The following is a 128139-nucleotide window of genomic DNA, read 5'->3' on the forward strand; positions in this document are numbered from 1 at the left end:
AATTTGATCAGTACTCAATATTGATCTTATCCTTATCCTTAGACATGCCTCAGTTATTCCATTTTGCCTATTGGTCCACTTAAAATACACGCCATTCAAATCACCAAATTTCAAATCTTTAATTTAAATTTAATCTTAGCTGCTTTTGAATACAGCCCCTGGATAATTCAGCAAGCCTATATTACTGTTCAGCATGTTGTTTTATGCTGGGTTTATGTTATCACTCAGTCGTACAGTAAATCGCGCTAAATCGTAATCGTTGGGACATTGGGAAATACTTCGAGATTACGGACATAACCGAAATACAAAAAGTGTATAATTAAACCAGCATAGTACGATTTAAACAGAAGTTTAAGGTATCAGATTTCGACAAAGCTAGTTTCGACTTTATATAAATTTGGTTTGACCTCACTGAAATCGTAGACATTTTAAGCATGGCCTAATTGGGAACATACGTACTCCCTCGAGTCTGATAATGGCCAGTCTTGGCCGATCTGGCTTGTCGTCCGGGAAATATAACAGCAACTCTGAAAAATATTACTAAAACATATAAAATAGTTATAAACGGAATAGAATAATTAATTTATCAAGTAATGTTTTACATTTTAGGAATCACTACATTGAAACAGAGGAATTCAGGAACGATCGAAAAACGTTTAGTCTGTCATAGGCGTATTGTTTTGGTATAAAGGTTTACATAATGTGTTAGCGTTTCGGTAGTTATTATTGTGAACAAATGTTGATCAAATATTTCTTCGTGGGATGTTTTTCCATTCCTTAGCACACTAAAACAGGTAGCAAGCGCTATATGTTTAAAGATGCACTCTTACTCCCAAGTAAAATTTACCAATATAAATACAAATGTTAAAATAAACCAAGAAGGATGGATAAATGTCGAAAATAATGGTACTTATGAAGGAAACCGAGTTTAATTGGAAAGAAAGGTGCAGAATACACTACACGGTATTTCTTCCTTAAAAGACAATAGTAAATCAGAGTAAATCTTTTAGTATTCACCAATCATTTAATATTTTTGCGTTTTCAATAAAAACACGGTTACAGTTTTGTTATCAGTGGATAAAAGTTACCATAAATGCATTATTTACTAAATAGTTCAAGGATTAGTACTCAAAATGTATGTTTGTTGTACATGTGTATGTATTGATTTTGAATAAGAGTGTCATCTTAAGTTTTGCAACAATATATCTGAATTTTTTTACCTTCCCCACCCTCTTGTATGTTTACGAAAATTCTGATGGAATTTGACCCACACAATTTGAACTTTACACCACTTTTTACCCAATTTATTTTCGTATCATTTAAAAGGGTTTTGTGTGAAGAAACTGAAAATGACCGAAAATATTATAACAAAAAAACAACAGATTTGTGCATTCAGCACAATAGGTAGTCTTTTAACGTCCAAATTCAGCTGAAATAAAGATAAATAGTGCATTTGTAACCACGGTACTTTCTTCCGTTACACTTCATACATACCGCGGGACAATACAAAATCTCGTTTTAATGAATATGCATAAGGCAAGGGAGACAACGTTCTTCTAATGAACTCGCATGTTACGATTAAATATTTTTTTCAATAACCATGTAGTGTCATTAGCCTCGATTGCCTTGTGGTCTGGACTGCTGACAGTGCTTAGTGTACTGTTGAGGCGGACGTTTCAATTACCAGAATATTTTTATACGGGAAAACATCTAGTACCTTGTGGGACCAATGAAACTGCCTCATTTATTATTTATGATTACGAGATTTCCTATTCAATTCTCCCATGGTACACAACGAAGCATAACGTAGTAATTTAACGGGGTATCCAACGATGCTGTTTTCGCGGAAGCACGAGAACCACGGGTTGGTCGAAGAAATTGAAAATGTTTTTAAATAAGATTGTTTTCCGAAAGGTGCTACATTTTTTTCATTTTGAATACTTGGAGAAAACCCTTATAAGTATAAAAACGGAGGAAATTCTGAGAGAACATATCGGTTCATTGATGATTGATTTTCAGCAATACATTAAATAATGGGAAACTGAGTCTTGTTATTGTTATTGTTGTTAATGAATTATGACATGGATGCTATTAATATAAAATGGAACTTGGCTCACATAGCCAAAGCAGGTCATGATTTATTTTCAATATTAAATTTTACTAGGAACTAACGATGGATATGTTGATATTGATCTTAACGGAAATATCTAGGTTCATATTCGCTTAAAGCAATGAGCGTCATTACGTAGGTTTTTATTTTATTTTTGTTTTGTTTTTTCAGTGTTTTCCGGCTCGGAAAATGAGCTTGCTAGAACGATGATACACAGTCGAACCTCATTGGTTCGAACTCCCAGGCACCGGCGAAAATACCTCGAGCCTCGAAAGATTCGAGCCAAGCAGAAATGCTTACCTTCAGTTTAAAGAAATCGGTCATTAACATCCAGTTCGAGGCAACAAGGAATTCGAGCCAAACGCGTTCGAGCCAACGGGGTTCGACTGCATGTGTATAAGGTGTTTGTGAGCTCGTGTTTTGAAATTTGGTAGTAATATCCGGCAGCAATCGGAACATCTCGGTCGTCTCCGCCATTAGTAAAAGTAGTTCGTATAATTGATAATGATTATGTTAATTAATTGTAGTGTATTTTTAATGTCTTAGTTCAAGTTAATTCCCAGTAAATGTATTATTGCATAAATCATGTATATTCATGTTAAGTCAATAGGCTTAACTGTTAAATTGAAATTACTACGCGATCTACTGGCAGTGTAGTTAAATGTCAAGAATTCTGACATTGTAAACCGTAGATATACATCCAAAGTGGTTTTCGAAGTTAAATGGTCGAAGTGCTCCGATTGTTCCGGCAAGTTTTGTTTTTTTTTCGCGCAGCTTTTAACGACATGAACACAAAAGGTATGCTAAATGTCATTTTCCACTAAAACAAGCGAGTCGAAAAAGCAGTAAGATTCACCTTTAACCGAGCAGTGTTTACAGAGGGCCAATCCACATACACGACAATTATGTTTCCTCTTACTCCCGAGTATCTTTCCGCAGCAACGACATTCTGTGACCCCACTGTCCAGCTGTAGAAAACAAGTTGGAATATTTTACTATTTCAAATACGTAACTATTAAGTCCAATTGATACCATTGTCTCAAACCCTGTTTAAATGATCGTCCGTTGTACGTGTGAGAGAGCGGGGTGTGTGTATAGTTCGAACTGAATGTAATAATTATTGACCAGCGGTCATGTATTATTTTGTGCTTTTAACGTGCTATTTTTCAAATTTATATGGAGAAGAAAGAACAAACATCAGCCTTATACATTTTACACAAACATGGCTGGAGTATACGTGGTGCGTAGGCGTCTGATATTTAATGAATGCTCAACATCATGCGTAATATGTCATCCCAAGAAAATATTCCCGTGCTCCAGGTAAATTCATTAATTCACTAGGCAATAGCTTTCACTATCATACAATCTGTATGTAATGTTATGAAAGATGTATTTGATGCATACGATAAATCATATGTGCACCATGAATAGTGTTACATTGCATATTAATTAAATATTTAAAACCTTACTGGTTTTGATAGCTACCACCTCCAACGTTCGCTAGTGTATCGTTACATATTTACATAATGTCACTTAATATTTACATTTTGCACACGTAGTGTTAAACAAACGATACATCAGTGAGGTTAACTTGTTAACAAATCATATTCTTTTCTTTCTCTTACATTATATTTAAGTGACACACCTACTTAACTATGGCTATGGAAGCGTATATCGTATACACGGAATATACGATAATCTAGTTTTATCAAGTCGTTTTACTTGGTCTTGACGGATCATGCAATATTTTACCAAAAGTTTGCCGATTTTTTTTTTCTGTTACAAACAGAACAGTTTATGTTGAATTTATTCTGTCCTTTTCTTAAATAAAAATAAGAAAACGTGAAGTTCATTATAAATTAAGTCTACATAACGCAATTAACCTTATGTGTCGACAAACAGAGTCAACATATCGAGTAAATAAGAGGATGAAATAAATTTTATAAAATGTATTATATCCCTACAAGTCGACATAAAAAAATCGACAAGACCGCATGATCACTTCATCAGTGTGTGCGATATACGCTTCCATACTTTACATTTTCGATACAAATTTACGTCAAATTCTTTCTCAACACGAACAAATTCCATATAATTGTTGGATTGTGTGAACACCCAACTCCTAAAGGCTTTAAATGTGGGTTCCGGTGTCTTTCCCGAAGTAAGTTTGGCTTATATAAGTTTGATATATTTTTTAATATTCTATGCATATTATTTTCTCAAACAATGAAATAAAGATATATTTCGGGGGGGGGGGACTCGGGGCTTGACCTTCTTCGAAATTTCAGATTCTACCCATTATTCTGCTGTTGTTGCTTTACTGTGTTTCGCGTCTCACGTTGACAAAACATGCTACGTCTAGTTGACATTTTTAACCTAACTGTGTAAACATCACACAGCGTGATATATATAATAAAGCCGAAGTTCCATGCATTTTTTTTTCGCCACACCTTCGCAAAAACATCCTCGTTCGTCTATGCCAAATTTAATAAAGCATATAACAAGACCAGGCAAAATTAATGTTATGACTCCACATGGCATGTTACAAGACCAGGCAAAAATAATGTTAAAACTCAACATGGCATGTAACTTGACCAGGCATAAATAATGTTAAGACTCAACATGGCATGTTACAAGACCAGACAAAATGAATGTAGTACTCAACATGGCATGTAACATGACCAGTCAAATTTAATGCTAAGACTCAACATGGGATGTAACATGACCAGACAAAATGAATGTAATAATCAACATGGCATGTAACATGACCAGGCAAAATTAATGTTAAGACTCAACGTGGCATGTAACTTGACTAGACAAAATGAATGTAATACTCAACATGGCATGTAACATGACCAGGCAAAATGAATGCTTAGACTCATCATGGCATGTAACATGACCATGCATAAATAATGTTAAGACTCAACACGGCATGTAACTTGACCAGACAAAATGAATGTAATACTCAACATGGCATGTAACCTGTCCAGGCAAAATTATTGTTAAGACTCAACATGGCATGTTACATGACCATGAAAAACGTAATGTTAAGACTCAACATGGCATGTAACATGACCATGAAAAATGTAATGTTAAAACTCAACATGGCATGTAACATGACCAGGCAAAAGTATTGTTAAGACTCAACATGGCATATAACTTGACCAGACAAAATGAAATTATACTCAACATGGCATGTAACCTGTCCAGGTAAAAATTATTGTTAAGACTAAACATGGCATGTAACATGACCAGGTAAACATTGTTGTTAAGACTCAACATGGCATATAACTTGACCAGACAAAATGAATGTAATACTCAACATGGCATGTAACCTGAGCAGGCAAAATTATTGTTAAGACTCAACATGGCATATAACTTGACCAGACAAAATGAATGTAATACTCAACATGGCATGTAACCTGTCCAGGCAAAATTATTGTTAAGACTCAACATGGCATGTAACATGACCAGGCAAATTTATTGTTAAGACTCGACATGGCATATAACATGACCAGGCAAATTTATTGTTAATACTCAACATGGCATGTAACATGACCAGGCAAAATGAATGCTTAGACTCAACATGGCATGTAACATGACCATGCATAAATAATGTTAAGACTCAACACGGCATGTAACTTGACCAGACAAAATGAATGTAATACTCAACATGGCATGTAACATGACCAGGCAAAATGAATGCTTAGACTCAACATGGCATGTAACATGACCAGGTAAAAATTATTGTTAAGACTCAACATGGCATGTAACATGACCATGAAAAACGTAATGTTAAGACTCAACATGGCATGTAACATGACCAGGTAAACATTGTTGTTAAGACTCAACATGGCATATAACTTGACCAGACAAAATGAATGTAATACTCAACATGGCATGTAACCTGAGCAGGCAAAATTATTGTTAAGACTCAACATGGCATATAACTTGACCAGACAAAATGAATGTAATACTCAACATGGCATGTAACCTGTCCAGGCAAAATTATTGTTAAGACTCAACATGGCATGTAACATGACCAGGCAAATTTATTGTTAAGACTCGACATGGCATATAACATGACCAGATAAAACTTAATGTTAGGACTCGACATGGCATGTAACATGACTGGACAACCATTAATGTCAACACTAAAATTACATGTAACTTTTAAAGGCAATATTAATGTTAACTTCAATATGGCATGTAACATTACCAGGAAATATTAATGTCAAGACTCGATATGACTATATATCATGACAAGGCAATATTAATATTAACCCTCAATATGTCATATAACACAACCAAGCATCAGTAATGTTAATATTCAACATGGCATGTAACATGACCAGACAAATTAATTGTTAAGACTCAACATGGCATATAACATGACCAGGTAAAACTTAATGTTAAGATTCACTTTGACATGTGACATGACCAGGCAAAACTAATGTTAAGACTCGACATGGCATGTAACATGACCAGGTAAAACTTAATGTTAAGACTCACTTTGACATGTGACATGACCAGGCAAAACTAATGTTAAGACTCGATATGGCATGTAACATGACTAGGTAAAACTTAATGTTAAGACTCACTTTGACATGTGACATGACCAGGCAAAACTAATGTTAAGACTCAACATGGCATGTAACATGACCAGGTAAAACTTAATGTTAAGACTCACTTTGACATGTGACATGACCAGGCAAAACTAATGTTAAGACTCACTTTGACATGTGACATAACCAGGCAAAACTAATGTTAAGACTCGATATGGCATGTAACATGACCATGTAAAACTTAATGTTAAGACTCACTTTGACATGTGACATGACCAGGCAAAACTAATGTTAAGACTCAACATGGCATATAACATGACCAGGTAAAACTTAATGTTAAGATTCACTTTGACATTTGACATGACCAGGCAAAACTAATGTTAAGACTCAACATGGCATATAACATGACCAGGTAAAACTTAATGTTAAGATTCACTTTGACATGTGACATGACCAGGCAAAACTAATGTTAAGACTCAACATGGCATATAACATGACCAGGTAAAACTTAATGTTAAGATTCACTTTGACATGTAACATGACCATGTAAAACTTAATGTTAAGACTCACTTTGACATGTGACATGACCAGGCAAAACTAATGTTAAGACTCAACATGGCATATAACATGACCAGGTAAAACTTAATGTTAAGACTCACTTTGACATGTGACATGACCAGGCAAAACTAATGTTAAGACTCGACATGGCATATAACATGACCAGGTAAAACTTAATGTTAAGATTCACTTTGACATGTGACATGACCAGGCAAAACTAATGTTAAGACTCGATATGGCATGTAACATGACTAGACAACATTAAAGATAACACTGAATACTGCATGTAACATTACCAGGCAATATTTATGTAAACGCTCAATATGGCATATACCACGATCAGGCAATATTAAGACGGCATGCGGTTATTGTCTTATATTTAATCCTACTTCCTATTGCCTTTGCATATGGCATTATACCAACAATAAAGTTAGGTATAACATTCCTGACTGTTAGATAAATCCTGCCAGACTTTTGAATATTGCCTGCCAGAATGTAAAACTATTGCCTGCCAGAATGCTACATAATGCCTCCCTTAATGTTAAAAATAATCTGCCAGAATCTTGAATACCAGAATGTTGTCTGCCAGAAAGTTACATAATTCCTCCCTCAATGTCAAATATATCACCTGCCAGAATGTTGACTTTTGCCAGCTTGGGACTGAAAGGATCTTCCGGAGTTCCGTGAGCGCCATCATTGTGTCAGAGGTCCCCACCGCCTTACTAAAGCCGTCTATGAGCCGTTGGCACTCCTTGTATATGTCCACTGTCAGTCTGAAGAAATACATGTTTATTATGTACGTATATTTCATATAGGATAATTGTAAGTAAGGTTATGGAATAGTAACCGTAGTAAGTAGAGAATGATACTATCACATTTAACTTACTTCGAACCCCGTTGGCTCGAACTTCTAGGGACCGGCGAAAATAACTCGAGCCTTGGATGCTTCGAGCCAAGCGGGAATTCTTACCTTTAGTAATTAGAAATGGGTCCTTAACACCAAGTTCGAGCCAACGAGGAATTCGAGCCAACAAAAGTCGAAAAGTCGATATATATCTGTTCACGTTATCAATTGTAACATATACGGTATATTTTTGCTGTTGTTTTAAATTGAATTCAAACCACTATTAAGTAGGAAATATACGATGAACATCTACCCAAGAACGTCTTCTAAAATAAGACACATTAAGAGTTTACGCAAATACATGAATATCATATTAAGCGTGCTTAAATGTCCCGTTGCAAATAATTAAGCTTTAGTATAGTTAAGTAAGTGATAAAGTCATAACCCCGCCACCATACTTACTGGTCCCTCCAAAATCTCCGAATAGTAGCACACTTTTCCTTTTGAAGAACAAGATCACAGGTTAGCTGACGCTGTTCCTCTCTGTCCTTTCCCCTATACTCGAGAAAGTAGTCCGTTACTGACCGCGTTACACCTAGTAGGCAGACAGACCGCTCCTCGTAGCACGACATGCACACCTGGGTTATGGTATAATAATAGTATGGTGGCGTGTAACCTTTGAATGAAGGCAATGTTCGGCACCGATGGAGTATATTAGAGATAGGTCAGCATATTGTATAATTCAATTGCTAGAACCAAACACGAAAGTGAACGGGGAAATAGTTTAAACAAAACTTTGGGAAATCGTCGATCAATCAACATATACAAGATTACCCTAAAATTGCCTTTCCTTCCTAAACAGAACAAAGTAAAGCACTCGGGGTAAGCCATTTACCTTTGCAAGAACTCCAAACGGGTCAAACTGGGCCATCACATTCAGGCGGCGAAAATACTGGAGACATGGTCGACAGAACACATCCCCACATCTGGGTAAGTAAAAAAGTAAGTATGAGGAAATACGTTTTTAATTTCATTGATGATGGTGATGATGATGATGATGATGATGATGATGATGATGATGTTGCTGCTGCTGCTGTTGATGCTGCTGCTGTAACTATTGTTGCTGCTGTGATGATGATGATTATGACAATGTTGCTGCTGCTGTTGCTGCTGCTGCTGCTTCTGCTGCTGCTGCTGCTGCTGCTGCTGATGATGATGATGATAATGATGATGATGATGATGATGATGATGATGATGATGATGATGATGATGATGATGATGATGATGATGATGATGATGATGATGATGATGATGATGATGATGATGATGCTGCTGAAGCTGCTGTTGTTGATGCTGCTGCTGTTGATGCTGCTGCTGCTGCTTCTGCTGCTGCTGTTCATGCTGCTGCTGCTGATGTTCATGCTGCTGCTGCTGCTGCTGCTGCTGCTGCTAATGCTAATGCTGTGGTGAATTGGAGGAGGAAGAGGATAATGAGAATAATGAGGAAAGTGGGAAGAAAAAAATGCGCAGTCGTGATGCAACCACCATTTATCTTACCTCGTACAGTGATGAGGACGCCGGAAACTTGGAAACCCAAACACGATTCCACAAGCCTTGTTCTGACAACAGGTTCTAGTGGCCACGTCCACATAGTGACTTCGAGTTATCGCCGCATGGTATTCTGGAGATAAAACATATGGACTGTTAGACGAATAACCGGTTGCTAGAAAATCCTTTTTTGGATGACATACGACTAGTTCTGACAGTAGGATATGGTTGCTGTGTCCATGTAATGGATGTGTGTTATAGTCACGTTTCGGGGTCAACACGATTCAAATACAGCGCTTCTTTCATTTATCAAACTTGTTGAAATATTTTGACACATTTTTTTATGCTGAGGAAATCCGAGTACTTTATAAACGCCTTTCTCTCAATACATATGCAAAGAGGTCAAATTACCTTCCTTCATACTGCATTGTGCATGGCAAAAATCCGCAATATCAAACCAAGCGTAAGTGAATTTTAGATTGCCAAAAGATACTATAAACTTCATGTATAACAAAATGCTAGTGTTATACCGATGAACGACATCTGAAACGTTGTAAAGACAAACTCCGGGCTTGACTCGGTAGATGAAGACCCACCAGTAGATATAGACCCACCAGTAGATGAAGACCCACCAGTAGATATAGACCCACCAATAGATGAAGACCCACCAGTAGATATAGACCCACCAGTAGATGAAGACCCATCAGGAGATGAAGACCCACCAGTAGATGAAGACCCACCAGTAGATGAAGACCCTCCAGTAGATGAAGACCCACCAGGAGATGAAAACCCACCAGGAGATGAAGACCCACCAGTAGATGAAAATCCACCAGGAGATGAAGACCCACCAGTAGATGAAGACCCACCAGGAGATGAAGACCCACCGGTAGATGAAGACCCACCAGGAGATGAAGACCCACCAGTAGATGAAGACCCACCTGGAGATGAAGACCCACCTGGAGATAAAGACCCACCAGTAGATGAAGACCCACCAGTAGATGAAGACCTTCCAGTAGATGAAGACCTTCCAGGAGATGAAGACCCACCAGGAGATGAAGACTCACCTGGAGATGTAACCCATCAGTAGATGAAGACCCACCAGTAGATGAAGACCCAACAGGAGTTGAAACCCACCTGGAAATGAATACCCACCAGTAGATGAAGACCCACCAGTAGATGAAGACCCACTAGGAGACGAAGACCACCTGGACATAAAGACCCACCAGGGGATAAAGACCCACCAGTAGATAAAGACCCACTAGGAGGTGAAGACCAACCAGGAGATAAAGACCCACCAGTAGATGAAGACCCATCAGGAGATGAAGACCCAACAGGAGATGAAGACCCACCAGTAGAAGAAGACCCACCAGAAGATGAAAAACCCCAGACCAAATGTGCATCACTTTAGTTCAGCTCTTAAAGTTGCACTTAGTTTTCCACCAGAATGGCACGGATCCCCGAGGTGGATACATGAGTACAAGTGCAATCAGGGGGATTTGGGGATGTGGCCACCCCTAAACTCGACCCAGTTTACTTTTTATCAAATGCATCATTTGATTAAAAGTAAACTGGGTCGAGTTTAGGGGCGGCCCAGGGCATGAGCCAGAACACTAAACACGAGGCATGAGCCTAAACACTAAACATGAGGCATGAGCCAGAACACTAAATATGAGGCATGAGCCAGAACACTAACCATGAGGCATGAGCCTAAACACTAAACATAAGGCATGGGCGTGAACACTAAAATGAGGCATGAGCTAGAATTCTTAACATGAGGCATGGGCGTGAACACTAAACATGAGGCATGTACTAGACCACTAAACATGAGGCATGAGCCTAAACACTAAACATGAGGCATGAGCCTAAACAATAAACATAAGGCATGGGCGTGAACACTAAAATGAGGCATGAGCTAGAATTCTTAACATGAGGCATGGGCGTGAACACTAAACATGAGGCATGTACTAGACCACTAAACATGAGGCATGAGCCAGAACACTAAACATGAGGCATGAGCCAGAACACTAAACATGAGACATGAGCTAGAACTCTCAACATGAGGCATCAGCCTGAACACTAAACATGAGACATGAGCTAGAACTCTCAACATAAGACATGAGCTAAAATACTAAACATCAGGCATGAGCTAGAACACTAAACATGAGGCACGAGCCAGAACACTAAACATGATCCATGAGTCTGAACACTAAACATGAGAAATGAGCTAGAACACTAAACACGAGGCATGATCTAGAACACTTAACATGAGGCAGGAGCTAGAACACTAAACACGAGGCATGATCTAGAACACTAAACATGAGGCATGAGCAAATACATTAAACACGAGGCATGAGCTAAAACACTAAACACGAGACATGATCTAGAACACTTAACATGAGGCAGGAGCTAGAACACTTAACATGGGGCATGAGCTAGAACACTAAACATGTGGCATGAGCTGGAACACTAGACATGAGGCAGGAGCTAGAACACTTAACATGGGGCATGAGCTAGAACACTAAACATGAGACATGAGCTTGAATACTAAACGTGAGGCATGCATGTATTGACTCGTCTTGTTTGTATTCAATATTATTGGTAAAATATTGCTTATGTTAGAATAGTAGGAAGTATTTTATTTTTACACGTTTTCAAAAGAGAGAGAGAGCGAGAGAAAGATCTTACCTTTAGAACTGATGTCAAGTTCAATCTCTGACTGAATATCACTCTTGTCTTCTTCCATAGCTTCTGCGTACATTCAATGTTTTATCACAACTTTACACATCCTTCGCTTTAATAGTTATATCATTTCTTTTTACATCCTTATGAAGGGGAATTGCAGTTATTCAGTTATTCCCTCTGCTTATTCATCCCAATTATTTAAATATCGTGCAACCTTCAGGCATAATTACAATGTATTTGTAACATACAGACATGTGAATCACTTTATTTTACATTTTGTTTGGTGTGCATGGTTGACCGAGTTAAACCACGAAATAGGAAAAAGGTTTAAACTCGAATCTTTTTTTATTAATTAAAATATTGTAATCACTTTTGTACTTCAAGAATGAGATAATTTATCAAGTTGTTCATCATTGTTAAAGGTGTTTTATTACCAGTATTATAAACCATCACAAACAGATATAAAAGACGGAGTGTGACTTTTGTGGGTATCTGAAACCTATAAACTAAGATCTAACTATTTTATTCCTGGACTTTAGATAAATATTCAGCGTCGAACTCTACTCTAGAACCACAATACTTCCTGGTTAAGTGTCAATTTGAGCTTGTAATTTAAGCCAATTCATCGTCTTGCGATTAAATTGATTAAGGTTATTCACCCCTGATGACTTCCAACGATACTTTTATTAAGACCAATAATATAATGTTAGTATTGGATGTCTAGTGACCCCTATACCGTATTGTTTGTTGTTGCTTTTTGGTTATAAAAATTGATAAACACTGTTTATTTATATTCTTCGATGTCGAAGTAACTATTTTTTAAATTCATTTAGCTCAAACAATTCATTGGTTCTCAGGGGCGGATCTAGGAACTTTTGTTAGAGGGGGGCGTAACTTATGGGCACAACCATTGGAAATTCGCCTAACCCTCAGAACCGAAATCTGTATGGTTTCAAATCATAGCGGGGAGGGGGTGAGGCTACTTCCCTTAGAACATTTAACAATTTATAGTCCGTAATAATACATTTTGAGCGTATTCATTTACTTTATTTCTCCGATATTGACATAAAAAAACTTGGACGATTTTAGGGGTGGTGCGCGCCGGGTGCGCCCCCCTCTGAATCAGCTTATTGTTGTCATTCAACTTATAAAGTGCTTTCAGGCGATTCCAATATCATTTGGGCATACTGTGCGTCAACATACAAATCATTTTTACTAAAACATTTATCACTAGTTTAAGCCTTTAAAAAGGCAAAATATGGCCATTCACGTGAAATAAGAGGAGCATTTACAAACAGCCGTAATTCAATATCTGCGTATGAAGTTCGTTATTATGCATACAGGTAATCAGTAATTTAATACCAGAGCAATCATTGCAAATTGTCAAATTTGTTAGACTAGGCTTTTATGTTAATATATAAAATACTGCAGCCATGTGCCATTTTTTGTTTACGAAATATAATCCTATCATTTATGAACACATTCGGAACACCTAGGCCATTTTCCATCGAATACAACCTCGGATGTATATGGACGGTTTACATCGTCAGAAATCATCACATTTAACAACGCTGCAAATGGATCGCGTAGTAATTTCAACATTGCATTTAAACTTAATGCCTTAACTCTTATCAATCATAATTATTAATGAATTAATAAACTTCACTGGCAATCAATTTCAACTAAATAATACAAAATAAACATTAAAACACTACAATTAATTAATATTTTTTATCTTTTTTTGTCTCGAAATGAGCCAATGTTTGCGCAAATGTCTGGAAATCAGTGATGTAAGACTGCTGACAAAAGAGCAGATCGAAGTTTTCATATTACGTTTGAAACTTTACTAACGCTTTAAGAAAAATGAAATTTTCGGCAGTTTACCAAACAATTGAGACCTGAAACACAGTTCTATTGTAAGTTATCTTATATGACTGAATTGAAGGCACTGGTGCCAAAATGCGCTGATTCTGAGAGAGAGAGAAAAATAGAAAAGGTCCAAACAGTCAGATTTTGATAGTGCAGCTTTAACGTGATTTTAAAATAAGGAAAGCTTTTTGACAGGTCGAATACCTTAAAATCATTTAAATCTTTAAACACGTCCGGGTTCCATCCTTTATATTAATTCAAGCCCATGCTAGGTCAGTTTAAGTTTAATTCATCATCACGATATCATCACTGGATACATTTATCCTTGAATTAGAATTCAGACTTATTCATACTTTGTGCGTTCGCTTTCAAGGATGGTCATCTCAATAAGGAAAATCGAATTAGTTTCTTACTTAAAGCTGCACTCTCACAGATCGAACGTTTTGACAACCCTTTTACTTTTGTCTTGGAACGAAACAATTTTTGCGAAAATCAATGGAGACCAGTTTTATAAGACGGCTGACAAAAAATTAGATCGCAGATTTATATATTTACGTTCAAATTTTGATGTTTTATGCATTTTTTTAAACCGTTAGTTAGCCATAAAACATTAATTTTCGAACGTAAATATGCAAATCTGCAATTTGATCTTTTGTCGGCAATCTTTTATCATTGGTTTGCAGATATTTAGGCAAAAATTTGCTGTTTCCATGACAAAAAAACAGTTGTTAAAATGGTATAGCTGTGAGAGTGCACCTTGTAAGTTTTATAAATCTATTGATCAGATGTTAACTGATGTTGATCGTTGATAGCTGAAATTAACTTGTCTCTCAAAATAGCCGCGATATCAAGATCAACAATAATATTAGCTTTCAAGTAATAGTTATTATTGACGAGGAGTGTTTTACATAAATTATGGTTATAGGTTGTTAGTTGCGACACAGTCGCATTAGCATTTATCTTGTGTGAGTACGTACTGACAATCTTTATATTTTTTCCATCTCGTACAAAAGAGTGATGATGCTATGCGTACCAATTTGTTTTAGGATTTATCATTATTTAACCTTTAAAAATTTAACCTAATGTTTCTTTTGATATCACCATCAAGCACGATATAAATGGTCTGGGATGGCATTACGTTTTATTATATTTTTTTTCTCTTTTGGTGGCAACCAATTCTCTTTTTTCCTAATTCAATAATTTAGCATTTTCTTCTTTTTCTTGTAACGTTTAATCATAGATTTGAAGGACATTGACGCTATATTGACGCCTGGGAAGAACTGCAACTAATGCTGTAATAACTTGTTACCCAGCCATATTTTTTATTTGATTGTAAGTGTATGTGTACGGTGTATGTAATTTAAACTGTTTACTGTAGAGAACAATAAAATATGATTAAACTAACCTAATCAATCCTATGATGAACGAGAATGTTTTTTTTTTGGTGGTCTGTAATATATTGTGTAAACAACTCATAAAATGTTTACATATATTTATCTGTAACAAACCAAAACTGAACGCTCATAACGCATTCAAGGTTTGGCAACTAACTCTTGTTAAAATTTTATATCCTACTATTCCTCATTGTGTCCCTTTTCAGTCAATAACTTCATTATTCACTTTCATGCAAGTCAAATGAAGAAGATCACACATTGTGCACTAGTCAATTGTAATCACGCCCCTCACCCTACCCCCAGGTCCGAGGAATAGCGGCGACTTTGACTTTCGGTCCAGCCAAACCCAGGTAAAAACCCCGACCTGCGGGAATAAACCGCTGGTATCAACCCCACCAAATGCCCCCGCACCCCAAGGACTCTAGATAAGGCCCATTCCCCGCTATTTTGTGCGCGAAGACAAAACCACCCCATTCACCCGGTTTAAACACATTTCCCCGGCTATACCCAGTATACCCTCGGACCTGGGGAGGGGGTGCGTGGTTACAATCGACTGATGCATTTTATTTCATGCATAACGGTGAAAGAGTGAAAAATATTAGTGATTGATAACTTGATCATTGCACTCTGGCTCGAGTGAAATGATAACCCTTGGTCATTCCACTCTGTACAGACAACTCGAGACTATTTTTTTCCATCTTTTATAAGATTTGCTTCCCTTGTCTTTGAAAATATACATGTATGTCACAAGTACATGTTTGTTGTCGTCTGTAGTGCAGTAAAATACACATTGACCGAATCGTATTGAATTGTCAAAATCAAATTATGCAATAGTTTTAATAAAAAACACACATTTTTTTGCGATTGATTATAACTATTAAAAAAGAACAAGGTTACCAATTTATGTATGAACTATTACATGGAACATACTGAACTGTTACAATTAACCCGCTGGTAGGTATCGGTTGAATATTTACTTGGCCACATGTGCTAGTAATAGAGTTGATAGATCATTTCTTCCTACGAACTCTAACCGCGTACATGTATGCACAAGCATGTTGAATTTGACCAATTTCCAGTTTACATTCATCAGTTCAAAAATTTATTTTTTATTTTTAAAAACTTTCAGTCTGCGCTCCATCCTTCTCAAAAGCATCTTCGGGCACATCATCGACATTTCCTCTGGGGTCTTCGTAAACACACGGGAACGTGACATTCAACTTTAATAGATATGAAACTAATTCGCTGTCTCAACAACAAAACATCCTTCGGGTGCACTGAGCATGATTTCACCCCGAAAAAATACTGTTATATCCAGAGTCTGAGAGCGACAGTGACTAGATAGATATACACTACGGAAAACACTTAACACAGACTTTCTTTGCTTTTGCGAATACACACTTGTATAAGTCCATCATTGTTAATTTAAATCTGTTGAAATTGTTTTTGAATGTACAAACATGTCACATGCTCAAGTTTCATTGAATTGTATTTCTACGCGATACATTTCTTTTTATTTCCGAAATGCTTTTGTTTAAATACTTGTTTTGTGCCTCAATAAATGTTAAAATGATATGTTTCGTTGATGCAAGTAGGGTTTTATCTAAAAATAATTTCAAATCCAACAACCATTTCCATAAAGTGTGGAACTTTTTTTTAATGGACGGACTGCTCGCGTGAAGAGGAGGTAACTTTGACATAGCGATTATGCCGCAGTTACTTCCCTTCGCAAAGAGGACACAGAAATTTACTCTAGTGGGGAAATATATTGAAAAAAAACATGATATATGTATGAAATAAAAAGAAAATTTGTTGAATTCAGTGTAATATCGTATTTTGTTTCACGAGTGGTCACAGGAAAATAGTATGTTCACGAGTGGCTACCACTCGCTGAAAAGTTTTCGGAACATTTGAAAATGTGGCGCTTCATTGCAATCCATTTCCATATATACCCAGCTCAGCACTATGAGAGGCTACTAAACAGCAATGAGTATCATCAATACATGCATCGTATGACGTTGATGTACCGAACCGAGCAGGACGCATGGAACAACACCGGGGATGAAATGACTCGCTACCATCAACGAACAGTGACAACAGAAGTAGAACGTATGCTTGTAGATGACATTGATGTTAAGGCCGTATGTGGCTTTATTAGCCCTCAAAACATTGAAACTACCTACGATGGACCGATGATTCAAAAATTCGTTAAAGTTAACATTATTGGTAACTTTTAAAGCTTAACTGTATCGAAGAGAATGGATAGAAATATGAATAACTACTATCACTGAATGCTATTATAGAAGACAAGTAGTGAAAGAATTATACGACTATATTGGCGATCTGGGGGACGGGAGAGAAGACTTGAACAGTATTGAGTAGTTGAATATTAAATATATACGGTTGATCGGGTTGTGAAGTTAAATAATATATGTTATACAAATGTCTATGCATTTCTTTTTTCTCCATTTCTTGTGGCAAGGTATAGAAATGTGACAGTAAAAAGTGTTCTGCATTTTAACATTGCTCAAAACACGCAACTGAAAAACTGATTATTTTTTCTCTGTTTTTGTCCGAATTCACTTCGACAACATAAATATATGTTTATATAACAAAAACCGTTACTGTACATCTAGTAAGATAAAATCTTCAATAAACACAGTTCAACAGTGTACGATTCACCTTAAGACAACGCTTTGATAAACGCGAATCTGTCAAAAAGGGTAGAGCAACAACTTAATGATCATGTTTAATGTAAATGTTCAAAGCTACAATCCTCAGCTAGGAGTCATTCGCTTGGTGTTTTATGTGTCGTTTTGTAGCAAATATAACTATAGTGTTGTATTGTACACTGCTTAGATATATCTCTGAGGGAATGTGTAGTAGGTATATTTTATTGGTTTATTGTATTGTTGTTATATGTTTATATTTACAATTGCTAAGAAATGTGACGCAAAAGCAGGTACAAAATAATGTACAAACATGTTATCGATATATCATTAAGAGAACATTAAGACGTGTTTGGAAATTGATTATATTTAAGAGCCTTGTAATCCTTTAGTAAAATCACAAATGAAATCAATTATTATTTTATTCTTTACATAAGATAAGCTTTTAAATATACAGAACATGAGTGAACAGATACTGAGTAAGATCAAACAATTAAACAAGTTAACAAAATAATACATTGTATTTATATCATTAAAACTATTTAAGGCGTTACCTAGCGACACTTCCGACGGAAATGTTGAAAACAAATGTCTTAAATATGTTTAAAATTTGTTGTAGCCTAGCGGTCAAAAATGACAATAATAAGGACACTGGACAGCGGCGCAAGCTCCATCGATGACCGTGTGGTCAAGCGTTATCAGAGCAGTTCCGTTATCCCGGCTGACCAAGATGGCCACCAAGTCATGTGCGCGCATGGCCAGTCCATGCGGTCGGCCCTTAATCAGGAAGGGGTCGGAAATTACGTTACTGAGGAAGACCTCGCTGCGATGTTGCCGAAAATCGCCGAATCTATTAGCAGACTGGACAGCACAGAAGCACAAGACATTCTACCGGGTATAACACAGAATATTACTAAGTTGCAAAATGGTGGAAATCTTGTAATAACGACGATGACGCGTAATGTTGACCAAGAAGAGGAAGTAGTTCCCGGAAGTCCGATGCGTGACGTTCAAGACAATGATAACAGTAAGTTATACTACGTGCAGGATTCGAATGGCGATATGTTTTATGTAGAGGACATTACTGGAACATCTCAGAATTCATCTGACGTGACATCTAGGCATTCGTCAAGTAGTTACCACGGACATATCAACTCGTCTAACATTGCGCCGTTCCGCGGCGGCGGCGGCGGCGTCGGTGGTGGCGGATCGGTTGGTAAAGCTACTGCTAAGGAGATTATAGCCGCTATGTACGGTGGAGGAAACGACGTACAGGAAATAAATGAAAACGAGGAGGAATGGTCGGAGAGAACATATGAGTACGAGATCCCGTGCAGACGAAATAAAAATGCAGTTGATTTGGTAAACTCAGGCGTGGGAGGACAAAACGTCAGCGCAGACGGGGGACAGTCCATGGCCCTGGAAAGATACCAAGGCTCTTCCGCTGCGAATAACGGACTATGTTTGTATGATGCCTCCATGATGTCACAGCTACAGAATTACAACCAAGCCATGCATTATGGCGGCATGGATGACGCCAATAGCGTTTCCACAGTGACCATTCACAATGCCGAAGAAGGCGGAAAGACGATTGAGCGTCTTATTGTGGAGGGAGAAATGATCGAGTATCCGGAAGTACCGATGATGCCCCAGATATGGCTTCCTCCGCCGCCGATGTGTGTACAGACGGACAACAACTATTCACTGGTCAAAGTGGACATGACACCAACAATGCGGGACCAAGGGACGCTGGTACGTCACACCTCGCCTAATATTCCGGAAACGCCTATATATCAGACTGTGGCCACTGTTCGACGTCCACCACTGCCACCTCCAAGGAAAACGGAAGTACAAGAGTCGTGCATGATCATAGGCGAGCGAGAAGTAGAAGAGGAGGAAACGAGACGCGATTATTACGAAGAAGTCTCGTCGAAAATGGCGATGGGTCAACATGTCGTCCAAGGCAGTTACAGTGCAGAAGGAAAGAAGAGTTTGAGCGAGTTTCTCATGCAGCGGCTATCGATGGTGGACAATCTAGACATCCGTCAGAATATTGACGTTAAGCACGAGACGCACGATATTCACGGGGATCCGAGCCGTTGGATGCGCTCGGGTGACAAGGAGTACCACGTGACCGCTAAGAACATCTATGACCGCGTTGCGGAGGCGGTTGATCTGTGTATAAAAGAGGGACGGGCGATGATTGTCGTCACTGTGACGGCAGAACGGGTGAAACCTGCAGACCTTGAGTTCAGGTATGGACATAGTTTCATCCATTGATTGAATACGTGCACGTATTATATTTTTTTATTATGGATGCATGGGCAAAATTACTACAATAGCTGAATGTCCCTTATATATCTTACTGTTAAATTTAGTTATTTATTACAATCATACAGTTTAACGAATCAGATCAGTTGTGTGTTTCAACAGCCGAAAATAAACTATTTTGTTTCACAATCATACATAATACGTTGCAACATAGTCCTACTTTTGAAAAGTAGAAAAATACATTGATTAGTGCCCTCTTTGATGGTATGTGTTGAGTACATTTGTTTTCTTAGTAATCTCCAAACACAACAGCAGAAGAAAAAACTGTCATGCATTTAGATTAAATGACGTTTATATGTATTAAGCCTAAACAAGATCTGTGTTTCGGGCAACCCGACTCTTCCTAGCACATCTTCTCCGACCCTAGAGTGTGTGTTTTTTCATATAAAACACTAAAATGATAAATGATAAAAACACTTATCTAATAACACACTGAAATGTTATAGTGAGCAGTACTGGCTTTGCTGTTTTGACTGGACTAAGGGAAAACATTTAACAAAAATGTCCCTACCCTTCCAAGTTTTTTAGACCGTTGCTTTCAACACACATTATTTTTAAGGCCTTATGTAAAAAACAAATGGGAGGGGGGACTTAAATTGGCTAAGTCGTTGATATAACACAGAATGAGATAGCATGAACGAAGATATAACAAAGGAATATGAGAAACAACCAATGTAATATAAAAATAAAATATCTATATTAAAAAGGGAACTTGTTTTGCTGTGTATGCATTTAATTATCCGTAAAACTACACTTATATAATTATATATATAATTATATATATATAAATTTACGCCATATTTTTTCAGCATATGGAAGAGTCACCAGGCTATTGTTACCCGGACAATCGAGGTTGACCTGTTCGCCACTGAGCGACGGCGGGAGCTGTACCACCAGGTAATGGCTGAACAGACAGTGGCGGCGGCCGGGGTGCCGCGTGAGCTCGACAGTCAGCAGACGCTTGACTTCTTCACCAGGGTCCTCGGAGCGGATAATCCACTTCCGGTCCAGGAGCCTATAATGGCTAGCAACTCATACAGTGGCGTTTCAGGTCCTGAGGCGTATTTCTCGAGCGTGCCTTTTGTAGGTTAAATGAACATTTTACTATTTTATGTTTTTGGTTTATACATAATTTTATATATTTCTGGTACAGTCATATGCTTCGTTTATTTCGTTTTTCGAATCTCCGTGTTTGTGACAGTTTCTCATACCTTAATCTGGGACATTAGTATACATACCGTAGTTCTGGTTTGTTTTATATTATTATTAGGTTACATGTATACTGGAAGAAAACGAAGCAAAACCATTCTGATACCTTGAATGTAAGTTTAAAACCAAGTTTGAATTCGATATACATTAACTGTATGTATATATATATACGAATATGACAAGTTATATGCTAGAAACTGAATTATTAGTAAGGGTCAATATGCTCAGTGATAGCAACTACGAATGTGTAGAAAATGTTAACTATTCACTGTGACCATCTTATGAATTGATAGTACTGAATAGTTATACTCTCTATTTCAATATTGGTCAGTTTTGGAAGATGTATTAGATTGTGCAAGAAAAACTTTTAATTATCCTTATAGTTTGCGTTGGTTCCCCTAACCCTGAATGTCTAATAAATATTAGTACACTTACATGTTTTTGCACCATTACCGTATTAACTATGTTAATGTGTTTATCTAATATTCGCTGACAATTTCGTTGCAAGTGTTATTCATTTTGTAGATTGAAAAAATATATTAATAAAATAGTCAGTTTTGTGTTTTCCCCTTGTCAATCAAATGTTAACTAGCATCGTCCACAGACAGTCGATTAATTCCGCTTATGTCTAAAGAGGAAGGACCATTTCTATTTCACTAAATTTCAACTGACTGTGTATCATTCAGAACCGAGATCTCATCCGTAGCTTCTCGGCCATTTCCGTGCCGCATCGGGTGTGTCTCATGTGACCAATCAAGCGGCTGGATTTCAAATCATGATTTATTCATGGATACGATATTTTTACAGCCGATTTGACAAGGGTATCATATATTATGACATTCGCAGCTCCAACGCCATTTTTATCTGAAACAACCTCGGATGTTTGCCTGTACATCAGTTAAAGTAGTTCATAAATTTGATTTAAATCACTAATTAAAGTTGTTTATAGTATTTATTGATCTAAGTTTAAATTGATTGCCAGTGAAGTGCATTAATGCAAACATAATTTAGATTCCCAAGAGTTAAGTCATAAAGTTTAACTGCTAAATACAATTACTACGCGATTTTTGAGTATGTAAACCGTCCACATACATCCGGGGATGTTTTCGATAAAAAGCGCCGAGGAGTTCCGAATTATATAATGAATATGCGGTTATGAATACGCTGGGGTGCCGAGGATGATGAACTTCAAAGCAGCAAAGTAGATAAGCGTTTTGCATATGCAGAACATCCATCTACAGGCAAATTCATTAAAATTATATTGTTCACTTCATTTTATAACGTTATAGTATAAGTTTCGTAAACGACACCACTCTGTGCATTAGAATTTGCTATTCTTGTAAAATTCCCATATACTCACAGCTTAATTCAGCCATGACTTGTTCAGCTTTGTGTTTGCCTTGACGTTTACGCGCAATTTCTTTGGCTAGTGGAATGGTCAATATGAGGTGAACCCTAACGCGATTTCCTCAGATGCACATAGCGTGACGTCGTGAAGCTTGTATAAGGATTTTAATGAGATTGATCCACATGGAAATGAATAACATTAAAGGCCTAGTTTAAGAAATGTTTGGCATTACAATCCCCTGCTATAAGTGACCCCCCCCCCCTAAAAACTGTGTACAGTACACAACCTCTGTTTATGGAACTTTATCTACTCGCCTTGATCCCTCTTATCAGATCTCCGATCTGAGTATCCTGCTGTGCAGTTTTGGAAGTTTTGTTATAGAAATGGCCCCTAAATGGCCCTGAGTCAATAAACGAATACACAGGAAATTTGCCCCTACTGTGACTCCAGTGCAATTAGCAGGAGATACACAGCAGGTGATTAACATGCCAAACATTCCTTAAACTAGGACTTGATAGTATCTTATATTAATTCTAAAACATACATTCTTTATTTTTTGTGCAGACGCATGTAATATGATTTCCATTTAGAAATTCACATGTGGAAAAAGATGCTGACAACGATTGCGGGCAGCGTGCCCATGAAATGCTGGCCTTATATCTGTCTTTACAACCCAGCATTGTAATGACCTAATGGCCAGGGGCAACTCAAGCTGACAAGTTGACAAACGATTTTGGCTTGGCCTCAAAGTGAATCACGCCTTTCACCATATAACAGTTAAGTGTCCCATTTCATCTAGATGTGTTAATGCATGGTTTTATTTCTGACTGTTTGTATACATATCTTCGTCCGAACTGCCACATCTAGTATAGAAGTGAAAAGGTTTTATTTTGTAGTTATGATATGCACCTATGTACCTCTTCAAAACTCCTTAACTTGTATTGCATAAGTTATATTGCAAAGTTAAACTGAACCAAGTATTAAATTAAACATTTAGTAGTAGTAGCAGTAGCAGTTGCAGTAGCAGCAACAGCAGCATCAGCATCAGCAGCAGCAGCAGCAGCAGCAGCAGCAGCAGGTGTATGATTGCTATAATTCAACATAACTGTTCTTTTAAGAATCATGGTGGTGCAATTATATAAGCGACTCAAGAGCACGCAAAAGGTTTGTGTGACAATATGGAACAAAACACTAATAAGCTGGATTTAAAACATAACACGCGCTTCGTGCTTATTATTTATAATTTTAAAAAGGCAATGCCTAAAATACATATGTACAAGTGATGTGATCCCTAAATTTCTTAAAAAGCTCGTAATCATACTGCGTCATACACAACATTGCGTTTAAACCAATGACTTCGGATCTTATATAAAGTGGTCAGTTCAGCACTCTTCAAACGCTTTACAAATTAGACTCCATGTGCTGAAGTGTAACAGGTTTACCAATTGTCCGTCATCCCTTTGATCACAAGTTGAACATAGCATGTGTACAATTTGCCACAACAGTTGCAGTTATAACATAGGCATATTTATGAAGCTCAAATATCAAATAAACAAATTATTCATAAATAGTGGATAAACAGAGCTTCTCAAATCTGAATATTCAAATAACAATATACAGTAATGTATATGTAATGTATATTATATGTGCCTAAGAACAAAGAGAGTTGGTAACTGCAAGACGAACTGACCGAACTTTAGCAATTGCCGTTCAGTCATTTACAATGGTTGGGGGGGGGGATAAAACAAATCATGCAGGTGCTGTGCATAAAATTATCAATATTCATTCAAATTATGACAAACAGCTAAAGAAGTACGTGGTGTGTTCCTCACCCTGAATAAGAAGATCTAACTGTTAAATGCGTATTATATTCCTAAGCAACTCATATTGTTGAGAAATGAGAGGGATTCATTCAATGTCGGCACAAGCGGCATATAATTTTACGACGAATTCTTCCGACCCAACATTTTAGGCGATTGCATCCTCGTAATAAAAATTATTCTGGAAAAATCATGAATAGAAACTACAAAAACTAAGAAACCAAAGATATTGTTATATTTTATAGAATTTTGAAATTAAGATTTTAATCACAATAATGAGCTATAAAAGCATATTATCAATCTATATAACCTTGCCTGTATTGCATAAAGATACACTAGATGGGTCTCAAAAGTTCGATTTATTCGTAGTAAGTTGTACACACAAATGTTAATGTTCAATGTGAAGTCTATAGGAAGACGTCCTAAAATTAACAAAATAATAACAATAGAATATGTTTGCAAATATTATAGAATCATACAAAAATATAAATATACACAGTAACACATTATTATAAATAAAGGCATACAATCCTTGGTTTCATTTACAATTGTATTTCATCGTATAACTGTTACTGTTACTTTATAGAACAATAACTATTACAAATAAATACATACTTACATTACATGAGCTGTATCTGGGATTCATTCACACCATTTAATCATTCACTCTGACTTCCTTGTTAAAGGCCTAGTTTAAGGAATGTTTGGCATGATATTCCCTGCTGTGCATCTCCTGCTAATTGCACTGGTGTCACAGTAGGGGCCAATTTCCTGTGTATTCGTTTTTTGGCTCAGGGCCATTTAGGGTTCATTTTTTAATAAACCTCCAAAACTGCACAGCAGGATACTCAGATCTGAGATCTGAAAAGAGGGATCAGGTAAGTAGATTAGGATCAATGTACAGAGGCTGTGTACTGTACATAGTTTGTTTGTTTGTTGTTTGTTTTTGTTGTTGTTGTTTATTGGGAAGTGGATCACTTATAAAAGGCTTAAACTAGGCAGGGGTAGGCAAGGTATGTATGTTCCGTATAAACAATCAGGCATGATTTGAAAATGTGCAAGTAACATAGTAAACATTTGACAGCCAAAAAGTAAAGAAAAATCGAAAGACGAAAAATGGAACGTCATTAAATTTCTAAGCAAAACCGACTGCAATCCAACGGACCAAATGTCAATAAGTCAATGGAACATCTAACTTTAATTTGAGAACAACAAACCTTATATTTTCCAATTATTTAAGGTAGGATACTCTGGATTTAACTGTGTAATCTTTGCTTCCAGTTTCAAATTTTATTCATACTCTTGGCCCACATGAGCATGAGAGGTAACAAAACATGTATCAACACATAAAACAGCAAGAAAAAATAGGAATATGAAGATGAACAGCAAAAAAACTAACAAACATATCAGCATATCATGAAAAATTATTTTAAAATAAAATTAAGGAAGATGATTCAAATAAAATTTAGCATTATTATTTTTGCAAAGAGTGCTAGCTTTTTCTACCTATTTTTTTCAGTACTACACATTAAATTCTCATAGTTCAAAATGTTTGGATATCTATAGAAGTTATGATTAACATATTTACGTCTTTCATAAATAAAGTGATTACAATTAAATAAATAATGAAATTCGTCTCCTAATTCTTGTCTATCACACAGTGTACAAAGTCTTTTTCCTCTTCCTCTTTCAATGCCATAGAAACGACCCTTAGGTCTATAGGTAAATTAAAATGTAGGCATCTAAATTTACAAAGATCAATAGCCAAGTATTTCGGCAAACATTGCAGATAATTCTCCAGTTTCATTTCAATTTTATAAATCCTATAGTTCAAATATTCAGGAGAATCATAAACACTGCTATGCCAATTTTGTAGATATTGATCATACTCTGCGGATTTCACTTTATTCTTGAAATAATTTAAATTAGGTATACTCTAAATAATCCAATACTCTGAACATCCAGTGTTATCTAGAATATTTTTAATTTGGACAATCCATTCACTTTTGTAGAATACCCTTTTCATGTAAATTATACATAGTTCGATACAAAATTAAACTAATTCTATCTTGATTACCGCTGACTAATCTACCCCGAAAATTCAACATCCTGGAATAAACTTTGTTTTCAATAGGACAAGCTCCCAACTCACTCAACACCATAAAGATGGGAGTAGACATTTTTAATTTTAACATATATTTGTAAAATTTGAGTTGAACTTGAGATATATTAGCAATATTCTCATATTCTCAGACCCATATAATAAAATAGGACTCAACATACTATCAAATAACTGTAGTTGAATATCAACAGGTAAACAAAGTTTCTTCACTTTAGTCATAACACTTAACATAGCTTTACGTGTTTGATTAGTCAAATGTTTAATAGTTTTGCCAAACGTAGCTTTATAATTAAACATTACACCAAGATAACTAAAATCATCTACCGCCTCTAATAGAGCATTGTTAAAGTAGAAAACAGGCTTATTTCTCAATTTACCTCGTAAAAAAATAACAACTTTAGTCTTATCAGTATTAACATGCATATGCCATAAAACACAATAATCTTGCATACAGTTAAGCACCTGAAGAGTAGTTTGACTTTCAGCAAAAACAACAGTATCAAATTGCTATTCGAAGTTGGTAAAACGGGAAACGGAAGTGGCGTGAGACCACAGTTATTTTTACTATATGTTTCATATAGACACTAACCTGGCTTTTGACTTTATACACATCCCAATTGAAAAACAAGGACATGGCATCTCTAGAACAATTCAAGACACAAAATATAATCACAAGAAAACACCATGTTGACCATTGACCCGACTGTCAAAATTGAGTTCAAATACAGAACCCTTCCGCCAAGGAGTCAATCGGCTATAAACAACTAATTTTCAGACTTCCACAAGCTATGATTTTTCCAATATTTACACTGAAAACTATCAATTTCTGCAATAGAGTGTCAAATTCAGTCAAGTTCTCTGCAAAAACAACATTGTTTGCTTCTTTTTCATTCAATTTTAATAAAATATTGATACTTGAACACAAGCACTCTTTTTTCTGTATTACCATCCGGATCTTGGTCAACGGGGGGCAGATAACTGTGGTCTTGAGCCAAGTTGCATTTTAGGTTACACCACACTAATATGTATACCAAGTCAAAACGGCAAAAGTAGCGTATGGTAACAACAAGAATGTATATGGTTTATTGTGAAGAGAAACGTAGACATTCAAATACAATTAATGTAGGTAGGCGAATAACTTCTATATTATTTTTACTTTAAACAGTTAAAAGGACCAACCTATGAGTACATGGTACAGTGCCAGGCGGTAAAAATGAACGGGTAATTTAAAGCATAGAAGTCGCAGTTCGCATTTAAAATAATAATGCAAAAGTACAAAAAAATACATAATTGATTTAGTGTATATACTATAACAATACTGAGTATAAGTCATGTGCATTTATTTGCTATATGCGTTTTGAATGCTAATTCCGTGAGGGAAATTCTATTTCCGTTGCCCTTTTCAGTTGATTGGTATATTTAGCTCGAATAAATCAGTCAATAGTGATAAAATGTACAGACATTAAACAAATTATGTACTTTTGATAATACAATTAATAAAAATCATGTGCAATATTATAATTTATTTTGTAAGTTCTTTACGAATGCCCATCTCCTTTCCGCGGAGAGACTGCTTTCCTCTAACTAGTCCAACCGCGAGTTAGTTACGAGACTTCGTACAAACTAGAGATTCGGACAAATGAAAAAAAAGCCATTTTTCAGGTACACATGCTCGAATTGCTCAATAAAATCAATACTAGAACTTCTTTTACATCAGCAGACAGAATCATCACGATCATGTGAGTACCTTTATAGTTAACCGCAAACGAATCATTCAACTTTAAAATGAAAACAAACAGAAAAAGGGTATTACGTCATCATGCGCATGCGTAGATTATTAGGCCTGTCGAAAGGATGAAAGTGAAATAAGATGATGAAATGCCAAACTATACGCCAACTGCGCAATCTATTGGTAAAATTTATTTTTAAAACGTTTCGTGATGAGCACTAAACAAATAGATTGGCTGCGTGTAACTTAGTGCCTCAACTTGGTTGATGATTAAAAATACTTTAGAACCTTTTCATCGCACTAAAATGTTTATATTTTGAAAAGTTCTTTCTTTAAAACATGTTATTATATTTGAAAAAAAACCTAACAGAACTGTTGCTTCCAAACACTGGGGTTGCTGAAAGCTATGAAACTGAATATAAATGAAGAAATAAAATTATCATTCACATCTTTTCATTAAATACTTGTGTAAATGGCAGCAGTTACGAGTCAGAACTCTGAAACTGTATCCATGGTAGTTTAATTTTGGTATATATTTTTACTGAATGGTCAAATGTAAGAGGTACGTCTTAAAGATATGATGTGCCAGTTCGTATTGCCATTTTTTAGAAGATAACAAAAATGATTTTTTTTCAAAAAGTGGCCGAACACTCGCTAGTATACAATAATCATTTCCCGTTTGGTTTAACATCACTAAAACTGAAGGTACCCTGTAACATCATCTACCGGTTAAACGCAAGTGCATTCGGTTAGATTTCCTACAAATTAGAACAATATTGTTCTTTTCTATTGTATAATGCAAACTTTTGGTACTTAGATAACTGCGGTTCACAAACTATCAATACGTGCATCGAACATTCCATTGCGGTAGCACTAGTCACGTGACTTGCTCATGAGTTCCTTAGGTATTGTTTATCGCAGGCATTTTAGGTTACACACCACCATTGTTATTCCCTATATAATTCAATGTAAAATTATAATTTTTAGACAACATTTAAAGGCATTTCGAGCGAATGCAGGCTATGATAACCACATATATTCCTAAAGTACAAGCTTTAAATTACCTTTTAAGTCAATAAAAAAGGTGGGTCAAGTTATTCCTAAGAAAAATCACTCCACTTGAAAAACAAACTCTAAAAATTGCACCGTCCGCCATGACAGTTCTTCCAAAATGACCTTTCAACTATAGGGCAGCGGTTTATGCTTTAATCTCTACTCTCAATGATAAATCAAGCAAGAATAGATACCTAAGGTTTAAAAGTTTGAGGAATAATGATATTTTTGATTTACAGTGTATTGAGCATGTGAAAACATGTCTATCAATCATAAGAACATTTTTTTATTATTGAGAATTTTCCACACAACGGAAGTACATATGACGTAATGGTGTCGTCATTCCTATAACTTAACCCGTCCCTGCATTTTTTATGAAAAACACTTTCAGTTAGTTCTTCATACATAAATACACCCAAAGCTAGCTCAGTCTGATAGTCTGTGTCAGGTTTTCCAGTTTCACTGCCTGTCACCCAAGTGCCTGTGCGTATGTATTTTCTAAGGCGTTTTGGCCCAAAATGCCATTCTTTGAGGTTTTTCAACTGAACTTTGACTCAAATGGCATTCTAAGCATCAAACGGGGCAGTTCTACACATCTTTGCACACATTTCAAGTTCTCGCAGTCAAATTTTCACCAAATTTGGACATTTTCAGTGCTCGTAAGATTGCAAACGACTCTTTTTTCTTTTTTTTAAAAAAAGGCGAAAGTTGTGAAAACCAGAAAATAGCATATTTTGATCAACCGGACAAGATAAATGCATGTAATGGTGAAAATTTGCCAGAAATAGTGAAATGCAATACATTTCTTACCAAAAATAACACTTTTTAAACAAAGCATTTTGGTCCCTTTTAGGTTGCACACCACCATTGTTATTCCCTATATAATTCAATGTAAAATTATAATTTTTAGACAACATTTAAAGGCATTTCGAGCGAATGCAGGCTATGATAACCACATATATTCCTAAAGTACAAGCTTTAAATTACCTTTTAAGCCAATAAAAAAGGTGGGTCAAGTTATTCCTAAGAAAAATCACTCCACTTGAAAAACAAACTCTAAAAATTGCACCGTCCGCCATGACAGTTCTTCCAAAATGACCTTTCAACTATAGGGCAGCGGTTTATGCTTTAATCTCTACTCTCAATGATAAATCAAGCAAGAATAGATACCTAAGGTTTAAAAGTTTGAGGAATAATGATATTTTTGATTTACAGTGTATTGAGCATGTGAAAACATGTCTATCAATCATAAGAACATTTTTTATTATTGAGAATTTTCCACACAACGGAAGTACATATGACGTAATGGTGTCGTCATTCCTTTTATCATTAATACACTACTAGATAAATTCACTGTAAATTCTATCGACTTTGACCAATTCGCACGCGTAAAAAGAACAATAATTTTTAGTACTCCATGACCCCAACACCATATATGGGGCGAAAGTTCCACATGTGTACTTAACATTTAAAAACGTAAGACAAAGAAGAAACATAAAATTAGTTCAACGTAACCACTGTGCATTTGATAAAGTGACCAAATCCGGTGTAGTCGGGCAAACAGTGCGGTGAAAATGTGAACAAAAACGTGAATCAAGTAGATCCAGCATATTCAGCCTGTTTAGGAAATTGCAAAACATTCAGCTTCAAGACCAATACATATGGAAAGTAGCCAAAGGTCTGAGATGGTAAAACCATGCTTTGATTCACTGCCATGTGTCTACTAAAATAAGTAAGGCATGTAACAATGAGGAGGCACTTCCAATTTGGTGTAGTATGCCCTTTCATAAGATACAAGATAAGAGACAAGTCAATGGCTTACTGTGAGACCAATCACTCCATATCTACGAGAGAACAGTTTTCCAGTTTTAGGTTAACCCTCCTTACCATTGACGAAATGGTATAACATACTGCCCCTTGCTATCAACTTGTTACTGCGTTGACAGGTGTGACAATGTTCATGTAGGCTAAGCGTCATACAAATCAAACTAGAACTATTGTCCTGATTATAATAATGTAAAATGAATTCCAGAGAAGTTACGGTGGATATCAAAGATTACCAGAACCAGTCTCTGTAAGGCTCAGAATTATATACAATGTCAAATGCAAGGTCGATTTTTAGGCATTCGCCAATCACCTATAAAGTTTTGTGGATAGCAAAGTATAAATATACAGGCATTTAAAAGGACGAGCAAATAATAAACACTATGAGCTTGTTATTTAGATACAAAACGTTCTATATAAACATGGCCGAGTTGTAATTTGGGTATTGATGGTATCCAAAATCACAGACGAAAATAATTGTGCTCGTTAAGTAAAAAACAACATATGTTCAATCATTGAATGAATATGAATTACTATTGTGTTTATATTTTAAGTACACATTGGGAGGGGGAATTATCAATATGGTGTTATGGCAGCGTTTATTTGTCTACAGTATGGTGTCTAAAAGACGGGACGGGACAGGAATGCGTCTTGGAACGGGAGTATGGGAGTGCAACACGTATTAGTTAATAACTTAATATTAATTTTATTGAATTTACCATCACGAAAAGATCATCAAATCGGAAAGAACACGTGTTTTAACACTTAACTGATGAACTAGTAAATTACCAGCCTTTATACGCATTTGTATTTACGTACTTGTGCATGAAAACATGTTTACCAAGAAAAATAGAAAAATACACTTTATGAATGAATGAAGATTGGCGTGCCTCTTAATTCATGTGATCACAATCTAAGTTCGTTAAATAGTATGCACTCTTCGGGTCTTAGATCTTCCCCGGCGCGCGAGAGTTAGTCACCGTGTTTTAGGGTCCGGTGCGTTGTTGATTGGGTAAGTACAGATTAAAATACAGTCATCAATGTACTCAAAATGATATTGTTGCACTTAATAATTAAACGTATAAGTGTCAGTGTAAGTTCAGAGACGTAGCTAGCTGTGTATGATTGAGAAAACAAATATAATATATTTAATATAAACATCAATGCTTTGTAGAATCATAAAAATCTTAAATCGTATTATTTGTGTTTAACCCTATTTTTTAAAGTTTATATCCGTTATGTTATTGATTTTCAAAAAAATAAATATCATATACTCGTTTACCAAACTGTTAGTTTCATCTGTATTCAACTTGCCTGCGTTGAATAAAAAGTATACCATTGTTTGTTATATCACCGTTGTATATTCTGTTTAAAAATCAATCTTTTAGCATATGACTTTAGGATCATAACGACTGTTTCGAAACCGAAAACAATTGATTACCCAAGTCAAAGGGAAACAACCAGAAATAACTTCAGCATTTTGTTTAAAACATATTTGTATCAAATCAAGGAGATGCTAAAAATCGAACTAAATATTATCATAACTTCTGGTTTACCATGACGCAAACATATTAGATATGCAATTATGCCTTTGCTCTTTGTATTTTAGTGCAAAAGAACTGAAACATAGACAGATATCACACACATTTATTGAGGATACGGGTTTTATACATTTAAGAACCATTCTACCTCCGAAGATTCTGTTCTATTTTTTGAAGAAAAAAAACGATTTAAATCTTATATACATGCTGAAATGAGATCAGATTTTCGGAACAAAACAAACGTTTTCCACCAATACAAAGACCACATAAATTTAAATTTGTCGAGCACGGGGAATGTTTGAATGTAGCTTTGTAAGGTAAGGTATCAGTGTAGTTGAACAAAAGAAGATTTTATTTCTTTTTCCATGTTAACTGTCAATGTAACTAGCGGGTTCGGTTAATTGAGTATTTTTATCAAATTTTATAATACTAATTTCAATAATTTCATTTGTTTTGAAAGACGTTAATAAAATTCACATGTATTGATTACTAGAGCTACAAAGATTTTAATCAGCACAAGAATGACAACATATACCATTATTCTGCAACAAAATTCGTATATAACTACATTGGTATCGTTTACTTTTGCATGTCTGGTTTCCTTTTTATTGCACGGGAAATACACGCTAGCTACGCCACCGTGCACAAAGAAATTGTTTGTATTGTTTAGTTCCGATTACTTGTCTCATTTACATCATCAACCTGAGTCTAGCTGCGATGTATAAAACACATGTGGCGGATAATTTTCAAAGATTATCGTACAACATTTCCAACAAGAAGAAGATTCTTTAAAAAGAAATATTGAGTTAATTAATGTTTCAGAGGTTGGAGTATACTTATATTGTGTGTAAAGTGTAAATTAAAGACATGGCATCAACAAGTCATCAAGAGTCAATCCGGACATTTATAATGGTAAGTTTTCTAAATTCATAAGCAATTATTTAAGTTTTTTTTTATCTCTTAGATATTTTCTTGTGGGATATTTATGCACAGGAATCAAACTATATGAATATTCACATTCGGTTTGCGTATTATACATTCATTAGGAAGTGTGTGTGTCTATCCTTTTGAGACGCGTTTTGATTTGTGTGACGCAGACCCACATATGTGTTTTTGCTAACGGGAATGAGGATAATATATTGGTAATATAAAAGAATTATTTAATATTCTGGCTTTGATAAATGGCCAAGGATTGTTAAACAATTTTCAAAGGCAAAATACCACAACCAATGTGAAGCTTATGCTCCAACTAAATTATGAAAAGTTCTTAAGTGTTTGTACTTAAACATTACACTTTGCATGATAAATAAGCTTTAAATAATATTGAAGTAAAATATACTGCAAATTTTACACAGTAATTCCGTATTGATCCGGTTTCAAACCAATTCAAATACTTTATTCCCGTATTGACTTAAGTTTTAAAACAATCAGAATGCTTATTTTCCATATTGGCCCAGGTTTTCCGTTTCTATTCAATTTTCCGTTCTGGCTAACTTTTCCGTATAGGCCCTTTCTGAGTTTACTGCTGGCACATTTTCAGTTTTTTTTTTAAATAGCATATAGTAAATTGATATCACATAATGTACATTGAATTTAATCAGCTGTCTTCATGCAAATACTTCCCTTGTATACGGAAGAAGATACTCTAACTTAAAAGGCTGTCTATTGTTATTCATCAACGCTTTTGATTTATCTTAATAAGACCATAACGCATTCGGAAGACACACTTAATACAATATGACAAACGGACTTGAAATCGTTACGTGATCCTGCCGTTACTCACTGATACACTGATGAGTATATCTCTTTTCCCTAAAAAGCGTTTATACGCAATTCAGTATACCCTTGAATATTTGGTTTCTGTGAACATATCCATGCATTTTTATAGGGGCATCCTTTGTTCATCCTTTATACATGAACGTATAGCCTGTATCAGTGTTGTTGTATTTTACGAGCCTGCTTCTTTCCAGGCTACGCATTTACACATTTCAAAATGTGGTACATGCATTATATTTCTGAAACTGTCTTTGCATATTTGGGGAGTACATTTTATCGTTTCATACAAATGCATTAACGCATTTCAAAATGTGATGCATACAACATGTTTCTGAAATTATCTTTGCAATACATGTTTTCAAGAAACAAGGAGCAAACGTTTTATGCGAATGCATTTACACATTTTAGAAGTCAAAGTAATGACAATTCCGGTGGCAATAAAATTTCCAAAAGATAAAAACGTTCCTTATTTTCCCTTTTTTCCCTTTGCACTTCCAATGGGGCATCCACCTGTGCTGCTGCTGACTCATTGACGTGCACCAGGTGCATGTGCCCTCATAATAATGCATGAACGAGTACCAGAAACATGTTCATTCATCAACATATAGCATAGAACTAAATTCTTTCTTTTTGTTGTTTCCAAGATACGTAATTTAATATTTAGAAAAAAGTAAGAGTCGGGTTTATTTTTCTAAGTTATGTGCCTGCTATATAATGCATTTGTTGCGTGTTTTGGGTGGGCAATGTTGCTCTATGTTTCGAAATATGGATACTAGAATTATTGTCAGAATAAACGAGAGGAGGGTTTGGGGGACTTTAAACCATAAGTTCTTATATTAATTTTAGACATTTCTCAGTGGTTCAATTCATTGAATTAGCAAATTATTTTTACAGTCCAATCAGAACAGTAAGCGTATAACATTAAATTTAGGTTCAATCTAAGTTGGATATTCTGAACGAGCCCAAACTATTTTCTCGATCAACCCGTTCGTCTCGGGCACCCGGCAGTTTACTGTAAAACCGGAATCTTGCGAAAAAATATAAGGATATTCTTGAAGTTAAAATGATAAATCTATATTACAAAACAAAAAAAATACTTAAACGTGAAATTAGCACCTGGAAGTACTGAAAATTGTTTATAAATCTTATTTTATGAATATATACACATAGCATTTACATAAAAATAAACATATACTTTAGAGAACTGAGGAACATTTTATTGCATCTTTTAATGACTATTTTGTGAGGCATTATCTCTGTTTTTCTCTTATGATTTATAGACGGCTGGCCTTAATCTAAGACATTAAACAGCCTGAATCAGAAGAGAGCTGTGGTTTAATAACCACATTGGCAAAAGATCTGTTGGAATTAATTACCGATCATTAAGTACATTATGCATTGGCACAATTTCCTCATCAAAATAAACAATGAAAGATAGATGTACGCAATTGTTGGGAAATAGTAAGTCGGCACAGAAATAGGACGATCAAGTGTTCGTTCTTTGATAAACGAAAATATGAATTATGCAAGAAGAAGAGGCATGTTAAAAGAAATATTGTGAATCGTGCAGACATAACGAAATATAAGACGAAAGAGTACGATTATAATAATAAACAGAAAGGGAGCATTTGTCGCAGGAGAAGCCCTTATTTCCCCGATTGGCCCTTGCTGTGTAAAGGCATTTGTAAATTATACATGAGGTCACAACTGCACAGATAAGAGAAACATCATTGGAACGTTATTAACACTGATTGAAATCCAAGTCATAGTCACGGAGTCGTTGACCAATTGGAATCCCACAAATCCATAAATGAACCTGATATTTTCACCTAGAGAGCGTTAATATCGCGTTTGTTGAATGAAGTACTAGTATTACTGAGACGCTTTATAGTGCTATGATTACGTATTTGGCTATGTAGACCTATGGGTGACATTAAACGTTCGGCTGCGAGCACAAACTTCATGTACAATATACATTTCCGTAGCATTGTTCAATTAGATTTATTCTGATCAAATCAAACAAATATTATATGTAAAAAAGTGCTGTTTAAACGAAACTAATGCAATGAAGTCCCTATTTGGCTGAATTGACTTATGAGGATGACTTTGTCATATGAGCTGAGATTTAAATGTATACGCAATTCATCTCCCGATGTTGCTCTATTTAGATTGAAATCCTCTTATATTTAACAGTGGTGTGCAGCTTTTTTACAAACATGCAAATACTATACATCAAGATATGTTTGAAACTATCGTAACATCCCATAAGACCTTTGAAGGATTTAAGTAAAAAAGATGGCCCAAATTGATATAGGCAGACATCTGAAGGGATTCTTACGGTCAAAAAAGGCAAGACAACTGATGACTAACTACCGAACGCCAAAAAAGGGCGCTTTAAAAGCAAGCCGAAAATACGAAACTAGATGCATGTAATTTCAAGCACAGTCACGAAAATATAGAGACAGTATACGTACACTGGTTTATTGAAATTGTGAAAAAGTTATAGCATCTTTCTAAACACCTGTTATAGTAGGGAACATGCTGGTTTCATTAACGTTGCAAGTACAACTAGTTCGTGCATCTAAAAACACAATTACCTCAAAAATGTCTCTAAAACAAACCTGAAATCTGGCAAAGATATATGCACGTTGGTTTGTTTTGGCATTGAAGAGGTTTAAAAATATCAATACTTTTTTTTGCAGTCAACACTTTCCTAAGTGTTATTGTTTGGAACTTTTAAAAGTACTTTGTTTTGTACGTATTTGTTTTATTTATTTGAGGTTTTGTAAATGGGGATGGGTCCCTGAAATCTGTAGAATTATCTTGATTTATCGTTAAGCCTAAGAGCACGTTCAAAACAAAACTTCGTGTCCGGAAAAGTTATATGGATGTTAATATGTACACAGAGTTAGCAGTTTAAAATAGGAACGTCATGCATACGTCTGTATTACTGTACAAATTTAAGATTGCATGTCGTTGATGCAAGTAAGTATTGTTACACGTCATGTAGATACTCGTTTCTGGAATAAATTAAATGTCTCTCGAACGCCATTCAGTAAACATTATCATGTCTTTTTCTTGGAATATCTTTATGCATGTTTTGGGACATACATTTTACATCCTAAAATTTATACATTACCGAGCTTCTATCAATAATTCGGAATTTCATTGGAGTCATTCTTTCCAGCGATAAAATTTTGAGCATTTGCAATTGCGGAACATACACTATAATCTGAAATGATCATTGCGTATTTCATGAACATATTTGTTGGTGTTAACAAGGAGCACATTTCTGACCTTGCTTATGCATCTACGCATTTCAGAAGTATTTGATGTTGCTCAAGAGTATTGACAAAATGGGTGACTAAAATTCAAATAAAATATACCTGTATTTCGTAATACTACTGTTTGCACTTCCGAAGGGCATTTACTTATTTTTCTGACTTACTGACGCGTACCAACTTCATGTTCTTAATAGACGCCTTATTTTAAGACAAATAACATCAGGAATCAGTGGGTGTCTGTGGTTTAATAACCGCATTGGCAACCTATCAATGGGAATTAATTACTGATCATTTAGTAGATTATGCATTGGCACAAATTCTTCATTAAACAGACAATAAAAGGTAGATATACGCAATAGTACGGAGCATCATATGTGAGCATAGAAATCGGACAAATAACGCATTCTAAGAGGCAAGAGAATAGGAATTATTAAAGAACACGAAAAACGTCACAAGAAATATATATGAACCATGCAGACATAGAAGAGGCACATCCTATAAACGTGAATAACTAAATTGAAATTCAATTTCAATCCAAAGTCACTGAGTTACAGCAAGTTTTGGAGTTTTAAAATACATAAATGCGACATTTTCAACGGGAAATCGAATGTAAATATATGGTGCTGTTAAATTATGTGAACTTAAAATTTGTAAAATTGAACAAATTTAATTATAAGTCTATGATTTGAGTCTAAGTTAAATGATTCCGTATTGGGTGTAGTAGGCCTCCATTTGTGTCATTAAACTTTGAGCTGGGAGCAAGAATCTCTATGTACGATATACCTTTCCTTTGCATTGTTCATTTATGTATATTCTATTTGTAATCAAATATGCTATGTAAGAAAGTATTGCTGACACACGAAATGTTTCAATGACACCATTATTTTGCTGAGAAAGCTACTGAATGAGAACTTGACATCTGTGCTGAGAGTAAACATGTATAAGCAGTTTACCTCCAGATGTTTGTTAACCCATTTTATGCAGTTTGATTGAAACCACCCTCCATAGTTAACAATGGTGTAACTTTTCTCATAGAAGTGCGAAGACTGAACATCCAGATAGGTTTGAAAACATCGTTACATCATATACGACTTTTGAAGCATTTAAGTCAATATTAATGGCCCTAATTGATATGAGCAGACAGCCAAAGTATGGTATGTTGTGCTAAAGGACGAAAGTAAAGCAAGACAACTGTACCCATTTGTATGAAACGTGGATGAGATGTCCACAGATTATCTTTTGGTTAGTTTGAACATTTAAGTGATTTGATTAGTTAAAAGAAGGTATTGGATAAATCAAAAAACATTTCGGCTAATCTTGATCAAACCACAAAAGATTACTAGGAAACGAAGGCGAGACGATGTTGGAACAAAGGAAATACGACCAAAGGTGGTTTTAAGCACAATATGGACTGGGGATTCCCCCAGTCTAATCCCAAACATCTCACACTAATATACGTACTCTAGTTCATAGAAATTCAAACTAGAGCATACTTCTAAACACCTGTTAGTGTGGGAAAATACTGGTTCAGTTACCGTTACCAGTACAGTTAGCTCGTGCGTGCAAAACACAATAACCACGATAATGTCTGTGAAACAAACCTGAACATCCGGGAAATCTGGCAAAGATTGATGCACGTTGGTTTGCTGTGGCATTGAAAGATACAAAAAGGCATAACTTACTTTTGTTGCTGTAAGCACTTTTTGTAGAGGGATTTGTGGGAACTTTTGAAATGGCATTGATGAAGAGTTTGGTTTGTACGTTTTTGTTTTCGGTACTTTGAGGTTTTGTTTATAAAAAATGGGACCTCTGATATCTCTATAACTACATAGTTTTTCTCAATAAGCCTACGAGCAAGTTCAGCAATTCCTGTCCTGTAAAGTTATATAGATGATATTACTTTGAGTGAATAATAAAGGTAATGAGCGAAATGTGTACGTCTGTATAAATATGTACGTTTAAGCGGACATGTACATACGGAGCACCTCGGCTGTTTTCCATGTATTTTACATCGGATGTATGCCGGTGCATTAGTAAAAGTAGTTCGTAAAATTAATAATAACATTATTTAATTGTAGTGTTTTAACGTGTAATTGTTATTACTATATTCAAAATGAGTCCGATTGAGTTTTATTCACTGCATATAGAATTAGGATTCCTCGAGTAATGTCCTTAGGCTTAACCACTAAATTAAAATTATCACGCGATCTTCTTGTAGCGTAGTTAAATATAAAGAATTCTGACATTGTAATCCCTCCATATACATCCGCGGTGGCTTTCGGTGGGAAGTGGCCGAGGTGTTCCAATTGCAGGTAAGAAGTGCTACACATCCCCTGCTGATGCCGTTACACCTTTCAGGAGCAGATATATTGTCTCTCAAAGGCCAATTCAGTCAACATTATCATGTCTTTTCATAGGACCTTTATACAATACCAAGCCTCTATCAATGTGTTGGCATTTCATGAGCTAACTTTTATCAAGGGTTACACATTTGCACATTCGAAAATGCGATTCAAATAATATGTTCCTGAAAATATCATTGCCTATTTCAGGAACTTTACTTTTCGTGTCAATAGCCAGCATACTGTTCTTGCTTATGCATTTACGCAGTCATTAGTTTTAGATATTGCTCAAGAGCATTGACAAATCAGGTGGCTATATTTCAAACAACTTGATTTCCTTATTGCACTTCCGAGGAGCATTTATATTTTTCTGCTGACTCATTGATGCGTACCAAGTACATGTTCTTCCTCTCTTACGAGTCTTAGGAAAATGAGGATGTTTGTATTTTTAAGTCAGGATTTTTTTAAGTTTTCGCGCGCTATAATACAATTTTGTACCTTTTAATTCTGGACCGGCAATGTTGCTCCATGTGTGCTTTTTGAGCTCGGGGATGACTTTTATGTGATTTGATTTCCGTAGCATTGTTCTATGCAATGCAAGAAACTTTTGTAATAAAATCCCTATATGGCTGAAATGACTATCGAGCGTGACCTTGCCATCTGAAGTGAGAGTAAAAATGTATGAGTAATTCATTTTCATATGGTTGGTATACGCTTAAACATGTATGAAGTGTGATTGAAATCCCCCTTTTTGTTAACAAAAGTGTGGCGTTTTTCATGAACATGCAATGACTTTGTAAAAAGGGTTCACACATGGTTACCAAATAAGACCTTTGGAGCATTTTAGTCGATTATGATTGCCCCAACTGATATCAACAGACAGCTAAAAGGATTCTATGTTGTTCTATCGGATGAAAGTAAGGCAAAACAACTGATGAATAATAACCTGGCGCCACAAAAAGAGGGCGGGTCGATACGGAAGGAAGCACATGAGACAAAGGTGAGACGAACGGTAGTTTCAAGTGCAAGCCCAAACATCTCGCCATAATATACAAACTCTGGTTCATTGAAATTGAAACTAGTACATCTTTCTAATCACCTGTGGGAATAGGCTGGTTCAATAACCGTCGCCAGTTCAATTACATCGTGCAACCAAAACACAATAACCAAGATAATGTCTGTAAAACATACCTGAACTTCTGGGAAATCTGGCAAAGATTGATACACGTTAGTTTTCTGTGGCATTGAAAGATATAAAAATCCTCCTTGCTTTATTCGGCTGTCAGCGTTTTTATAAAGGGTGAGTGGTGGGAAAATTTAAAGGGCTATACATATGTCTTTGATGAATAAATACATTATTTCATCTGTCTATATACGATAACATCTGAATCGGTTAGAACTCAACAGTGACGTATATATATATATTTATATATATATCGGTTAGAACTCAACAGTGACGTATATATATATATATATATATATATATATATATATATATATATATACGTCACTGTTGAGTTCTAACCGATATATATATATATATATATATATATATATACGTCACTGTTGAGTTCTAACCGATTCAGATGTTATCGTATATAGACAGAGTTAGCGGTTACCTCTATTTAAGCTTCTACTTTTAGTTTCACATTTTACATGAAAATAAAACATTTCTATTTATTGGAAACCAAGCAATACTTGGCTGATTTCAATATAATTATTATTCTTTCTCTTAGTTATGCCTGAGGAGTACAATCATTTCATTGGCCAATTAATTTTACAGGCCCAATCAAAACACCAAGATTCTTTTATCTAAATTGTTTATTAAATTCAGCCTCTGATCTGGCAATAATCTAGAAGATAAGAATTTCTTTAATTTGGATTCAATTTTAATTAACAAATAGGTGCCCAGAGTGGTAATCTGTGTGGGTGTCCGCTTCTCAACAAAGATATCGTGGTACCACTATCCAACTCGGCTGAAATAAATTAAATGTAATATAAATAGATATAGATATAGATATATATATATATATACGTCACTGTTGAGTTCTAACCGATATATATATATATATATATATACGTCACTGTTGAGTTCTAACCGATTCAGATGTTATCGTATATAGACAGAGTTAGCGGTTACCTCTATTTAAGCTTCTACTTTTAGTTTCACATTTTACATGAAAATAAAACATTTCTATTTATTGGAAACCAAGCAATACTTGGCTGATTTCAATATAATTATTATTCTTTCTCTTAGTTATGCCTGAGGAGTACAATCATTTCATTGGCCAATTAATTTTACAGGCCCAATCAAAACACCAAGATTCTTTTATCTAAATTGTTTATTAAATTCAGCCTCTGATCTGGCAATAATCTAGAAGATAAGAATTTCTTTAATTTGGATTCAATTTTAATTAACAAATAGGTGCCCAGAGTGGTAATCTGTGTGGGTGTCCGCTTCTCAACAAAGATATCGTGGTACCACTATCCAACTCGGCTGAAATAAATTAAATGTAATATAAATAGATATAAAATGAAATCATCAATCTTTTACAGGTGATGTACGTGTGTGGACTGGCGGCTGGCCAGTTAATGATGGAAGAGCTCCAGGAATTCAACATAGATCCGCTCAACTTGAACGGAACGGAGCCGTATACCGACCTAACAATTGATCAGATCATTGCCAGGGCTAGCGGCGGTCTAGGAAGTGAGTCACGATAGTGTTATATGTAATGAGTAAATGTTGTAATTATGCACTTACAAAAAAGATGATTTGGTGCGGCACAGTCGCATTACCATTCATTTTGTGCAAATTTATACTAGCACTCTAAACGTTTTTAGTGGTCTTCATTATTTTGGGTAAACCAACCACTAACTGGGCCAACCAGCGTGTATATCTACGGCTTCACCTGATTTAAATCAATTACGACTGACTGCTGACTCAATGAAATAAATGCATCGGCAAACTTGAGAAATACTGCCTTCTCATTGGACAAAATATAACGTTGACCACTAAAGAATCCCTTTGGGCATGTGGATAAAGAATTGGTCTTCTACAAAATAATGACTAGGTTCGCTTCCCACTAAAACCAGGTTTTTTTATTCTTTATTGTACTCTTACTGCAATTTGGGTCTAAAACATGTAAAATTATAACACGCCTGATCAAATTCGTGTTTTACGTAGATCACAACTTTCAACATACGCCAAATAAGGCGCACAAAAAGGCCCAACATACACGTAGAAGAAAACTCTCTTGTTAAAAAAATATCTGCACTCAATTACAGTGGCACAGAACCTAATGAACTCTGAAGACGGAACAATACTGGCGGAATTGGACATGAGGCTGACCAGTGAACAGTTCTTTAATCTTTACGAGCAGCCTAGTAATTACGAGTAAGTATTTGCTGTCAACCTACATGGGATTATATGGCGTACCAAGAGAGTCAACGTCGAATTGTTCTGGTCATGTAGTAACATATCTGTGGTAATATCAGGTAGTGATAGACTGTCACCAAGTGATGCAATGAGGGTTGCATAAACGTCTCTATTATTGTCACCGCTTGTTTTGTCAACGCGTAAGTGAGCTAGATATGGTGCGTTGCTGTTTCTCTAAACCGGCTTATTAATAATACTGACTGAATCAATCCCCAAATTTCTGTCCCATTAAGCAAAATAAGGGTAGCTTAGGATCACCTTGGAATAAAGTTTATGACGTCAATGACATCAAGGGTCTGGGGCGGCTTTAGGTTTTGAAACGGATGCGCTTACCTCCTCACATAATTAGTTCATTCTGAAACAATAAGCATCATGAGTCTATTTCGGTCGGTCATGTATAACGGTCGATGTATATCGGTCGGTCATGTTAACGGTCGGTCATGGTGCTTTCACGTTAAAGTCGATGTTGAATTTTATATATGTTCGATAGAAACTGTGATCTAAATCGACCGATCTGCAAAGAATGCAATTGACAATAAAAGTGATTCATATACTTGACGCTGACTCATATACTTGTCGCTATCAGTTTATCATATCCTATATCGACAATTATGACGCATCGCATCCGTTCTGTTCACAATGCTCGATGTGTTTTAAAATTAAACGTAGCTGTTTATCATAAATGTGTTGTGACCATGCTTAAAGTCATTTGTTTATCATTCCATCCACAAAATAATCATTGATTAAAATATAAACTCATATGCAAACAACATACCGTTACCTAGTAATCCAGAAATTATTTGTCTTCACGGTGGCATAACAGTTATCAACTTCCGTTCAAATAATCCATCATGCGAATAACTATTTTCATAATGCTCACAAAACATAGCACAGAAATGACTTCCTGAAGTCCTTTCGACTGTTAACATTGCGTCACCCGATGGACCCACGCATTCGCTGTTTTATTCCACGCGCGACGGGTACCAATTAGTCAAAAACTCCGCATGTACATGTAATTGTAGTAAACAACCCGCTGGTACCCACCGCGCGCTAAATAAAATACGACAAGGATCTCTGATAATGTAAGAACACCTAGCAACAAATTTCATATCGCCATCAACATCTTTTTTGCTGCCACTGTATACTCTTAGGACACATCCTAAAACTCGTTTGACCATTCTTTATATTTTATTGACGGAAGCTCCATTATGAATGATGGGGGATTTCTGTAGTTTCGTACCACACGAAATGGCATCCGACCACATGAAAGGCGGACATTAGCCACCAAAGTAATTTTGAACATTCAATATAGTTTAAAACGTGTGAATTTAGTAACGTGTAGTTTAGCATTTCTTCTATCTGTAACAAGTGATAAATAAGTAGCAATATTATTAAATATGTAATTTACATAATGTGAATAACTAACAAATTGGGCCTTTAGTTCATTGAATGTTTGCATGAGGTTTAATTACTAGGCAAGTTTGCACTCAAACTTCATAAATATGTAATGGATAATGAATTGTTATTAATAGAACTGTTAGGATTCTATACGTATACCACAATCCATAAGGGTTGCAATGTCAATAACAGTACATATGAAACACCCCACTTACTCTGCGTGATACCTTCAGAGAAAACATTCCCCGTCAGCGGCGGTCTAAGTCGGGCCGGAAGTTGGAGCGTCACCGGCGTAAGGCGATAAGGGACGTCGTGCTCCGCTGGGATGACGGCGTCATCCCGTATACATTTGTGAACGGACACTTTAGTAAGTCTATACATGAATCAAGTATTAAAATACCTCTTCATTATATCCATTAAAGAATAAACCATGTACACGTATTTTGGATCATGGGATATCTGACGGTTTGAAAAAAGAAATCCTCATGCTGATAGGAGCTTTACAATTTTGAGTACATATCAATGTGTTTACAGGTGAGAAGGAGAAGTACATGATTCGCACGGCGATGACGGAGTGGGAGAAATACACGTGTCTCCGCTTCCGCCCATCCGGACGGGGAGACCGGAACCTCGTACGCTTCCAAAACGGGCTCGGGTAGGTGTTTGTATGTATAGTTGCACGTACATACAGGTCGGTTCGTATGGCCGTATTTTTCATTCAGGAGTATTTAACCCGAACGTACAGCAATCTAAAGTCGAAAAGAAAAATCACGCGCCCCCGCTTCCGTTAGACACCGAGGGATAGGAACCTTCTCGGCTACCGAAACTGGTTCTAGGTCGCTGAAAGTATAAGATTATCCCCATGCATGCGTATATATAAGCGCATGTGCATTGCCGAGTAAACGAAGTACGCGTGAATCCGGACATGGGCTTACCCGTTTTTGACGAACGGGTGTGGCTGCTGATAGAATGTAGCATGCACATGATGATATGATGGTGATGATGATGATGATGATGATGATGATGATGGTGATGATGATGTTTGATGATGATGATGATGATGATGATGATGATGATGATGATGATGATATTATATCTTATGCGGATTATAATTTTAGGTGCAATTCCCAGCTAGGAATGGTCGGGGGCTCGCAACCACTGAACCTGGACAAAAACGGTTGTAGATTTGTAAGTCGGTCTTTTCAAGTTTAAGATATCGCTTATGGCACTGTTACATTTATTAGACTGAACATTCAGTAAGAACAGCTTAAATGATACACGCGTACCTTATTCATGATAACTGCTATGTTAGATCGCTGTCGAAAGGACCCGAAAAAAACAGATATTTATATAGGCCTTCAAGCCATAAATTATCTAAACATTATCAATGCCAGCCTAGCATTAATGTCCGACATGCCAGACTTTTACAAGGCCGTAGTATCCAGATATTCAAAATAATCATGCATGCTAGATCTCCTTAAAACAAGATATTCACAATGGCACGACAAGCCAGATATTTAAACAGATTCACAAATTTAATGTAATTTAGATTAGATGTTCGATTCCTTGTGTGATTTTTACGCTTTTTAAATGATACTGTTTAAGCAAGTTTATCGAATTACTATTTTTGAACATAAAAAACATACATAAAAAGTCACCATTCTTATCTGAAATCATTGCCTATTATATTACTTAAATTTGATATAGTTCTACGTTATTTCATTTTGTCTTATCCTAAATGTAACAGAAAGGCCTTTATCTGCACGAGATTGGCCACGCTATTGGATTGGTCCACGAGCACCAGCTACCGAACCGTGACGAGTACATCGAAATCCTCTATCAGAACGTCGAGCCGAGCATGCGCATTTGGTTCAACAAGTATTCCTCGCAGGAAGTAGACCAGATGAAAGTTCCGTATGAGTACTCTTCCGTCATGCATTATGGGATTACCGTAAGTGGGCGTTAGTATGAATACATGTGTTTCTTGCACACCGGATGGTCATTTTTTGGTAATTCGGCTCTAATTTTATCAACGTCGCCCGTGTTTTTTTTGAAAAATGTTCAAACAAGTGTTTTGGAGTCATTGTTTAAACAAATGGAATGTTTAAGGTCATAGATCAATCCAGAAACATATGAGCTATATACATATTCGTCTTTTTTTAATTGCAAACATTTTCATTTAAACCATTTGACGTGTCCAGTGACGCTAACCTCATAACTTACATTGGTGGACGTATTTTTCAGTTGTGTGTATAGTTCTTTCATCAGCAAAGACATTACAATTAATTTTAAATGTCATAAACATATTTTAGCCCCCAATAAATTTATGTAACAACAATGAATGACATCTAAAGCGCTACACCAACGAGATAAGAGGGGCCAGCTGTGATTAAATGAGGGGCTGGCCAGTCTCGCGCACCTTGGTTCGGTTGCAATGAATCGCCTCCAAATGAACACATGACTAGCCCTTCCGATGAGTGTCATTGTGTAACTACCCTCAATATGTTTTCAGGCATTTGCAGCTGATGGTAAATCACAGACAATCCGGTCCAAGCAGACGGACAAGGAGAAGAACATTGGGCGCGTGTACCGCAAGGAGCTTTCTTTTACCGACGTGAAAATTGTCAACCTTATGTACCAGTGTGCAAGTTAGTATGTTTCAATATACATTGTATTTATAATCGCACTTGATCTTCAATTGAACGATAAAAATCGAGTTTTGCATGGACCGGTCGACCTTTTGTGACCTCTGTAGGTGGAGTTTCGCAAGAAAGATTTAAGTTATGCACAAGAAAACACAAATTTAAAAAATCTTCTTAATGTTTATGATAAACGCGAAAATTATTACTATCAAAATCATAATAACCACAAAAATTAAGTAATAAAAAGGGAGTAATGTTATTATAATCTCAATTAGGAAATGACTTCTGTTCTAACTATTATATTAATACTGCATGAAATTTCATTTTTGAATTACGCCATAATAAAGCTTATGATATGAGGGAAAGGGGGTATAAAACAAAATTTCACTGTAATTATACTTAAATAACATAATATTTATATATAAAATATTATTTCTGTGAAAACTTTGTAAATATTTAAACTTGACTCTTTGCAAATTGAAAATGATTCCCAAATTTACCAACTTTACCAGTAGATTTTTTTTGTATTAATGCTGAATGGATTAAATTAAATGATGGGCGGCTCGACGACAAGTTATTTAAGTATGTTGAAACAAACGAGGCTGATAGTCATGAGTAAATCATAAACTCAAGGATCTATCTCAAATTCTCAGAAAAGTGTGACAGCTCGATCGTCTGTCGGAACGGTGGCTACATCGACCAGAACTGCAAGTGTATCTGTCCCGACGGCACGGACGCCTGTACCAAGGATAAAGACGAACCGCAGGACCGTGAGTCACTTCAACATTTTAAGATATATTTTGTCTGATTGATAACGTCAAAAAATAGAAAACAAACTTCTAGACATTTTTACGAAAAGTCGTTTATTATGAGACATTTTGTAACTTGTTATATTATCACTTGAATGCATATATTTTATAATACACATATCGATCCTATGGCGACGACTGTTCAATGATTTTTTCAGGCCTTGAAACTGACTTTTATTTCAAGGCACTAACATATAAAAAATAAACTTCGTTGGATTAATGGTATTTGGTCCGTAACAGTGCACAGTTAATCGTTGTCAGTATGGAACATTTGCACTCAAATAATACAACCCACATTGATCATAGGAAAAATAATTTGTTTCCTTTTCAAGGTACATGTTTTAACGCCCATGGTGACGATTGGCAGTGCGCTATTTGGGCCAATCAGGGCGAATGTGACCGTAATCCTCGTTACATGACGGAGAGCTGTAAACGCGCGTGTAAACTGTGTGGCGACAAGTCCAAGGACGATGGTGAGTAGGGGTGAATAGACTTTAGCACGAATAGCACTGATGTATTTAATGTTAATTTTATGTCGAGGTAAAGAGCAATCCATAAATGTAGTTTATCGAACATATCAGACTGATCATAGTGGCGCGTGTACGAGTGGCATAGGGACGAATCGTCCTAAATGAGTAGAATCTATATACAATAAGATTCATACACATATAATTTTAGAATGTATATAACATACAACAAATGGATTTTTACCATAAGATGATTTAGTACATGTTTAAACTATGTCGAAACAAAGAACAAAGCAAATTGAAAGATATAAAACAAGTGATTAATGATAATGAAACACTGTGGGCGAACAGACTTATATCATATACGACATGCGATTATTCATACAAATATATTTTATGAACATAATACATAAAAGAAACAGGTTTACGGTTTAAGCAACTATATTATGAATAAAGAGAATAACAAAAAAAAGAAATTTAGTTTAAATTTTTGATAATACTTTATTTTGACAGAAAAAGATCAAATGTTATGTATTATCAATATATAAAACATGTTTGAATAAGGTCAATGTGACCCATAATTATAATGGTATTTTATTTAATATGCACTTCATTGATATTTAAATTGTATAACTATTTTTACTTCTTACTATTTATAATTTAAATTAAACTGTATTATTTTACTCTCCATTTTGACGAGAGAGAGGGTTGTGATATCCATTTTCCTTCATATAACAAAAGGATATATAGTCATAATATGTGGCGCTATTTCAGGACCCCATATTGCTCTATGGAGTTGGCAGTGGTTATGTAGATTTGTCAATGTGTGTCCTAAAAACTGGACAGTAGGTGAATACAAGAAGCACGTCAGGGTGGTGTTATATAACTACTACGGTTACTAACAAATGCATTTGTCAACTTACAAGGTCTTTTGAATGCTTAGATCCGAGTGTGTGCGTTTATTTATATCGATACATAATATCGTAGTTATGTTATTCTACTAACCGCACTATTGTCAACTAAAATGCTTTTGAATGGTAAGAGCCGTGCGTGTTGTTGTTGTTGTTGTTGTTGTTGTTGTTTATCTTCAAGATATCAAGCCGTGGCTGTGTTTTATTACTAACCACGCATTCTGTCAACTAACCAGGCCTGTTTGAACGCTTAGCTGATAGTTCAATTCGAAATATCAAGTCGAATTGTGTTATATTCCCAAAACATATTAATACTTTAATAAGTTTCTTAGCCAGTTTTGTGACAAATCAGTTTAGAGTACGCTTTGTTGTACTTGTAAAACTATACATCAAAGCAAGCTCTTGTCGATTGAATCTGCTAAATCTACCAACTACTTGTGACTAATCCTTTCTAATATTACTAACAAGTTCATTTAAAATCATTATATAATAACATCCATATTTAAGGACTTCGCTAAAAACGGACCGGCGTCTGTTTGTCCGAGAGTGTACAATTATTCTACCCTTGCTATTTTTGTAGTCTTAGATTTTATGTATTTTAGAATAAATCATTGCTTTTGTACTTCAAGTAATACAGTTATTGTACTGGATATTTAACTTGTCGATATACATTGTTGTAATTTTCACTATATAAAAAATCATAATCTAATCCTCTGTATAATTGATTAGTTTATAAGAGTTTTTTTTATTATATGTAATGCCTAATTTGTCTTATCTGGTAGTTGATGTTTATTAGTTTCGATGACCAATGTCGACGTTCCGTCATAGCCTTGATGTTATCGTCGTACATATACTCTAACATTGGCCGCAACTCAAAACCCGTTCATAATATTCGCATGAAACTTCATACAGGTTTGTGACCTTTGACTATACTATACGTATACGAGTAGCAAGACCTATAACTCTTACGTAAATTATTGTCGAGTTATGCCCTTTTTCAAGTGAGTAGAACACACGAACCTTGTCATATACGTGTCGTGGTCTTGTTGTGTTTCACTTATTGGCGCCTCGTAGGAACGAGGCGTTCTGTATATAACGCCAGTTTGCATCAGGAAGGCCGAGTTATTAATTAAAAAATAGTTTAATTAATGGTATTTTTTTGTCAAATTTAAATCATGAGTTGTTTTAAAACACAGCAAAAACAATGTAAAAAAGTAAAAAAAAAATGTTTTTGTTATTCCTTACCACGTTACATGATAACTAAAAAGAACAAGTTGATCAACACGTTTTACAGTTTGTGCATATCATTGTATTGTACTTCTCTAGCGACCTGCGAGGATCATTATGAGACCAAACTGTGCCGCGTCTGGAAAGATCACGGCGAGTGCATCGTAAACAACAAGTGGATGCACAAATACTGCCGCCAGACGTGCAACGCCTGTGAAAACTCCGGACCGGATCCTGATGGTAAAATAAATTCAAAAAGATTTTTTTATTTTATTGAATTTTGAATATGTGACCAAGTCTGCGAATATTGGTCCTATTAAGGAAAACTACATTTACAGGTTTTTGCGTTTTCCTAATGTGTTATGTTTCAGAAATAAAGTGCTAAAGTTTTAAGCTGATATCTTTAATTTTGACTGATTAAAACAAATTTCGTATTATAATAAGGTCCTCATACACGCTTGTATCTTATTTATTTCGGATTTTAGACCTTTGTTTCTTCATGTTATCTTCATTAAAAAAGGAAATGGCATACACGTCGGTCTAACGAAGGATCTAAATAATTTTGTTCGTTCTCGCAGTGGCCTGCGACAACAAGCACACTGACGAGGCAGAGTGTCACAAATGGGCTGCGGAGGGCGAATGTCAGATGAACCCGGCATGGATGCCAGAAAACTGCAAGAAATCGTGTCATATGTGTGGGGAACAGACTCCGATATTCACAACAACTGAAACGCCAAAACCAGGTACTGTTGTGTTTTACCATTAGTACAAGTGCTTGGCCATTTCACACATGTATCAGATACACCCCGCTAGGATACCGGAATAGGGGCAAATGTGCGGAGACAGACCCCGGTACAATCGGAATACCTCAGCCATTATCCAACAGATATAATACGGGTCTTTAAAAATAGTTCATCATGGCGGCGCCAATTTTTAAAACGCGTTTTAAGCCAACGGCCATATTTCATGTTTTAGGGAGCCGAATAAGTGGCATTGTACCGGTCATATATGGGTCAAATTCCGAAGCGTTATGAAGACACGAATCAAAACCATTAATTTCCGAACATTGTTTACGTTATCGAATGAGTCTGCATAGCGTAATGATATTGAAGTAAATCGCCGGCGGCCTCATCATATTTTCGTGTATCTTGAAGTCTGTTCACGAGGTCTTTTCCGGAGCTTGCCGGATATGGCCGAGTTGTTCCAATTGACCCCGGTAGTCACCCAAACGTAGGTAGCCATGCGACTGTGTATGCATTCATATCATCCCTGAATGCGAATCATGTGCAGTGACCTGCCAACGCCGGCAAGTGAGTTTGCCCAAAATATATTTTTGAATAGTGTTTCCCCCGTCCTAGCGACACGCAGTGAGGCGAGTATACAGAAAGTCCCGCCTGATGTGATTACATATTTATATCGTTATTCTATACTTGCCAAGGTGACTGTGAAAACTTCCATAACACTCCCGAATGCGAGGGTTGGGCGGAAACGGGCGAGTGTTCAGCCAACCCCGACTGGATGATTCCAAACTGCCGACGCGCCTGTAACAAATGCGACGAAGGAGGACAACAAGGTACGCCCCTACTGTTCTGTCCATCCATTACAGAATTAAGTGTTTGTATATGGTGCGCCAAGTAATAGTAAGATGGCATGCTGATTAAAAATGAGCGGAGTGAGCGTAGCGAACGAACCCTTCTTAATCATTAAGATGTTACCTTAGACCTTCTAACAACCTCATGTGCTGACGCACTGTCTATGACACAGGGAATGTGTATAGGATAAGTGCCAGTATGCGGACCTTTTAACAACCGCGAAAGAGGAAATCCTTATTAATAATTAAGCCTATCTGCAATTTCATTTGCTGAAAATAAAGATTGATTTCTAAGAGCTAAAGAGGATTAAGTTATTAATTAAAAACATTGAAACACATGAAGGCCAATCGTTGAAGGTGTAGCTTGACTGTGTTGAAAACTTGCATTACGACGGAGAGACACAGGCGGTATCAACACATTACTTCCGTGAGGTGGTATTCATGGGTAGCAGGAACGGCTATCGGAGTCGAGAAAAAGATATAGATATCATTCCTTACAAGCAACTTAATATGTTTGAAATAAAAAATAATAATACAAAAAGATATCCGTCTGTCACCGATACTGTCAACCGTGTCAGTGTTAGTTTGACAAATATACACAAGAATAAGTAAATAAATGTTTTCAATGATGCTGAAATTTAAGTCAAAAGTAAAATTAATGCGTACGTATGTGACTTTGTTAGAGTGTAAGAACACGTGGGACGACGACCAGTGTTCTGCCTGGGCGCGTGACAAGGAGTGCATCAAAAACAGCGTCTGGATGAACACTAATTGCCACCGCTCGTGCACAGGCTGCGGAGGCGGTTCCACGGAAGCGCCCCGTCCAACACAGTCCCCCGTTCGGACTACTACTACCTCTAGCGGTAAGACTATTTTTTCTCTGGCACGGCTACACACAAAGGAGCTGCACTGTATCTTCATCACTTTAAAAATGAACATGCGTAACTTTTTAGTCCGAAAATCTTTATATATTGGATTTATAATTCTTCTTTGACTTCTTTTGTCATATTTTGGCGCTGTGTACTATTTTATTGCGAGACATTGTCGTGGTACAGCCACGGGGATATGAACGTCCGAACAAAATGGCAGACATTTGAAAAAATCCTGTCAACATCACAATTATTTATAATTTAATCAACATTCCTCTTTGTCATGTCGGGGTGTAGGCGACTGTGTCAACAACCACCGCAGTGATGAAGAATGCGTGACTTGGGCGCAATACGGCCACTGCGACATTAATCCCTGGATGAAAATACACTGCGCAAAGTCGTGCAAAACCTGTACCGCGCCAGAAGTGAAAACAACCACGACAGCGAAGCCCGACAACGGAGGAGGTGGTGGTGGTGGTGGTGGTGGTGGTAAGTTAAAAAGATATTGAAAAAGACATTGAAGAAACACATGGCTAGTTGATAAAACGATTTTTTCTATCTCTTTAAAAAAAATCATATCTCTTTAATAAAGCATATTTTTGACATATGTTGTCAACACACAACACATCTTGGTTTATTGACTTGTCTTGTTAATACGAAATGCGGCATAACGTGAGGTTTTTAAACGCCCGATGTACATCTCTAAATTTTAACACTTCGTATTCGACCAACATTTCCATGTAAGTACAAGGAGCAGTAATTTCAAGCTGTTATACCTTAATGCCTACAGGAGACAACACCTCGGGGTGCGAGGACAAGGAGCAATACTGTCCTAGCTGGGCGCAGCACGGCTTCTGTGAGGACAACCCCAACACGGCACTTAGGATCTGCAAGAAGTCGTGCAAGGCCTGCAATGGTATTTATTGAATAGTATACTACTTAGTATGTATTTCCCTCTCTTCGACGTTTTTGTCTTACAATTGTTTCATTATTAATTCCGAATTTATTAATGCATTCGGAACTCCTTGGCCATTTTCCATCGAAAACAACATCGGATGCGTGCCGGTAAATCCTTAAAAGTAGTTCGTTATATTTTTAATAAAGTATTAATTATTGTAGTGTTTTAATGTGTATTTTGTATTCCTTATTAAGTTTCAATTGAATGTCCGTGAAATGTATTATTGCATAAATGATTAAGATTCGTAATAGTAAAGCCATTAAGTTTAAATGCTACATTGAAATTATTGCTGACATTGTAAACCGGCCATATATATTCGAGGTTATTTCCGATGGGAAAAGGCCGAGGTGTTCCGAATGACATTAATGATACGTCAGATTATGGTACCGGTTCAGTATATGCTACTGCTTGGCGAATCAGACGTCACATGCTTTTGGAATATTTTGTACAGCATACTATTCTATTTCAGCCGCGCGGACCTGCAAGGACGGCCACGCCCTCTGTCCAGTGTGGGCACGGGGAGGTCAATGTACCAAGAACAGCGGCTACATGCTGAGATCGTGTCAGAAGTCGTGCGAAATATGCTGAAAACTGCCACCACTAGCTCAAACCACGCCTGAAAATTATGGACAAACCGGTCATGACCAAAATGGACAAGACAAAACGGGTCATGTTGTGGAACAAAACGGACCAAATTTATCCTAAATTTAATAAGACAAGTTTGAAAAAATATTACTTTTACTGCGTATTTGAAACACTTATGAGTGTTTCTTACCACCTGAAAGGTCTAGGTCTTCCGATTTCTCGTAGAAATTCTGAACAATTACAAAATATATGAAAAATACATGAAACCTAACAGAACAATGGTATTTAAACTTTACTTTTCATTTAAAGTAATCCGTTTTATCCAAAACCTGGTCTGTTTTGTTCACTAACCTTGTACATTTTGGGGATGCTCCGATTTTTTGCGCTAACATATAACACTCAACGACTTGAAATTGTCTTTTAAAGTGCTGTGATGTAATTCATAGTAATGTACATGTTTGACTTTATATTATGTGAAATAATGTGTGCACAAACTATGCTGGACATTGTGTGTAATTGTTTTTCTTATTATTATATTTTTTATTCTTCATGAACATGATTGTACAGTGCTCCAGCTAGGATTGGAAAAAAGGCAGGGTGCTAGGCCAGAAAGGGCACTTTTGATGCGCATTGAATGAGCCTTAATGGTGCACTTGCAAGGGTCAATGTTCAATTCATATGGTGTAGGTGCTGTAACTACTTTCAAAGCTAAAAGTTTGTTATGAATACCTTAGCTGCAATTTTTACTCCAGTGTCAAAATTATGTGTATTTATTATTTTTACTTCTTTCTGACCCTGAAATTGACCCTGTCAAACAAAAGGGCACAGCAGGGTGAAGTAAGGTGCCCCACCCTGCTTTTTAGTCCTAGCTTGAGCACTGATTGTACAGGTAAACTATTTTTAACTGGATTTATAACAGGAAAGTGTATAATGTCCTCAACTTTTTTAATCAGGATCATTTGTATAATTATTTTATGACTTATGTTTTTATGTATATGAAAACTCATGTAAGTATACTTGTATTACATATTATCTTATGACAATGAAGCATAACGAAATAGTTGTTTACTATGGATTTATAAAATATGGTTTGTTACTGCCATGTGCCTGCGTTGTTATGTATGTCCCTTAAGGGAGCGCTCAAGTGACACATTTATCTTTGCTAAATTTCAAAGTGAAACTGAAAGTAGACAAACACTTATTCAATTTTAATACTCTTAAAAGTTCGGCTCGTCAATCTCAAAGCATATCTTAATTAGTATTAAGATTAAATAGAAGTGATGAAACTGGAGACAAAACTCGAGAATTACTTTAGTGTTTCGTCACGTCATCCCACCCCAATTATCTTGTAGATTTTTCGGCCGTTAGGCCGTCTGAACTCACCCTGACTTCCTGTGAAATTCACAGAAATGAACTGAATAAAATCAAGATTTTCATTGGCCATTATTAATTTAAACTTTTAAATCTTGCCTTGTTGCTTCGTTGTGTTGAGACCTGCTTAACAAAAACGAAAGTTCGGGTCGTGCTAAAGTGCTGACCAATTAGCTGACAATATAGAAATAGAGGGATACCGCTGACCGAATTGCTGACCATATATAGATAAAGAAGGAACAAAAAGTAGTATGAATAGTTATTTTATGTTTCATTATGTGCTATTAGTTGGTTAAATATTAAACTTATAATGATATTTGATTAAAGTTGAATTTTGTTTATATTTCATAAGAGCGTTAAGTTGCAAGCCAAAAGCAAACTGGCTTATTACCTTCAAGGTCGATCATTAAACGAATGATCTCAAGAATTCAGTTCCTGCTGAACATATAAATTGACGCCCTACAGTAAATCTAATAATACAGCACATGGCGTTCGATCGTTACTTTCATATGAACAGAACAGGGGTGAAAACACTTCTGTGCTGAAAAATAACGCGTGTTAAGTCAAACATTGCAATACTCTGTAATAATGTGCGTGGTTATCATATTCCGTTCAAAAAGCTGCACTGACTCAAGAATTACCACAATTAAACCCAAAATAATCTCTATTACATTTCGAAGAATGACACGATTGGGACACTTGCCATCCCGCATGGTCGAGTATCTATTTTAGCTAAAGATACTTTTTATTAATCATATCTATCCTAGTCTTTCGCTACAGCTGGAGCAAATTAAGCAGATAGTCACCAAGCACTTAAGTAAAGATTGGTCGAGCTACTTAGAATTCCGTTGATTGAATATGTTGTCTACATCGAGACCACTGCCTGGAATGGAAACTGATTAAAACAACTATTGGAGGGCTGAAAAACTAGAACGATGTTTCACAACTCAACTGAATGAAGTTCGTTCGAATAAACAATGTAATATATGAAGAGATGTTCAAGGCCAATACGTCCAATGATATAAACATTGTGACCAAGACATTTTGTCATGATTGAATAAGAAATGCTCGAGAAGGAGAGAGGACTATGTGAAATTGGTCAACATCTGTCTGTTATTCGAAAGTCGAACAATTTGGTCGATGAACAGTGTAACCAAGATAAATAACAATATTACATAAAATAAGCTTAGAGAGCATACACAGGTTTGATTCAAGGGCAATAACTCTTGAGTTAGTCAAGTGATCTGGCTGTCGATAAAACATCTTTGAGTATTCCTTAAACATTGTATGACAGTGTAGTAAAGATTAGATGATAAATGCTTTAAGTTAGAGAGCATACACATGTTTGATTCAAGGGCAATAACTCTGGAGTTAATAGTGTGATCTGGCTGTCGATACAACATGTTTAAGATATTATTCCTTAAACAATGTACCACAGTGTGGTAAACATTGGATAACAGATGCTGCTAGTCAGAGAGCGGACTCGAATGTGACGAAGCCGGACAACATGATCCCGATATTTTTGCTACCTTACGCAAGCGACATAAAAGCTTTCGTCGTTATTAAATCGTTAATTACCTACCAAGTGGAATGTGGTATCGCAACGTAGATGAGTACAAAATAGAACATTACAAGAGCATTATCACTTTTACTTATTTGGAGTAGATTTTAAACGTTCCAGACCAAAGTAAACGTGTGCTTAAAGCTGCTCTCTCACAGACTGACGGTTTTTGACTTTTATTTTATTATTTTTTCTAAGAATCAGCTAATTTTGGCATCAATTCTTTCAATCGGGTCATATGAGATTATAAGTATCTTCCATGGCCGAGAGTGTAAGATAGGTTCATTCCGACCCGAGCGTAGGGTGTTTTGCGGAAACGAGGTTTACCGAGTTTCGGCAAAGCACCCTGCGCGAGTGTCGGGATGAACCTATCTTATACGAGCGGCTATGGTAGATGCTTTTTCTCCCACCTCAGTTAAACAAAATTAAGTAAAAATGTATTTTTTGCTGGAATTCTTTTTTGCTTAGTGAAAATAATTGCGTATGGATATGCGATAGCACGTGGTTGTCATGGGTATACGCGCAGTGATCAAGTTAATGTTAATAGTCAAATCGGTCTTTTTAAATAGTTCTAAGGAGAATGAAGCATTATTTCTTGAATGTTGCCTGAAAACTGTTTTATGGTGACATCTGAAGCGAGAAATAATTAATTAGCGTTCTAAATATTACCATAAGACAAGATTTCCTTGATGCTACTGACGACAGTCTTCAACAAGGGAGGTAATTGCAATGTGGTAAAAGGAGTTCCATACGGGCATTTTATCTTCGCCCGTGGGCAAGATAAGAATATCTAGCATGGTTAAATTATTGGATCTACTTATCTGAGGTGGGAGAAAAAACACTGTAGAACAGATCTTAATTGTTTGATAAACTGCCGAAAAACTCACTTTAAACGGTAAGTTACGCGTTTAGCCATTACACATCCATTTTCGAAAGTGAATATGAAAAACTGCGATCTGAATTTTTGTTAGCAGTCTTATATCACAGATGTCAAGACATTTACGCAAAAATTGGCTCGTTCCCAGCCAACAGACAGTTGTTAAAATGTAAGAGTTCTTATTGCAAATAGAATCGACATACACTACATAAATATAGGGGAAAGGTTGACAACATGGTAGAATTGGGAAATCTGCAAACAGCATTTTTCTTAGTTGATCTATAACTTTGGTCAAGATTCCAATGAAAAAATGTTTTTCAGTGAAAATATATTGAGAACTATTCATTATTTATACCAATTTTTACTAATTAATCAATTATATGTTTTGCTCTGAAATATTGACAACAAGTTTTCATTAACAGATTCTATGTGAAAATATGTTTTCAAAAAGTGTAAAAACATTCAACATCCTGAATCATACTATGCTTTTTGTGGTTATACAAGTTGAAATTAAAATTGAGATTTGACTTAACTGTTTTTGTAGTATTTAGGCCTGGCTCTTTATTGTCAAATGCTGCGCACAGTTTCCAAAACCTTGCATAAATCCTAGGTTATATCTACAAACCATCGCATATTGATATGATTCCTCAAAGTGAAGAAACTAATTTATCACAATAATACATTCGTATATATATTCAACATAAGTTATTCGTTACATAAATGTTCATTTAACAAATACCCTGTTCTTCAAAATATTTACAAACGATTTCAAAGATAGAAGATCGAATCCGTCGACAAGGCAAAGGCAAAGGTTAAGAGACCCATCAAAATCGAATTATTCAGCCATGTGGTTGGAGTTATAGACTAATTTGTATCTTGGAGCGAAACCACAAAAATTCTAAGAAAATGATACTCATATGTGAAAGTGACTCATTCAAGTAGCAATATACACTCATTTCACCCAAACCAGCATCTGAACATACAGGGGCTGGTCCAGCAATTGGCGTTAGAGGGGGCACAAACTTTTGACATTCGCCCATCCTTCAGTACCAAAATGTAAATGTTGGCAAGGGGGTTTGGTGGTACACACCCTAGAACAATATCTAGTTCGGAATCGTGCATTTTGAGCCTATTTTAATTCTTTTGCTCCTCGGATTTTGACATAAGAGGGTAAACTGTGTGTGTTAGTGTCATGCAAGCTTATAAAAAAATCATGTGTTAATACGAAACAGACACAGTAGTGTCCTACAAGAGCAAATTGTTTAAAGAAAGAGCCAATTTTATAAAATGTTGATACGTTGTCCACTGGTTATCCTTTGGCTAGTTAACTTATCTTTTGGCTAACATACTTTTTGGTTAGTTAACTTATCTTTTGGCTAACATACTTTTTGGTTAGTTAACTTATCTTTTGGCTAACATACTTTTTGGCTAGTTAACTTATCTTTTGGCTAACATACTTTTTGGCTAGTTAACTTATCTTTTGGCTAACATACTTTTTGGCTAGTTAACTTATCTTTTGGCTAACATACTTTTTGGCTAGTTAACTTATCTATTGGCTAACATACTTTTTGGTTAGTTAACTTATCTTTTGGCTAACATACTTTTTGGCAAGTTAACTTATCTTTTGGCTAACATACTTTTTGGTTAGTTAACTTATCTTTTGGCTAACATACTTTTTGGCTAGTTAACTTATCTTTTGGCTAACATACTTTTTTGGCTAGTTAACTTATCTTTTGTCTAACATATTTTTTGGCTAGTTAACTTATCTTTTGGCTAACATACTTTTTGGCTAGTTAACTTATCTTTTGGCTAACATACTTTTTGGTTAGTTAACTTATCTTTTGGCTAACATACTTTTTGGCTAGTTAACTTATCTTTTGGCTAACATACTTTTTGGTTAGTTAACTTATCTTTTGGCTAACATACTTTTTGGTTAGTTAACTTATCTATTGGCTAACATACTTTTTGGCTAGTTAACTTTTCATACAAGTTGATTGGTTTGTAGCTATTATTGGATACTTATTGACCAATCAATAAACGTTTTGGGTAACTTTGACCAAACGGAAGACTTAGCCTGTTTTATGCAATTGGCTACATGTTAACTGTTTTTCTCTTAATACCATTCTATAACCTACTATAGAAAACAACAAAATCAACACTTTTCAATTATCAGTATTATTTTGGAAGTCTCAGTGAAGCGATTTGGGGAACCGATTAACATATACAGCATAAACTTGCAACATGAGCAAAGTATGCCTTATTAACAACATGCCTGACAAAAATGGAGCTTAGAGACGTGGTCGACTGGCCGAGGAAAAACTGAGATAAAACCCTCCTTGGGAAAACTCAGAAACCTCTGTCCGTTTGTCCTCCAGATTTACAGGATTTGTCTCGTACCACTAGATGTCGGGCCTCATCACCCATAAGCTCCCTAACAATTATGTATAAGAAACATATCATTAATATGATTCATGTATACGTACTATATCAAGTTATACAAGTGTCAATTACAACTCTATGTATACAAGTGATATCAAATAGATAATTCATAAAAGAAAACTTTCAACAGTTGCTTGTAAAATTCAACAATCCATTGTATCGATGTGAGCGTATCTGCTTCCCAGCGCTGAATGCCTTTACATTCATATGCGCACGAAATACTCGTGCCTATGAACCACTCGTGCATATAAAACGCCGGTTATTCCATTATAAACAAGGGAAAATAATTTTCTTCTAATTTCGTTTTACTCAAACGCAGAAAATAATATGGTTTTGTCATTTACCCAAAACGTTTATTGATTTGTCAACATTTATCCAAAAGCTACTATAAAGCAATAAAAAAAATGCCTAAAGATCACGTGTGTACAACGTGTCCAAGTTTGATACAATTACCTGATGTTGTTGTACACGCATGTTGCACTAATATTAACACTATGTTGTTCACTAACAATCCATAGTTATACATTCATACGGTCTATTTTCACACGTATTACCTATTTCAATGTAAAGTAAAAAAAGGTTACAAGCAAATTTGTTGTATGAATATCCTCCGCCCAACTAGGCAAATTAGATGTCATGGAAGTCCTTAGTTTGATAAAATATTCTAACAGAAACATGCAATTCGGCTGTAGAGTGATGGACCCTTATGAACATTCGATTTGAGATGAGTTTGTTTGCAATTGTTTAAAATAAAAGAATATTGTATAATGCAACATTAAAATTTGACATAGTAAGCCAGTATTTGACCCAAACTTAACCTCTTTCAAAAATCACCAAGGCTGATATTTTGATTAAGTTGCATGAAGATTTGACCAGATATATTGCAAAAATACGGTCTCTAGGGTGTTCACAATTTTGTACTTAGATTTGAACTATAGTAACTCTAGTTTTTGCATCCCATGTGACGTAAGTAGAAAAGTATTATTCTGGCAGAGTTTCATGAGCAGATATATAAAGATAGCACCAATGGGGACATTTTGACCACAGTTTGAACAAAGTCTGAACAATGATAAAACACATTTAGTTTCGGACATGATTTTCAAGGAGTTGACTTAATGACCTAGTTTCGGACCTCATGTGACCCAGTATAAAACTAGTCAACGATTTGACACAATGACCTAGTTTCTAACCTCTTGTGACCCACTTTTAAAATGCAGTGAGATTTCATCAAGGGTAACATTCTATCCAAGTTTGAACATAATCTGACCAATAATTACCATGATTTGGTTCCAGAGCCAAACAATCTAAGATTTGACCTTGTGACCTCATTGTTATATCACATGTGACCCAGTTTTAAATTCATTTGTCCATGAGTTCATCAAGGTGAAGCATCCTGATTAATAAGTTCAATAAATAGCGGACCAAATATAATAACTCTAAAATGCAGTGAGGTTTCAACAATGGTTACATTTTGTCTAAGTTTGCACATAACTTGACCATCATTACCAGGACATGATCAAAGACAATCAAACAACCTTTTTATTTACTTCCCGTATGCTATTTCCTGGAACTGCCATGTTAAATATCCGTGTGCAAAAAAACTACCCCATTTCAGAACATGAAAGGGAAATATGACTAAAATCTTTCTTATCAAAAGTATAACTATGAGGAACAATGGTTTTAACTATGAGGAACAATGGTTTTAACTATGAGGAACAATGGTTTTAACTATGAGGAACAATGGTTTTGAACAATTTTATTTCATTATTCTCTTTAATAAGCTTTATACTAATAACAAATTTAATGCACTGTCATGTAAAATATAATCACAGTCTGTTGAATGGCAATAGCACATATGAATTTCTAAATAGTACACTCAATCAATAAAACTTATTACCTAAATATAATAATAACAATTTTATTATCATAATGAAAATAACAATTATCATACAGTAACACGTTATGCATATTAAATACATTTTGCAATATTTTATCTATCCCACAAGTTGAATTGAAGTTGTGTTTATGGATTTTAACACAACTTAATCTAGGAAATTTAAAAAAAAAAACACCTATTTATTTACTTTTTTATCGACTGCTCCTATTTTCAACATAAAGCTAAAAATGCCAAAAACGCTTTTTGTGAAACCATGTTATGTCAAACAACATAGAAACATGAAATAATAAGTACCACACAACTTATTTTCTCGGTCAAAATCCAATGAATAAAAAAATACTAATGGTGTGGCCTAAGGTACTGGTAATGACAATGATACATGTACATGCAGTTCATAATATATAGAAAATCTTATTGACACATTTGAACACAATTGAGCAAAATAATGTGTATTGGCCACTATCACACTGACAATTTTGGTCATTGCAACAATTATGATTCAGCAAATGCTGCAAAAAATGCCGTACATGACAATGGATTACAATGAAGCAAACATTTCTATAAAATAAATAAAGTTTATCTACATTATACTACTAACAGTTACATGAACTATGAGTATTATCACAAGCTTTGTAAATCTCTGTTTTCCAGTATAAACATGATGCACCAGACTTGACCATAACATTAACTAAAGCTGAACAAATTAAAAGTATCCCACTTGTTGTTAATACACTGTTGTACTAAATATTTCCATTTTCTTTTGGTAAACCACTTTGGTCAGTCCAATCAGAACTTGTCATCCTCGACTTTGAACCATTCAAAAGTTATCTCCCTCAAATTCCAACTAATGGAGTTTGTTAGGTTTTAAATGTCAACTGATCAGAATGAGTTTGTATTCAATGAATTCAAACCTATCAGAAATGACCATATACACCCGACCAACCAGAACTTGGCTTACTGAATTTGATCAGAATGTGTCAACACATTCCATCAACCATGCAGAAAATGTCTTTCTCAATAAACCAGTAAAAATGTATCATCCTCATCCATCAACCAATCAAAATATGTACACCACCTCAATCAACCAATCAGAACTTGTCATCGTCGTCCACTGGTGGTGTTGCTGTATCTGCCCTACTAGCTGCCCGTCTCTGCATGATAGCCTCTTTGTCAAGTATACCACTCTGGGATATCTGTCGAGACAATTTACAAATGAGCATCATGAAGGCAACAAGCTCAATGTTAAACGTCTGGTTCTTGTTTCAAAAAAAGATACTTAAGTTCAAGTAAATTTCCAGGTCTAACCCTGCTTATGGCATAAGGCAAAAAAAAAACTGGTTTGTTTAGGGTAACATCCTTTTGAAAAACAGGAAGGGAAGGTAGGTGTTGTTTTTTTCTTATTAGGCTTTTTGTAAGAACAATATTGTCATCATTGGGGAATGGTGTTAAAGTAATCTTCTTTATAAAGCTTTAAAGGTTTTAAAACACATATTTAAACACACACTTTTAAAAAATTAGAAAGGGTTGGGTAACCGGAACCAAATTTGTTTTTTTAATGCCTAGGCTATGTCTCAGTCAAAATATCATCGGAACTAACCCTTCCCTGAGTACTCTTTAGCTGTGTGAGGTTTTATTGAAACAGGACCACAGGCCCCACAACATTTAAGAAAGGTAGTTGTAACTTCAATGATTTTAAATCTGTATAAATGTCACAAATGGCAACATATTGATTTTATTTTTATTTGCTCAAGTTTGTGCTCATTTTTAATACCGACTAAAAATAAACTCAATTCATTGCTTATTGATGAGATATTTTTAAATAAGAAAGATATTGAAAAAGGTGACTTCAATGACTTTTCCTGTTTGCAAAAATGAAAATAAAGCAATCACTACAAAATTTACAAAGTATTGTTGATTGGATAGTGTTAAACATTTGGGTATCTAAAACAATTTACATGTACACCATAGCACTAAATATAAAAGGTGTTTAAGTTAATTGTTAAAATCTTCCTTTGTCATATTTTTTCAGCTCTCAAACAAACAAACAAACCTTAACATCAAATTCATTATTTTAATTCAAGTACATTCCATGTAAAAAAACAAAAGGAGCAAAAGGAAACATTTAGGCCAAAGATTTTCTTAAAGATTCTCGGCACCCAACCCTCTTTAACCCTTTCATTGACAAATTTAAATTGGGCAAAATAAATAAAACATCAGGGAAATAGCATCGGAATTTAAATGTACTAAAAAGCAGTTTGTATAAATGTACTTAGTGCTGTATGAATTAAAGAAATCAATATTCTGCCAACTGCACCATGAATATTTATTTCATTATAGATCTACTCACATCTTTATCCAGACTCTTGTAGTTTTCCACCTTGTCTGACATGGCAATCCTCTTGATGAGTTTGGGATGATCCCTGATAAGCCCCGCCTTCCGCATCTCAACATCAATTTTGCGAAGAATCATTCGGCGTGCCGCCACTGCCGGATGCTGAATGTCATCAAGCTGCCATTGGTGCGTGTTGAGTCGTAAGTCCACTGGGACCTTCCTTGGCTTTGGACTGACAATGGAAAATTTATCTGGTAAATAAATTAGCATGACAATATGACTTCTATATATATTATGATTAATTACATGTAACAGTAAAACCAAAAGCCCCCAAAACTGATAGTGTAGTGTAAAGTTGAAGTTCATTACACTATGAATTTAGCCCAAAACCTCCTATACCGACAGTGTAGTGTAAAGATGAAGTTCATTACACTATGAATGTAGCCCATAACCTCCTATACTGACAGTGTAGTGTAAAGATAAAGTTCATTACACTATATGAATGTAGCCCATAACCCCAACATACTGACAGTCTAGTGTAAAGATGTAGTTCATTACACTACCAATGTAGCCCATAACCCCAACATACTGACAGTGTAGTGTAAAGATGAAGTTCATTACACTATGAATGTAACCCATAACCCCAACATACTGACAGTGTAGTGTAAAGATGAAGTTCATTACACTATGAATGTAACCCATAACCCCCTATACTGACAGTGTAGTGTAAAGATGAAGTTCATTACACTATGAATGTAGCCCACAACCCCAACATACCGACAGTGTAGTGTAATGATGAAGTTCATTACACTATGAATGTAACCCATAACCCCCTATACTGACAGTGTAGTGTAAAGATGAAGTTCATTACACTATGAATGTAGCCCAAAACCCCCTATACTGACTGAGTAGTGTAAAGATGAAGTTCATTACACTATGAATGTAGCCCATAACCCCAACATACTGAGAGTGTAGTGTAAAGATGAAGTTCATTACACTATGAATGTAGCCCATAACCCCAACATACTGACAGTGTAGTGTAAAGATGTAGTTCATTACACTATGAATATAGCCCATAACCCCAACATACTGAGAGTGCAGTGTAAAGATGAAGTTCATTACACTACTAATGCAGCCTATAACCCCAACATACTGACAGTGTAGTGTAAAGATGAAGTTCATTACACTATGAATGTAGCCCAAAACCCCCTATACTGACTGTGTAGTGTAAAGCATTAGTCTATTTCACTTGCAGTGAAGCCTATATCCCACATCACTGACAGTGTAGTGTTAAGTTGAAACTTATTTCAGCTTATTATAACCTCCATTACTCACAGTGTAGTGTAAGTCTTGTACATGGCTCGTCTTTCACTGTATTTGTTCTTATCCACAAATGTAATTATATACATCTTGGACATTTTCTGTAAAAATGAAAAATGATTATGAGACCATTGATTTTCAAAGTTTACTTGTTAATTCTTAACATGTCGCTATGCTAAAAAGAATCTTAACCATAATCTGCAAAATTACATAAAAATTATTTAGTTATACATGAACAATATGTTCTAAGTATTGTGAGATAATGGATTTTAATGGTTAACTTGTTTAGTGATCTAAACCTGCTGCTGCCCAAAACAAATCTGCACCTTTTCATCTGATAATTACAACACTAAGACGATAAGTATTTTTTTTGTGTATTTTTCACAGTGACCCAACATAATACGGGTAGCCAGAGTTATAGGTCTTGTTATACAGTTGCATTTTAAATTACTGGTAGTGTAACAAAGTTTATTGTTAATTTCTTGAACACTTTTGAGGTATGGCCAATTAAGATTTTGGAAGATGTCAACCACACCAAGAATGAATCAAAGGCTATGACTTGTCCTAATTATTTTTCTTCTTCATTCATTACATTCATGGTAAAATTGCACAATTTTAGAACATGAGTAAGTTAATTGTCACATATCCCCTATAAGTTTGAACTGTGTTTAAATTACTTTCTATCGCTTATTATAAACATTATGGTAAATTATATTATCCAGTTTCAAATGATCATACCCTGCCATAGAGAATACAGTGCATCCGACCGTCAAGACAAGCCACCTTACACTCAGCATCAGGGGGATAGAACAGGAGATTCTCATCTACGATACAGCCAGGGAACTCTGAAATATTCAAACACCACATTGATACAATTACCATACCCTGCCATGTGGATAAAGTTAATGTCCCATTAAAAACATGCCATCTTACACCTCAAGCTGTGTAGGCTGAGCCTTTACATTCACACAAAGGGGTATAACTCTACAATAACTGCAGCCAGAGCTATGAACCTTGCTGTACATGTGTGTATTGTCTTTGGCAACATGTTTGCCTAGTTTAGTCTGAAACTCTTTAACAGTTTTGGCACTGCGATGCACCGACGACTCCAACAAATACACCAGTAGGCTATTAATAGACCTTAAAAAAAGTTTGAAAAAGAGAGTACGGTAGATAACAAATGTTGTATCAAAGAGTCAGTTTTTTATCATTTACGTTCATACATAAGGATTGATTTCACAAACAAATATTTAACTCAAAGGGTTAGTCATCTAGTGGTACAAGTGTCCACCTCTCACACAAGAGATTGTGGATTCAATCTCAACCTAGGTAATTTTTTCATAGTCTCTCAAAAAGTCACCAGTACTGATTTCTGCCCATGAAATAGACTCATATCTGAGTGATTGATATCTGCATTCAGCTGCATTAATGATCGAGCTAAAATAATCAGTATTGAATACTACTTGGACAGGCAGCTACACATTATGTTCACATAAACACACCTTTTTTGCAACCTCTCTAATAAAATATTACTGATCACCTATTGGTTTATCATCCTCCTCCTCCTCCTCATCTTCATCATCATTGGCATTCTCATCTTTTGTGAGCCCTGTTCGTGCTACAGTCTGCCCAGTTAGCAGTGATATAGCCCGTACACGACCGTTAAAGACAATGAACAGATACTCCGTGCCAGTGGATCCCATCACACGTGTAAGCTGTCAGAAAGGAACATGTACTGTAAGAGCAGTTTATTTCTAGTAAAACAATGAATTGGTTTAATTTGACAAATAATTCAAACATAAATGAATACTGTTACACACAAATTGTACAAATTGAACCATGGACTTGGGCTACAGGCTAAAAAACAACAAGAGTCTACACTTTCTACCATTCAATTGATTTCCATTGATGTAGGTGTGCGTTCACATTGATGATGGAATTACGAGCTTCGTTTTTTCGAGGACAAATGGAAAATTTTAAATGTATGAACATGACAAAACACTGACAACAAACACCATCACTTAAGTAGACATGAAAGCACAACTCCAACACAGGAAGATGTACACCTCAATTCAACAGTAATAACATCAGTGATGGAGGTGAGCCTTGAACAGGTATGGGCTATGAGGCAACAACCTTTTATTACAAGGGGAAAACCTCTAAAGATCAATTGAGTTAATTCGTGATGTGAATAAAAATATTTGACTGCAAGCAGACGCCAGTGCAGCAGGAGTAGAAAAGCCCTCCTTATTATTTGAATAGTCCATTTAATAGTTATCACGTTAAAGGTTACACACGACTAAAATAATCATTTCCTGTAAGAGTGAAAGTTCTCATAAAGTTGATCTTTGTAGTGAAAGCTGGAATTCATAACTTAAAATATTTACATAAAAGGATAGTAGTTTATAACCAATCTAACAACACCATTCTAAGCAAATGCTTATGCTCATCTGTTTACCAAACACATAATTTGTACGCAAAAATAATTTGTACTATGTAATTATATGTGTATTTCTTATTAACTATCGAAATTGTTATCTCAATAACCCTGACCAATACTGCCACTGAAAATTGTATTTGTTTTACACTTTATGGTAGTTTACAGAGACTTATCAGCGAAATAAAAATATTGTTTCAAACGGTGAAAATACCAATTTGATATTTTTCGATAATTTTTAGCCCGTTCTCACGTCCAGATCAAACATCAGCATGCACAGGGCTGTGACACATTCATAACGATATCATTTCCGAAAAGACGTTCGTTTCACATAAAACTTTGTGTCCTTTTCTGATAAACTTTAGGCGCATCATATAAGAAGAAAAATTGTTTGTTTTAGTGTACAATGGCAAAATATTTCACCTCAACACCAAAAGCAAATATTTCATGAGTGAATATAGCTATTGGTGCTCACTTGGTGAAATATTATGCAATTTTACACTGAAATAAACAATTATCTTCCATGTATTGCTAGTACTCACATCACAGGATAAAAGAGTTTTCGTCATCATCATGTTGTACTCCTCAGGAGTGATTGGTAACTCAACGCGGATATCCCGTAACTCCATGGTACGTATGTCAACAATGAATATTGTGAAGTGAGGGCCTGGAATGAAGATAAGATGAAGGTACTGAAGATTGCTCAAATTTCGGTTTCGTATTTGCGATTTTTGTTAATCTTCAATTCAATATCTTAAGAAATTGAGTAGTTAACTGATGATTATTTAGGTTTATATATGAGTGTCACAATTAAAACTAGAAGCGCCGCAATGCGACGAAACCAGGTTTTTGTTATGGGCAATCAGAAATTATAGCCAATTAATTTGTTGTATGAGCAAGTTCAATCCACAGCTTCATATAAGCTATATTCACACTAAGATTCATCACTATCCATCAATTCTAACTAAGTTGTTGGGCAGAAAAACATTTTTCTATTTTTAGGAACAGTGACCTTGACCCCACCTCCCAAGCTAGCTCTTCACATAAGCTACCTTCGCTCTAAGTTTCATCAATATCTATCAATGCTAACTAAAGTTATTGGGCAGAAACCATTTTTCTATTTTTAGTAACAGTGACCTTGACCCCACCCCCCTCAAACGAAATTCCAAGCTTGCTCTTCACATAAGCTACTAGTACCTACACACAAAATTTCGTCAATATCTATCAATCCTAACTAAAGTAATTGGGCAGAAACCATTTTTCTATTTTTAGTAACAGTGACCTTGACCTTAGCTCTACCCCCTCAAAAGCAATCCCAAGCTAGCTCTGTACATAAGCTACCTACACACCAAGTTTCATCAATATTGGTCAATGCTAACTTAAGTTATTGGGCAGAAACCATTTTTCTATTTTAAGTAACAGTGACCTTGACCATTTTTCTATTTTAAGTAAAAGTGACCTTGACCTTAGCCCCTCCCCACTCAAAGGCAATCCCAAGCTAGCTCTTCACATAAGCAACTTACACACCAAGTTTCATCAATATCGGTCAATGCTAACTAAAGTTATTGGGCAGAAACCATTTTTCTATTTTAAGTAACAGTGACCTTGACCTTAGCCCCTCCCCCCTCAATAGCAATCCCAAGCTAGCTCTTCCCATAAGCTACCTACACACCACGTTTCATCAATATCTATCAATGCTAACTAAAGTTATTGAACAGAAACCAATGTTTGACGCCCGCCTGCCCACCCAACGACAACCTTATTCTAATAACCCGGTTTTCGTTGAAAACCTGGTTAAAAATAAGGGAACTTGACCAAAACCAAAAACAATTGTGAAAAGAAGGCCACCCAAAGTTATGTTAATTACAGCAATTTACATTAAACATAGGCTAACAATATAACTCCATTTATTTGATTTTTCCCTTGTTTTTTTCTATTTCAAAAAGATCAGCACCTTGAAGTGCAGTCTTTGAAAAGTACTGTTGATACTTGCACATGCTTCTCAAAAGGACATCCCAGACATGATTCTAAGCCTGCGTGCATGTCATTCCCAATGGTTGCATCTTGTCGAAGTATTGTTGTAATATCTTGTTTAAAAAAAGTAGCTAAATAAATAAGTTTTCTAGCTAGAAGTATAGAGCAATGGGTTAAAACAGATAATAAGTGCATTACAAATGCATTTTGCTCACTTATTTGAAGGAACTTTACCTTTTGGAGGATAGGCATTGAAGAGCAGGACAACTACAAGATCTGTACTGGTGGGGGAGCCCGACACATGCACGACCCGCGTACATCGCACCTGAAATGTTAGCGGTTACATAACACTTATAACAGTTCAGGTGGGGGAGCCCGACACATGCACGACCCACGTACATCGCACCTGGAATGTGGGAGGTTACATAACACTTATTACAGTTCAGGTGGGGGAGCCCGACACATGCACGACCCACGTACATCGCACCTGGAATGTGGGAGGATACACAACACTTATAACAGTACTGGTGGGGGAGCCCGACCCATGCACGACCCACGTACCGCGCACCTGGAATGTGGGAGGATACACAACACTTATAACAGCACTGGTGGGGGAGCCCGACACATGCACGAACCGCGTACATCGCACCTGGAATGTGGGAGGTTACACAACACTTATAACAGCACTGGTGAGGGAGCCCGACAAATGCACGACCCGCGTACATCGCACCTGGAATGTGGGAGGTTACACAACACTGACAACAGCACTGGTGGGGGAGCCCGACAAATGCACGACCCACGTAACATCGCACCTGGAATGTGGGAGGTTACACAACACTTATAACAGCACTGGTGGGGGAGCCTGACACATGCACGACCCACGTACATCGCACCTGGAATGTGGGAGGTTACACAACACTTATAACAGTACTGGTGGGGGAGCCTGACACATGCACGACCCGCGTACAACGCACCTGGAATGTGGGAGGTTACACAACACTTATAACAGTACTGGTGGGGGAGCCCGACACATGCACAACCCGCGTACATCACACCTGGAATGTGGGAGGTTACACAACACTTATAACAGCACTGGTGGGGGAGCCTGACACATGCACGACCCCTGTACATCGCACCTGGAATGTTAGCGGTTACACAACACTTATAACAGTACTGGTTGGGGAGCCCGACACATGCATGACCTGCGTACATCGCACCTGGAATGTTAGCGGTTACACAACACTTATAACAGTACTGGTTGGGGAGCCCGACACATGCACGACCTGCGTACATCGCACCTGGAATGTTAGCGGTTACACAACACTTATAACAGTTCTGGTGGGGGAGCCTGACACATGCACGACCCGCGTACATCGCACCTGGAATGTTAGCGGTTACACAACACTTATAACAGCACTGGTGGGGGAGCCCGACACATGCACGACCTGCGTACATCGCACCTGGAATGTTAGCGGTTACACAACACTTATAACAGTACTGGTTGGGGAGCCCGACACATGCATGACCTGCGTACATCGCACCTGGAATGTTAAACAAATAAACAAGTCTTAAAGTATAGATTTAAATTATTAAAGTTACCCCACCTTGACAGGTTTGTAAAGCCGTGTGACGTATGTTGACAGTTTGTCTGTCTCCAAGTCCCGGTACACAATGTGAAACATGGCACCGGTTTCAGCTATAACTCCCCGTGGCGCAAAGATCTGCATCTGGTGAAGAAAGAAAAACCTTGTTTATAAGTTGTCAGTGAAGATTTATACAAAAATATAGCAGCTTCTAAAAAAAATCTTTAAATCAATTAAAAGATTTTTTTAAATTTGTCACGATGACCAATTCCCAAATGTCCGTTAAAACCAATCTCACTAAATCATAACTTACTCTTAATGAAATTCACACAGGAAGAAGCGCAATTTTGATATTCAATAGAGAACAATAAGGTTAAAATCTTATGTGAATTAGTATGGTTAAGCAACTCAAGTTACATGTCCAATGACCTTATTATTTATATCATCATAAGTTGCTATAAATCTTCGAATATTGTAGGTGACTTGAATTTCACAGCCTAATATTCAGGATATCTCATAAAAAGATCAACTCACAAAAGTACATGCACCAATCAGGTCGCAAATATAAAACCTTATGCAAAATTATATAAATTAACAGGACCTACAAGCATGTCCTCCTCATCCAGGTCTTCCTGGTGCCAGGGCTCCCCAAGCTGCATGTTTTCCAAGGTGTTCTGTACTGGAAAGGTAACAATGGGAGGGTTTTATCCCAGTATGCCACAAATAATTCAGTGCAACAAATAAGGTCTTATTTATAACACTGTTTTTTTCAAAATTCTTACTTAAACCAGATTTTACAAAACAAAAATTGGTTAATCGTGATGATTTCATTGCAATAAGCCAAAAAAATACTCAAAACTCTTGTGAATATCACACAATTCACACCCAAACAAAAATAGCCTGCTGACCTTGACCCTGTTGTAAGGGACTTTAAATTGTTTGAGAAATTGGAGCAAAGGAGCGTTAGACAGGAGACAAGTGAAACACTACCTTCTTTCAACAGAATATTAACTTTTGTTTGATATACACATTCATAAATGAGAACTAGAGACCAAGAACATACTAACCCCGCTTCCTTTGAGCAGCTATCTCCTGTCTCGTTCTCGGCTTCTTCCCCGGAGCAGTCTGGTCCGTAAACACAACCTGAAGAATCCAATATCAAGATAATTAAAATTGATAAAATTGAGCAACATGATGCTGTACAATTGTGTTCTTTAAAAACACTCCGACAATAGATCTATTCTGAAAAGAGCAGGGGAGAAGCTTCCCTGACTATTCATGTAACCTATGATTATTCTAACACTTTAAGTCATTTTGTTTCATACTTTCTGTGTTGCTCCATTCAGTTAATGATTCACTCAATTCAAAGGTCTATTTTAGTGCAAAAATGTCAGCTTTGTTCTGAATCTTGAAAGGACATATCACTTCTATTAACCATTCTAGTAGATTTTTTTTCCCCATAATGTCTTCCTCACCTTTGGTTTATCCTTTTCTGATTCTTTGTACATGATCTTTGATGTCTCCAGTTTGAATTTTCTGGATGGAATGTACCAACCAAATGACGCTTTGAACTTGCTGAAAAAAATGCAACAGAACTGATGTTACATATTGATAAAAGGGTTTTTCATTATTATAACCAAACATGACATTAACAAGTCAGATGCATTTAGTCACTTCCATAAAAGAAAAATAAGTATACATACAGATGTATTTTAATAATCAGTTTCAACAATCCCATCAAGTGAGTTTGTTATGTATTAAACGCCTTAAAGATAACAAATCGTATTTTAATAATAGAACGTAGCATAACAATTTTGGAAATTGATTGCTTTTTAGATTCAATGTAATATAACCCTTAAGGCAATAAGCAAGCACATACAATGTTGTTTTCTTATGAGTATAATAATGTATATTCACATGTTATATTTCCACTTGTAAATGAAACCCCGTTGGTCGACAGTGATCATGGTCCCTAGGCTCTCCACAAAGCACATGTACACGATACTTTTCTTGTGGGCACGTAGCAGCTCTGCCTCAACATCTCGACCAATGGCGTTAACATCGGTGGCCTCTTCCTGGAAAAATAAGAACATAACATCTGTGAGAGTAAGCAGATATTTAAAGCCTGTGATCAAGCTATAAGAAACCCTTTGGAGTAAGTAAAAGGCTTCAATGTCGAATTTCTTATTATCTGAGCAGTTATTCACATTCTTGAATTGGGGGTTGAGATTCAGACAATAGAATTCTTAAATGTTTCAATAAAAGGTGTGTGCCTGATTGTAGAACATATTATTTGTTACAAAAAGAGCAAGTTTGACCGTATTTGCTCTTATAATAGCATTTTAATGACAATATTAAAATTTTGCTTTGAGTCCAAGTCTCAATTTCATATTCTAGACATTAGTGTATATGGTAAGACTTATGACTAATGCATTACTTGATATGAAACAATAAAATGCCTATGTACATTGCTTAAGTTTGTTCTCTCATAACATAAACATTCAAATAATTTTAATTTAAGACGAAAAAGAAAAAGATTTATGGCAATCATATACAGTAAACATTGATATGATAATCAAAACCAAGCTATACGATTTTTTCCAATTTTTCTAAACAAGTAAGAATTCAGTAGCAGGTTAAAGGAGATGAACCCTGGTATAAAAAGTCACCTGTATAGACAGAAGTGGCCGATATATACGGGGACAGTCGTTATCAACAGCGAGGTGTTCTGGGTTGATGGACTTCACGGCATCCTGGATGTTACACTTGAGAATGTCACCGTTATCCAGGCTTACCATGACGTCATTCTGAAACGAATTGTCATGGTTATCAGACCAGTCTTACACGAAATGGGTCTGTTTACCCTGGCCACAATGACTCACTGTAATGTCCAAATCCTCACAAAGACAACACCAAGGCACTTACAATACTTCAACACCGCTCAAATTGCTAAGTGGTAGAGCTTCCACTTCGGGTATGGAAGGTCGCAAGCTCAAACCCAAACAGCGCCAAACTAAAACCTTTAAAATTGGTACCAGTAGCTCCCTCGCCTAGCGCTTGGCATTAAAAGGGTAGTATTGGGAAAATAGTGTTCTCTGTTCTGGTTATACCAAGGAAAGTTGAGCCCTTTGTAAGGGTACTTTACACCGAGCAGGTCAAAGAACCAAGAGGTCTCATTGCAAAGAGGTAGGGTACCACATCCGGATCTCTTGTATCTGATTCTCACTTTGTTTTTTCAAGACATCTAATATCTGGATTTAACTTCTATTTCATGTCACTGCTGGGTTACGCAACAATGCAACCGATAGGCACAGGCAGACCTTGATGGTCTCAATTAAACATTACTTTCAAACAACACAGGCCATGACAATGCGTCATCATCTATTCTCTGAAAATAAAACAGACAAGTTTATGATACAATTTAATTCTAAAAGAACATTTTTAAATGTGTGCACAATATGTACAGCATGACAGAGAAATAGTTGAAAATGGAGCATTATACCTGTGTGCCCAGGAAGGAAAGGGAAGGAAAGAATGCAGCCTTCTGTGGGGCCAGTTCGTCGTCATCCTGAACACCCTCCTCTGCAAGGGGACCTGTAAATACATGCATTCAATGTTAATTATAGTAACTTATAGGTACAAAAGTCTAGATGGATACACAATAGAAACATATCATGATATGAAGTTAAATTCAATTTGATTTTAATGATGATGACAAAGAACAAAAGCATACAATTTGGATATCAAAAAATGATAACCATAGCAATATTTTGGCCACGTAAAATTAATCCCCAGTAAAAAGAACAAAAAAATATCACTAATATTTTTTAATCTGCACACAATTCATACGTTTTGTTTTTGTTTTGTTCATTCGGATCAAGACCCTGACTATACTGTTCTATTTCCCCCAACTTGTGATTTGTCATCATAAATGATTATCAATGAAAAAGAGTTTGCTATGTAGTGAAATTTAATATAATTAGCGCTGTTAATCATCAAAATAGTATTTATGATATAGAAGTAATAAATATTATCATATTCATAGTTATTCCATATCAAATATATAAAATTGTTTTTTAAATTCTGTATTACTGTGAAATCATTTATTATCGTTGGCATGAAATTTCGTGGTTTTCCGAAATTTTACATTTTCGTGGGTACTTGAATTCGTGGTTTTTCATTTTTGAAAAAAAAATCTGAATCTGCGATCACCCTAAATCGTCTGCATTATCTCCACGCGCTGGGCACATGATTTCCTTCTTCAACGTCATACGGTTTATGACACTCGCATAGTGGTACAACATGCCAATTAGTGCATATACCCATGTCAATTATCGATTTAATTGGAAAAAACGAAGATGCACCCTGTGAGGTGAAGCCATTGAATACCAATTAAGAATTTTGCAAACTGTGAAAACACAGAGAAGGTGCGTAAATTTGGGTTAACAATCAATGAAATCGATTATATATTTTTTTAAAGAAAAAAAATTGAGTACTGACATTCAACACGCACATCTTGTAAACCTGGAGCTTTTCATGAATAGCACACGTTACAGCACATGTTTCTGTCATTTGGTTCATAAAAAAACAATGAATTGATTTAGTTTGTTATTTGTTAAGGGCAAATATAATATATTAACAAAACAATAATAGTAAGATATACAGTCTGACGGATATTTACGCTGTATACGGCGACCTCTCTAAAGAATATACTATGTACGTACATAACATAGTATGTACATAACAAGGCAATTGAAAAGGTGAATAAAAGGACTATATATCGTGGGATCTTGAATTCGTGGATCACCCAACCCACGAAAACTACGAACATTAATGTCCCACGAACATTAATGATTTCCCAGTAAATGACCACTTATGTGATATCTTTTTTGACCTTGTTTAAAGATGAAGTCATGCCGTCGGGTATCGAGGGTCAGTAGGACCTGCATTTGCTGCGGGTAAATCCCCTTGTCGTCAATTGGCAGTCCAAGTTTCTGACCAGGGCCAAAGTCAACCTGGCCACTAACTACTGAGATCACTTGAAGCCGTCCCTGAAAAAACAAACAGAAACTTTACAAGAGGTGTAGCATGACTGAAAATATATAATCATATAGGTGTGGAAGGGGAGGAGGCGGCTTTGGGTGTATCAGGGAAATGTTTATACATGGTAAATTTTGATGGATTACTGGGATTTAATAAGAGCTCAACAATGCAATGGTGCTGACTAAAGAGGTAAAGTTGTGACCTATACCCTCAAAGATTTACAATTTTATGACATTTTAAAGTTTTTATGAATTTTCATGTCTTTTATTTTGCTTTTAATGATAAATTATGTAAGTAAAATGAGTACGGCACACTATGATCCAATTAACTGAAGATACAATAGTTGACTTTGAAAATGAGCTCCCTGCTAACAAATCCAGCCCTGTGTGAGATCCCTGCTAACATATCCAGCCCTGTGTGAGCTACCTGCTTACACACTAAGACCTAAATGAGCTACCTGCTTACATATCCAGTCATCTTGTTAGTTCTGTCACTATACAGATAATCTTTACATTGTAGTCACTAATGTTTTGAGTCTCAGTTTGAGACTCAAGAATCAAATGGCAAAAACAGAAGAGCAAATATGGTAAAACTGGACATATATTGCAAATACAATATTTAACAATTCATTTAAAAAAATCTGTCGAAATTAATTACATTAAAGAAGATTTTCTGAAGTTGTCTAAAAACCCAGACTTCAGACGTTTGTGAATATAGGCCCAGACAATGTCAGAGAATGAACCCTCCGTCTAGCTGTAAATGTTCATAGAAGGAATGTACGAATGAGGAGCTCACACTAAATTATATAATAGTAACTTACCAATGAGTTGATTGCTGTAAAGCGTGTGCCGTCCAGGCTCCAGGAAATGTCAGTTACTGGGTTGTCCTTCTTGTCATCGTACGTGAGGACACGGAATGGACGCCAGGGTTCCACTGAGAGGTCATATACCATAATATCTCCTGTAACATGATTTATTACAATGTCGTATACCATAATATCTCCTGTAACATGATATATATATGTCAATGTTGTATACCATAATATCTCCTGTATCAAGATTTATGTCAATGTTGTATACCATGATATCTCCTGTAACATGATTTATTACAATGTCGTATACCATAATATTTCCTGTAACATGATTTATGTCAATGTTGTATACCATAGTATCTCCTTTAACATGATTTATGTCAATGTTGTATACCATGATATCTCCTGTATTATGATTTATTAAAATGTCGTATACCATGATATCTCCTGTAACATGATTTATGTCAATGTTGTATACCATGATATCTCCTTTAACATGATTTATGTCAATGTTGTATACCATGAAATCTCCTGTAACATGATTTATTACAATGTTGTATACCATGATATCTCCTGTAACATGATTTATGTCAATGTCGTATACCATAATATCTCCTGTAACATGATTTATGTCAATGTTGTATACCATGATATCTCCTTCAACATGATTAATGACAATGTTGTATACCATGATATCTCCTGTAACATGATTTATGACAATCATTTAAGTTAAACTGTTGACACCTATAAGTCGATCTGAATCATGCTTCAGTCTGTTTCCTAGGTAGAATCTAGTATTGAGATTAATTTTGTACTTGAAAGCACCCAATACTAAAATTGCCTATAAATATGAAAGCAATATTTTTGTGTGTTGTTTTTACTGTTCAAAATGAAACATTAATGCCCTGCTAGATTTATCTATACATAGAATAGATCAACTCAACTCACCATGAAAGGTGGTAGCAGCTATGAATCGATGGTTGGGTGATGTCTGAACCAAGCGAAGTCCTCGGGACTTCTTGTCAAATGTGTGCTCGTGTACAGTGGGCACCATTTTCTAAATAGGCAAAAATATAAGGCTGTAATACATGTCTGAAAATGTTTTTTTACATTTTGAACACATTGCCACATACATGTAGCTTTTATTTTTTCAATATAATTCTGGCATAAAATTTACTTTAATGGAAAAGATTCATGTCCTTCCATCCCCTGCAGCCCATTTCATTTAAGATCTTAATCACAAAGTGAAATAACCTTAGTGTAATATTTCCTTATTTTGTATATATTTGTTTGAATTGATTTTTAGCCAGTAATAAAATTGTAAGAAGTTGAGAAAATGAACAAATACATCTTATTGCCATCGATGACATTCCTACAGATATAAGATTTTTACGAAGTTAAGACTAAAATCCTTTATTGAAATGGGCCCCAGTTTTAGAATGAGATAAAAATAATCATCGAAATCAAATATACTTTACATTTTAGATAATTAGAGTAATAGAAAACAATATGGTTAAGAGATAAGATAAAAATAAATTTCTTAGCTGAAATCCAGCTACTTTTGGGACATTTTGCCAAAGGTGATAGAATCATCTAAGCTCATCGAGGGATGTTATAAGTATCTTCCATGGTCGACAGTGTAAGATAGGTTCATCCTAACACGAGTGTAGGGTGTTTAGCCGAAACGAGGTTTACTGCAGAACACGCTTTGCAAGGGTTGGAATGAACCTATCTTACACGAGTGGCTATGGTAGATGCTTTTTCTCCCACCTCAGTTAAACAAAGAAGGTAAAATGAATTTTTCGCTGGAACTCTTTTGTGCATAGCAAAAATAATTTGCGTATTGATATGTGATCATTTGAGGTTGTTATGGATAGGCGCGTAGTGATTCAGATTATGGAAATAGTCAAATTGTTCTTTAAATAGTTCTGAGGGTGCCGCAGTATTTTTGAATGCAGCTTGCCATTTGAAGCGAGATATAATAAACTTGGATTTTAAATATTGCCAATTAACAAGGTTTCCATGATGCTTCAGACGATGGTCTTCAAAAAGGGAGGTAATTACATCATAGCAATAAAAAAAAGAGTTCCATAAGGGTACTTGTTTTATCACTGCCCGTGGCAAGAAAAGAATTTCCAGCATGGAAAAAATTTTGGATCTACTTATCTGAGGTGGGAGAAAACTGCGTATGATATTGGACATGTCCTTCTAATTTTAATTGCATGTTTGCTAACTTTGGGTTTTAAAATCCAGTATAAAGTACCAAGTAAAACTAACCTTCCAGTAGTTGAGTTCACGGCGGGAGTATCTCCTGAAGGCCTCCTTTTCATGTAGGAGTTCTGCAGGGTCAAGTAATGATGGTTCCAAGCTTCGAGGTTGTACAGTCGGTATGGTGTTAAAGTCAAGTATGGTCAAGTCTGGTGCATCTACATCTTCCCTGGAAGGTGAGTTATTAGATTTCAGGATAATTATTATGATCATTATACTCCTGAAATATTTAATCCACACAAAAAAGTACTTAAAACACACAAAAATTAGTTCTTAAAATTCATGAAATAAAGGAAGATATTTTCAAGTAAATGTGATCAAAAACATATGTCTGACTTTTACCTAATAAGCTAAAATACCTGCTTAACTAGTTTTAAGTAAAACTTGGAATGATGTTAAAGCTGAAAACTATGGTTTGGCTGATTTAAAATAAAAACATTACAATTGTGATCTCCATAAAAAACAGCAGGAAACATAAAGAGGTGGAAAAAGCTACACAGGTACTACAGAGCAAGAACTTGACTATTCATTTTAGTATTGGATATTTAAGTTATTCGCCAATTGTATAGAAAATGTGATTTATCCAATTAAATCAAAATCCAATCTAATTAATTGGATAACTTGCATAAGATGCACTTTGTCTCTTTCAAGTACATTTTAAACCCCCTCCAATTTTGCAGAAGTGTTCAAACAGAAATGTGGTGAAATATATATAGCATCTCAAGAGTGAAAGCCAACAGTCGTCTATTCATATCACTAAACAATACTTAAGGCAAGAGTTACATGGGCCTCATATTTAATGAGTGCCTTGTCTCAGGCAATATATGTACAAAGTTTCATACGAATATAGATTTTTGAGTTTTTATGGCCAAGTTTATGTTTTTAAATGGCAAAAGGAAACAAAGACTATGGCAATATCTGTTATCTTTATAACAGCATTGCAACATGACTTTGCATACGGTCGAAATTCAATGGCTCGATATAGCTTGGCTCTATTTCCTCGTCGGGTTGAACTTGATGTAAAGGACTGATTTATTTATATTCAATGTCAAATGCTTGGCTCGATATTTGCGAGGCTCGAAGTATTTTGGCCAGTCCCTGGGATATATAAAGCCAACAAGCTTCGACTGTACTTATATTTGTGAAAATTTTGGGTATTTAAGTAAGTACCTGATTTTCAAAAGAAAGATTATAATTAATACCTACTTTACCTCATTTATGCAGTTTGCTAATAGATATAAGCTTGCTACCATGGCAAAAATAAAGCTAGATGAATGTGAATAAACAATCCTCTGTGACCATAAATAATTTCTACACCAAGCCTGAAATGTTTCCTTCGCAATAGAAATGCCAGAGAAAAACTGATTTTTTTTTTTAGATTTTCACCTCTCCTTCTTTCACCTGTTAAAATGAAATCCCAGCAATTGTTAAATCATGGATTATTAACAGTTTAAAATCTAAACATTTGTGGTGCTGCTTTGTCAAGAAGAAAACAAATTCTAACCACCTGTCCCACTTTATAAAAGAAGGTGAAATCTAAATACCACTTTTCTCTGGCCGTGGGAGAATATACTGTATATACAGTAGGTAAACAAGACATAGCTCTACAGTATAATAAAGAATCGCTACCCAGCTGCTGCAATACTATCACGATGTGATATTTACTTACCACTCAATTATCTGAATAAACAAATTTTATATTAAAATATATACATGTATACATGATGAATCATTTTAATACGACTCTTGTCATTAAACTATTACAAAATTTGAAATAATAATGGACGGCAGTATAAACTGTCTGCCTCCCCCAATAACTTGTTCAACACTTTAGTTATTCTTTAAACCCAATTTCTCTCTTCATACAACCAGCTCTGCTCCAACTATTAACACTGCTCTGTGTTCCAATGCTCCAGATGATGCCTCTTGTGTCCCATGACCTACACCCCCCATAACTCTGTGAGACCTTGTGTTTTTCAGCTTACAGGTGAGACAAGTTCCCCCATGTATGCCCATTATACACCACAACACCCTCCCTCACTCCCACCATCCAAACTATGTCCCCAAGGTTACTCCTCTTCCTCTTTCACTTTTTCTACTTCCTACCCTTCAGCCTTCCTATCCTTGGTTTTTATCTGTAGACACCAATAACCCTTTTAAGCATCCCCTCCTGTGCCATGTCCTCTACAAATTACACCCCCCCCCCCTGTATCCACCCAACTTTCTCCTCCCTTTTACACAACTTCCTCCTCCCCATCTATGCACATGTGACTACCATTGTCCCCCTTGTGAGCCCTTTCCCCTATCAACCCCCTTGTATCCACCCAACTTGATCCTTACTTTTACACAACTTCCTCCTCCCCATCCTTGCACATGTGACTACAATTGTCCCCCTTGTGAGCCCCTATCCCTGTCAACCCCCTTGTTTCCACCCAACTTGATCCTTACTTTTACACAACTTCCTCCTCCCCATCCTTGCACATGTGACTACAATTGTCCCCCTTGTGAGCCCCTATCCCTGTCAACCCCCTCGTATCCAACCAACTTGATCCTTACTTTTACACAACTTCCCCCTCCCCATCCATGCACATGTGACTACAATTGTCCCCCTTGTGGGCCCCTATCCCTGTCAACCCCCTTGTATCCACCCAACATGATCCTCCTCTTTTTTCCACAACTTCTTTTCCTCCATCCTTGTCCATCAGACACCAATTTTATCCCTTATGAGCCCCTTCCATGAACATCCCCCTTGTTTCCCCCCAACTTACTCCTCCTCTTCCTCATCCGCCTCCACCTCTTCCACAACTTCCTCTCCTCCTGCCTTCCGTGTGATCTTTCTCTTTTTCACCTTGTTCATGGCATACTGCGAGTGACCCCAGATGTCATCTCTGTGGATAAAGCAAGGGAGAGAGTTTAAAAAAATTGAGAAACAATAATGTAAAAGAAGTGCATGTTCTTGTTTAAAGCTAAATCATGTCTATTCATCAACAAAAAATAGAAAACTTTCAGGAAGTCTAATTGTTTACATTTTCATGACTTCAATTCATTGACACTATGCCAAAAACGTCATGAAAAATTGCTTCCCCACAAGAACAGTACTAAAGCATATCTGTATTTATTACACAACATGGATTCACTGACAAATTATATTACCCTAGCAGGTATTGTATTTGTTTTCCCTATATGATAAACACAGCCTGTAAAGTATGTCAATCTAACAATCAGTTGACGAATTACAGGATTACTGTACATTTTATCAATAAATAAAAGCACAGGGTTGCATTATCCAATGGATTAACTGGAAAAAAAACTTGGCCAAATGATCTCGACAAATAGAGAAATTGGTTTAGTGACAGGTCAATCAGAATGTTTGAGTACCTGTGACTGTTTCTATTTTCCTTGATACTGTAGTAACCCTTGGTGACCATGTTGTACGCCCTGTCTGAAGGGTCTCGTGGCTCAGACTGGCCGGATGCTGCATACTGAAATCATAGGAATAAAGCATGAATGTCTCCTTCAAAATAAAGCTTTTTTGTTTGTTTGAGTGTAAGATTGAAATATATTTTAACAAGTGAGCTCCAAAAGTATATTTGTTTTGGTGCTCACTTGGTGAAATTTATTTCAATCATACACTGAAATAAGCAACTTTCTTTTTGTTACATATCTTCAAAGGACATTGAATTACATTCAATTGTGGTTTATCAGAAAAATCATAATTCACTCTGATGGATAAATCTCAAGAAAGCCTATAATAAATATGCTTTAAACAATATTTAAATGAAATTGTACATGAAAACATTCTTAGGTATCACATTAATTTTTTTACATGTTGCATTTAATTGGAAATATATTCTAAGTATGAAAATAAACAGATAAAGAACTTAGAAGTAATCGAAAAATGTATCAAATGGGCTTACAGTTTGCACTCTTTCGAGGAACTTGATAGAGGTTTTATACTAAATTTCTAGGTACCCTTAAATGCTCCGTGTAATATTTCAATATGTTACAAGATTTATCCCCCCTACTTCTGCATCAGCCATGAGCATGCTATGCTGTCTGTAATATTTCAATATGTTACAAGATTTATTCCCCTTACTTCTGCCTCGGCCATTAGCATGCCATCCGTGATGTTCCCAAATGACCTGTACATGTGATACATCTCCCCGATAACCTCATCAATCATGTCACCAGTTTCCTATAAATCAAAAACATTTCACAATAAAGATTCAGTTGAGTTTACATCAGGATAACCTTCATTGCTTATATAATAGCAAAAGAATAACATGGTGATAACTTGCACCTTAGTGCTATAAATTGCTTACTTAATAGTTAAGAAGAAGGAGTATATCTCTGACAGTCACAATTATTGCTTTGTTCACACACAAAATGCCAGTTATTTAAAAAAAAAAGAGTCAAAGATCTTCTCTCCTTCAGGTAGAGATGGTATATTTTCATATATAATTGAGCAAAATTTGAGTTGGGAGGTGAGTAAAAATAAACCAACTGTGAAATTTAAGCTATCAACAGCAACTAGTACATTAAGAATGAGCTCCTCCGCTATAAGATGTACAGCTCGTTTCTCGGCTATTGACTCAGTCTGTCTGTCCCGCCACACTTTATCTTCCGCCAGAATTGCCCTGCCAAAGAAACATTACATAACAGAAATGTGTAATGTTTTGCAGTAGTAGCCAGTACACTCATTAATAATAAAGTCCCTATAATGAGAGAAAATTTGGAGTGAAAGTTAAGATTAAGTTTATATTAGACTGCCCTTTACAAACTAGAGCTGTCACAGGAGTGACGAATACCCCCAAATGCCGCCTGGACACAGGAATGGCAAACCATACCTTTGAAAAGAGGCCATAACTCCAAGGTTACTGCACACTGCATCTTCTTTTATCATGCATGTATTGTTTTATTTAAATCTGTTGGGTAATTTAGAAGTTACACTGCTGACAAGAAAAACTAGCCTTTCATGAGTTATCGTCCGGAAACCGTTTTTTCTATTTTTGGTAACAGTGACCTTGACCTTGGCCCCACCAGCCCAAATATTGAACTCGACCTGTATCTTCTGATGTTACACCTGTGTACCAAAAATTGTTCAAATCTGTCTAGCCTTTCATGAGTTATCGTCCGGACACCGTTTTTCTATTTTTAGTAACAGTGACCTTGACATTGGTCCCACCAGCCCCAATATCGAACTTGCCCTGTATCTTCTGATGTTACACCTGTGTACCAAAAATTGTTCAAATCTGTCAAGCCTTTCATGATTTATCGTCTGGAAACCGTTTTTCTATTTTTAGTGACAGTGACCTTGACTTTGGCCACACCAGCCCCAATATCAAACTTGACCTGTATCTTCTGATGTTACACCTGTGTACCAAAAATTGTTCAAATCTGTCAAGCCTTTCATGAGTTATCGCCCGGAAACCGTTTTTCTATTTTTAGTAACAGTGACCTTGACATTGGTCCCACCAGCCCCAATATCGAACTTGACCTGTATCTTCTGATGTTACACCTGTGTACCAAAAATTGTTCAAATCTGTCAAGCCTTTCATGAGTTATTGTCTGGAAACCGTTTTTCTATTTTTAGTAACAGTGACCTTGACTTTGGCCCCACCAGCCCCAATATCGAACTTGACCTGTATCTTCTGATGTTACACCTGTGTACCAAAAATTGTTCAAATCTGTCAAGCCTTTCATGAGTTATCGTCTGGAAACCGTTTTTTCTATTTTTAGTAACAGTGACCTTAACATTGGTCCCACCAGCCCCAATATCAACTTGACCTGTATCTTCTGATGTTACACCTGTGTACCAAAAATTGTTCAAATCTGTCAAGCCTTTCATGATTTATTGTCCGGAAACCATTTTTCTATTTTTAGTAACAGTGACCTTGACTTTGGCCCCACCAGCCCCAATATCGAAGTTGACCTGTATCTTCTGATGTTACACCTGTGTACCAAAAATTGTTCAAATCTGTCAAGCCTTACATGAGTTATCGCCCGGAAACCGTTTTTCTATTATTAGTAACAGTGACCTTGACCTTGGCCCCACCAGCCCCAATATCGAACTTGACCTATATCTTCTGATGTTACACCTGTGTACCAAACTGTATCTTCTGATGTTACACCTGTGTACCAAAAATTGTTCAAATCTGTTAGCCTTTCATGAGTTATCGTCCGGAAACCGTTTTTCTATTTTTAGTTACAGTGACCTTGACCTTGGCCCCACCAGCCCCAATATTGAACTTGGCCTGTATCTTCTGATGTTACACCTGTGTACCAAAAATTGTTCAAATCTGTCTAGCCTTTCATGAGTTATCGCCTGGAAACAGTTTTTCTATTTTTAGTAACAGTGACCTTGACCTTGGCCCCACCAGCCCCAATATCGAACTTGACCTGTATATTCTGATGTTACACCTGTGTACCAAAAATTGTCCAAATCTGTCAAGCCTTTCATGAGTTATCGTCCGGAAACCGTTTTTCTATTTTTAGTAACAGTGACCTTGACCTTGGCCCCACCAGCCCCAATATCGAACTTGACTTGTATCTTCTGATGTTACACCTGTATACCAAAAATTGTTCAAATCTGTCAAGCTTTTCATGAGTTATCGTCCGGAAACCGTTTTTCTATTTTTAGTAACAGTGACCTTGACCTTGGCCCAACCAGCCCCAATATCGAACTTGACCTGTATTTTCTGATGTTACCCCTGTGTACCAAAATTTTTTCAAATCTGTCAAGCCTTTCATGAGTTATCGTCCGGAAACCGTTTTTCTATTTTTAGTAACAGTGACCTTGACCTTGGCCCAACCAGCCCCAATATCGAACTTGACCTGTATCTTCTGATGTTACACCTGTGTACCAAAATTTTTTCAAATCGTCTAGCCTTTCATGAGTTATTGTCCGGAAACCATGAAAACCGACAGACCGACAGACAGACCGACCGACCGACCGACCGACCGACCGACCGACAAGCTCACTCCTATATACCCCCTCAAACTTCGTTTGTGGGGGTTTAAAAATGTACTTGCGAGCATACCCCTATATTCATTGACTTTGTGGTTTACAGTTTCTTTAATACAATCAAATTGAATTTTGAATGCAGAAGTGACAACACCTCAAGTCAAATAATGGTGCCATCGGCAGCAAATTTGAGTCCTGTTGGGGTATACACTTTAACAGAAACCAATTTAACCAAGAAAAAGGATTACAAAATAAAACTATGAAAAGGTGTTACTTTAAGATAATAAAAACTTATCAAAAATATGATAACATAGGTATGACTGCCTGCTTGTGAGGTACGAAACCTCGAAAGAATATAAACGTCACTATTTCCTCCATGGGACTCATTTTGGCTGACAATGACACGATCACTTACTTATAGGTGCCAGACTCAACAACATCATCATGCAGGAAGTAGAGGTTGAGAAAGTTTTCCACAACATCGTCCACAATGCCACGACACTGGAAAGTATCCAAGTACAACATCTATTAAAACGGCAATGCTGGCACTTGTAAACAAAAACAAAGAGAATATGGTGAAGAAGTTTTACCTATCTAGGTAAGATATCTCTCTGTTTTTATCAAGCCCAAGTAAAAATCCCTCTGTATTTCTCAGCGAGCCAGGGGTGTAAAATCAAAAATATTTAAACCAGAGTTATGGAACGTACTTAAATTATGAGCTGCAAAGTCAATGTAAACATGTGAAAAATGTTTCAAAATAAAATGTTCATGTTCTGTAGGCAATGCCATGAATGTTTGAAAGCAAAAATAACATAATGCCTTTTACAACATTGCAACTTTGCAACTTTTTTTTTTTAAGTTAAAGTGTAAATTTGTAATATAAGGTCGTGCTTGTGTACATGTTATAACATACAAGAAAGTAGTCCTGTATTTGCCAAGGCTGGTAACTCCCAAGATCCAGCTCCCCGTTATACGGCTTCTTGTAGTAGTTGTAATGGTGCTGGAGGTTGTCCCTGAAAATATCAGAGATGTACAAAAACATACTCAATACAAGTTGACAGGCTGAGTAATGTGTTAAATGTAAGTTAAGCTGTATAAGTTCAGAACTTTTTTAAACAACATGATAAACAGCATTGTTGTTAAATTTTTAAACATAACAAATCTGATGATGTGTTCACATATTTACATACAATCAAGAAGAGCTGAACAATTATCACAACAAGTGTATCCAGAGCAGTAACAATTTGAAAGTTAACAAAAATGATGTGAACAATGTTGTTAACTTTATCAAAGTTTTGAACAAAATGGCCAACAATAAAGCTAAATGAGAAAACTATGAAAATTGCTCAGTTTGTTTTTAATTTGGTCAGGAGGCATAACTCAACAATTGAATAAAGACAGAGTTATGGGCCTGCTTCACATTTGTGTCTTCTTAGTTACTGGTATACTGTGTTACAAGTTTAAGGTGAATATTTTGATCTTTTTTTATTCTAACCATTGTGGGTTTCAGTATTGAATAACAACAACAGCAATGCTCAAAGAATACCATGACTTGTTATCTTAAAAAAAAAACAAGCTAAAAAAAGTATCAAGAAATTGTGTTAAAAGTTAGGAACTGGACAAAATACATGATTTAACATAATTAATGTAGTAAGGCTTTGATCTTTTTTAAAATTAGCCGAAATAAGTTCTATATATAATTGGCATAAAATAAAGCCTAGGAATCGAACAGGTTGGATCGTATTTTAGAATAGATTTACAGAATCATATCCTATCAAATCTAAGCAAATAGCAATTATGACTTAAATAATTTCAAACCTCATTTTGAATATTTTATCGATGGTCCCAGGAAGCTGAGTGACTGTAGATTTGATGTAGGAGTCCACACCTTGCACAGGCTTGGCCTTGCGTTGTATTGATTTCACTGCAGCTGCACGTCCTGATGAAAATAAAAATTAAGAATTTAAAAAATCAGCTTCCAATTGGTGTAAAAAAATCAAGATGTACATTCTAGTGCCATATAATAAAATCGCGTTCATCAGATTCCGAAAGTATACACAATTAGCAGAAGTCTTGTAATAATAAACACTTTTATTAGCTTGCTTAAAAATCTGAATTTAGCATTGTTATAAAGCATGATGTGTTATACAATTTATGAAGCCAAGTATGCAATAATCAATAGTATATATAGCAAAATAACCAATATATGACATTAAGATAATTTCAATTTACACCTAAAATTGATGTTCATTGAAACCCAGGCACCAACAAGAAATAGTCAAATTCATAACAAACACAAATGTCTAATTAAATTTAAATACATTTATCATAATACATAAATGTTTAACAAGCTAAGTTTCGACACAAAGTTTGTAGTGTCACATCACTCATATGTATAAGCATGTGAATGTATTAATACACCAATTTATTATCGATGAATGCACTTTTCAAACATGACGTAAATAAAAACTCTTTTCAAGACATAAAAGTATACTTCATTTCATTCATCAATGCATCAAAGAAGTGTCAACAAACTTCATCATTGAATAATTGCCTGATCAATAATCACAAAAGCTAATGTATTCAATTCAAAATTGAAAATAGGTTAACAATTGTAAATTGAGTTTAGATCAAAAATGGGAATGGTTACACTGAAATTTAAATAAAAAACATGAATATTCAAATATCTTAATGATATGTTAATGATATGCAAAAAATAAAGGTAAAAGGTCAAGGCCATCCTGAATAATGCACTCCTATAATATTATGTAGGATTCTCAAGTTGAATGAGTCTATAGACTTGAATTGAATCTACTGTTTGTATACCGGTACATAAATAAAAGTGTTAAATGGCCCATTCAGGGAATTTGAAACCGCTGGCTGTCATTTTTAAGACTTAAAGCAGTACGTATCGATCATTTAATAAATACCGATGAATTTCTTTCCTTTGATTAATTTACAAGTATACTTTCAGCAAGTCTTTTAAATACAATTTTCTCCTTTCTTGTTTACTTGTAAACATGAATGTGAGGTAGAGTTTTATAAAAAGAAATTACATGTATATGGGTTTTTTTTATAGTATTTAATATGTTAAGTGCCTTGGTGTGGGTTTGCCTTATATGAGTTTTGCCTTAGTATGGGTTTGCCTTATGGAAGCAAAAACAAAAGCGCCACAGAGCAAATGACATTGCTCGACTGTGTTGTTTTCAGTCAAGGTGCATAACTAAATAATTATTAAAGCAAGGGTTATGCTCTTTTATCATATGGGTGTATTGTCACTGACAAAATGTGTACCATATTTCATTTAAATGTCTTGGAACATTTTTTGAATAACGCCCAAGGTAAAAGTTGTTGCAAAAGCATGACAATAACAACAACACCAAGGCCATAACAATACCCATACCTTTGATGAAAATTATGTAAGCCAAATAAGAAGGTCAACAAGGATTTTTGACATCTTAATTTATAACGGTCATATTTATTATAATTATGGGCAGTTTATCATTAAACTATTCTTGACCATAGATGAATCTCTAATCCTATCCAATTGAATGTTACGATCAGGTATGAAGAAGAAAGGAGTCAAGACTTGGAAAACTTAATTTAATATTGCTATGAAACATAACATACTTTTAATATATATAACTTGATCATACTACAAAAGAAACCATATGATAAAAACAACAACATGGAAATCAACTAAAGAGTTTAAAACACCTATAAGACATAAAATTTAATAAATAACAAATACAATTTAATAATAGCACCTTCAAAGTACCCTAAACACACATTTGGGGGGTTAAGCCCAAACAATTTGTGAATCATTATAGAAACAGAAGGCATTACAAATGTATTGTGCTAAGCACTTGAAAAAGGGTTCTGGGCAGTTAAAATCACTCTTTCTAATTATGTTCAAGTATGCAAACAATACATCAAAATTTAACAGTTAATAACAAAGCTATTATTTTTGTCATTAATGACAAAAACCATAAACCTATAACGAAAATGTAGAAACATTGCAAAAATATTTTTCTAGGATAATGATATTTTCGAATAATAGAAATACAAGAAAGTCAAGAAAATAAAAAGGAGACAATCATTGAAAAGGAGATTGAAATGATTTTATGATAGCTTTTCTTTGACAATAGTTGAATACCGGTAAGCATTCTACATGTATGCAGGTGTAGGCCTGAACTTCACTTTCATTGGCTTTATATTTTTCCCAGAATCATCTGCATCTGCTCCACTCCCTGATTTATCAAAGTTATGAACACCCCTATGTTTTTCACCAAATGTTCCTTCACCCTTGTTTTTAACATCAGTGTTGAATGCCCTGTGTCTTGTATCTCTGTACTCTTTATGTGTAGCCACAAACTTCATAGAATCCTTAAAATCACTTGCAAACCTCTTTCCGCCAAATAGGGAATTCTTCCCAGATGAGAAATACTCCATGTTCCTTTTATTCGAATATCTAGGATCCTGGTTATAACCATAGTTAACCCTCGGTTCAGGGTCAAACTCTGGTCGATAGCGTACCGGCGATTTCCGCTTGTCGGTAAAACTCTGAAATGCTGCAACTGCTTCGTCCACCTCTTCTTTATGCTCTGTAAGCACCTCTTCATTATACTGTTTCCACATGCTGTATTCCTCCACTGGCACAGGCACATAATGCAACTTAAATTTCCATCGACTTATTTTTGGCATTTCCGTGCTGATAGGCAACACGAAAGAGTCCCTGACCCGGTTTTCCCGATTTTCGAACGCATGGTAGGGTTCGTAAGGCAGGTAAAGTTTATCTTTGTGAAAGGAGAGTTTAGGCTTACCCGTGGGTGATTGGGCGGCTAGAAGGGCTTGTCGCTGTTCCTCGACATGACGTCTTGCCTCCTGTAGACGCTGCCGTTCCTTGTCCAAAAATCTGCAAAAGTTCAATATAACTACTTGTACTAGTTAGTTCTGATACATGTAATTAAAATTTATTGAACTGATCAAGTTAACAAGTCAAAACACTTACTTGAAAATTGATACCAAACAAGATGTATAAAATTCAGATTTCAAACAAGCTATGAAAATGTGTCAAGCTTTGCAGGCTTCTGTAGATTTTGATTTCTGTAACACCTTATGTTTTATTTGGCAGCAACAAGTTGATATAAACACACTCTTTTGGTGGTGGGTTGAGTTTATATATTTAAAGCTGATATAGCTTATTTTAATTGTGATATATATTTATGTTCAAACATCAGTTTTACAAGGGGATACCAGCGGTCATCCTTTTTTTCTCAATTGATAAAGGGAAAAAAACTCAATATTAATAAAGGGATATAACTTAATATTGATCAAGGGATACAACTCATTATTAAGGGATATAACTCAATAATGATCAAGGGATATAACTCAATAATGATGAAACCTAGAGTTAGGGTTCTTGCTTCACATATGTTTAGACTACTTACAGGTTTTGAAATATGGCAAACATTTTACCTTTTTGCATTTTGATGACACAAAGCCCATGATATATACCACACATAAAGAGGCTCAAAGTTTAAAAATACAATGTATTATTTGGGAAAAGTATTAAATACCTCCTCGACTCACTTAAGTGCCAAAAGCAGAGGAAGTATTGAACACATTCTTCTGTAGTGAACAGTGCTGGTATTTATCAAATCCATCAAATAACTTAATCCCTTCTCAATGCTGTGTATCTTAAGTAATGAACAAGTGGATCATTGAATAAGATAGAACAAATCTGTAAAAAGACATCAGGGATCATAAAATTTGTTCTCTTAGTTTAGATCTTGAAATTTTGTTGATAAAAAAGTAAAGCTTTTGAAAGTGCGTTTGGCTTTTTTTTTATCTAGTGAATTTAAAAGCATTATTTTTTTGGTTACAAAAAAGTAATAAAAGTTTTATTGAGTACACAATACAACCAAAATACATATATCTTGTGGTTTACAAGTATCTTAATGGAAGTAATTACTAAATCAACATTTTTATTTGCTTTCTTTCCAAACAAAAAGTTTCTGTAGTGCAATGCATCGAAACCAAATAAATAATGTTTAAGGGGAAATTGAGGTAACGCCCTTAACAACATAACTGGTGAGTTATATAACATACAAATATATATTGTAGCTACACTCCTTGACAGCTAAAATTAGACTAAGTGGCCAAACCTACACACTTTCATGTGTTGGTAGGGAAATATCATAAGACCAAGTAAGAATCACTTCACAGCCCATTACTGAAAAAATACTTCAATATTCTAAGTATTTGGGGCATTTTACTGTGAGTTGGTCATAGTTTTCCCATGAAATTTTCAGTAGGGTCACAGATCCTAATGGTTGTCAAAATGTGGGTGTCTGGTAATTCTATAGGGTCCCAGGACAACTGTTAATTCTCAATAAAAGAATATTTTGGGACTCCCAGGGATGCACAGGTAGTTAAAAACTGGGGTCTGTAGCCAGTCCATTGGGTTAATAAAGTCAGGGTAAAACTTTCTGTTTGCTCACTCCAAACAAATCAGTTCTCAGGAATGGCTTTACAGTGTACATACTTTGATGGCTTTACAGTGTACATACTTTGATGGCTTTACAGTGTACATACTTTGATGGCTTTACAGTGTTCATACTTTGATGGCTTTACAGTGTACATACTTTGATGGCTTTACAGTGTACATACTTTGATGGCTTTACAGTGTACATACTTTGATGGCTTTACAGTGTACATACTTTGATGGCTTTACAGTGTACATACTTTGATGGCTTTACAGTGTACATACTTTGATGGCTTTACAGTGTACATACTTTGATGGCTTTACAGTGTACATACTTTGCTTTGAGTGCCGTCTCCTGCTGTTTCTGTGAGAACTCCTTTGTGCGATGTTTGATGACTGTTTCCAGAACCTGGCGGTCAACGGGACTCCCTCCACCATCTGAAATGGACAAAGGTGGAATAATTAATAGACTTCTGTACGATTGAAAGTTTGTTAACATGAAGCCATATGGATATTCTTGATGTGAGCATTAAGAGCACTTCAATTTGTTTCATTCTTTGAAGCTTGGTAACAATTGTTTATTATAATAGTTCTTAATGGTTACTTTGCTGGTAGTAAATATACTAGGGATGCAAACAAATATTTGAATATTGGATTGAACCTTTAATATTCCAATGTCAAAATTGGTATTCGATGTTTTTTGTTTGATAAATGAGATCATGAACCTTTTGCCTACAACTGTGTTGTTAACAACCATTGACCTAATGAAATGAATGACATCTGCTAGTTATGTACCCTAAACCATCTTCCATGTTTCGATATATCTTTCATGATTTGAAATGTAACTTTATAGAATAGCTTTTAAGGACATTGTTTTACAAAAAATGAGTCAAAATTCAGGTTTATTTCGGTTTTATTATTTAACTAGTTACCGAGTTTGTTTGTTTTTTCCATAGTTATATCTAATAGAGGTCAATCCCACACCCAGGCTGCTCGTCCTTTAGAATGACACTCAGTTTCGACTAGGAATTAACAATCTTTGCCTTGTTCAGTGGAATTGAAATTTGTTTGGCCAAAATCAAATGGTTTTTGTTAGATTTTATTTGGAAATGGGAAATTTCAGACTTATTTTCAGAAAAATCAGGTACTGTCACGTGTACCGGCTACAACAGAGAAGGGTTAAAAGTGAAAACTATAGGAAAAATAATAGTAGCTTACTACACTTCATAAATATTATTTTTGGTAATCAAATATTCGAATATTCCATCAAAAGATATCAATTTTGCCTTTCTTTTGCATCCTTTAAATATACTGATAAAAGAAGGTAAGGGGTAAAAATTTTTACATGTCTTAAACACCTAGACATTACGGGTCCTTGCATACATGTATGTTGTATTTAAGTAAAAAAAAATCAAAATTGAATTGATATCAAAATCATATAAAAAAATGTGTGTTTTTCAACCGTACCTAAATGAGAATCCCTTCCATAGAGTCTCTCCATCTCAGACTTGAGAAGTCGAGGGGTTCCATTCCGACTGCTGTTCCGACTGTTGTTTCGACTATTCCGCTCCTGTAAGGTTAAATCAACTACATGTTCATCACTATTTTGTGTCTTTCAATAAACTGAAAAATAAGAGTCTGCCCATCAACAACAGTTGGCCAAAGCGAATATATGCAGATGCTGTTCTACCAGAGTTTTCATCAGTACTCTTATATTTAAGTTTCAGGATAATATTTTAACTAGTCCATGAGATAGTGGTAACATTTTAAAAATATTCAAAATGTGGATGACAGTCACGTTAGATATAAAACAATTCCATACTATTTTACTTAAAAAACAACTCACAGCAAAAGAAACTAACAATAGATAATTCCACTCGTTTCACTGTTTCTAATCTCACCAGAACTTTATCCTCTACGATCCTCTTATCCTCCTCAATCTGTTGTAGGCGATTTAACTTGTGTACGAGGTCTGCACGTTCTCGCATATCAATCTCCATTGAGGCAATCTGACGCTGAAGTTCGGCAATCTTACGCTGACCTACTTCCTGTGAGCCACGTCGGTGCCAGTCCTCCCGGCCTGGGTAGCCTCGGTCTGACATCATTGTTACCGAGGTTACTGGACTTTTGGGGTTTCTTCTCTCAAACTCTCAAGTTATCATCTTGACTGAAATTATAAAATAAAAAAAAAACAATCAGAGCTAAATATCTTCAACAAAATATAGCTCTAAACAAAATTGTACTCATGTATGTCATTATGTATGTAGAGTATATTTGCAATAAATAACTAACTGTATAAGAGCACTTAAATTGGTCTCTGTCTAAAGAGTGCTTGACTTAAGAGTTAAAATAACTACTACGGTACCATATTTACCTGTAACTGTAGATCACTGACTTAACATTGTTCAGGAAGTTTTAACTTCAACCTAGCTAAATTTGAATTCAAATCCTTCTTTATTCACTTTTTAATTACATAATACAAAACATTTTAGTCCTGTTTGTTAGTGTTTCTCCTATGAATCTTCTCATATATCCTTATAATTACACTGCTGAAAAAAGAGTTGTATATACACATGTAAACCTCATTTACATACCATTAGCTTGGCACTGCATTCAAATTTAAATCAAACTATATAGAAATTCAATCAACCATGGAAGTTATGTATTGATTTTGAGTGAATCAACAACTTTTAAAACTCTGTTTATAAGACATTAATACATATACAGAATAAATACAGTACAAAACATCCTTTCGAATGACAAGACCTCATAAACATCTGATTTTTGAATACATAAGAACCGGTTTTAAAATGTTTATTGAACCAGGTATTTACTGGCCAAATGTTTGAATAAGGTGTATTTACCTATCAGTTTTCAAATATATATCAAGTGCCCATTACAATGACTGAGTTAAATGAAATTTATATTTGAATAGAAAAACAATCTTAAAATGTAGCCAATATTTATGGTACCTTATTTCTTACCACTTCGGTTTAGTTCAATTAACAATGTGATTATAGATAGATAGATAGTTTTATTTCAGTAACATTGTTAACTTCTACACTTAAATATTTGATGATGTGTTCACATAGTAAAGTATAAACAGGTACAGCTTAAACAGTTGTCTCAAATCTGTCTCAAAGAAATACAACAGATCACAAGTGTATCCATTAAACTTCAAGAGCAGTGACGATTTGAAAGTTAACAAAAATGATGTTTTCAACGTTGTTATCTTTAACAAAGTTCTGAGCAATCAGCCCACTATATTCTTAGTACATATTGGTTTGTGAAATGAAACAAGAGCACTGCCAAATGGCTGCCAATGCTTACTAAGACACTTATCTTTCTTACTTAAATGACTCGCTCAAGGAGCATAATCAACAATTAAGCCAAGAGTAATGAGCTTTTATGCACATGCATATTGTGACAACCGGTGGTAATGTGCGAAAGTTTGATGAAAATATACACAATTATAGTTACTTTATAGCAGGGAGGCGAATGGGAAGAGTTTTTTTTACTATTTATGCTGCTGCAGACTAGGAGAGAAGCCGACAACACCAAGAATACCGGTAACAATATGTGATGTTTTTTTCTTTGTTAAACAAACAAGCTAAATCTTAAATAATAAAAAAAAACATAGTATATATCAGTTCTGAAACTTTCAAAGTACTTATGATTATTGAACATTTAAAAAGCTTTTAATGGCAAAAAAATATTGAAAGCCTGAGTTGGAGATAAAAACAGAATATAATAAGAGCATTATGTCATCACAATATCTGTGTGATAATCGTAAATAAAATGTTATTAAAGGGCAACTCCTATACTTAACATTAATTATCTCAGCCAGTATGATAGGACCATGGCCAAAGCTTTTATATATCAAGTGCTTTAAAACCAAATCCTTTTTGGCTATTGAGAAGCATTTTTGAAGAGAAGATGACACCTATCATTCTTATTACGATAAATAAATCTGAGAGAGTCATTTGCCTCCCCTTATTATTTAGCCAACAGACTTTAAAATGATGAGCTTTAGATACACCCTTTGTAGTAAAAACAATCTTACTTTTAAGCGGTGTTTGATAATTGATAAAGATTAAATCTAACATCAGGGCTAGAAACCAGTCGGTCAGACGGACCAACCCCTTTACGGATTACGTCGGACCAAGTCAAAATTTACTGGTCAGGAGCGTAGGTTTTTGCAATGTCTGCTGGTACTGGTAACATCCTAGATCTCATAATTCATGTGCTGCGGGCATTTTGTGTTCCAGCATAAAGACACTGTGTCCGACACATTTTCATGTGATGTCAACGGTGTCAATATAAACCATACCCTCATTACCCTTACATAACGCAAATGAGTCAACTGTATTGATGCAAGACTTGAGATTTACCAAAAATAAATTTTAAGAAACAATTGAACCTGCACTGTCATTTGAGTTGATTTTTTAAATTTTTGTTTGCCACATGTTTTCATTCTTTAAGTTAATATTTTCAAATATTTTATTATCAAATTTACTGTATGCCTTTATTATTTCGATATTTTCCTTGCTGATTCTCATTTTTTTTGTGTGTAACAACATTGTTAGTTTTCATTAAATTCAACTTAGGAAAAAAAGCATTTTTTTACTTGAATAACTAAGTGAAAAATTATTTCTATTTCCCAATTTGTTTCATGACTTTTCCGCAAAAATTGAGCAATTTTTGTTCCAAAGATGACACAAGTAGGATTAAATACTTAAATAGATATATAACGTGGTCAAATTTTACCAAACATAAAGAGGCAAGACCACTTCTTAACTGATTCTTCTAATCCCTAATGTCGTTAAAGATTTGCCAAATCAAAAATCATAAAAAAATCCATCCACATACAATTATTTGGACTACTTCTTAACCATATTAATGGGCTTTCATGAAACATAAAAAAACATGAAATAAAAGTTAAAACACTAAATTGTATTCTTATGATAAGATAAAAAAGAAAGATAAGATAAGATTTATTTAAAGTCGGCAAGACAGATATACAACAGACATACTCTGATGAGCTTTTATAACCGACTATTAATCTTATAACCGACTATAAATCTTATTTCTATCTTATTCGGTTATTGTTGTTGACAATTATCACAACAATTGATACAACTTAAGTTGTCTTCACTATTCAAGACCGATCTACATTCAAAATACAGTCAAGTAAACCTTGATGACATTTTCTTTCCTTTCTTTAACAAAGAAATATCATATAACTATAATGCCCACCTGATAATACAAGTTTGTCCGCCATATTTCAACAACTCGGCTACCTGGGTAAACAGAGCAGTCAACAGTTTTACTATTCGCCGTACACCGATCGTACCGGTACTAAATTATGTAGATATATGTGACATAACAATGTGTATGTCAAATAAGAACCAAATTGCTACTGAACAGGCGTGCACTAAGTAAGTAGTAACGAAATGTCAACATTTTATTTTTATTTTTTAAATAAGTATAAACACAGGGAACAGAAATACTTTCACAATTTAATAACAGTCAAATATAATATTTATATTGCACAAAAATAACACAAACTACTAAGAACTCTTTAACAAGAGCTACTCAGGACTACTAATAACTATTCAAAAGAGAAACTAAGAAATACAAAAACAATATGAAAGTAGCTACTAAGAACTATTACAAAGCTGCCAGGAGCTACTTTAAGGAGATATCCTTAACCTTATGACAGGTTCTTTCTTTTTTAGTAATAGGCCTTTTTTAATTGTTAGAATTTGAACAATTTGACCTCAGCCAAATCTTTAATTAAATCTTTAATTTTGAAATCGTTATTGTTAATATGAATGTTTTCATCGTAATTATCAACACCATCGTCAAAACGGAGTGGGAGGGGAGCATAAAAGAGAGGAAGGGAGGGAGTAGAAGAGGAGAAGGATGAAGGATGGAAAAGGGGAAAATGGGAAGGGAAAGAAGTATTGAGGGAGGGAGGAAGACAAAAGAGGAGAGGAAGAAAGAAATATAAAAGAGAGGGTGAGGAAAGAAGTAGATATAAAAGAGGTGATGAAGTGAAGGGGAAGAAGGGAATGGAAGAAGTGAGGATATAAACATATCACTGAGAATAATTGAGAATAAAAGAATAGGAGTAAAGAGGATAGAGAAGGTTTAGATAATGGAAATGTATGGAGGCTAGAAGAATAGGAGAAGGGATGAGAGAAGAGTTCAAGAACGGAGGATAGGGAAAAAGAACGGATGAGAAGATAAAAGAGAAGTAACAGGAGGGAGATAAAGTAGAGTTAAAAGGTACAGTGATGAGGAAATATATTTTTCCTTTATACCCGACGTTAAATGAAAATGCTTGTATCTGGAATCTAAAACGCCCGGGTTCCAGGCATCCCAGCCGCTTTCCTCCGTAACAAATGTTTTCGGCTCCTTAAACTACAACCTAAATTGCATGCCTCGTTACCGGATTACGCGTGTGCCCTCGGCTCGGATTTATCTATCAATACCGGAAACACATGATAGATAATTATAATATTTGATGGTGGCACTTTCAAGACAGACACGATAAGTAAGCTCTTTTTAAAGTTTGATCGTACGGGCAGACGTTTATACTGACATAAAACTATTTCCACAACTGCTAGGGTCATTAAACGAACTTTTCTCTGGGCTAAAGAGAACTCTTTCAACATCCTTATTCACATACATTTGACTTTTGACACAAAAATAAAAATACGATATAAGAGAATATAAATGTAACACATTGCAAGTCATGTAAAAATAAAAGTGGGCTTACAGGGACCATGGCAAAAGGGAAACGGACCGATTTGATCGGACCGGAGGGATCCCCCGACGGATGCCTTTCTGAAAATTTCAAAACATGCTTGTTATGCCGAATGTGCAAAACTAATCAACTAGAACTGTACATCTGACCATTGGGTGTCACATTTGAAAAAATTGCTTCGGCTACATTTTAGGTCTCCGAAGTTTAGTGTAAATACGGGCCGGGTAAATATCCAATTTACGGCCGTTTTACATGATGATGATGATGATGATGATGATGTGATGATGATGATGATGATCCAGCAGAACCAAACGCTTTGTTCAGGACGACCGGATAGAGACGAACAATATGACGAGCAGTCGCAGATGGACAAGTAAATTCGGTAAATAAAATTCAGAACCAGGCTGTCTAAACAAAATGATGGCATAAATCAAAATTAAAATAAGAAGTCTTGATTAAAAGGTAAAAATCTTAAATGGAAACGAATGAAACGTTTTATTGCTGCAATAGAGATACATATTTATTGACCTTTGTCAGATTTTAAAGTGTTTTTTCAAAAACAAATACACGTGCATTCTAAGGAAATAGGAATTAAGACAAAAATACATGCATGTATAATTACTCAGACATGTTATTTAACCAGAGGCGCCCTAAAGTATTTGGGAGGTGTTGATTCCCCTGCTGTTTCTTGGATTTTTTTAAAAAACATGTTGCTTTAAACTCATTTCAATGCATTTTCAGCACAGATCAGGGGCGGATCCAGGAATTGACGTTAGAGGGGGCGTAACTTAAGGGCACAACCTTTTGACATTCACCCCTCCCTTTGAGCGGAAAGTATATGGTATAAACTGTTTGCATGGGGTTACTCAATCAAGAAAATTTAAACAATTTGTAGAAATGATGCATTATGGGTGTATTTTAATTATTATTTTTTTCTCCTATACCGGCTTAGGTCACAAATCGGAACACTTTTGAAGGTTTTTTTCCAACTATCTTTGAGTGTCTTTGTAAGTAAGTTAAAATTGTGTATGAAACATCTTTTGGTTTATATGACAACATCCGTCTGTCAAAGTACAGATTCACGAACTTATCAATTTTATGTTGAAAAGCGTTCATTTTATGGACATAAAATCACCCTTCTATTTAAGCTATGGAGGGCACAAATACCGAACACTTGAAAAGCGAAATTACATTTTCATACATTTATTTATAAGTATACTACATTAAATAAACACTTGGCTGCAAAGCTATTCTTTATATGTTTCCGCTGTTTTTCATTTAAATGTAAAGCATGTTTTCTATTAATAAATATCTTGAATGTAGGTCAACAAAGATGCACATGCGCCCTCTGGCATCATTCCCTTGTGTGCTACATTTTGATCTCTTAGCGTATTAGAACATTGAATGACATTTTTATAAAAATACTCAACAAAATAAGATGAAACTTCGCAAATGTGACCAAGGCAAGCCTCTGTTTTGATCTAGATTAGATCGAATAATCGATCACGGTAAACAAACGCGTCTTTAAACAGGTGTTTGGGATTTGTGCCCTGTTCGGAAAAGAACCGTCAACCAGTATTTGTTGCATTCTTAATCTTAATGTATCTAAGGGACACAATTCTTTATATACTACAGCATATTTCTCTATTGTAGTTATTCATACTGAATACTATGTTTCATATATAGCTATGCCTGTAGTATTGTATTACACTTGATGCTTGGGTATGAATGAATAAACATGTAACTCCATTTGTTGAATGTGTGATTTTGTAAGTTCATACGTTCTAGCAATGTCCAAAGATTTCTGTAACGTTAAACCGTTCCCTTCGCTTATGAACTTTTCGCGGAGTTTCACAGATCGAACGCCAAATACAATGTGATCCCGGATCATGTCATCAAGAATGTCCTCTGGATAATCACATTCTTTGATGAGTAATCTCAAGTCCGTAACAAACTGTTCAAACGATTCGCCATCTTTTTGTATTTTCATTTTGAAACTGTATCTTGAATATATACGGTTTGATTTTGGTTTACAATAGTTCTCGAACTGGTTGTAGAAGTATGTAAGATCTTTTTGTTGATCGTCTGTTGGTCTCCAAGTGCTAAAAATGGAACGACCTTTTTCTCCAACCCACAGCATTAGGTAATTACACTTCACTTCTTGTGATTGTTCCTTTAGAGGACCCTTAAACATAAAGTCGGAATGTGACTTGAACGACTTGAATGACTGTGACAAATCCCTGCTGTCCCAGTCCATTTTGGGTGTTTGTCCTTGCATATTGTTAAAGCTTGCCATTTTGTTAAAATGAGCTTCACAATTACAATTTAATTATTCCATTTAATTTCAATTTAATCCATATGAATCAGTTCACCCACTTCTGACACCATGTTGCGTTGTTGGTTTAGTTCTTACAACAACCTGCGGAATGGGTTAGATTCATAAGATCTCAAATGGAGTTACATGTTTATTCATTCATACCCATTTACACCATAGGGACAACAATAAAAGTGTAAATGCCGTTACACCAAGGACATATCACCACCCAGAGGCAAAGAGGAATCCAAAACAAAGGTCGACAGGCAAATTGAAGTATGCTAACGCTGGCACGAAGAAGGCTATGTGTTCAAACTGTGGATCAAAATACGAGACCAAGGACATATGCCCAGCAAGAGGGAAAGACTGTAACTACTGTGGGAAAAGAAATCACTTTGTTAGTGTATGCTACAAAAAGCAAAAGGAACAGAACAAATCACGAGTGCATGAGGTAAATGATTTTTCTTCCTCAGATCTAAGTGACAACTGTGATGGTTATTTTGTTAATACTGTTACTCATGACAAACACAAAAATCAAGCTTTTGTCAATATTTCAGTTGGTAACAACAGCACACAATTCAAATTCAAGATTGATTCTGGTGCACAAGTTAATATCATACCATACCACATGTACAAATCACTTGGTAGCAAAATTCAGTTGAAACACACAAACAGCAAATTGACAGCTTACAATGGCACATCACTCAAAGTACACGGTGTAGTTAGTCTTCAATGCTTGTACAATGGTAAAATTTCAAGAAACGAATTTTACATTGTAGATACACCCTCATGTCCAATTTTAGGTCTTGACACTTGCCTTGCAATGAATCTACTCAAATTTGTATCAGCAGTAGAACCTGACGTTTCTTACACAAAAGACCAAGTTATTTCAAAATACCATGATGTATTTACTGGTCTGGGAACACTTCCAGGTGAATGTGACATACATATAAAATCAGATGCAATACCTGTAGTACACCCTCCAAGACGTGTACCTATTGCAATTAAGGAAAGACTAAAAACAGAATTAGACAGAATGGTTAAAGACAAAGTCATTGTCAAAGTGACAGAACCGTCTGTATGGGTCAACAGTATGGTAACTGTTGAAAAACCCAATGGCTCTTTAAGGGTATGCCTAGACCCTAAAGACCTGAATGAGGCAATAGTGAGACCACACTATCCATCTAGATCAATAGATGATATTTTGCCTGACTTGACAGGTGCAACCGTATTTTCCAAATTTGACGCGAGAACCGGTTATTGGTCTGTTAAACTGAACAAGAAATCATCATTTCTGACAGTTTTCAATACTCCATTTGGCAGATATAGGTATCTGAGACTTCCCTATGGTGTAAATTGTGCTCAAGACGTCTTCGTCCAGAAAATGGAGTCTTGTCTTGAAGGTTTGAATGGCGTCAAGGTCATTGTTGACGATATTGTTTGTTATGGCAAAGACAAACAAGAACATGACAGAAACTTGGACAAACTTATGGAAAGATGTCGACAAAAAGGTCTCAAACTCAATGCTGACAAAACCGAGATTGGTAAGTCAGAAATACCTTTCTTTGGACATTTACTGACGTCAGACGGACTGAAAATTGATCCCTCAAAGGTAAGAGCTGTCCAGGAAATGCCGTCTCCTAAGTCAAAGTCTGAGCTAGAGACTATATTAGGAATGGTGAATTATCTGCAACGATTTGCACCAAATCTTGCAGAAATGACTAGTCTGTTACGACAGTTGTTGAAGAAAGACAGTATTTTCCGGTGGGACCCGGAACATGAAACTGCCTTGAACAAAATAAAAAGGGTAATAACTCAAAACCCAGGTCAGGTACTCTCGTACTTTGATCCAAACATTGAAGTTGTGCTGCAAGTAGACGCATCACAAAATGGACTTGGTTGTGTTTTGCTTCAAAACGACAAACCAGTTTTCTTTGCTTCGAAAGCATTGACGTCTGCAGAAAGAAACTATGCCCAGATTACAAAAGAGCTCTATGCTGTATTGTATGGCATGACCAAGTTTCATCAAATGACATATGGACGACATGTTGTAGTCCAAAGTGATCACAAGCCACTTGTGAGTATAACACGCAAAAGTTTGCATGTTGCTCCGCCAAGATTGCAAAAGATGATTTTGCAATTACAGAAATACGATTATGAAATTGTTCATGTACCTGGAAAGGACATTCCAGTAGCTGACACACTAAGTCGCAACTATTTGCAAGATGAACAGATTGATGTATGTAAAGACATAGATGTTCATGTACATTCTGTCATGGAAAACATTGCTATGAGTGATCAGAAAATGACCCTGATCAAAAGCAAAATTGAGACTGATCAAGAGATGCAGACTCTGAAACACACAATATTAACAGGTTGGCCTGATAAGAGACAGAACTGTCCAAATAGTATTTTACAATATTGGAATTTCAGAGACGAACTAACAGTCATTGACGATTTTTTGTTGAAAGGAAACAATGTCATAATTCCCAAAGATTTGAGACATATGATGCTGGACAAAGTTCATGATTCACACTTAGGCATAGAGAAATGTACTCAGCGTTCAAGAAGTGTAATGTTTTGGCCCAATATGACCAAAGACATAAAGAACAAAGTACTCAATTGTCCCATATGTCTTGAACACAGAAACTCCAATGTCAAGGAACCAATGATTCCTAATCAGATTCCCAGCAGGCCATGGGAAGTTGTGGCTACTGATATTTTTCACTGGAATGACAGTAACTACATTGTTGTAGTTGATCTGTATAGCAGATATTTTGAATGCGGGTTACTCAGAAATATGAGAACTGACACAGTTATTCACAAATTGAAGGGCTATTTTGCTACACATGGAATACCCTCAAAAGTCATTAGTGACAATGCAGGACAATATTGTAGTCAGGAATTTGACAAATTTGCTAGAGAATGGGATTTTGAACATGTTACGTCATCGCCGTCACACTCACAAGGCAACGGTGTTGCTGAAAGATGTATTCAAACAATCAAAAAGATTTTCACAAAATCTCTACAAGATAACAAAGATCCGTATCTTGCAGTTCTCGAATACAGAAATGCACCGCTTTCATGTGGCAAATCACCAGTACAATTACTAATGAGTAGGGAAACTAGGTCTATTTTGCCAGTAACACGTAAACACCTTGAGCCGAAAGTTCAAAATAGGCAAGAAGTCAAAAGCAAAATGTCAAAATCAAAAATCAAATCAAAGACATGGTTTGATAAATCTGCCAAGCCACTCACACAATTGTCACAAGGAGAAACAATTAGAATCAAACAAGGTAAACACTGGAAACAGGCAATTGTTAGGAAACAAGTGCATGACAGATCATACATTGTTGAAACTAATGATGGTGGTGTCTATAGACGAAACAGAAATCATTTGTTGAAGACAAATGAAAAACCATTTCAAATCATAGATACACATCCATGCAATGGCAACGACATTCGTCTAACTGATCAATCACAAAATGACAGTGACAGAAACATACAAAATCAATCAGAGCGAAACTTTTCTCATGATAACACTCAGTCGCAACAACAACAACCATCAGCACCAACTGATGTTGCTGGTAATACTGATCAAAATTCTAACATGTACGTCACTAGATCAGGAAGACAGGTCAAAGTACCTCAAAGGTTGGATCTTTGAACTGATTTATGATGTGTTTTGTGTTATGTTGTATATATATTTGTGATACTTCAATATATTTCAAATGTAAAACTTTTCTTCAATATTCTGTGCTGTGAAGGAAATTCATAATCGCCTATATTCTGTAACCGTGTGAAAGTGATATTTGTGGACAATATTTCTACAATGTTAATTGGATATATCAACAGCTATCTGCGGTATGAAAACAATACACTTTCAGATGACATTTCGGGGAGGATTCAAGTGTCCTTATCTGAACTGTTAACATTTAGTTAGAAGAAATTCTCATTAATTTCCAGATACACTCTGCTGGAACAATTAATCTGTCAAGAAGATTTTCTGCTCAGCTGAAAATAATGATAACGCTAGGGTGTTGACCAAATTACTTTAGATTAAATGTGTTCTTCATAAATTTACTAATTCTTTTTAAAAGAAGAGAGATGTTGCATTCTTAATCTTAATGTATCTAAGGGACACAATTCTTTATATACTACAGCATATTTCTCTATTGTAGTTATTCATACTGAATACTATGTTTCATATATAGCTATGCCTGTAGTATTGTATTACACTTGATGCTTGGGTATGAATGAATAAACATGTAACTCCATTTGAGATCTTATGAATCTAACCCATTCCGCAGGTTGTTGTAAGAACTAAACCAACAACGCAACAGTATTGACATAAAAAGTAAACTTGGACAATTTTGGAGGGAGCACGCGCCGATAGCGCCCTCTATGAATCTGCTAGTGCAGATGGTAGAACTTTACATTGACATGATCTACCCTATGGCCACATACCCCTCCTTAATAAAATCAGTCAAAAAAAAATTTCAAGACCGAAATAATTTGGAACATTATCATCTATCACAAAACTTAAAAACCCAAAGAATCAACCAAAAATTCAAAGAAACAAAAATCGCCCAAAATACTAATATTCTCTCCACCGAAATCTGTGTTTTCAACAAAATTTTGTTGTGACCTCATTTGATAAACTGTTTCCGGTTACGATCGGGTTATTCTATTTACAGAATGGGTGAGAAAGAATTACTGTAAGTATTTTTAAATGAAATGCAGTATAATTTTTAACATTTTTTTGAATGAAACAAGTAAACTAAAAAAATAATTGGTGTAAATGAATTGCGTAATTGATGTCATTATCGGAGATATGAAAGCAATCATAGGGTTGGTTAAAGAACACGCGGGGACCTCCACACACTTTAACCAGCCCAATAAAAGCTGCGTTCATTACCCCAATATTGACCTCAATCCCGCATTCACTCCTTAATGGGCACAGACAATTATAGTACCCTTCACACATTGGCAATAAATGACCAAGCTGTAGCTAAGTAATATTTTCATATCTACATAGCAAAATATTAATTGTTTTCTCCATTGACCATAACCAGCCGAAATATTGGCTCTCCCAGCTCCAGCGCCTCTGTGAACTGATATTATTAATGTTCTATGGATCAGATTGGGAAGTTTTCAACTGAATGCCTTAATGTCAATATAATGAAAAAAGTCTGAACAATGGCAATACTTAAAAAAAAAAAAATAGAAACAAAATAAGAAATAAGGAATCTTGTTTTTCCATTTATAATCAAATTTCAGGGTTCTGGAAGTACTGTTATAACCAACGGGTGACACATAACCTCAACATGATCTGGTCAACATGAACATGGGAACAACATGAACCACTCCAGAGCACAGAGCCCTGGTCAACATTTGCACTGACTCATAAAACAGAAGTAAGTAAGTAGTTAATCATAAACACACTTGTTTAAAGGGGCTTATATAAGACACTACATGATAGTACACTTGCAAGAAAAAAAGAAAATTGTCAAAAACTTAAATAAAATTGACATTGATATGTACAATGCATTGAATCTTACTAACTGATGTATCACATCGCTAATACGACATGCATTTTTGGCACTTTTTGCTCATTTTTCCATTTCGAAATTTACTAGGGTTGCCTACAACGTAAATCTCAGTAAGTTTAAAAATACCTGCGGTATATTTATCTGTACTCTTACAATGAGATGATTTAAACTGGGAAACCATTATTGGCTATTTTAACAGTGGAAACACAGATGAGACAGCAACATTGTTGCGTTTATTATTGTAACCATGTAAATTGATGTATTGTCGGCCTCCTACTTATTTAAGCTTGCATTGACAATTCTTCTTGTTTTGAGGAAATACTATATATGCTGATTTTTGGACCATTTGGTGTCAAATAAAGCCCCTTTAAGTGATTTGATGGTAATGTGAATTCTAATACTGTATGGTTAAGTTTGTTTTAGATATCCCTGAAAATGCCCAACAAGTAAATGAGGTAGAAACAATGAATAAAAAACACTAACATGTGTTTTACTTAAAAAATAATTTTTAATATCATATAATCAACTGTACAAATAATCACAATTAAGGCAACCCACAAGTTTATCACGTAGGTGAAAAAATTAACAAATGTTATTTCCACCATTCTACGCCACCACCACCACCATCATCATCACTATCACCGCCACCATAACCAGAGTTTTGACCCTTGAATTGGCAAAAATCTTTAAAAAGTTCCCTTACCTAATTTCGCTTAACATACATTAATCACCAAACTTCAAGATAATGAAAAACATAGGAGAACCTGTAAAGTTACCGGAGAACCTGTTACCCTCTGAACATTTACTCAGTCCTTCAAGATCATAATAACCATAGGAACCTGACCCCCCCCCCCCCCCCACACCACCACCACCACTATTAACTCAGTCCTTCAAGATCATAAAAACCATAGGAACCTGATCAACCAAACAACTTACTCAGTCTTTCAAAATCATAAAACAAAATAGAAACTGATCCTCCCAACATCAATTGACTCGGTCCTTCAAGATAAAACCATAATGACCCTGCTGCTGTGACCAACGCCAATTTATTCAGTCCATCAATATATGAATATAGGAACCTGATCCCTAAACAGCAACTTACTCAGTCCTTGAAGATCATAAAAAACATAGAAACCAGGATACCCATAACAGCAATTTAATAATTCTTTCAAGATTATGATAACCAAACAAACCTGAGATCCCCCAACAACAATTCACCCAGTCCTTCAAGATCATAGTAGCCATAGGAGCCTGATTCAACCAACTGTAACTTCCTCATTCCTTCAAGGTATAACCATATTAACTTGATCTTCCGAACAGCAATTTACTCAGTCCTTCAAAACTAACCAGAGCCTGATGCCCTACAACAACAATCAACCCAGTCCTTCAAGATATAACCAGAGCCTGATTCCCTCAAAACAACAATTTACTCTGTCCTTTAAGATCAAAATAACCCTAGAAACCTGTTGCCCACAAACATCAAATCATAATAAACATAGGAACATGAAGCCCCCCCCCCCCCTCTAACAGCAGTTTACTCAGTCCTTCAAGATCACAATAACCTTAGGAACCTACTGCCCACCAACAACAATTTACTCAATCCTTTAAGATTTAACCCGAGGAACCTCGTCCCTGCAAACAACAATTTACTCAGTCCTTCAAGGTCATAATTTCCATCGAACCAGATGACCCCTAAGAACAATTTAGTCAGTCCTTCAAGATCATTAAAACCATAGGAAACAAATGCCCCCTAACAAAAAATTACTCAGTCTTTACCTGATCCCCCAACAACACTTGACTCAGTTCTTCAGGATAAAACCATTTGAACCTGTTGCCCCCAAACAACAATTAACTGATCAGTCCTTCAAAATATAACCACATGAAACTCATCCCCAACAACACTTTACTCACTCCTTCAAGATAATAAAATTCATAGGAACCTGAGCACCCCAGCAACAACAACTTACTCAGTCTTTTAAGATCATAAAAACCATAGAACCTGACACTCCCAACAACAATTTACTCAATCTTTCAGTTTCATTATAACCAAACAAACCAAATCCTCAAACAAAGATTAACTGAGTCCTTCAAAATCATAATAACCATAGAAACTTGATCTAACCAAGTGCATTTTGCTCCATCCATCAAGATATAACCATTTGAACCTGATATTCCGAACAGCAATTCACTCAGTCCTTCAAATATAACCAGAGCCAGATGCCCTCCAACAACAATTTACTCAGTCCTTCAAGATATAACCAAAGCCTGATCCCCTTCAACAACAATTTACTCAGTCCTTCAAAATATAACCAAAGCCTGGTCCCCTTCAACAACAATTTACTCAGTCCTTCAAGATATAACCAGAACCTGATCCCCTTCAACAACAATTTACTCAGTCCTTCAAGATATAACCAAAGCCTGGTCCCCTTCAACAACAATTTACTCAGTCCTTCAAGATATAACCAAAGCCTGGTCCCCTTCAACAACAATTTACTCAGTCCTTCAAGATATAACCAAAGCCTGGTCCCCTTCAACAACAATTTACTCAGTCCTTCAAGATATAACCAAAGCCTGGTCCCCTTCAACAACAATTTACTCAGTCCTTCAAGATATAACCAATGCCTGGTCCCCTTCAACAACAATTTACTCAGTATGTGAGATATAACCAGAGCCTGATCCCCTCCAAAGAACAATTTACTCTGTCCTTCAAGATAAAAACCACATAGAAATTAACATGTTGCCTGCAAAAAACAATATACTCAGTTCTTCAAGTTCCTAATAAGCAAAGGAACCTTTCCCCCCAAACTGAAATGTACTCAGTCCTTCATAATATAACCATATGAGCCTGATGCCCCTTAACAACAACTTTCTTAGTCCTTCAAGATCATAATAACCATTGGAACCAGATGCTCGCAAACAAAAATTTACTCAGTCTTTCAAGACCATAATAACCATAGGATTTAGATCCCCAAACTGCAATTTACTGGATCCTTCAAGGTCATGATAAACATAAGAACATGATGTACAGCAATTTACTCAATCCTTCAAGATCACAATAACCTTACTAGGAACCTGCTGCCCCACCCCTGATGCCTGCAAATAACAATTTACTCAGTCCTTAAAGATGAAAATAATCATAGGAACCTGATGCTGGCAAAGAACAATTTACTGAGTCCTTCAAGATCATTATAATCATATGAAAAAAACCCAGATCCCCACCCACCAACAACAATTTACTCAGTCCCTCAAGATCATGAAAACCACAGGAACCTGATGCTGGCAAACAACAATATACTCAGTAATAAAAACACATAGGAACCTGATCCACCGAATAACAATATACTCAGTCCCACAATATTTTGCCATATGAAGCTGCTGCCCTCCAATAACAATTTACTCAGTTGTTCGAAATATAACCATACATGTAGGAACCTGATCCCCGTAACAACAATTCACTCACTCCTTAAAGATCATATAAACCATTATGTTGTATCAACATATAAGCTTGTCTGTTTTTTATTCTGTTGTATCCATATTTTATCATGCCTGTTTTTTTTTAAAACTGCAATTTTCGTCAAAGCTTGGTGTTGTCATTGATGTTGTTTTGTAAAGTCTTTTACCTTAGCAACCTCTCAAAACAAGCTTAAAATATTCCAATGAAACATTGTACAAAGATGAAATACACACATGTGCAGCACATGTTTCATATCTAGAGGTTTTAAACTTGTCTTAAGTAATGTCCCTTGATATTTTGTACAAAGTCATGCACAATCTTTATTTCGGCCATTACTTTAAAATCATTTATTGTACTAACATGAAACTTTGTGCACAATTTACTTGATACTAAACACACATGTGTAGCAAGGCCTATTTCTCAGGGTGTAATAACTGTTGAGTTATTTCCCCTGATAGTTCGAAAAAGTGATGCAAAAACCTAAACATGGCCATGACCTAAAATTCATTCAAGATAAACAAATGAAACATTGACTGCTCTACTAGTGACAAAATGCACATGTGTAGAGCAAGGCACATAACCTTGGCTTTAATAATTGTCCAATTATGCCCCTTGATATTTTGAAAAAGTCATGGAAAAACTAAATATTTAAGGACTATAACTTAATAACTATTTAAGGTTTTTACATGAAACAATGTCTTAATATAAGCAGTAAGAAATGCTGAGTTATGCCCTTTATTGACAAAAAGACTAGCGTTTACTTTATTACTAGGAGCTCTTGTTACCACTTTTTGCAGAAAGCATTGGTCGAATATTAAGATTTGTGTACAGTATCCATTTTGTAGCTACCTAACATTGTTTTTGATTATTTTTGCTGGCAGCCACTGAATTGTATATTGGTTTTGGAACTTAATATTGTTTATATCTTAATTTAAGCTCTCTTTGTTAGAAATATTCACCTATGCATAAAGATATGTATTAACCCTTGAGTTGTAACATAGGTTTGATTGTGGCCCTTTTACAGCTCTTTTTATTCCCCGCCTTGAAAAGGTGAGGGGATATAGTAATGGTAGGCGCGATTCCGTGTGTGTGTGTGTGTGTGTGCGTGCGTGCGTGCGTGCGTGCGTGCGTGTGTGCGTCCGTCCGGCCCACATTCATTTCTTTGCATCTCCTCTTACATTTCTCATGCAATTTCTACCAAACTTTCACGCAGTGCATATTGTGGGGCTTTTTGAAAGAGTTATTTCCCTTCTTTTTACATTTAAAATTGGTTTCTTCGCAACTCCTCTTACGTTTTTCATGCAATTTCTACCAAACTTTCACAGATTGATGATCATAAAGTGAAGCAGCGCATTTTGTTGGGCTTTCCTGATTTGACCATTTTTGAAAGAGTTATTGCCCTTTGCTTATTTTACATTTAAAATTGGTTTCTTCGCAACTCCTCTTACATTTATGAATATAAAGTGATGCAGCGCATATTGTCAGGCTTTTACAATTTGACCTTTTTTGAAAGAGTTATTGCCCTTTCTTAATTTTACGCATTTCTTATGTTCCTGAGAAACTACCCTTACCATTGATTGGCTTTTGTTACAAAAAATGCCCCATGGGGCGGGGGATATAGCTGTCTGTGACCGATCTTGTTCTGATAGCCTTGTTCTGTGTATATCAATTTTTAAATCATTTTGTAGTTACTTTAGGACATCAAGTTTCTGATAGCTGTTATCGTAAGTTTTAGGACTAACAATGGCACTTTAGGAAGAGGCCTGGCTGGATATAGACGTCGGTGATAGGTCTGCATGGATTTGAGCTACAGGATCATAAATGTTTTACAACGGTCAACTATTTACAGAAAGCATCACAAAATATTGTTCCCATATTTGAAAGAGTGTCATATAAAGAAACATTATGGGTGAAAAGGCACAAGATGTGGGTGACACTAAGCTGGGTCTTCTTCAAGAGGATGCACATGCTGCTACAGGATGACAGTGCTTAACATTGTAGTGACCTCCAGATGCTTCCTTATGTCTTTTGTTACTATTGTTGTGTGTGTATCTAAAATATTTGTTATTCATATTTATTTCCTTTATTCATTCATTGTAAAGATCATTTTATTGTGATGATTATTTATTGTTTCTTTCTTTCTTTATCTGAATTATTTGTTCTCCCAAACAGTCCTCTTATATAAATAAAATTACTTTTAAACATGTTGCTGTGACCAGGGCTGGTATTCTATACTGGTCTTAACTGGATCTAAGAACGATGTAGCTAATCAGATTGCTTGTTATTTATAACTGACCAATAGAGTGAATGAAGTCAATCATGTATGACTATAAGATTGACTTAAGTTACATATTGAATACCACCCCTGAGTTTGTTTTAAGCTGTTTGCTATATACATGTATAAGGTGTCTTCTTACCAGGGTATAATGTTAACTGAAATTTTTGTTTTTTAATATTTGGTGGCGGCCATGATCTATGTATTAAGTGCCTTTAACCAGTGTCAAATTGCCTTAGTTTATATTTTGCCCTTTCTGCGGCAGCCATGATCAATGTATTAAGTTATTAGTGAAGTGCTATGTTGTTACTTTATTAGTTTGTATTGGACTTTGAGGTAGCCATGATCTATGTATTAAGGTTTAAGTGAACTGCTATGTTGTTACCTTAGTTTGTATTTCGCTCTTTTTTGGCAGCCATGATGTATGGGTTTAATAATCATTTAACTATAATGTTGTTGTTTTGGGCAGGCAATGGTTTATGTTTTCTGTCATTAGTGAACAGGTATGTTGTTACCCTTGGTTGTATTTGACTCTTTTTGTTATTTTGTAACTGCTATGTCGTTACCTTTGTTTTTATTTGGCACTTTATGTAGCAGCTTTCAGATCTATATACTAAGTTATATTTGAGTCACTATGTTGTTACCTATTTTTTTGTTTTTTGGCTCTTTTTTTGCCAGCAATGATATATGTAGTAAATTATTATATAATCGCTTTATTGTTACTTCAGTTTGTAATTTGCTCGTTTTTGCAGCAGTCATTATCAAATTGTTAAGTCATAAGTGAACTTTTATGCTGTGAACTTATTTAGTATTTGGATGTTTTTGAGGTAACTTTTGTACTTTTCTGTATTTTTGAGCATTGATCATGTAAGGTATTTTGAACTGCAATTTCATCAGCTAATAGTTTTAACTAGGCTCTTTTTATGTCAGCCTTGTTGTATGTATTAAGTTTTTAGTAAACCGCTGGATTGTTATCTATGTAAATGTTTGGCTCTTTTTGGGGTAGCCATGATCTATGTTTTAAGTTTTTTTATCTAAACGTCATAAGCTGAGTTCGTTTATGGCTTTTTTGCCACAGCCATGATGTTAGTATGTTATTTTTTTATTGCACCAAATTGTTGTTAACTTTGTTTGGATATGGCTCTTTTAGTTGCAGCAATGATCTATGTATTTGTTATAATGGAGCTGCTGTGTTGTAACCTTAGTTTGTGCTTGGCTCTTTTTTGGCAGCCTTTATCTATGTATCAAGTTAATATTGAACAACTTTGAGGTATCCTTAGGTTGAATATGGCTCTTTTTGTGGCAGCCATGATCTATGTATAAAGTTATCTTGTCAGGGCACTATGTTGTTCCCTTAGTTTGTATTTGGCTCTTTTTGTGGCAGCCATGATCTATGTATTAAGTTGTGTTTGAGCAGCTGTCGTGTTACTTTAGTTTATTAGCTCTTTTTGTGGCAGACATGATCTACGTATTAAGTCATTATTGAACCCCTATGTTGTTACCTTAGTTTGTTTTTGCTCTTTTTAGGCGGCAGCCATGATCTATGTATTCAGTTATTATTAAACCACATTGTTGCTAATTTAGACTATATAATTTTGGCTCTTTTTTTGGCAGCCATGATCTATGTATTAAGTTATTGTTTTTACCTTTTGTTGTTAGCTCTTTTTTTTGGAAGCATGATGATCTATGTATTAAGTTATTGTTTTTACCTTAGGTTGTGTATGGCTCTTTTTGGCAGCAATGATCTATGTATTAAGTTATTGTTTTTACCTTAGGTTGTGTATGGCTCTTTTTTGGCAGCAATGATCTATGTATTAAGTTATTGTTGGGTGCTATGCTGGTTCCTTAGTTTTATTTGGCTTTTTAGTTACAACTTTTATTTATGCATTAAGTTACTTGAAAGCAGTGTCGTGTAACCTTAGTTTGTGTTTGGCTTTTTTTGTAGCAGCCATAATCTATGTTGATTCTTTGATGTTACCTTAGACTTTGTATAACTCATTTTTGGCAGCCATGATATTAGTAATGATAGAACCTCTTTGTTGCTACCTAAGATTGTATATGGTTCTTTTTTTGGCAGCCATGATTTTGGTATTAAGTTATTATTGAACCCCTATGTTTTGACTTTAGTTTGTATTAAGTGTCATGTAACGTTAGTTTGTATTTGGTCTATGAATTAAGATATTATTAAAACCTCTTTGTTAATACCGTTAGTTTGTATTTGGTCTATGTATTAAGATATTATTAAAACCTCTTTGTTAATACCTTAGATTGTATATCACCCTTTTTGTGGCAGCCATGGTCTATGTATTAAGTTATTGTTGAACTGCTATGTTGTGATTATTTTTGTATTTGTCTCTTTTTGTGGCTGCCATGATCTATGTATTAAGTTATTGTTTGGCTGCTATGTTGTTACTCTAGTTTTTGTTTATCCTTTTATGCTGCAGCTTTTATTGATGTATTAAGTGACTTTAAATCAATGTCATGTAACCATAGTTTGTGTTTAGGTCTTTTTTGTGGTAGCCATGTTTTATGTAATGAGTATGTTAGAGCTTCTTTATTGTTACCTTCAATTGTATATTGCTCTTTTTTTGGCAGCCATGATTTATGTATTGAGTATTATAGAATCCCTTTGTTGTTACCTTAGTTTGTATGTTGCATAAATTGTGGCAGCCATGGTCTATGTATAAAGTTATTGTTGGGTGCTATGTTGTTTGCTTAGTTTTTATTTGACTTCTTTGCTGCGGCTTTTATTTATGTATTTAGGAGCTTTAAATCAGTGTCATGTAACCTTAGTTTTTATTTGGCTCTTTTTTAACAGCCATGATCTATGTATTAAGTAATTGTAGAACCTCTTTGTTGTTACCTTAGATTGTATATGGCTCTTTTTTGGCAGCCTTGATGTATGTTTAAAGGTATTGTTGAGCAGCAATGTTGTTACCTTAGTTAGTTTATATTTGCATCTTTTTTACAGCACCCATACTCTATGTGTTATGTTATTATTGAACCACATTGTTGTTAACTTAGACTGTAACTGGCTCTTCATTTGCAGCCTTGGTCTATATATTAAGTTATTAAATATCCTTTTTGTTGTAACCTTAGATTTTATATAGCACTTTTTGTGGCAGCCACGATCTATGTATGAATTTATTGTTTAGCTGCTGTGTTACCTTAGTTTTTTGTTGTTGTTTTTTTTTTGCTGCAGCTTTTATTTATGTATTAAGTGAATTTAAACCAGTGTCATGTAACCTTAGTTTGTGTTTGGTTCTTTTTGTGGCAGACATGATTTATGTTTTGATTAATTATTCATCCACTTTGTTTTTATATGACTTTGAATTTTTCTTATGTTGCAGCTTCCAGGATTTATGTATTAAGTTATTATTGAACCCCTTTGTTTTTACCTTAGTTTGTTTTCGGCTCTTATTGTTGTAACCATGATCTATGTAATAAATCATATAGAACCACTTTGTTGTTACCTTAGATTGTAGATGGCTCTTTTTGTAGCATACCTGATATATGTATTAAGTTACTGTTGAGCCGCTTTGTTGTTACCTTAGTTTGTATATAGCTCTTTTTGTGGCCACCATGATCTATGTATTAAGTTTTTGTTGAGTTGCTATGTTGTTACCTTAGATTGTATTTGCCTCTTTTGTGGCAGCTATGATCTATGTATTGAGTTATTATAAAACCTCTATATTGCTCTTTTTGTGGCAGCTATGATCTATGTATTAAGTTGTTGTTGAGTCCCTATGTTGTTACCTTAGATTGTATTTGCCTCTTTTGTGGCAGCTATGATCTATGTATTAAGGTTTTGTTGAGCTGCTTTTTTGTTACCTTAGTTATGCCCCCACAAAGTGGCGGCATATAGGGTTGCCCTTGTCCGTACGTACGTACGTCTGTCTGTCTGTCTGTCTGTACGTATGTACGTCCCGAAGATTGTTTCCGATCTAATTCTTGAAAACCGTTTGTCCAATCCTCACCAAACTTTAAACACATGTTTGTGACCATAATATCTTGATCAAGTTCGATAGTCATGGAAATCGCTTTAGTCATTTAGGAGTTACGGCCCTTTTTTGCCAAAAATACTTCAAAAATATGTTTCCGATCTAATTCTTGAAAACCGTTTGTCCAATCCTCACCAAACTTTAAACACATGTTTATGACCATAATATCTTGATCAAGTTCGATAGTCATGGAAATCGCTTTAGTCATTTAGGAGTTAGGGCCCTTTTTTGCCAAAAATACTTCAAAAATATATGTTTCCAATCTAATTCTTGAAAAGTATGTGTCCAATCCTCACCAAACTTTACATACATGATTGTGACCATAATATCTTGATCAAGTTCGATAGCCATGGAAATCGCTTAAATCATTTAGGAGTTAGGGCCCTTTATTTCCCAACAATACTTAAAAAATATCATCTCGATGTAAATGAGATGTGGATCCAACAAGTTTTTTCCTGCCTGAATGGCGCCATATAATTTTTATTTAGCTTTTTGTGGCAGCTTTTGTTGATGTATTAACTGACTCTTAACCAGTGCCATGTGACCTTAGTTTGTGTTTGGGTCTTCTTTTGGCAGTCATGATCTATGCATTGAGTATTATAGGACTGCTATGTTGTTACCTTAGATCGTATATGGCTCTTTCTTGGTAGCCATGCTCTATGTATAAACTTGTTGTTGAGCCACTATATTGTTACTTTGGTTTGCATTTGCATTTTATTTTTGACAGTCGCCATTGTTTATGTATTTTGTTATTATTGAACAACATTGTTGCTAACCTAGACTGTTTATGGCCATTTTTGTGGCAGCCATGATCTATGTATGAAGATATTGTTGAACTGCTGTATTACCTTAGTGTCTTTTTTGCCTTTTTTTGCTGCAGCTTTTATTTATGTTTAGTGTGACTTTAAACCAGTGTCATGTAACCTAATTTTGTGTTTGGCTCTTTTTGTGGCAGCCATGGTCTATGTATTTATTAATTATAAGACTTTTATGTTTTTATATTAGTTTGAATCTGCTTATTGTTCATCACCCAAGTTCTATGTATTAAGATATTATTGAACCCTTTTGTTGTTACCTTAGTTTGTATTTGCCTCTTTAATAGTAGCCATGATCTATGTGTTTATTTAGTATAGAACCTCTTTGTTGTAACCTTGGATTGTATATGACTCTTTTTTGCCAGCCATGATCTGCATGTATGTGTAAAGTTATTGTTGGGCCGCTGTATTGGTTCTTTAGTTTTTGTTTTGTGTTTGGCAGCCATGGTCTTTATAATTAGTTATTATAGAACCACTTGTTGTATATGGCTCTTTTTGTAGCAGCCATGATCATGTATTAAGTTATTATACCCCCACAAACGAAGTTTTAGGGGGTATACAGGAGTGAGCTTGTCGGTCGGTCAGTCGGTCTGTCGGTCGGTCGGTCGGTCTGTCGGTTTTCATGGTTTCCGGATGATAACTCATGAAAGGCTTGACAGATTTGAACAATTTTTGGTACACAGGTGTAACATCAGAAGATACACTTTGGTACACAGGTGTAACATCAGAAGATATAGGTCAAGTTCGATATTGGGGCTGGTGGGGCCAAGGTCAAGGTCACTGTTACTAAAAATAGAAAAACGGTTTCCAGACGATAAATCATGAAAGGCTTGACAGATTTGAACAATTTTTAGTACACAGGTGTAACATCAGAAGATACAGGTCAAGTTCGATATTATGGCTGGTGGGGCCAAAGTCAAGGTCACTGTTACTAAAAATAGAAAAACGGTTTCCGGACGATAAATCATGAAAGGCTTGACAGATTTGAACAATTTTTGGTACACAGGTGTAACATCAGAAGATACAGGTCAAGTTCGATATTGGGGCTGGTGGGACCAATGTCAAGGTCACTGTTACTAAAAATAGAAAAATGGTTTCCGGACGATAACTCATGAAAGGCTAGACAGATTTGAACAATTTTTGGTACACATGTGTAACATCAGAAGATACAGGTCAAGTTCGATATTGGGGCTGGTGGGGCCAAGGTCAAGGTCACTGTTACTAAAAATAGAAAACGGTTTCCGGATGATAACTCATAAAAGGCTAGTTTTTCTTGTCAGCAGTGTAACTTCTAAATTACTCAACAGATTTAAATAAAACAATACATGCATGATAAAAGAAGATGCAGTGTGCAGTAACCTTGGAGTTATGACCTCTTTTCAAAGGAATGGTTTGCCATTCCTGTGTCCAGGCGGCATTTGGAGGTATTCGTCACTCCTGTGACAGCTCTAGTTGGTGAGCCGCTATGTTTTTGGCTTAGTTTGATTTTGTCTTTTTTTTTTGGTGGCAGCCATGATCTATGTATTAAGTTGTTGGTGAGCCGCTATGTTGTTGGCTTAGTTTGTTTTTGTTTTGTTTTTTGGCAGCCTTGATCTATGTATTAAGTTGTTGGTGAGCCGCTATGTTGTTGCCTTAGTTTGTTTTTGTCTTTTTTGTTGGCAGTGATGATCAATGTATTAAATTGTTGGTGAGCCGCTATGTTGTTGCCTTAGTTTTTTTTTTTTTTTTTTTTTTTTTTTTTTTTTTTGTGGCCGCCATGGTCAATGTAATAAGTTATTGGTGAGTGGTACATTAGTTTGTTTTTGTCTTTTATCTGGCCGCCATGATCTATGTATTCAGTTGTTGTTGTGATGCTTTGTTGCTTTAGTTTATATTTGCTTTTTTTTCACAGCCATGATTTATGTAATAAGTTATTATAGACCCAATTTGCTGTGTAACCTTCAACTGTATATGACTCCATGTAACATCCATGATCTATGTTGAAACTTTTTAGGTTTTTTTTAGCCTCTTTGTTGTTGCATTAGTTTGTTTGGCTCTTTTTTAGTTTATATTCTTTTTTTGCCCCAGCCTTGATATATATGTATAATTATTACATGAGTGACTATGAAACAGTGTCATATTACCTTTTTTGTGGCAGGCATGACCTATGTATTAATTCATTATATGATCACTATACAATGTTGTAACCTTTGTTTTTATAAGGCATTTTTGCTTTTTATATTAAACTGCCATTTCATTAGCTTTTTTTTGATTTGGCTCTCTTGGGCAGCCATGATCTATGTATAATTAAATTTATAATTTAACTCCCATGTTGTTAACTAAGTTTGTATATGGCTCTTTTTGTGGTAGCCATAATGTATGTATTAAGGCATTATAAGACCTCTATCTTTTTACTTTTAAGTTTTTATTTGGAGTTTTTGCAGCAGCTCTATGTATTGATTGACTTTTAGCCAGTGTCATTTTACCGAAGTTGTATTTGACTCTTCTAGGCAGCCATTATCTATGTATTGTTATTATTGGACTACTATCTTGTTACCTTAGTTTGTATTTGGGTCATTTTGTGGCAGCTATGATCTATGTAGTGTTATTATTGGACCACTAACTTGTTACCTTAGTTTGTATTTGGCTCATTTTGTGGCAGCTATGATCTATGTAGTGTTATTATTGGAACACTAACTTGTTACCTTAGTTTGTATTTTGCTGTGTTTATGGCAGCCATGATCTATGTAGTGTTATTATTGGACCACTATCTTGTTACCTTAGTTTGTATTTTGCTGTGTTTATGGCAGCCATGATCTATGTAGTGTTATTATTGGACCACTATCTTGTTACCTTAGTTTGTATTTTGCTATGTTTGTGGCAGCCATGATCTATGTAGTGTTATTATTGGAACACTAACTTGTTACCTTAGTTTGTATTTTGCTGTGTTTGTGGCAGCCATGATCTATGTAGTGTTATTATTGGAATACTAACTTGTTACCTTAGTTTGTATTTTGCTGTGTTTGTGGCAGCCATGATCTATGTAGTGTTATTATTGGAATACTAACTTGTTACCTTAGTTTGTATTTGGCTGTGTTTGTGGCAGCCATGATCTATGTAGTGTTATTATTGGAACACTAACTTGTTACCTTAGTTTGTATTTTGCTGTGTTTGTGGCAGCCATGATCTATGTAGTTTTATTATTGGAACACTATCTAACAAGATATAAATCTGTACTTTAATAGATAAACACAGGTCCACATGAATACCAGCAATGTGTACCTTTAAATTATAAACACAGGTTTTCTTGTATACCAACAACATGTACATTTGTCCTCATATATATATATATATATATATATATATATATATATATATATATATATATATATATATATATATATATATATATATATATATATATCCTCATGTCTACCAAAAACACATATTGTTATCCTTTAATATATTAACATAGGCCAAATTCCAAACAACATATTACTATGTCCTTTAATATAAAAACACAGGCCCTCATGTATACCAAGAACGTATACTGGTAACTTTATTATAAAAAGGCTCTTCCTTTGACCCAAAACACATAAATCTGGCCTTTCATACATAAAAAAATATTTACCAAAAACTCAGGTATTCTGTTCTAAAATATATTAACATGGCAACTCATGTCTACAAACAAGAAGTAACTGGAGCTGTCCTAAACATAAGTTGCCATGGCTAGATTGAACATAACCCTTTCCTTCTGTTATAAACACAGGTGCCCATGTGTACCAGCAATGCATAACCCTGTCCTTTCTATATATAAACACAGGCATCCATGTGTACCAACAATACATAACCTTGTCACAGGCCCCAATGTGTAACAACAATACATAACCCTGTCCTTTCATATATTAACACAGGCCCCAATGTCTACCAACAATACATAACCCTGTCCTTTCATATATTAACACAGGCCCCAATGTGTAACAACAATACATAACCCTGTCCTGTCATATATTAACACAGGCCCCAATGTGTACCAACAATACATAACCCTGTCCTTTCATATATTAACACAGGCCCCAATGTGTAACAACAATACATAACCCTGTCCTTTCATATATTAACACAGGCCCCAATGTGTAACAACAATATATAACCCTGTCCTTTCATATATTAACACAGGCCCCAATGTGTAACAACAATACATAACCCTGTCCTTTCATATATTAACACAGGCCCGAATGTGTAACAACAATACATAACCCTGTCCTTTCATATATTAACACAGGCCCGAATGTGTACCAACAATACATAACCCTGTCCTTTCACATATTAACACAGGCCCCAATGTGTACCAACAATACATAACCCTGTCCTTTCATATATTAACACAGGCCCCAATGTGTACCAACAATACATAACCCTGTCCTTTCATATATTAACACAGGCCCCAATGTCTACCAACAATACATAACCCTGTCCTTTCATATATTAACACAGGCCCGAATTTGTAACAACAATACATAACCCTGTCCTTTCATATATTAACACAGGCCCGAATTTGTACCAACAATACATAACCCTGTCCTTTCATATATTAACACAGGCCCCAATGTCTACCAACAATGCATAACCCTGTCCTTTCATATATTAACACAGGCCCGAATGTGTAACAACAATACATAACCCTGTCCTTTCATATATTAACACAGGCCCGAATTTGTAACAACAATACATAACCCTGTCCTTTCATATATTAACACAGGCCCCAATGTGTAACAACAATACATAACCCTGTCCTTTCATATATTAACACAGGCCCGAATGTGTAACAACAATACATAACCCTGTCCTTTCATATATTAACACAGGCCCGAATGTGTAACAACAATACATAACCCTGTCCTTTCATATATTAACACAGGCCCCAATGTGTAACAACAATACATAACCCTGTCCTTTCATATATTAACACAGGCCCCAATGTCTACAAACAATGCAGTTTTACAGTTTACAGTTTATTTCCAAATACATCTACCCCTGCGAGGAATTCTAGAATTATTCTAGAACAGATTCTAGAAGATAGTTCTAGAATAGTAACTGAACTCTAAATGGCAGTTCTAGAACTAAATGTTCAAGAACTTTCTCTAGAACTTCTTGAACCATATTCTAGAACTTATAAAAATTTGTTCTAGAACTCAGTTCTAGAATATAGAACCCAGTTCTAGAATAGTAGTTGAACTCTTAATAGATGAGTTCAAGAACTTGTTCTAGAAGTTCTGGAGAAAGTTCTTGAATATCTAAGAGGCCATTTGTTGTTCAAGAACTAGTTCTTGAGCATTTGTCCTCAAGCACTCCAAGTTCTAGAACTGTTCTGGAACTGTTCTATTAGTTCTTGAAGAACTCCCAAGTTCTAGAACAGTTCCAGAACAACAAATTGCCTGAAATACCCCAGTAAAAATTTCAGTGGAATACCAGCTGTATGCTGGTGGTATACCAATGGTATTTCAGTGGTATACCAGCGGTAAACTTTTAGTGGAATACCACTAGAATCTGTGACATTAATTAGAAACAATATCCATATTACATGTTACAACATATTTACTTCCAGGCTTAATCAACAGCATTACAGAACAAAATCTTAAAGAACAAAAACATTTGAAATTAAAAAAAACTAAGTAATGCAATTAAACACATATTAATTTATAAAACTAATTCATTAAATTTTAATAATGGTTTAAGAAGTTATAATGAAACAAGACTAATCATTAGAAAATATGACAGTTCTATGGTTTTGTCAGGGAGTCGTCCATTTATAACACTTCCACTTTTTATAACACATAACACTGTTGTGAGTATATACACATTGCAAAATGATTACATCATTGTAGATGATGATGGTTCTTCTTTAGGGTTGATGTGTAAGTTTGTAATTTATTTAATCACAGCAACTTGCAAGAAAATTTTTAGCATCTAGTTAGTGTAAACAAGTCCTTCACTGTACAGGAACGGTTTTTACTTCTGCATTAGTTAAGATAGAGTAACTCTTATTTTTGAACAGTTTCCGAAATTGCATCTGTATCAATGTTGATGCCCACAGCAACTAACATGGAGTTGGTAGATGATTTGATTCTATACTGTGCACAGTGCAGTAATATGTATCGCCCATGTACTCCTTTTCTTTCTCAAATGGCAGTTGTCCTTCTCTATTTTAAGTCCGTTTTCCCTGAAAAATATATGACATTGAATTTAGATTTTAATAATAAGAAGCAAGTTTAAAATAAAGTCTTCTTTCTTTAAATAAGGCCAATTGTAAATTATTTGAACTCAAGATTATAGAATTGATGAGATTTTAAGTTGTTCACATTGAAGTTTTACTAAATGCAGTTGAAACAAAATTCACTAGTATTAATTGTAGGTACAGGGCGATTTACATAAGCCTCAAAGTAAAATTAAACTATTTGCAATCTACTGTCAAGTCATATGACAGTTAACAGGCATTGTTCTTATAGTAGAATGGCTATGTTTGAGAGAAATGGGTCTTCCCAGAAAAAACCCATAAATGTACGACTTTGTATTTACAGCTACACTCACTTCTGTTAAATATATATTTGGTTCCATTAAAATCCACTATGACGCTTTTATGACAAGAAAAAACTTCATAAATTTTAAAATTATCTTAACTCAAATCCTTACCAATAACTCTGGTGTCATAAACAAGTGAACACCTGCAGAAATTGTAAAGGACATGTTGGTGGGTTGGGGGGTCTGTACGGTGTCCAAGTGATCAGGGGTCAGTCGTACCGGAAACAGGGAAAATTAACATCCTCACTTGAACGGTCTGGTTGTGTATTACTCGTCTCCATTGAGTCTAAAATGGACAAATATTTCAGTGAATATCATAAACAATTATGAGTAACACATGGTTTCATTACCCAATCACCCAAGAACATTAAATGAATGCAGTCACAAATCATGAAGTCTAAAATGTCACATATTTTCGCGACTTCTTTAAATTGTCTCTTTTCCGACCAAATGAAAGTATTACACAAGTAAAACCATTTCAAAGCGATGAAACGAAATTGCATTAAGTGCTTATGATTTTTTTTGTAAAAAAAAATAAATATTTAATTATAAGAAATTAAATTAATTAAAAGAAAATTCAAACTGACGATTGACATTGTCTTTCCAGAAATTACAGTCACTTTATATTGTCATTGAATAATTTTGTACATTAAGTAAGGAGTCAAAACCAATTTAGTTCAACAATAGTCTACAAGTGATAGGTAAAAACTCACCAGTTTGCCATCGTGGTCAAATAAACGACACAAAAATTGAAAGCTTCATCCATTATCGTCTGCAGAAGTGTACTTCCGGTTCAATTCAAAATGGCGGCTTATTGTTGTTATTCAGTAGTTTGTACACATTTTGTCAGTGATTAAGACAACTAATGGACTTTGAATTGCTCTAGAGGATAGAAATCACATAGATTAATGATCTTACCAGCTATCAGCCAATGTGTTACATTTTCACGCTGTCTAATAGTGGGGATTAAAAACTACTGTTTGGTACATTGACCACAATGACTTGGAGGGAATGTGCTGAATTTTGACCTCTACAAAATTTAGTGACATTTTACCTAAAATAAACCTAATATATATACTTTTTTCTTCAGATTCATCAAAGGGGTCACTCATACCAACTACCTAGCATAAATAACTATGAATTACGGCACTTTTACAAAGTCAGAAAATCTTGATTTGTCTAAATAGAGTAAAGTGAAACAACTCCAATTTCATCGAAATGTGACAGCTAAGAAAAACATGCCTACTAAAGCACCCAAACGAAAAGTTGCAACAAAAACATGCAGCCAACATGCAGATAAACCTTCAATCTTTCAATTGCAACCCCTATTCTCAACTGAACATGCATCTAGTTGGAGAAATTTGATAAAGTTTCTGAAAATATCCCAAAAATATCTCAACACAGACTTACTCTATTTAGACAAATCAAGATTTTCTGACTTTGTAAACGTGCCGTAATTCATAGTTATTTATGCTAGGTAGTTGGTATGAGTGACCCCTTTGATGAATCTGAAGAAAAAA

The 128139-nt window shown here is 35.5% G+C and overlaps 4 protein-coding genes across 8 annotated transcripts in view; 2 read left to right on the forward strand and 2 right to left on the reverse strand.

The window, feature by feature from the left end:
- The window catches only part of LOC128218972 (uncharacterized), an 18361-nt gene extending 5551 nt beyond the window's left edge, over nt 1-12810 (reverse strand). The window contains exons 1-7 of the mRNA XM_052926758.1: nt 12311-12810; nt 9635-9758; nt 8973-9063; nt 8540-8715; nt 7862-8006; nt 2967-3078; nt 460-527 (exon numbers count right to left, since the gene is read on the reverse strand). Coding sequence (XP_052782718.1) covers nt 460-527; nt 2967-3078; nt 7862-8006; nt 8540-8715; nt 8973-9063; nt 9635-9758; nt 12311-12383 — 789 coding nt within the window. The 5' untranslated portion in view covers nt 12384-12810. The remainder of the gene's footprint in view (nt 1-459; nt 528-2966; nt 3079-7861; nt 8007-8539; nt 8716-8972; nt 9064-9634; nt 9759-12310) is intronic.
- A 7142-nt stretch (nt 12811-19952) lies between these two features.
- On the forward strand, nt 19953-22281 carry LOC128218722 (uncharacterized). The gene is made up of 2 exons (XM_052926408.1): nt 19953-20494; nt 21380-22281. The coding sequence occupies exons 1-2, from the start codon at nt 19959-19961 to the stop codon at nt 21660-21662; spliced, it is 819 nt and encodes a 272-aa protein (XP_052782368.1). The 5' UTR covers nt 19953-19958; the 3' UTR covers nt 21663-22281.
- Nucleotides 22282-33894: 11613 nt separating this feature from the next.
- On the forward strand, nt 33895-56615 carry LOC128219881 (zinc metalloproteinase nas-15-like). Of its 2 annotated transcripts, XM_052928022.1 has the most exons (18): nt 33895-34128; nt 43175-43325; nt 43904-44012; nt 45686-45819; nt 45987-46107; nt 46571-46640; nt 47200-47403; nt 47965-48100; nt 48748-48864; nt 49236-49376; nt 50145-50219; nt 51608-51748; nt 52087-52251; nt 52947-53081; nt 53783-53962; nt 54266-54457; nt 54759-54884; nt 55396-56615. In XM_052928022.1, the coding sequence occupies exons 1-18, from the start codon at nt 34084-34086 to the stop codon at nt 55512-55514; spliced, it is 2361 nt and encodes a 786-aa protein (XP_052783982.1). In that variant the 5' UTR covers nt 33895-34083; the 3' UTR covers nt 55515-56615. The 2 variants fall into 2 exon arrangements, with proteins under 2 accessions (XP_052783982.1, XP_052783984.1); XM_052928024.1 differs by lacking the exon at nt 50145-50219 and having other exon boundaries at nt 33896-34128.
- Nucleotides 56616-63484: 6869 nt separating this feature from the next.
- Nucleotides 63485-100211, reverse strand: LOC128220031 (uncharacterized). Of its 4 annotated transcripts, none has more exons than XM_052928276.1 (30): nt 100132-100211; nt 96777-97042; nt 96343-96445; nt 95211-95313; nt 93212-93303; nt 90207-90327; nt 89302-89401; nt 88804-88889; nt 85962-86061; nt 85521-85619; nt 84803-84906; nt 84193-84312; nt 81434-81593; nt 80105-80213; nt 79166-79305; nt 78197-78353; nt 76805-76896; nt 75972-76109; nt 75220-75377; nt 74778-74877; nt 74370-74445; nt 73908-73981; nt 73324-73446; nt 71954-72044; nt 70288-70412; nt 68849-69023; nt 68047-68153; nt 67324-67409; nt 66004-66220; nt 63485-64849 (listed from the first exon to the last, which is right to left on the reverse strand). In XM_052928276.1, the coding sequence occupies exons 2-30, from the start codon at nt 96978-96980 to the stop codon at nt 64745-64747; spliced, it is 3465 nt and encodes a 1154-aa protein (XP_052784236.1). In that variant the 5' UTR covers nt 96981-97042; nt 100132-100211; the 3' UTR covers nt 63485-64744. The 4 variants fall into 4 exon arrangements, with proteins under 4 accessions (XP_052784236.1, XP_052784237.1, XP_052784238.1 ...); XM_052928277.1 differs by lacking the exon at nt 100132-100211 and adding an exon at nt 97470-97621; XM_052928278.1 differs by lacking the exon at nt 100132-100211 and adding an exon at nt 97250-97449 and having other exon boundaries at nt 66034-66220.
- Between the last annotated feature and the right edge of the window lie 27928 nt (nt 100212-128139).

The sequence above is a fragment of the Mya arenaria genome, chromosome 15 (assembly GCF_026914265.1).
Source record: "Mya arenaria isolate MELC-2E11 chromosome 15, ASM2691426v1".
NCBI classification, from domain to species: Eukaryota; Metazoa; Mollusca; class Bivalvia; order Myida; family Myidae; genus Mya; species Mya arenaria.

What these genes read in the sequence shown, in the direction of transcription:
- LOC128219881 (XM_052928022.1), top strand. Translation starts at nt 34,084, where the DNA reads ATGGCATCAACAAGTCATCAAGAGTCAATCCGGACATTTATAATG. An exon ending in GAGCAGCCTAGTAATTACGA is followed by an intron (nt 44,013 to 45,685) that starts GTAAGTATTTGC and finishes TGATACCTTCAG; the next exon opens with AGAAAACATTCCCCGTCAGC. An exon ending in ATTTGTGAACGGACACTTTA is followed by an intron (nt 45,820 to 45,986) that starts GTAAGTCTATAC and finishes ATGTGTTTACAG; the next exon opens with GTGAGAAGGAGAAGTACATG.
- LOC128220031 (XM_052928276.1), bottom strand. Translation starts at nt 96,980, where the DNA reads ATGATGTCAGACCGAGGCTACCCAGGCCGGGAGGACTGGCACCGACGT. An exon ending in TCGTAGAGGATAAAGTTCTG is followed by an intron (nt 96,446 to 96,776) that starts GTGAGATTAGAA and finishes TTAACCTTACAG; the next exon opens with GAGCGGAATAGTCGAAACAA. An exon ending in GAGACGGCACTCAAAGCAAA is followed by an intron (nt 93,304 to 95,210) that starts GTATGTACACTG and finishes GAACTTTTGCAG; the next exon opens with ATTTTTGGACAAGGAACGGC.
- LOC128218722 (XM_052926408.1), top strand. Translation starts at nt 19,959, where the DNA reads ATGACACCAACAATGCGGGACCAAGGGACGCTGGTACGTCACACCTCG. An exon ending in CCTGCAGACCTTGAGTTCAG is followed by an intron (nt 20,495 to 21,379) that starts GTATGGACATAG and finishes ATATTTTTTCAG; the next exon opens with CATATGGAAGAGTCACCAGG.